Source organism: Oncorhynchus keta, chromosome 34 (assembly GCF_023373465.1).
Source record: "Oncorhynchus keta strain PuntledgeMale-10-30-2019 chromosome 34, Oket_V2, whole genome shotgun sequence".
Classification (NCBI taxonomy): Eukaryota; Metazoa; Chordata; class Actinopteri; order Salmoniformes; family Salmonidae; genus Oncorhynchus; species Oncorhynchus keta.
In genome coordinates, this window is record NC_068454.1 from 34,078,424 (window position 1) to 34,200,319 (window position 121,896).

Here is a 121,896-nt window from a genome sequence, read left to right on the forward strand (position 1 = left end):
CTTGCCATCTACCTGGTCGTCTTACCCCACCACCATCCATCCCTCTCTCACTCTGTCTATCCATCTGTCTCCTTCCCTCTCTCCTCTCTTTTCATGGGGGGGGCTGCTGAATCAAAGCAGGCCAGTGAACAAGGCCCCCTCTTTTCAGCAGAGTGATAAAAAGTTAATTGGTAGTGTGTGACCAGTCTCAGATTCCTGTGTAATTGCCTCGAGTTGGGTCGGCCTTGATGAAGTCAGTTATACGACACAGAGGGAGAAAAACACCAAAAAGCAACTTAAGACCTTGGCCAGTATCCAAATGATTTAATGAAGAACCTTCTGCAACAAACTGGCAACTAACAAAAGGAACACATGTGCTTGGAGCCACATTTAGTTACTGTTGATAACAGGCACATTTTGTTGATTCTATTGTACATTACATCCATCCAACTTAAAAAATAATAATATATATATATATATATATATATATATATTTCGGTATCTTTCTTTGAAACCAGGAATTGAACTTATTTACTGTTTTTCTGAAAAGACAAAAAAAAAGATCAACGTCTACTTTCAAGATTAAGATCAGGACTCAGAATGTGGCAAAGGATGTTGTCATATGGTAAAAACCGTTATTACCCATGCTTAATATCAGGTGGGTCCTTATCAGATATGTTCTGACTGAGTCGTAATCCAATAATAAAAAACACAACTTGTGCTATCTATCCAGAGCATTAGCAGTAGTATGTCTTCACAAGTGCTTCTCCTTGACTATAAACACACTGACCCAAAAGTCTGTGAGCTAGATCTTACTGCCAAGGACCGGAGCCCAATAAATTAAATGATAGTCAAACTTTAAACATTGCGCAGCAGCACTGTTTGAGCAATACCAGAGCTCAGGGTTGCAACACTTATCTCTGTGTTGCAGCAGTAGGCTATAGCTACATGATATCAGCGATGATTTATTTTTTCACCAACTATTGCGATTTGATTTGCGATACAGATCAAAACACTTGGGTGAACTGTTGGAAACATAGAAATAGAATGATTTATATTAAGAAACAATGTGAGAAAAAAAAACAGCATTGTTCTTGTTTGGTACAATCTGTAGACTGCATTTGACCTAACAGAACAGCCTGAAAATTGACAAGACGGAGTTAACTACAGACGTTACACACGGCTGAGTTGCATTTCAAAATATTGCATGTGATATGGATCTCTTGCTGTATGGATAATGCATAGGTCAATATTGCGATTTTGATGTGAATTAGATTAATTGTACAGCCCTACTACCCAGGTAACCCAAGCTCATCCTTTTATTTAGAAACTCTATTCTATCTTACTGGAGAGGGCCCTTGATGAAACCAGTCAAACAGACACATATGGATGGATTCTTCTCTGCCTTTTCCACTCTAAGGCCATCATCAGCCGAGGCCCTCCTCAAGAACAGGGCACCACTTCAAACAGCTCATCACCCAATTCCCCTGTGATCTCCCACTGTCCTGACAGCAGACTGACAGACAAACACACAGACAGACATGATAAGAAGGGGGAGGAGGGCTCAGTTTCACTCTTGACTACCCTGGAAAATGACTGATGGCAGGAGACAGAGGGAAGAGGGACACAACTGATAGAGGGGCTGACAAGTTTGAGATGGGTAGAGAAAGAGAAAAAAATAAATAAAGAAAATGGAAGACGGCCAGAGTGGAAGAAATGGGTCTGCTGGGTGCATTGATAAAGGAAGAGAGGAAGATAACAGGATGACAAGGACAGAGAGAAAGAGAGAAGCCTAACATAATCCTGCATAGGTTGTAGTATCAAGTTGGCGCATTGCTAGAATGAGAGATGTAGCTTAAATTAGGCCTAGTCTGGAAGAATTGGGATTTAAAGGCCGGGGGAGGGGGGGCATAATACAAATGCCAGCACCATGCCCCCCTACTTTTCCCACACATCGAGCACCAGACTTGTACAAGTATGGAGCCTTGACTTGAAGAGAGGGGGTAGGCAGTCTGTTTTTAACTTGTTTTGGTGGACTAGTGGCAGCAGTTGGTGTGTACGGGACCATGCTGAGAACCACCTGTCCGGACAAAGTCAACCGAAAGTAAGTACCCTCTGGTGAGTGATGCTTTATGGGTAGCTTAGATTTCATTCAAAATGATGACCTTGTTATCATATTTCAAATATTTTGTGTGTTTAATGACAATGACGTAACATACATTTTCACCTTTATTTAACCAGGTAGGCAAGTTGAGAACAAGTTCTCATTTTCAATTGCGACCTGGCCAAGATAAAGCAAAGCAGTTTGACACATACAACAACACAGAGTTACACATGGAGTAAAACAAACATACAGTCAATAATACAGTAGAAAAATAAGTCTATATACAATGTGAGCAAATGAGGTGAGATAAGGGGGGTAAAGGCAAAAAACAAAGGCCATGGTGGCGAAGTAAATACAATATAGCAAGTAAAACACTGGAATGGTAGATTTGCAGTGGAAGAATGTGCAAAGTAGAAATAAAAATAATGGGATGCAAAGGAGCAAAATAAATAAATAAATACAGTAGGGGAAGAGGTAGTTGTTTGGACTAAATTATAGATGTAAATAATTACATATAAATATATGTCAGAGCTATATGTCAGCTATATGTTTACATGATGAGTGAGAGCAATACTCAAGAAATGCCAAAGAAATATGCATGAATAGAAACTGGGATCTGGGAAACTGCCAATGGCAATACATTTCTGTTGGTTGTGCATTTCTTTTTCCTGGAAGCTGTGTGGCCCTGGCTAGTCCCTGAGTGACAGATTGAGACAGGGGTCAGCAGTGGATCCCTGGGCCGGCAGGACACACACAAACAGGCTAGCCTTATGTGGCACTGCAACTGTCATAGCTGAACATTAATGGAGAGAGAGGGAGGGCTATAAGTGGCTGGGTGTGTGGTTTCCTGACCACTACAAAAAAACAAACAAAAAAAGATTCAATTGTAGGCTCAGCTACTGTACTCAAAACATTATGGGGCTAAATGCATCATATCGTTTTACATAATTCTGGATCATACTTAGTGATGAAATCTCCAAGTTGAATGATCAAATGATCTGTGTTGTGGTTTGGACCACAGTTATGGGCAGTGAGTGACAGATAAACATTTCTGTTTCTCAGTTACCAGTACCCCATAGTTAAGAGTACACAGTACAGACACTTAAGATGTCCATTGTTTCTCCTATGGCTCAACCATTGGAAACTATTGGGCATGAGTGTTCCGCACACATTTTCAATGGACCAATACAATGGCCTTTGTTCGATGGTTAAACATGTCACCAACAGCTGTCTGCTGAATGGACAACAGTTCACGACAATGGACTACTTACTACGTTGCCATCGATAACAAGATTTGTGCCGATAGAAGCAGAAAAAAATAAACCCCACCATTTGCCACTACTATGAATATTTCCATATTCGATGAATGATTATTAGTACGTTTTCGGTAATACTTACAATAATGGCTAGATGGAACCTATGAATTCGGCTATGCAAAAATCTGTAGCCTACACTATCAATCACTTATTGCGCCTTCCTCCGTTGCAAAACCGTGTAACCGTGCAATTGACTTACCTTTGGCAATATTTGGTCAGTTTCTTTCTGGATTTAGTTGAAAATGGTGAGGTAGTTATCTTTTTCGTCGCCTAAAACTTCGGTGTATGACCCATGTTGCCTCGTCTCGGTGTGGTTGACAGGGCAGCAGACGCAGCGGGACCCGGGAAGAGGCGGGGAAGCCAACCGGAGGGCGGGGTTGAAGGGCAGGTGAAGTTTCCCTCTCGAGGAGAAGTGGATATGGGAATCTTGCGTGGGCACCCCCGCACACCCCCACACAAATTGTTCATCATAGCTGTTTAAAAAATTACACAGTTTCCCAGAAGAAAAACAACAACATATTGATATAGATTATATTAATATTTTTATTGTGTTTGAAACAAAGTGTTCAGTCTATGGATCCAAGATTATCATGTAGGCCTATTTAAATAAGTAAAGGGAAAGAAATAGGCTATTATGTTGGCTAACACCAGACTTGTTCAGTTTTATCTGTCTTTATTTTAATGAATCTTGACATCTGAAATTGCTATCTTACACCATGCAGTCATCATCAACAGCACTATTTTGTCTGAACAGAACAGTGTGGTAGCCTATTAGGTACAGGACAGAGATACATCTTGTGGTGAACATATGGCGTATGATGAGACAAATGGCTAAATATGATTTATGTCAAGAGTTTCTCTTTAACTTATGAAACCCGTTGTCTGAACAACATTGTCCCTTGTACAATAAACCTCATTGATAGTTGACTCACAAGCGCTTTCTTTGCAAATGTTTCAGACTAAGAGTTACTAACAGTGACCAAAGACACTTTAGAAGCAAGAGCGACAGAGCGAGAGAGAAAGAGAGAGAGAGAGCGAGAGAGAAAGAGAGAGAGAGCGAGAGAGAAGCAATAAGATAAATTACATTTAAAACAGGAAATGACATTCAGCTCAGGAATTTGACAGACGCCAACAGTCATCCTTCAGTCATCATGATAATACCTTAAGGAAGGGTCATTCATGTGTGTAAGTAAATTAATGCATGACTTTCAACAGGAAACCAGTATGAGAGGTGAACGAATGCAAGACCCTGTTCCAAGACACCTTAATAGAACACATTTCACAACAGCAGAACTCATTATTCACTGTGTATTTAGACATTATATAAAAAAAACATTGAATCTTTATCTTTTAACTCTGCTTTGTTGGAAAATGACCCGTAAGTAAGCATTTCACTGTTAGTCTACACTTGTTGTTTACGAACCATGTGAAATGTGACTTCATTTTTTTCCTTAACACATACGAAGTTCAGAAAAAACACTTATTTAGACTTTGTGAACTAGAATGAAAGAGGCAGTCGAAAAGCACTTGATTTGATATATGACAGAGAACAGATATATACAAAAACATTAGTCTGAATATCCTTTAGCACCATGAATACAGGTGGACCACAAGTAGACATGGAGGAAATACTCAAGATCCCAGACCAATGACAATTTGTAAACCATTTGTAAACCATTCTGATTGTGTTACTTCTTTCGAGTGGAGAGAGTAAATCCAGAAAGACCAAACATGAAATCCCTGATAAACCCTAGAACTCAAACACTTCAGTTCCGACGAGCCCATACACTGCCAGATCTACTGATGGGCTGATCAGCATCATTGCAGTGGGGAAACAACCAATCACACGTCTCATCATCTCTTCAACTTCAGATTACCACAGGTATTCAATCCTCTTTTTGTCCACCTTCATTTATAAAGATAATTGACGATACACCTTCTTTTAAAATAACAACCTGGCATGTGAGACATTCAGTCTAAAGCAGCAAAACACGAAACCCAGCAAAGGAAGGAAATACGGTATAATAACCACGTTAGGCATTACAAAATACCTATATATCTTTTAGGTCTAATTCCTCACATTTCTTGGAAATGTTCATAAACTGTACGATCCGTCAGTTTTGGCATCATAGCACCTCATCAATGTATTTCGATTTGGTCTGCATGTAACACAAATGAAAAGACACAATGCCCCGGAAACCAAGAATATATCAAATATTTGCAGGAAATTCAAAGTTCTGTCTCAACAATTTGCTCCAATGCTGTCTTAAAATGTTGTTACTGTGGCTTGACAATTATTAAAACCATATGGGATACATACCCTGATTTATAAATGTTTACAATAAGACAGTTGATCTGTATCTTAACAATATGCATCTCAAGCAGAGTAGATTAGTAAAGTATGACCATAGCATCTTCATGTGACTTCAGTAGTGTGTGATATTGTCAAAGCACATGTTCAAATAACTAACATCAATGTTGCATAAATAAAACATGTAAAATAAATAGCAGATATCTTCATCAAAGTTGCGCAAATAATAATAATAAAATAAAAAAAATTCAGTACAAAACAGAGTACTACTTTCAAAACCACTACTTTTAAAGGTGATCTTAAACATTCATCAAAAAACACTGTGGGTTCTAAAACACACTACAATACTAACTGTGTCTCCATACGTTCATCCTTAACAACGTGTCCCTTCTATTGTTTCTGAGGGTATTGGTGTTAGACGGAAACCCCTAAACAACCATATTCAATGTTACCCTCTAAACCACCCTTTTCTCATAATTTATCTTAAAGGAAAACCTGCCTGTTTCACAAGATACAACACTGAACAAGCACCAGAGAGACATCACCCTCAACAACATATAGGAGCTCATTACACATGTGAGAGAGAGAGAGAGAGAGAGAGAGAGAGAGAGAGAGAGAGAGAGAGAGAGAGAGAGAGAGAGAGAGAGAGAGAGAGAGAGACAGAGAGAGAGAGAGAGACAGAGAGAGAGAGAGAGAGAGAGAGAGAGAGAGAGAGAGAGAGACAGAGAGAGAGAGACAGAGAGAGAGAGAGAGAGAGAGAGAGAGAGAGAGAGAGAGAGAGAGAGAGAGAGAGAGAGAGAGAGAGAGAGAGAGAGAGAGAGAGAGAGAGAGAGAGAGACAGAGAGAGAGAGAGACAGAGAGAGAGAGAGAGAGAGACAGAGACAGAGAGAGAGAGAGAGAGAGAGAGAGAGAGAGAGAGAGAGAGAGAGAGAGAGAGAGAGAGAGAGAGAGAGAGAGAGACAGAGAGAGAGAGAGAGAGAGAGAGAGAGAGAGACAGAGAGAGAGAGAGAGAGAGAGAGAGAGAGAGAGAGAGAGAGAGAGAGAGAGAGAGAGAGAGAGAGAGAGAGAGAGAGAGAGAGAGAGGGAGAGAGAGAGGAATATCGATAGAGCACCAGAAACAGAGGCAGAGTGAGAGAGATTCAAGAAGGCGAAAGATGAAAAGCACTTGTTCAGCATTACAGAGCCTCTCTTTCCTCTTGACCATGAGGATAGGAGACCTATTAATAAAGATATCTGGCTTACAGAGTGTGTTTTTTTTCAGGAATGAGGAGTCTGGAGTCCCAGTAAAGGCAGAGTGGTGAGAGAAGGAGAGGAGGATTGGTCCCAGTGGTTAGAGAGAGAGAGATAGCAAGGTCCATGGGGAAAGAGAATATCCCAGACAGTCCTGGAGTGGGGTCCGGTCCCAAATGGAGAGGAGATATGGTCTGTACATCCAGCTGGAAAATCCAGCTTCCATCTGCAGCTGTGAAAAAAAAGAGAGAAAGACTCAGGGAGAGACTCAGAAAGAGATTGTTTATGGTTTGATTGCCTGGTACGCATTGTAAGTGTGAGGTAATAGTGTTAGATGGGTGTATTCAGCTTACATGAGGTCATGAAAGGGACAAAAAACACAAAGCTCTGATTTTATATACATATGTGCTGCCCCCTTGAGGACCAATATTGACATTTGAAATGTAGAGACTAAAGGGCCTCGGAAACACTTTCCTAGGGACCCTAATGCTCTTTAAGATTCAGGTCTTGTGTACTAGTTTCTAGAATAGAGTGAATGCTTTGGTCCTGACCTAGATATTGGCCCCAACACAGATGTCATTGAGGCCTTTGGCTTTCTCTGTAAACCTCAAGTGATTCCCAGAGATCTCTCAGGGCTGATTAAAGCCTGAATGAAAGCTTTTGAGACTTCATTAATTAATGGCTGGTTTCCTGGCTGTCATTAATCTTCTCAAAGGACAACAGCACCAGAGTGGGCCAATACCAGACCCCATCACCAATTAGCCCAATGTGATTAAGTCATGCTAAAGGCGTGACAAAAAGAGAAACGGCCACACAGCTGGGCTCAGGGTTACCATGGGCATTTCCTCTAAGATGTGATTTGGCTGAATCAAGCATTCAACAGCTGTATTGTTTCAATTCAGATGTGAATAAATTGTAAAGGAATGGCTGTAAGGTTAAAAATAGAGCAGTGTGGGAAGTAGGAAAGGTAATTGGAGAGACGGGAACTACTCAGCGTTCTGGAGCAGTCGCAAGGCATATCCACTTGTCGGACCTCAAACTTAAGCACTGAAATCGTACATATATTCCCACAAAACACTTGATTTTCCCATACAGAATGATGAAAATAAGACGACTCATGAATTGATCAATGACTAATGACAATGTGTCCTGTACTAACCTGTGCTTTATTTGCTGCGCTGCTGCTGCTGACGGTGGGGTGATGGAGAGGCCGGGTGGCGGTGGTGGTGAGGGCTGGACACCCCTCCACCCCCGCGGATAGAGCCTCCACGGATGGAATGACCCGCTGAGGGAGAGGATGTGGACTGCTGCTGATGTCCAGCACGGATGGGCTTAGCTACAGAGAGAGAAGGGGCGAGACAGGGAATATACACTGATGTGAAACTTTTCATACAATTTCCTGTACAACACACACACACAGATATATGAATACAGAGATATGTCAGCTAAATTGGAGTTACCTGGAAATCATTTATCACTGGATGCAGTATGAAACACGATGCTCCCTGAGACACATGTAGGGGGCAACTTCTCCCAACATTCTCTACTGTGTACCACTGTCTCTCACCTATTTGTGCAGAGTGCCCCCTCCTGGAGGCATTCTTGGAGAGCATGGCCTCTTTGATGCGGTCCACCTCCTGCAGGTAGCGTTTGCGGTCCCTCATGGCACTCTCTTTGGCCTCCCTCAGGGCTGCTTCCAAGGCCTTGACTCTCTCAGCCGTAGCCCGCAAACGTTTCTCCAGCTTGGGCAGCTCACAGCGCAGGTCGGCGTTATCACGCACCAACTGGAGAGGAGAGACAGGGAATTTATTTCACCTTTATTTAACCAGGTAGGGAAGAGGAGGATATGTAGTTGTGCGTGTGTGTGTGTGTGTGTGTGTGTGTGTGTGTGTGTGTGTGTGTGTGTGTGTGTGTGTGTGTGTGTGTGTGTGTGTGTGTGTGTGTGTGTGTGTGTGTGTGTGTGTGTGTGTGTGTGTGTGTGTGTGTGTGTGTGTGTGTGTGTGTGTGTGTGTGTGTGTGATTCCTACCTGTTTGTGGACCTTGGTGAGCTGCTCCAGGTTGTTCTCCAGGAAGGTGATCCTCTGTCTCTGAGCCAGACTGCCCCCAGCCTCATCATTATCCATCTCTGCACTCTGATTGGACAGAAACAGGGAAGTGACATCACACATAGGGCTGTGGCGGTCACAAAATTGTGTCAGACGGTAAGTGGCAAATGACTGCCAGTCTCAAGGTAATTAACTGTTAATTAACATAAACATGTTTATCATCTCCGGGCTTCTTTGCATAGAAGCTGCTGATGCACGGCTTTAAAACATCTACATGTTACTAAGTTTAATATATCTATTTAACATAGCCTACGCCATCACAATAAAATCCACTATTTATTTAATTGCAATAGACCAATATATCTGGGGATGTCTTAGAAATCAAAACATATGCGCTGCATGATGCGACTCTATATTGATGATTTGGAAAAAGTTGCAAAAAAGGAATGCGCTCTGATCCTTGCGCTCCCCGCGCAGACAGAGACAATTGCATTGCTGCTCTGCTTGTGTGGCAAGCAAGTTAGGGGATATGTAATCAATGGAAGATGGAATTAAAATGACAGTATTAAAAGTGAAATGAGAAAGAAAGGCTACGACAGCCAAGTTGTTGTTATGTGTAGGCTAACTGTAGGACAGTGAGAAGAGCAGTAATGCTATGGCTAGCCTCAATTAGCATAGTTAGCTAGCGTCTCTCAGTTTGACGCAGTCAAGACAGGTACTATACGATATACTATATAATCTAATGGGATAATAAATAACTAGCAAGAAGTTAGTTTAGCACGAGGTAACAGTAGTTGCGGTCTCTCCCTCCATGTCTCTGCTCAGGTGCTCCGAGCCTCCAGTGTCTTACTCACACTCACACATTAACACACAGCATGTCCTCCACTCCCTAACCTACATCTGCCAGCTCTGTGTCTCTCTCTCTCTCCCTTTCTCCATCACTCCGGTTTAATAAAGCAACAAAACAATTGCCTTTTCTGCTGCTTCCCTCACTCGGATCAGACCAGTTGTTCTTTAGGTCATTTCGGGAACGTGTTTTAAAAATGTATTCACACATTTTGGGTCCGGAGCTTTCCTATGTCCATTTCGGACCTGGAGCTCTACCCCATCACCATTTGTCCTCATTATTCCGATTACTCAAATTAAATCAGGAAGTGTTCAGCGAATGATTAGAGGGACAATATAGTGCCGAGTACCAGGCCATTAGCTGGGGCCATTAGCAAGTTCGGTAGGCTACCCATCAGCTCCATTCATTTGCACAGTTTTGGATGGGATTACCGTGACCAAGAGGGAATTTGACTGGGTCATGACTCGTGACTGGTGGTGTGGTGGTACACACCACAACTGCTGACATTTACAGTATATGGTACATAGTGTGGGAAACTGGTTCCTAAAGTCGACTTGTTTTGTTGTTGCCTTCGCCTTCTGGGCTTAGTAACCAATAACACCTCACCAAACAATGGCAACAGCCTTGTTAGTTGTTAGCAGAAAAGGTGTATGTAAAGGCATACAATAAGCCCATAAATGAGTGCATATGTGAAGGTTTACAGAGTGGAAACATTCCAGCTGAGCCTGCAACGAAAACATGCGGTCTCTCCTTCACTGCAGCCGAGGTGAGTAAGACATTTAAACGTGTTAACCCTCGCAAGGCTGCAGGCCCAGACGGCATCCCCAGCCGCGCCCTCAGAGCATGCGCAGACCAGCTGGCCGGTGTGTTTACGGACATATTCAATCAATCCCTATACCAGTCTCCTGTTCCCACATGCTTCAAGAGGGCCACCATTGTTCCTGTTCCCAAGAAAGCTAAGGTAACTGAGCTAAACGACTACCGCCCCGTAGCACTCACTTCCGTCATCATGAAGTGCTTTGAGAGACTAGTCAAGGACCATATCACCTCCACCCTACCTGACACCCTAGACCCACTCCAATTTGCTTACCGCCCAAATAGGTCCACAGACGATGCAATCTCAACCACACTGCACACTGCCCTAACCCACCTGGACAAGAGGAATACCTATGTGAGAATGCTGTTCATCGACTACAGCTCGGCATTCAACACCATAGTACCCTCCAAGCTCGTCATCAAGCTCGAGACCCTGGCTCTCGACCCCGCCCTGTGCAACTGGGTACTGGACTTCCTGACGGGCCGCCCCCAGGTGGTGAGGGTAGGCAACAACATCTCCTCCCCGCTGATCCTCAACACGGGGGCCCCACAAGGGTGTGTTCTGAGCCCTCTCCTGTACTCCCTGTTCACCCACGACTGCGTGGCCACGCACGCCTCCAACTCAATCATCAAGTTTGCGGACGACACAACAGTGGTAGGCTTGATTACCAACAACGACGAGACGGCCTACAGGAAGGAGGTGAGGGCCCTCGGAGTGTGGTGTCAGGAAAATAACCTCACACTCAACGTCAACAAAACTAAGGAGGTGATTGTGGACTTCAGGAAACAGCAGAGGGAACACCCCCTATCCACATCGATGGAACAGTAGTGGAGAGGGTAGCAAGTTTTAAGTTCCTCGGCATACACATCACAGACAAACTGAATTGGTCCACTCACACTGACAGCGTCGTGAAGAAGGCGCAGCAGCGCCTCTTCAACCTCAGGAGGCTGAAGAAATTCGGCTTGTCACCAAAAGCACTCACAAACTTCTACAGATGCACAATCGAGAGCATCCTGGCGGGCTGTATCACCGCCTGGTACGGCAACTGCTCCGCCCTCAACCGTAAGGCTCTCCAGAGGGTAGTGAGGTCTGCACAACGCATCACCGGGGCAAACTACCTGCCCTCCAGGACACCTACACCACCCGATGTTACAGGAAGGCCATAAAGATCATCAAGGACATCAACCACCCGAACCACTGCCTGTTCACCCCGCTATCATCCAGAAGGCGAGGTCAGTACAGGTGCATCAAAGCTGGGACCGAGAGACTGAAAAACAGCTTCTATCTCAAGGCCATCAGACTGTTAAACAGCCACCACTAACATTGTGTGGCTGCTGCCAACACACTGTCATTGACACTGACCCAACATATAATGTTACTTACCCTACATTATTCATCTCATATGCATACGTATATACTGTACTCTACATCATCGACTGCATCCTTATGTAATACATGTATCACTAGTCACTTTAACTATGCCACTTTGTTTACTTTGTCTACATACTCATCTCATATGTATATACTGTACTCGATACCATCTACTGTATGCTGCTCTGTACCATCACTCATTCATATATCCTTATGTACATATTCCTTATCCCCTTACACTGTGTATAAGACAGTAGTTTTGGAATTGTTAGTTAGATTACTTGTTGGTTATCACTGCATTGTCGGAACTAGAAGCACAAGCATTTCGCTACACTCGCATTAACATCTGCTAACCATGTGTATGTGACAAATAAAATGTGATTTGATTTGATTTAAGGAGATATCTCCCCCAATAACCTATCCTTCCTGTACTTACCATGCTGACGCGGGAGGTGAGCTCTTGGATGAAAAGCCTGCGCAGGTTGTGCAGGGTCTGAAGCTCCTTGGCCTGGTGGAAATGATACATCTCATGGTCAATGAGTTCAACATCAATCAACACCTGAGACGGACGCTATAATAACTCCATCCACTCACCACAGTTTCTTCCAGCCCCTTCAGGTCCTCCTTGGCCTGCTCTCTCTTCTCATTCAAGAAGCTACAGCAGAGAGAAAGAGAGGACACGTGGTGTTCAGGGCTTGGCGATTCATTTCATGTTACAAACATGTTATGACCATGTTATAACCATGCTACACACACGTCTGAGGAGAACAGAACACAGCTGTGGTAGATTGTGTAATAGACAGACTTACACAAGCTTCTGCAGTTGCTCGTCCTTCTCCAGCTCCTCGGCCTTCAGTTTGTCATTGTCTGACTGCAGCTTGCTCTGTTCCAGCTGCAGCCCCTGGTTCAGACTAGGGGGAGAGCACAGTGGTCACTATTCAGTATAGTATAAATCAATGCTACACTGTACATACTGTCATTATCGCATGGGACTATGTTTACTACCTGAAATGGGACTTTAAAAAAAGACCTGTAACTGAAATAAATAAAAAGGATGTTACTCCTTGAGCTCGTCCAGGACCCTCTGCTTGTGGTCGATCTCATCCCGCAGGCGAGACAGCTGCTTCTGATGCACCTCTCTGTGGTTCTCCATCTGCTCCTCTAGGGTCTTCTACAGAGTGCAGAAAGGAACACAGGGTCAAGGGTCAAAGTTTGTTGATTTCATTTACCTTTCACAGGAACCTGAATGAGAGCGGGGGGTGCAACAAAAATGGGAGAGATGAGAGAGGGAGGGATGAGAGAAATAGAGAGATCTTAACCTTCATCTCCACTGCATCCTGTAGTTTGGTCAGGTGCTCCTTCTGCTTATCCATCACATGTACCTCTTTCATTTTCTCTGTGTAGATGAAAAATAAACAAACAAGAGACATAGTTTTTTTCCCCTTTGTGTGATGGACTGATTGGTGACAGACATGTTTGTGTTGGTGTCTGAGTGTCTCACCCTGTGCATGTAGTGCGTGTAGCTCTTCCATCAGGGAGTCCTGGCTCTCCTCCAGCTGTCTCTTCTTCTGCTCCATGTTCTGCATGTAGTCTGTCAGAGACTTGATCTTAGCCTGGTGCTGCATGGAGTACACACACCATCAGGCAGGGACGGGGTTAATAACAGTGCAAAATAATATTTTCTTTAACCAGGTTTCCATCCAATTTTCTAATGCAGGTGAAGTGTATGTCGGATAAAAAAAAATGTCATGACAGGTCTGATGAAAACAAGAACATTTTCCGTAAACTTTCCAAATTTGTACAAAACATTTACACGCTAGACAGGGTGTCTGACATATATTTGTGTCTGTAAAATTCATTATTGTCGGTGAAAATGTCGGTGAAAACGTTTTTATGCGCAAATATTGATATACTGTAATAATCATCGTATGGAAGTAAACATCGCGATGACATGTTGTGTGGGCCTCCCACTAAGACTCAACAGGAAACCATGCAGTTTATAAGGCTACAGATTAAATAAATTATGATTAACTTCATAGGGTGGTGAATGTGCAAGATGATGAGCTTGATGCTCCTTTCCAATAAATATCGAGGGTCATGTTCTTGTGACATGAGGATCAATGCTTGGCTGCTGTTTGACAAATAAAAATAATCTCGCTCTTTTGTCCTCATCAAGTATGCTCTATATGGCGCTCAGATAGCACACGTGCCAATACCAGAGTGGACACATTCGCTATATAACGCAACATTTTTTGTGAGAAAACCATCAGTAGAGTTGAAAATGCGAAGGACACCCATTTAACTTGTATTTTTTATTTGATACATGGGAATTTAACCCCAAAAAGGAATTTTATGTGCACTACGTCATCACGCACAGCCTTTTATGTGCACTACGTCATCACGCACAGCCTTTTATCTGCAACAAGTCATTTTGATGGAAACACATCTCTGGTGAGGAAATGCACATATTGTTTTTATGCAAATGTTTTTAAATATTTGCATGAAAATCTGTCGCCAATTGGATTGAAACCTAGCTACTACCTCACTTTCCAAACAAGCTGCATGAACAGAATAGTTAACTGAAGAAAGGAAAATATTCAACAAGTCTTGAAGGGTAATGAGTGGACAGTTTTTTATATATATACAGTATATAGAAAATTATGTTAAATCCACTTCCTGGTTACCTGGGAGATGAGTAACTGACAGGAGGCCAGCTCCTTCTCATTGGCCTGCATCTTGCGGGAGGTGTCGACAAGGGAGCTCTCCAGCTGTTTGCTGCGGTTCACCAGAGACTTGACCTCCGACTTCATCTTGCTGATGTAAAGACGGGCCATGGTGAACTCCTCCTCGATGACCTCATTCACCTCCATCATCTGAGGAGCAGAGAGAGATCAGGAGTGAGTGAGATAGTGTATGAAATATGTGCTTGTATGGAAAACTGTTTGTCACAGGTAGTGTGTCTCAATGACAGAGTGTGTACAGGTATATGTGTGTATGAGTGTAAGTGTGTAATATGTTTGTATAATGTGTGTCCTTACAGCCTTGAGGTCACTGGTGCCGATGATGCCTCCTATCTCACTGAGGTCTCGGAGCAGTAGACTGAGGATCTCTGCTGCTCTCTTCTTATGGTGACTGCTGAGCTCCTGTAGACTGGACAGCTCCCTCTGCACCCCCTCCAGAGTGGTCTGAAACGCACACACATTTTACCATCACAGTCCAGTCATAATCTATATTCTAGAATATGTTTTGAACGGGGCAGAAGAATGCTAGAGAAATTGTCTGAGTTTCATTCCAGGAATGTTCCCTTCCCTCTGCCCTTGTTCACTCTCCTTCACGGATCTGAGACAACTGGGTAGGTGAAAGCAATAGTTCCTGAGATGTACATATACTGTCCTTTGAGATCTGTAGCAACGCGGATGCCCCGCCCACCTAAGGATCTGTCTTTTCCTATTTCCCGTGTTTGAGGGTGAAAAATCACTTCCATCTCGCTGGATTGATTGCTTTCATTTCACTCTTGCCACTCTTTCATACTTTTTCTTGTGCCTGTCGTTTCTCCCCACATTCTAAGAAAATGCTGACAATAAATGTCATACCTGATCTTCATTCATTTTCTGTCCATGCCAGTAAAATGTTGTATGTGCAATTCAGTCAATATCTGATGGATTTGTTTTTTAAATGCCATGCCACGGATACAAAGTTTCCCCCCAAACCCCACGCCCGCCCCTCGGTAAACCTCTTTCTCAAAGCTAAGGATCCGGATCACATTCGGCCCATGTGTTATTTTAATCACACATTCGTTTTTCTAACATAGCTGCTGTTCACACTCCCCCTCGCTTCATGCTTAGCTCATTACACACCCTCTTCTGTACCATGGGGATGTAACCTATGTCTCTGCCTCATACTTCTGAACAGCTGAAATAAAAATCCTGCTGGGATTTGAACGAACATTCCAAAACATATATATTATGGAGGCTACAATCTTCTCTGTCTGTCGTAACGGAGATTGCAGTTTCTTCTCTGTCTGTCGTAACGGAGATTGCAGTTGCACAAGCAGGACGCAGTCCCTACTAGTTGGAGCAAAAACAATCCGTGTGTTGTGTGATGATGTAGGGTGGTCTTTACAGTTGCTGCCGTAGCGTAGTTCCTGAAAAAGATAACACTACCTGACTGCCAGTCTGCTTCTTGCGCAGCTTAGCCAATGTTTGCAATGATGATGAAAAAATAACATTCAATCGTTAATTAGACTGCATGTCTGTGTTTTGAGATGACCCGACCCCCCCCTACCACCAAAATAATATGAAATCACACTTATGCTTACTGAACCATGGAAGTTACAACTGCTTTGTGTACAACATGAAGTTTGTAGCAAATCACACTTATGCTTAACAGCTTACTGAGGGAATGCAATAGTTGGAACAGATTTGTGCACAACATTAAGTTTGTAGGCTACACCAGTCAGACATAGGCAAGGAAGGGGTAGTGGCAACAGAGCACTCAGCACCACAGCAACTTAGGCAGTGGAGTTGGGCACTCCGCTACGTAAAAAGAAATCCTGTAAATGTGCAGAAATATATGTATTTTTAGCCTGGGGAAATTGGGATACAGAAACTCTGTATCCGTAGCAACTCTGTTTGTTTAAAATATTCTAAACGTTTGGAGTATCTTCATCCATTATACAACTGTTGTGTTCATTACAACTGTTCTAAAAATCTTTTAACAATTTTGATGATGATTGCTACTGTAAAGGGTTACTGTGTTCAGAGGGGAGGGATCTTCCTGGAATTAAACAGCCCTGGAGACCAAGCTTCCTCCCAATATGACTCACGCTCTTCTGGTTGAGTTCCTCACTGAGCTGGTTGTTGGAGCGGTTCTTGTTCTCCACTTCCTGGCTCTTGTGGTCGTAGTTAACAGCCAGCTCCTCCAGGGCCTGCAGCACCTCCTTCACCTCCTCTTTGGCCGCCTCGTTCTCCCTCTGCAGCCTGGACAGGTCCTCCTGCAGCTTCTCATAGTCCTTACGGGCCGAAACCAGCAGCTGGATGGACGGGCAGGTGAGATGAGTAAAAAAACACACACACACACACACACACACACACACACACACACACACACACACACACACACACACACACACACACACACACACACACACACACACACACACACACACACACACACACACACACACACACACACACACACACACACACACACACACACACACACACGCTAAATTCAATCAAATAATACATTTCCAGCACAGTGCTTAGACCCCCCAAATATAACACCATGATAGGAGCATCTTACAGTCTCTGGCACAAGACGATGTATTATAAATCCACATCCCAAAATGAAAGCAAAAATGCACTTCACAGGAGGTGGATAAGATGACAGAATGGCATTAAAGCAATTGTTTCTCTCAGCAGTAAGATTGTGCCCTGCTCCAGCCTTCAAACCCTTGACTATTTGCCTAGAGCGTAATGGACGTGTTACCATGGCAATGTCTTTCTTATTCAAATCCCTTTCTATAATTGCTTCTTTAAAAACCATTAAGGAAAGAATACTTGTATCTGATATGACTCACAGAGTAGGCAGCTGACACTGAGTCCTTACTACTACAGAATTTGCATAGCATGCGATGTGCGTGATGAAACAAAGGTCTACAAAATGTACATTGAGTATCCAAAACAAGAACCCTTTCCATGACTGACCATGTGAATCCAGCTCAAAGCTATGATCCCTTATTGATGTCACTTGTTAAATCCACTTCAATCCGTGTAGATGAAGGGGAGGAGACGGGTTAAATAAGGATTTTTAAGCCATGAGACAATTGAGACATGGATTGTGTTTGTGTGCCATTTAGAGGGTGAATGGGCAAGACAAAACAAGTCTTTGTGCCTTTGAACGGGGTCTGATAGTAGGTGCCAGACGCACCGGTTTGTGTCAAGAACTGCAGCGCTGCTGGGTTTTTCACGTTCAACAGTTTCATGTGTGTATCAAGAATGGTCCACCACCCAAAAGACATCCAGCCAACTTGACACAAATGTGGGAAGCATTGGAATCAACATGGACCAGCATAACTGTGGAACGCTTTCGACACCTTGTAGAGTTCATAACTCGACAATTTGAGGCTGTTCTGAGGTTAAAATGGGGAGGGGAGGGGGGGGGGGCAAGTCAATATTAGGAAGGGGTTCCTAATGGTTGGAATACTCAGTGTATATCAAATGCAGATCCATATGTCACCACCAGATGGCAATAAACACACATTCAAGTTATGAGCTCTGTTTATGAGTGTAAAAACATACTCCTTTGCTCATTGCACTAATTCAAGTTGATGAATAACTTCACTTTTATCAAGTTATTGCATGTCAATCTACGAGACTAAGGAATATAGATGAAGGAGATGTGTTGTATAGGGTTGGATAAGATCACCTCAACCTGATGAAGGAGATGTGTTGTATAGGGTTGGATAAGCTCACCTCATCCAGATGAAGGAGATGTGTTGTATAGGGTTGGATAAGCTCACCTCATCCAGATGAAAGAGATGTGTTGTATAGGGTTGGATAAGCTCACCTCATCCAGATTAAGGAGATGTGTTGTATAGGGTTGGATAAGCCCACCTCATCCAGATGAAAGAGATGTGTTGTATAGGGTTGGATAAGCTCACCTCATCCAGATTAAGGAGATGTGTTGTATAGGGTTGGATAAGCTCACCTCAACCTGATGAAGGAGATGTGTTGTATAGGGTTGGATAAGCTCACCTCATCCAGATGAAGGAGGTGTGTTGTATAGGGTTGGGTAAGTCCACCTCATCTAGATGAAGGAGATGTTTTGTATAGGGTTGGATAAGCTCACCTCAACCTGATGAAGGAGATGTGTTGTATAGGGTTGGATAAGCTCACCTCATCCAGATGAAGGAGGTGTGTTGTATAGGGTTGGGTAAGTCCACCTCATCTAGATGAAGGAGATGTTTTGTATAGGGTTGGATAAGCTCACCTCAACCTGATGAAGGAGATGTGTTGTATAGGGTTGGATAAGCTCACCTCATCTAGATGAAGGAGATGTGTTGTATAGGGTTGGATAAGCTCACCTCAACCTGATGAAGGAGATGTGTTGTATAGGGTTGGATAAGCTCACCTCATCTAGATGAAAGAGATGTGTTGTATAGGGTTGGATAAGCTAACCTCATCTAGATGAAGGAGATGTGTTGTATAGGGTTGGATAAGCTCACCTCATCTAGATGAAGGAGATGCGTTGTATAGGGTTGGATAAGCTCACCTCAACCTGATGAAGGAGATGTGTTGTATAGGGTTGGATAAGCTCACCTCATCTAGATGAAGGAGATGTGTTGTATAGGGTTGGATAAGCTCACCTCATCTAGATGAAGGAGATGTGTTGTATAGGGTTGGATAAGCTCACCTCATCTAGATGAAGGAGATGTGTTGTATAGGGTTGGATAAGATCACCTCATCTAGATGAAGGAGATGTGTTGTATAGGGTTGGATAACCTTACCTCATCTAGATGAAGGAGATGTGTTGTATAGGGTTGGATAAGCTCACCTCATCTAGATGAAGGAGACGTGTTGTATAGGGTTGGATAACCTTACCTCATCTAGATGAAGGAGATGTGTTGTATAGGGTTGGATAAGCTCACCTCATCTAGATGAAGGAGATGTATAGGGTTGATAAGCTCACCTCATCTAGATGAAGGAGATGTGTTGTATAGGGTTGATAACCACCTCATCTAGATGAAGGAGATTGTTGTATAAGATCACCTCATCTAGATGAAGGAGATGTGTTGTATAGGGTTGGATAAGCTCACCTCATCTAGATGAAGGAGATGTGTTGTATAGGGTTGGATAACCTTACCTCATCTAGATGAAGGAGATGTGTTGTATAGGGTTGGATAACCTTACCTCATCTAGATGAAGGAGATGTGTTGTATAGGGTTGGATAAGATCACCTCATCTAGATGAAGGAGATGTGTTGTATAGGGTTGGATAAGATCACCTCATCTAGATGAAGGAGATGTGTTGTATAGGGTTGGATAAGCTCACCTCATCTAGATGAAGGAGATGTGTTGTATAGGGTTGGATAACCTTACCTCATCTAGATGAAGGAGATGTGTTGTATAGGGTTGGATAAGATCACCTCATCTAGATGAAGGAGATGTGTTGAAGGAGATGTGTTGTATAGGGTTGGATAAGATCACCTCATCTAGATGAAGGAGATGTGTTGTATAGGGTTGGATAAGCTCACCTCATCTAGATGAAGGAGATGTGTTGTATAGGGTTGGATAAGCTCACCTCATCTAGATGAAGGAGATGTGTTGTATAGGGTTGGATAAGCTCACCTCATCTAGATGAAGGAGATGTGTTGTATAGGGTTGGATAAGCTCACCTCATCTAGATGAAGGAGATGTGTTGTATAGGGTTGGATAAGATCACCTCATCTAGATGAAGGAGATGTGTTGTATAGGGTTGGATAAGCTCACCTCATCTAGATGAAGGAGATGTGTTGTATAGGGTTGGATAACCTTACCTCATCTAGATGAAGGAGATGTGTTGTATAGGGTTGGATAACCTTACCTCATCTAGATGAAGGAGATGTGTTGTATAGGGTTGGATAAGCTCACCTCATCTAGATGAAGGAGATGTGTTGTATAGGGTTGGATAAGCTCACCTCATCTAGATGAAGGAGATGTGTTGTATAGGGTTGGATAAGCTCACCTCATCTAGATGAAGGAGATGTGTTGTATAGGGTTGGATAAGCTCACCTCATCTAGATGAAGGAGATGTGTTGTATAGGGTTGGATAAGCTCACCTCATCTAGATGAAGGAGATGTGTTGTATAGGGTTGGATAAGATCACCTCATCTAGATGAAGGAGATGTGTTGTATAGGGTTGGATAAGATCACCTCATCTAGATGAAGGAGATGTGTTGTATAGGGTTGGATAAGCTCACCTCATCTAGATGAAGGAGATGTGTTGTATAGGGTTGGATAAGCTCACCTCATCTAGATGAAGGAGATGTGTTGTATAGGGTTGGATAAGATCACCTCATCTAGATGAAGGAGATGTGTTGTATAGGGTTGGATAAGCTCACCTCATCTAGATGAAGGAGATGTGTTGTATAGGGTTGGATAAGCTCACCTCATCTAGATGAAGGAGATGTGTTGTATAGGGTTGGATAAGATCACCTCATCTAGATGAAGGAGATGTGTTGTATAGGGTTGGATAAGCTCACCTCATCTAGATGAAGGAGATGTGTTGTATAGGGTTGGATAAGCTCACCTCATCTAGATGAAGGAGATGTGTTGTATAGGGTTGGATAAGCTCACCTCATCTTGATCGATCATCTGCTCTTTGAACTTCTCCGCCAGCTGACTGTGTTGGTTGATCTCATCATCCTGAGATGGGAGGAAAGAAGAAAAATACAATACAAAAATGTTGCATTCAGGTTTGGATTGACCAAGACTCTGTAATCCACTTTTTTTTTTTGGGGGAGGGCTATGGCTGCTAGTGTGAGACGGATTTGTGTGCACACCAATGTTTATTTTCTCAACAGTTAATTGACTTGAGATTTATGACCTGAGGATAATCAATCTAATCACCCCTTATTAGGTAAATGTCTGGGTCATTAAACCAGATTTACAATAATTCCACAGAATTATGCATGTATGTGATTATATAGCATTTGCATTTGATTAAAATCATCTTGTGGTTCATAAAAACTACAAACTGTCCCACCTCAATTAACCACAGACACAGCCCATTTTCAGTCATCCATGACCATGACCCCTCATCACTCCATGAGTCATCATGCTGCATTCAATGGCTCTCGGCATTATCGGAAACTGTAAACATTAAGACTGGGAAGCCCCATCCATTCCTCTCTGGCCCCGCCCACCTTGTCATCCAGCTGCTGGTACAAGTCGGTGATGAGCCCCTCGTATCGGGTCTTCTCCTCGTCCAATAGCGGGATAGGGGGTGGGGCGATGGTGTCAATCATGGGCGTGGCCATGGCGTCACCACTGTTGCTCTTCTTCTCCTTACTGCTCAGCTGTTCCTCCACTGGAACAGCCTCACCTGGTTGAGGGAGGGAGGGGGGAGGAGCAGTGGTTAGAGTGATGGACCTCAACCAAACAGTTGTGGGTTATGGAGAGGGAAAGCATGGACAGCTTTGACAGATTTTAGCTCACTAAATGTGCCTAAACGTCCTTATCACATTCATAACATGAGACTGAGGGAGAAACAAACAAACTGTACAGAAATCGTCTTAGCTCAGAGGAGAATAATATCTATTATCTTTGTGTAACTATTTTTGTTTCATCCCATAAACAGAACACCGCCCAGCACAAACTCCTTTCCACAGGAGACAGGGATATTGGCTGTATTCAGGCTGTATTGGGAGTCCCATAGGGCGCCGCACAATTGGCCCAGCGTCGTCCGGGTTTTTGTTCCTCACTGACTTGCCTAGTTAAATAAAGGTTAAATAAAAAATAAATAAATAAAACATGGAACATGAATAATGTGACAGGTGATGAGGCTGATACCCGCTGGCAGAACCCAGGTGAGCGGCTTAGCCCCCGACCGTGCCGACCAGCCAAACATCACCACACCCAGAGATAATCCTCTCACAGCAGAAAGGGGGGGAAGATGGATGAATCTGTGTTGGGCAGCTCTCGTGGAGACTTTAAGATAAGGCGGAAAAGGGATGGGGGGAGAGGGGGGCAGAGTTATAAGGGGACAGAGCTCGGGGGAGGGGGACTTCTACTTCAGAGATCCAGAGGCAGACCGCACTCTGCCATCTTCAAGGACTGTCTGGGCATTTGTAGCTGTGGCTAATCTACAATGCAGCGCATGAATGTGTTATCTTATCTCGGAGAGAGAGAGGAATACACTTTCAGTAAAGAAATGATGGGTAGCCGTGGCAACCGTCAGTCCGAACCGTCCGTATACCTACCGTATACTGTGGTAGGTGACACACAGCTAGAATATTGTGACATTAAATCTCTCTAACCACCACAATGGAGAACCCTGACCATACTGGTCTTCACACGCTGCAGGGGTATACAATGTAACCCATCTGGGAGTATCAACAATCTGTTGATGCCTTACAGCTTGCATTATTTTGCAATGCAAATAGGAGATAATGTGTGCTTACTAATATTATTCACAATCTGCACAATCTCATGAATACAAAAGTACAAAAGGAGGCATATAGGCACAGCAGGTTGCTGCATGAGTACTGAGTGGAGGACGCAAACATCGCATTCAGAATGCATTTCACGATGAACATACGTTTGATGAAAACTGTATCTAAATAAGGCCAGTCCTTTGAGAGACAACATCCTCTGTCCAGGTCACTCACTCAGAACATAGCCCAAACTAAGATGCCAAATTGCCTGCTGGGCAAAATCCTAACATCAACAAGATATTTATTCTGACACAGGTTTTATTTTGAAAAAACAAAGCCGGGCAAAGGGAGAACTAAGCAGTGAATGACAGAACTGGAAACAGAATGAGTGAACGGATGAGTGGTTTTGGAAAACATCTTCAGTCCCCAACGTACCCCATTAGAGAAGCCTATTCTACACATACAGTGCATTCTGATAGTATACAGACCCCTTGACATTTTCCACATTTTGTTACATTACAGCCTTATTCTATAATTGATTAAATTGTTTTTCCCCCTCATCAATCCACACATAATAATATCCCATAACGACAAAGCAAAGCAATAAATAAATCAAATAAAAACAACTGAAATATTACATTTACGTAAGTTTTCAGACCCTTTACTCAGTACTTTGCTGAAGCATCTTTGGCAACGATTACAGCCTTGAGTCTTCTTGGGTAGGGTCATTGTCCTGTTGGAACGTGAACCTACGCTCAGTCTAAGGTCCTGAGCGCTCTGGAGCAGGTTTTCATCAAGGATATCTCTGTACTTTGCTCCATTCATCTTTCCCCCGATCCTGACTAGTCTCCCAGTCCCTGCCGCTGAAAAACATCCCCACAACATGATGCTGCCACCACCATGCTTCACCGTAGGGAAGGTGCCAGGATTCCTCCAGACTTGACGCTTGGCAGTCAGGCCAAAGAGTTCAATCTTGGTTTCATCAGACCAGAGAATCTTGTTTCTTATGGTCTGAATCCTTTAGGTACCTTTTGGAAAACTCCAAGTGGGCTGCCATGTGCCTTTTACTGAGGAGTGGCTTCCATCTGGCCACTCTACCATAAAGACCTGATTGGTGGAGTGCTGCAGAGATAGTTGTCCTTCTGGAAGGTTCTCCCATCTCCACAGAGGAACTCTGGAGCTCAGTCAGAGTAACCATCGGGTTCTTGGTCACCTCCCTGACCAAGGCCCTTCTCCCCCGATTGCTTAGTTTGGCCGGGCACCAGCTCTAGGAAGAGTCTTGGTGGTTGCAAACTTCCATTTAAGAATGATGGAGGCCACTGTGTTCTTGGGGACCTTCAAAGCTACAAAAATGGTTTGCTACCCTTCCCCCAGATCTGTGCCTCAACACAATCCTGTCTCAGAGCTCTACACACAATCCTGTCTCGGAGCTCTACGCACAATTCCTTCGACCTTATGGGTTGGTTTTTACTCTGACATGCACTGTCAACTATGGGACCTTCTATAGACAGGGGTGTGCCTTACCAAATCATGTCCAATCAATTGAATTTACCACAGGTGGACTCCATTCAAGTTGAAGAATGATCAGGATGATCAATTGAAACAGGATGCACCTGAGCTCAATTTCGAGTCTCATAGCAAAGGAATACTTACTTACTTATTAATACTTATGTAAATAAGATATTTCTGTTTTTGTTTTTAATACATTTGCAACAATTTCTAAAAACCTATTTTCACTTTGTCATTATGAGTATTGTGTGTTGATTAATCAGGAAAAAATATATTTTAATACATTTTAGAATAATGCTGGAACATAAGAAAATGTGGAAAAGGGGAAGGGGTCTGAATACTGTCCGAATACACTGTATGTGTTCAGTGAATACGATGAACAAACCTCCTTTGAGTCATCCAGAGTTCTTCTTCATGATTTTCATCAAAGCAATTTCATCAAATAAAAACAGAGTTTCAGTAGTAACAATGACGGTTCAACAATCCCCCACAACCCCATGAGCTCTGAATACAAGTGAAGTCCTTAGCTTCCATATTCCAGGAATAGCTGGGAGATGTCTGCAAACATCTATAGTCTCTCTGATGCTCCTGTAGTAGAGTAACTAGGAGCACAGTCAAATAAATGACAGTGGGTTTGTGTAAATGATCATACTGATTTCCATGTACTGGGAGGCCCTTGCATTCGAGATGCGCTTATCAGGATTCTAGTCTGGTTTAACCATAATTGCTACACAGCTTCTCAATTTTCTTTTTGTTCTCTCTTGCTCTCTCTCCTTTCCTATCCTCTCTCTCTCCATTTTTCTCAAGCTACTGTCTGTCTTTGTCTCTCTCTTTTTTCCCTCTCTCCTCTCTTGTTTTCTTTCTCTCTCCTCTCTCTCCTCTCCTCTCCTCTCCTCTCCTCTCCTCTCTCTCTCCTCTCCTCTCCTCTCCTCTCTCTCCTCTTCACTCACTCACTCACTCACTCACTCACTCACTCACTCACCTCCACTCACTCACTCACTCCTCCTCACTCACTCACTCACTCACTCACTCACTCACTCACTCACTCACTTCCTTTCCTTTCCTCTCCTCTCCTCTCCTCTCCTCTCCTCTCCTCTCCTCTCCTTTCTGTCTCCCCCTCTCTTTCACTCATCTACTCTCCTTCGTTGTTACCTTTCCTCCAGCGTTTGAGCTCGGTCTCAAGCTTCTGGATCACGTATTTCAAGCCTTTAGTCTTCTCTTTCTCCTTCTCATACTTCTTCTTCCACTCCTCAGCTGTCAGCTCTTGGTTCACTGACACTGTGTTCTTAATGGTCTTAGCTCTGCAACATTGAGAGAGAGAGAGAGGGGGGTTCCATCAGGGGTTGGAATTGATGGATGGAAGAGGGCATATGGTAGTATTATGCACAAATAGTGTGTGTGTACTGAAGGTCAAAGGTCTGACACTGAACTACAACACTCCAATAATCTCCATTGATTTCTTATCACCTTTGCTGTTGGGTGTGGGCTAAACAGCAGCATTGCAACAAGGTCACAGCTGATCTTCCTAGACTCATTAGAGATCTAATCTCTATTTTCACTACATCCCCATGAGGGCACACAAATAAATCCCCCCTTGCCGACTGACTAGAAGAGATACACGGAACACCCCCCCTACAGTGTGTGTAGTATGAGTGCTAACCTCTGTCCAAACATGAGGGTGGACTTGGTCTCAGCCTCATTGTAGACAGAGGGGGAGGCACAGATGATGATGGTGGTCCTACAGTTTCCCCCCAGAGAGTCCTGCAGGATACGGGTCATCTTACTGTCTCTGTAGGGCACGTGGGTTTTCTACAGGACGGGAAGAGGGAAAATCAAGAGGAGCTTCACAAATAAGGCAACATCTGTAACCAAGTGCTATTTTATAGAATATTTCCTGTTCACGTCACAGACAAAAGGACATGTTAGTAAAATAGGACAAGGAAATAATCGATCTGAGAGAGAGAGAGTGAGAGACAGACAGAGGGAAAGATAGAGAGAGAGAGAGAGAGATAGAGAGAGAGAGAGAGAGAGAGAGAGAGAGAGAGAGAGAGAGAGAGAGAGAGAGAGAGAGAGAGAGAGAGAGAGAGAGAGAGAGAGAGAGAGAGAGACAGAGAGAGAGAGAGAGAGAGAACATCAACACAGTGAAACAGACTTATAACTTACAGTTCCCTCGGCCAGAGCTGATATGACGTTCCCCAGGGCGGAGAGGGACTTATTGATATTCTTGGCCTCGTCCAACACAGATCCCTCTGCCCCAGTTTTACTGACCTGAAGGAGAGGATAATAAATACCCACAGCAGGATGTCACCACCAACAAGTTCTGTGGACAGATAGGTCTAATGGGTCTTCAATCAAAAAGCTGTGTGAAGAGGTTATTTTAATGATGATTTATTGAAGAGAGTGAGAGAAGGAGAGGGAGGGTAGATAAGCGTAGAAAGAGGGGAAAGCACTGTGACCTTCTCACTGCCAGCCAGATCCACCAAGTAGAGTTTTCCTGACAGCTTCAGTTCTGTCTCTACATTCTCCTGCTTGATGTTGATCAGGAAGATGCTGTGACTGCGAGAACTGTGCTCATTCATGTCTGTGTGGACGAACAAAAAGCAGAGCAACATTTGAGTCCGTGCTAGCACAGGAAGCGGGCGGCTTTTTGCTGAATCACTGGAAATCAATGGGTAGTTAGCAACATTTCTTTATTAAACATGCACTTTAGTGATTCCGGAGGAAAAGAGAAGCCCATACTTGTAACAGCCACGTGACGATTGGATTTTCCTTCATCGACGACATCCATAACCTCTTCTGGACTGGACACAAAGCGCTCCGTACAGCCCTTTGTGGAAAAGTGGGAATATGTGTGAAGGTGAGGACCACAAGATTGCTGGGCAATGATCTGAAATATTACTGTGTTAAGATAAGGAACAATCATAGTATCAACAATTGAACACCTTCCTGTTTATAGAACTTGAGCTACAGCGATTGGATACCCACCTTAACATAGGGCACCTTGTTTTTGTCCTCATGCACTGCTAGGTTGGTCTTTGACACTTAAAATGAAAAATATATACATCAAAATTGTCCACCTCAGTATTTAGAAATCTGAACTTAGTAAAACTAGAAATAAAGTCCTTACTTACCATCCAATAAGTCTCTGATCTTGTCTAAGTAGATTTCAAAATAGGAGACCTATAAACACAAAACGTATCACACACAGCATAAACACACAGACAGAATTGATCCTGTGCCAGTCTTGCCCTCCGTGAAAGATTCACTGTTCTAACAGATGAACACTTGGGTTCCTCGACTTTTGTGTTGTAACATTTCCATTTGAGTTGCTAATCAAATCAAATCAAATTTTATTTGTCACATACACATGGTTAGCAGATGTGAATGCGAGTGTAGCGAAATGCTTGTGCTTCTAGTTCCGACAATGCAGTGATAACCAACAAGTAATCTAACTAACAATTCCAAAACTACTGTCTTATACACAGTGTAAGGGGATAAAGAATATGTACATACGGATATATGAATGAGTGATGGTACAGAGCAGCATACAGTAGATGGTATCGAGTACAGTATATACATATGAGATGAGTATGTAGACAAAGTAAACAAAGTGGCATAGTTAAAGTGGCTAGTGATACATGTATTACATAAGGATGCAGTCGATGATGTAGAGTACAGTATATACGTATGCATATGAGATGAATAATGTAGGGTAAGTAACATTATATAAGGTAGCATTGTTTAAAGTGGCTAGTGATATATTTACATCATTTCCCATCAATTCCCATTATTAAAGTGGCTGGAGTTGGGTCAGTGTCAATGACAGTGTGTTAGCAGCAGCCACTCAATGTTAGTGGTGGCTGTTTAACAGTCTGATGGCCTTGAGATAGAAGCTGTTTTTCAGTCTCTCGGTCCCAGCTTTGATGCACCTGTACTGACCTCGCCTTCTGGATGATAGCGGGGTGAACAGGCAGTGGTTCGGGTGGTTGATGTCCTTGATGATCTTTATGCCCTTCCTGTAACATCGGGTGGTGTAGGTGTCCTGGAGGGCAGGTAGTTTGCCCCCGGTGATGCGTTGTGCAGACCTCACTACCCTCTGGAGAGCCTTACGGTTGAGGGCGGAGCAGTTGCCGTACCAGGCGGTGATACAGCCCGCCAGGATGCTCTCGATTGTGCATCTGTAGAAGTTTGTGAGTGCTTTTGGTGACAAGCTGAATTTCTTCAGCCTCCTGAGGTTGAAGAGGCGCTGCTGCGCCTTCTTCACGACGCTGTCAGTGTGAGTGGACCAATTCAGTTTGTCTGTGATGTGTATGCCGAGGAACTTAAAACTTGCTACCCTCTCCACTACTGTTCCATCGATGTGGATAGGGGGGTGTTCCCTCTGCTGTTTCCTGAAGTCCACAATCATCTCCTTAGTTTTGTTGACGTTGAGTGTGAGGTTATTTTCCTGACACCACACTCCGAGGGCCCTCACCTCCTCCCTGTAGGCCGTCTCGTCGTTGTTGGTAATCAAGCCTACCACTGTTGTGTCGTCCGCAAACTTGATGATTGAGTTGGAGGCGTGCGTGGCCACGCAGTCGTGGGTGAACAGGGAGTACAGGAGAGGGCTCAGAACACACCCTTGTGGGGCCCCGTGTTGAGGATCAGCGGGGAGGAGATGTTGTTGCCTACCCTCACCACCTGGGGGCGGCCCGTCAGGAAGTCCAGTACCCAGTTGCACAGGGCGGGGTCGAGAGCCAGGGTCTCGAGCTTGATGACGAGCTTGGAGGGTACTATGGTGTTGAATGCCGAGCTGTAGTCGATGAACAGCATTCTCACATAGGTATTCCTCTTGTCCAGGTGGGTTAGGGCAGTGTGCAGTGTGGTTGAGATTGCATCGTCTGTGGACCTATTTGGGCGGTAAGCAAATTGGAGTGGGTCTAGGGTGTCAGGTAGGGTGGAGGTGATATGGTCCTTGACTAGTCTCTCAAAGCACTTCATGAGGCCGCGAGGACACACAGCCACAGAGTCAAGGGCTGAAGGTATCACTGCAGTGACCATATGGTACGTGTAGGCCACCCCAGTAGAACTGGCACCTCTGTGGGTCCTGTCACTAACACTGCAACGAGCACTGGACTAATCCTCAGTCACCGCAACACCGGTTCCATTCACTTGTTATGGACCTGGTGGTTTGGTAACAGTATAATACAAATGCCATTCAAACATGTCTTTTTTTATATTCAAATATTATATTCACAAAAGCTATTGAATACATTTTACACTCAGCTTACACTTTCGACAAATCCTGCTATATGAACACAGGCTATTTCCTTTGAAGGCAAGCTAAGCTACAACGCATGGACATAGACTCACTGAGCAACTAGCCCAGGGTTCAGAGGGGCCATTCCATGATGTGTCTGTTACCTTGATGTGGAACTCCAGGTTCTCGTCCATGGAGTAGATGTGGTCAAAGATGTCCCTGGCGATACGGGGGATGATACCCATCAGCTGGGAGTCATGGAGCTTGCCCTGAGATGGAGAACACAACATCTTTCACAAACAACATCCAACATTTTCAAAACATGACAATATAAAAAAAACTGCTTGTGCAAAAAAAATACGCTGCTCACAAAATGTATGTGAAGAAAATGATACATCTGACCCAAGAAGGAAAAGTGAAAGTATTTTTAAAACAACCCAACAAATATGCAGTCTCTCTGTCAGGTTACTACAAGTAGCGCAGTAGAGGCTGCTGAGGGGAGGACGGCTCAGAATAATGGCTGGAACAGAGCGAATGGAATGGCATCAAACACATGGAAACCATGTGTTTGATGGATTTGATACCGTTCCACTCATTCCGCTCCAGCCATTACCACAAGCCCGTCCTCCCCAATTATGGTGCCACCAACCTCCTGTGAAGTAGCGACAAAGGTTTATCACAGGCTGCTATCAAGCTCTTACAGAGGACAAATCATTCAGCTTTAAGCCTCATAGGGTGTTTTCAGATACAGTGCATTCTGAAAGTATTCAAACCCCTTTACTTTTCCACATTTTGTTACGTTACAGCCTTATTCTAAAATGTATTGTTTTCGTCATCAATTTACACACAATACCAGACAATGCCAAAATGAAAACAGATTTTTAGAAATGTATTTACATAAGTATTCAGACCCTTTGCTATGAGACTTGAAATTGAGCTCAGGTGCATCCTGTTTCCATTTATCATCCTTGAGATGTTTCTACAACTTGATTGGAGCCCACCTGTGGTAAATTCAATTGATTGGACATGATTTCAAAAAGCACACACCTGTCTATATAAGGTCTCATAGTTGACAGTGCATGTCAGAGCAAAAACCAAGCCAGGATTACGTTGAGGCACAGATCCAGGGTAGGGTACCAAAACAATTCTGAAGTATTGAAGGTCCCCAAGAACACAGTGGGCTCAATCATTATTAAATGGAAGAAGTTTGGAACCAGACATAGAGCTATAACTGGCCACCCGGCCAAACTGAGCAATTGGGGGAGAAGGGCCTTTGGTCAGGGAGGTGACCAAGAACCCGATGGTCACTCTGACAGAGCTCCAGAGTTCCTCTGTGGAGATGGGAGAACCTTCCAGAAGGACAACCATCTCTGCAGCACTCTACCAATAAAGCCTTAATGGTCGAATGACCAGACGGAAGCCACTCCTCAGTAAAAGGCACATGGCAGCCCGCTTGGAGTTTTCCAAAAGGCACCTAAAGACTCTCAGACTACGAGAAACAAGATTCTCTGGCCTGATGAAACCAAGATTGAACTTTTTGGCCTGAATGCCAAGCGTCACGATTGGAGGAAACCTGGCACAATCCCTACGGCGAAGCATGATACTGGCAGCATGATGCTGTGGGGATGTTTTTCAGTGGCAGGGACTAGGAGACTAGTCAGGATCTAGGGAAAGATGAACGGAGCAAAGTACAGAGAGATCCTTGATGAAAACCTGCTACAGAGAGCTCAGGACCTCAGACTGGGGCGAAGGTTCACCTTCCAACAGGACAACGACCCTAAGCACACAGCCAAGACAATGCAGGAGCAGCTTCGGAACAAGTCTCTGAATGTCATTGAGTGGCCCAGCCAGAGCCCGAACTTGAACCCAATCGAACATCTCTGGAGAGACCTGAAAATAGCTGTGCAGCAACTCTCCCCATCAAACCTGACAGAGCTTGAGAGGATCTGCAGAGAAGAATTGGAGAAACTCCCCAAATACAAGTGTGCCAGCCTGTAGCGTCATACCAAAGAAGACTCGAGACTGTAATCACTGCCAAAGGTGCTTCAACAAAGTACTGCGTAAAGGGTCTAAATACTTATGTAAATGTGATATTTCTGTTTAAAATTATTATAAATTAGCAAGAACAACAAAAAAATACTGTTTTTGCTTTGTCATTATGGGGTATTGTCTGATGGTGTATGAGGGCAAAAACAATTGAATACATTAGAGAATAAGGCTGTAATGTAACAATATGTGGAAAAAGTCAAGGGGTCTGAATACTTTCTGAATGCACTGTATCGTCCTCTTTAAAAGAACCGATCTCGGTCCTCTTTAAAGTGAACTCTAGGGTAAAAAAAAAGCTGAAGAACTCGGTTTGTATTCACACTGCCCTTGCCTTTGAATGAGGACTCAACTCTTTTGCCAGTTCACTTCACCTATTCTGGTGAAATTCAATCAATGCATTCTGTGTTTTTACAAAGTGCAGGACAACCCATTCCATCAGAACATCTTATCACCTATTTATAAACTACCTTACAGTTTGGGAGCTAATAGATTGCATATAGTTAAACGATTAAACATAATAATTGCCACCAGAAGATACTATCAACATGTAAATATTATTGGTAACAGAATAAGTAGCAGAAGAATAACTACAGACTAAATAATTCTATAATACATCCAATCTAGGCTACTGTTCCTTTAAGAACTAGAATTGATTTTGTACCCTATGCTGTGATTCTCACCAAATATATTGTTTCCTTCTCCCACTATTCAAATCCCACAAGAGAATAAACGGCTCTTTATATACCACATATTGCAAAACAATTATCTGACCTAAAAACTCAACACATATTTTGGCATCCTTGAAAATCGATAATTAAATATCCAGAAGCAGCACACATTTTCTGCGAACCTGCACATCATCTTCTCTCTTTTGTGGCACCAATGTGAGGGTTCACGGCAGAGGAAACGGTGTTGCAGGGTTCTAGTGTGTGGTGTGGGATTTATGACAAGTGAGCCTGGGGAGCTTTGTGTTCACATTAACCTAAAAAAAAGGGAACTGGACAGAGGAATTCAAGCAAGACGAACTCAGGCCACCTCAAAAGATGAGTTAAAAACAATTGTCTAAAAGGGATCGAGTGTGAAAACACCCTTAGTCTACATAAGGCCTATGTCCACATATTAAAATGAAATATACATGGGACCTCAAGGGGGTTTCATTACAGACTCCTCGGCCAGCCTGTATCCCTTCAAAAATGTAATCCTCTCATCTCCATCCCAATCCCCATTTAATTCAGTCTGACCCTTCCTTAAACAGCCAAATTGCAATTTAAAAATGTTATTGCAATAATTTACTCTGCAATGGACTATTACCGTTTGCCCTTCGCCTCAGGGCTGCTACGTCCTTCATACTGTCATTTGATTCCAGGTATGGGGAGATGTATAATAGCGTTTTAGATGAAACACATAACAGGGATAGTTTTACATTCTGGTCAGGCTGGCAGAGCTTTCATGGAAGCTAATCACATTGCCTCCATCGCTTTCCCCACCCTTCCATCACCTGCTAAGGAAACCTGTGGATGGCATAAATGTTTCTCCATTTCATCCTCAAGCTTGCTGAAGAATCTCTGGGCTGTTACCAGGGGAACGGCTGCAGCTGAATAGGAGGCTATACTGTATGTGTAAATCGCATGGCGGCACATCGTGTGAACTGTGGCAGAGAAGCACCTCGCTGCTATTTTGGCATGCCGTCTGGCATAGACAGTCGGGCTAAATAAAGGTATGCCAGGAAGGAAGACGCAGCAGCAGGGAGGGACTGTTGGTGAATGTTCCCATCTGAGGAGAATTAGGAATTACATTTCTCACAAGCTTGAAGAAGATTTTTTACTGAAAATATTCATATTTGTGTGTGTGTGTGTGTGTGTTTGAATGCTGCCTGACTGGCACCTCCCTTTAATGAAACAAACGTGTTTGACAGATACAGCTTCAAATGTGTTTGTCAGTGAAATCTCAAGTGTCATGCCGCCTCAGTACAAACCACTGCACAATTCCGATCCGCCTGTAAAAATCATGTTTGTGCGACTCTCTCCCATGTTAGGATTATGACTGAGGGAAATGGCTTAAACTCCAGTCAATCCCTGCTCAGTCAATGGGTCCCTAGACCCTCTACAGATGATGCAGGCAGTGAGGCCAAAGGTTCACCCTGCTTCTAGACTGCACCTCTGTCTCCTCTTTATACAGTTTCATGTTCCATGGGCCTCTCCGTCGTGCTGTCTTGTAAAGCTCCTTAAAACTAGCTGCTTAATGGCCATACTTGCACGGTGGCTTCACATGTCCTGTGATTACGTATATCATTATTCAATACCGCTATCCTTAATCTAATCTCTGACCGAATCTCTTTGGCTCTCATTCAAATCCCAATGAGGACTCAAAATGTCCTCCAGACTTACCTCCATGGTGTGAGTCTTGCCTGATGAGGTCTGGCCATAGGCAAAGATGGTTCCATTGTACCCACCCAACACATCTGCAAAACAAAACACAGTGGGGTTAACTCTTTCAAAATAGGTCTGAAACTGAGTTCACATGACGACGGTGAGGATGTGAGATGAATTGGGCTGTATAGGGCACAGCGTTTACCTTTGACGATCTGCTTGGCGCAGGCATCATAGACCTGCTCCTGGGCTGTGTTGGGTGGCAGGACTCGGTCAAACACATAAGGCTTGCCCTGCATGGAAAAAGGAGGAAGGAAATTGTCAAGAGAGTCCCCATCTCATTCCACCTTTCATTTGCCCCTGAGAAATCAGTGTCAAGCTAAAGCCTTGAGTTATTTTCATATCAACAAAACTGAATGGAAGTTAAACACTTTTCATCACAGGCAATTTCTCACTGTTTCTTCAAGTCTTTTGACTGCTAGCTGGGTCTGACAATCTGACAAGGTGATCAAATTGGGTCTGTATTACATCAAGCAAGGTGCTTTGACTCTGGTGACCTTGTTCTCTCCAGATCTGTTTCAGAGTCAGTCAGTCTAGCAGGTGTCACACTAAACCAGTCACCTCCTGCTCTGAGGTAGAGCCGTGGCAACGCTAGCCTGACATTGGATCAGTTCTCCTGTCACAAGAATACAGGGCAGGTCACCTGTCTCAACCTTACAATATGGGCCTGGACATTATTATGTTACTTTGGAGACAGAGACAACTGAACATTTTTCTGTTAATCAAATACTTTTATAATAATAATAGAAAACCCTTTTATCCGAAGCGACTTACAGTCATGCGCGCAAACATTTGACATGTTGTGGATCAGTGTTGTAGTTACAGATGGTTTGCGACCATAAATAAACAAGATCATACAACGACGCACTTGAAACTCTAGTACAGCTATTGCCCAACATCAGAGAGTAATGTGAAGTTGAGGGGAGGCACGAAATATTTAGGTTCTGTGCAATGTTTCCCCTATACTAATTTGCCACCACTCAAAAATATGCAAAAAATAAGAAATTGGGATTTAGAGTGTAAATTTAAATGACTGTAACAAGATATAGAGTATGTAGAAAAGATAATGGAGCTACATATATATTTTTAAATGAGGTCATCTTGTTTTCCTACCACACTATTTTCCTATCACACTGACTGACTGAATTAATGGTGAAAAGACAATAAGAAATAAATCAATATGAAACAGACATGGGGCAATGTGACAATGATAGCCTGGTCCAGTGAAAACAAAGACCCCACACATGACATCATCTGCCACTACCACCTGTGTATCTGTGTGTGGTCCAGTTTGATTCAAGCCCAACCCAAGGAGGCTATTAAGCGGCTTGTTTTATGTTTGGCTCTCTTTGTTCTGGACCGGCTTTCTGACAGAGGAGCGATTTATTTTTTTCCAGGCCTTTATAGCGCAGGCATGGGGTCAACCCGAACAGCGGTAAGCTCCAACAATGACCCGGTTGCCATGGGAACTGCATCCCACAGGGAGAGGCCTGCACTGATTGGATGTCGGCCGGCTCCAGGTGTCCCTCAGCGGATGGAGGAGGAGGATGGAAACATGATTGCTGTTGAGTGCTGTAGACTTCTCTCTCTCTCTCTCTCTCTCTCTCTCTCTCTCTCTCTCTCTCTCTCTCTCTCTCTCTCTCTCTCTCTCTCTCTCGCTGACAGGAAGGCGGCCGGCTATGTCGTAATCTCTTGCTCAGCAAGATACTTTGAGCAATCGTAGGGCACTGCTTGTGTGTTTTATGAAGGTTATCAACCACCAAACATTTAAAAGAGATAAGGTAGCCACTCTCAACAATTTCAATGTCTTTTTACGAGAACGTTTCAAATCAAATCAAATGGTATTTGTCACATGTGGCAAATACAACAAATACAAATACAACCTTACCATGAAACGCTTACTTAGAAGCCCTTAACCAACAATGCAGTTCAAGAAATAGAGTTAAGAAAGTATTTACTAAATAAATAAATAAAAAGAAAAAGTAACACAATAAAATAACAATAACATACAGGGGGTACCGAGTCAATGTGCGGGGGTACAGGTTAGTCGATATGAAATTTCAATATGGAATGAAATTGTATCATAACGTCTCCCATAAATTCACCTCACAGCTCAATACACTCCGTGCGTTCTAAATGACTTATGAGCAATACCTTTAGCCAAGCTTGAAAGTCAAATTGAAAACCCATAGCAGTATTGCAGCAGTCTGCAAGATTTACAAATGCACGTGACCACACATACACTATTCCACAAGCTCAATAAATCATGTGTGGACACACACACACACACGCACGCACGTGCAGGCAGGCAGGTACACACACACACACACATGTTCTAAATGCCATGTTAGACCTCTCAATAATTGATGTGCTGTCCCAAAGGAAGGCCAAGGCCTTTGCTCTTTTGGACTGCATGAGGTCTCAGGCATTATTAAGTGAACATGCTCTCACTGTGTGCACATCATTATGCAGGAGGACCGCCTGACGAGGGTCTTTAGCAGAGTATACTGGTACCTAACTTCTTTTGAGAGAGAGAGAGAGAGAGAGAGAGAGAGAGAGAGAGAGAGAGAGAGAGAGAGAGAGAGAGAGAGAGAGAGAGAGAGAGAGAGAGAGAGAGAGAGAGAGAGAGAGAGAGAGAGAGAGAGAGAGAGAGAGAGAGAGAGAGAGAGAGAGAGAGAGAGAGAGAGAGAGAGAGAGAGAGAGAGAGAGAGAGAGAGAGAGAGAGAGAGAGAGAGAGAGCGCAGGTGTAGGAAAGAGATACACTTGTATGCATGTGTGACCACGCATACACTCTCTTTGTAAAGGGTGTGTTGGTCTGTGTGTTTGTAATTGGCGACAATGATTCTAGCCTGTGACCTCCTGCTCCCCTTTCAATCATCTCTAATGACATCCGGCATACATCGTCATGGAGACAAAATTACCCAAGAGACCCAGCTGCATCGCTCCAGCCACGGCCCTGTATCTCGACCAAACAAAGACACAGCTATATTTCACCTCTATAAATACACACAGAACCAGCAACAGAACTGAAACAAGGCTGGGCTTGTTTGCTTAATAACGTAAACACGCTATTCCCTTAATAAATACACTACACATTGTAATCTAACACAGATACACACACACTTTTACACTCATAAACTGCTGGTACTCTGTTCTGAATGTACTCTTGTTATTATTCATCTTCCTGATGCCTAGTCACTTTACCCTGCCTTCATGTACAAACTGTATCTACCTCAATTACCTTGTATCTTTGCACATTGATCTGGCACTGGTACTGCCTGTATATAGCTCCATTCTTGTGTATTTTACTCAAATCAAATCAAATCAAATGTTATTTGTCACATACACATGGTTAGCAGATGTTAAATGCGAGTGTAGCGAAATGCTTGTGCTTCTAGTTCCGACAATGCAGTGATAACCAACAAGTAATCTAACTAACAATTCCAAAACTACTGTCTTATACACAGTGTAAGGGGATAAGGAACATGTACATAAGGATATATGAATGAGTGATGGTACAGAGCAGCATACAGTAGATGGTATCGAGTACAGTATATACATATGAGATGAGTGTGTAGACAAAGTAAACAAAGTGGCATAGTTAAAGTGGCTAGTGATACATGTGTTACATAAGGATGCAGTCGATGATGTAGAGTACAGTATATACATATGCGATGAATAATGTAGGGTAAGTAACATTATATAAGGTAGCATTGTTTAAAGTGGCTAGTGATATATTTACATAATTTCCCATCAATTCCCATTATTAAAATGGCTGGAGTTGGGTCAGTGTCAATGACAGTGTGTTGGCAGCAGCCACTCAATGTTAGTGGTGGCTGTTTAACAGTCTGATGGCCTTGAGATAGAAGCTGTTTTTCAGTCTCTCGGTCCCAGCTTTGATGCACCTGTACTGACCTCGCCTTCTGGATGATAGCGGGGTGAACAGGCAGTGGTTCGGGTGGTTGATGTCCTTGATGATCTTTATGGCCTTCCTGTAACAACGGGTGGTGTAGGTGTCCTGGAGGGCAGGTAGTTTGCCCCGGTGATGCGTTGTGCAGTCCTCACTACCCTCTGGAGAGCCTTACGGTTGAGGGCGGAGCAGTTGCCGTACCAGGCGGTGATACAGCCCGCCAGGATGCTCTCGATTGTGCATCTGTAGAAGTTTGTGAGTGCTTTTGGTGACAAGCCGAATTTCTTCAGCCTCCTGAGGTTGAATAGGCGCTGCTGCGCTTCTTCACGACGCTGTCAGTGTGAGTGGACCAATTCAGTTTGTCTGTGATGTGTATGCCGAGGAACTTAAAACTAGCTACCCTCTCCACTACTGTTCCATCGATGTGGATAGGGGGTGTTCCCTCTGCTGTTTCCTGAAGTCCACAATCATCTCCTTAGTTTTGTTGACGTTGAGTGTGAGGTTATTTTCCTGACACCACACTCCGAGGGCCCTCACCTCCTCCCTGTAGGCCGTCTCGTCGTTGTTGGTAATCAAGCCTACCACTGTTGTGTCGTCCGCAAACTTGATGATTGAGTTGGAGGCGTGCGTGGCCACGCAGTCGTGGGTGAACAGGGAGTACTGGAGAGGGCTCAGAACGCACCCTTGTGGGGCCCCGTGTTGAGGATCAGCGGGGAGGAGATGTTGTTGCCTACCCTCACCACCTGGGGGCGGCCCGTCAGGAAGTCCAGTACCCAGTTGCACAGGGGCGGGTCGAGACCCAGGGTCTCGAGCTTGATGACGAGCTTGAGGGTACTATGGTGTTGAATGCCGAGCTGTAGTCGATGAACAGCATTCTCACATAGGTATTCCTCTTGTCCAGGTGGGTTAGGGCAGTGTGCAGTGTGGTTGAGATTGCATCGTCTGTGGACCTATTTGGGCGGTAAGCAAATTGGAGTGGGTCTAGGGTGTCAGGTAGGGTGGAGGTGATATGGTCCTAGACTAGTCTCTCAAAGCACTTCATGATGACGGAAGTGAGTGCTACGGGGCGGTAGTCGTTTAGCTCAGTTACCTTAGCTTTCTTGGGAACAGGAACAATGGTGGCCCTCTTGAAGCATGTGGGAACAGTAGACTGGTATAGGGATTGATTGAATATGTCCGTAAACACACCGGCCAGCTGGTCTGCGCATGCTCTGAGGGCGCGGCTGGGGATGCCGTCTGGGCCTGCAGCCTTGCGAGGGTTAACACGTTTAAATGTCTTACTCACCTCGGCTGCAGTGAAGGAGAGACCGCATGTTTCCGTTGCAGGCCGTGTCAGTGGCACTGTATTGTCCTCAAAGCGGGCAAAAAAGTTATTTAGTCTGCCTGGGAGCAAGACATCCTGGTCCGTGACTGGGCTGGATTTCATCTTGTAGTCCGTGATTGACTGTAGACCCTGCCACATGCCTCTTGTGTCTGAGCCATTGAATTGAGATTCCACTCCTTGTGTTACACATTTTATTTTTATTATATTTTTTTAAAAATCTACATCATTGGGAAGGGCTCGTAGTATTGATTTGTATAAATAAGCATGGTGTCAAACACCATTACTACTCGTACAAAATCAAATTTGGGTAAGGTGAAAATGCATAATGGCGACGGTGCATAAAGATGGCGGCCCCCATGTACTTACAACAAATGTCTCGTTTGCTCAGTACGCCATATTGTACATAACTTTCTGTTAATGTTTTGTTTGTATCGTAATTAGCACAGTATACATGATCCAAATTCAAGCTCCAACAGCGGGAATTTTTTTAAAAAGACTAAAAAGTAGATTGTGCTGATTTGCTGGCACATTGAACCATGTCACGCACCGTAGTTTAAGAACTCTGTTGGTAGTGCTAAAAACAATGATGTCATATTGGAATTCCTCCATCTTTATGCACCTTCACCATTGAATTCTGTAGTGGGGCTTTGTCTAAATCGGTGACATGAATGTCTCAACCAAAGCCAGTCCTGCCCCACCCCCATATGTTCATGTGGTCACCCACACCCCGCACAATAGAAACAGAGATTGAGAGGTTAACCTTATTGCAGCACATCACAGATCTTATCTGGGCAACATGTTGATAAAGATCACTGTATGTGGACATCGACAACCAACCATGCACAGGATCAAACTAAATCAAAGGGACACAGTCATAAATTGTGTTTTGCTGTGATTTTTCCAATTACAGATTTCACAGGCAATTTAATCCTCGCTCTAATGGAGAGTCACAAAAAAAGATATTACACACAGCAGAGCCCTCCCCAGCCTCAGAGAGTATGAGGATTTGGAGATTTCTCCCAAAATGTACACTGAGTGTACAAAACATGACATAGACTGACTAGGGTGAATCCATGTGTAAGTTATGATCCCTAATTGATGTCACATGTTAAATCCACTTCAATAAGTGTAGATGAAGGGGAGAAGACAGGTTAAAGAAGGATTTATAAGCCTTGAGACAATTGAGACGGATTGTGTATGTGTGCCATTCAGAGGGTGAATGGGAAAGACAAACGATTGAAGTGCCTTTAAAAAGGGTCTGGTAGAAGGTGCCAGGCGCCCCGGTTCATTTCGCAACCAGTACATGGCTGTTTGAAGCTTTGTAATTATGTGCATGAAATCATCAGCTTCTCTCTGTTAAGCAATTAGACTACTGTAGGTTACAAAATGGAGAGGATGCTGCAAAATCAATACATCTAAATGTCAGGGCAAGAATAAGAGGAATACATGGTGCATTGCTTTATTTTGCATGATATGTAGATCTACTCTAGGCTTCTAGTAAATATGTAATGTATTTCTATCTGATTTAGTGTAACAGATGGAAAGAACAAGAGTAGGCCTGAATGTGTGTGTTTGTTACCGAACACGTTCCCCTTCCCCCCTTTACAAACGATCCATGCATTAATGTTGCTCTGTCTGGTTTGGCTTTATGCAACCATACCCCCACACCTTCCCCTGGGCTAAGGCAAGCACTAATGTCGGACGTGTCGGCACAAAGGGAACCTGCCTTGCTTTGCATGGGTTCCAAACAGATTCATTATTTAACAGTCCATAATGAAGGGAGTTCAGTTAAATGCAGTCACAGTGGGCCTATAATATATGTGCATGTGTTAAGCTACTGTGTCCACAGTTTGTAACAACTGTTCATACTGGATCCGATCCTCCAGCGTAACGCTTGTGATGAGTAACCCAATAACTTGGGACAATAGCAGGGAGGGGACATTTAGCTAGATATTCTAACCTATGAAAAAAAAAAAAAAATCCCAGATCGATATTAGCCTTAAGATAAGGGTGTGTAATAGGGCTGGGAATTATCAGGGACCTCACGATACGATGTCATCACGATACTTAGGTGCCGATACAATATGTATTGCGATTCTCACGATTCTATATGTGTTGCGGTTCGATACTGTGATTTGATTGCGATTTGATGTTCTAAACATATTGATCAGTCATGGAAATAAGAGTACTGAAAACAAATGGGCTCCTGATTTAAAAACAAGACGGAGAACAAGCTATGAAGGAAAAGTATTGCCGTTATGGTGCAGCTACAGCAAACTAGCGCAAAAAGAATATTGCGACATTGTCAAAACAATTCAATATATCGTCAAAAATAATATCTCGATATAAATATCCATTTTTTTTCCCAAATCCCAAGTGTCCAATGCAAAACATTTCAATATTTCATTGAGATCTGAGGTTAAGATGCTGCACTGTTGGGGATCGTAACCCTCTGTGCGTGTGAAACACTCACTGAGAGTGACCATCCCTATCACCTATACTATACTTCCGACTGAGCACCTGTTCTCGCAGAAGCATGCAGGGTGAGCAATGATCCCTGGGCCTCCAAAAACCTGATGTACTGTAGGTCTAGTCATCCATTTCTCCAGTCAAATAATACACATCATGGGTCTTTTACTGATGTCATCTTTCAGTCTAAGATGAGCTAGAGATCAGTGAAGCTGCCCTGGCACTGAACCATGTATATTCCCCCAAGGCTAAGGACGAGGAGGAGGAGGGGCACAGCTAGGATGATGCTAGCATATGGGAGAGGAGCGGGCTAGTGGCAGAACTGAGGAAATAGGTATGCTGGCTTTGTGTATTTCACAGCACAGCTTAGCCTAGGAGAACTCAGACGACGGCAAACGAGACACACTGACTACCTGCACAAATCCTCCTGAGCACAATACTATCAGTTCAACACAGGCTCTATTCCAGCACTAACTGGGAAATGAAACGTGCGCACAAACACACAGCAGACACACACACGTCTGATGTCCTAGGTAATGCTTCAATCAGCTTCTTCTCAACCCCCTCCCTTTTTCCATTACCGGTCAAAAAAAAACGGTCCTTATTTACGCTACTTAAACTCACTCAGCCAGCAGTTCTCTCTTCTGATGGTCATTTCCTCTTTTGCCTTCCCCTCCCTGGGATGACATAGGTTTTCCATTCCAATTACTGTCCGGTCAATGATGATGTCTCTATGGGTTTAGACAGGCCAAACTAAGACAAACTAGGCTGTTCCCCATGTAATGGGCTCCACTCATGCAGACTCTGACTGGCTTCATGCTGGGAGCCTCTAGCTGTAGTAGCAATAGAATCAAACCTTGATTTAGGGTGGCCACTACAAAGGAGGGAGGGAGATACTTCTCTTTCTGATTTCAAACATGATGAGCCTGTGTTTTCATTTTATTCCACGTACTGACAATAGAATACTTTTATTTGTTCTTTCAGAGAGGTTGTTTTATGATCTACCTTAAAATGAATAACCTTTGAGATCAACCCAAATCACATTATATTTGTCACATGCCCCAAATACAATTGGTGTAGACCTTACCGTGAAATGCTTACTTGCAAGCCCTTAATTAAAATAAAAACATATATATTTTAAATTAAAACAATAAAATAACAATAATGAGGCAGGGGGTACAGGTTAGTTGAGATCATTTGTACATGTAGGTAGGGGTGAAGTGAAAAGTATGCAAAAAGATGAAGGGACATTAAGGAATTATTCTTGTTGTGCTGTAAGCTATGAGACCATAGCTTTCTCATCAGGATGGAAATGTAATGACATTGAAATGACTAAGCATAAGATACAACGAACTTTCAATGAAAGTTAATTTTCACCTACAGCGAAGATGGTTATATTCATTTCAATTTAACGTTGATGACGTAATAGGTTGGTAATGCCATTAATGACAGCACACACTGACAGTCTACAGACTCGCAGACCCTTGGGGGAAAGGTGTGAATTCTACCGTCCATTCGGTGACCATTGACCACCACTAGGCAAACTGAATTAATGATGATGTCGAGATAAACATTCACAGCGTACTATCTTACTATCTATTCGTTTGGCAGTTTGACACCACGCGTACATCATGGGTAATTATGCCCCTGTAGCTCGATCATGATCCATCCAGACCCAGATTGGAGAGACGCTTCCATTGATAGCAGAGTACAGGAATCATTGATCAAAATGTTGGTCACTCTATTTGGCATTTCCACCATTATTCTTCAAAACAAATGCCCATTAACCGCCTATTTATTAATTCGTATAAAACAATGTTTATGATCACCTTGCACATCAACATTTATTTTGTCAGACTGAATTTGGGTGAATTTAGGCACCTGTATCATGGCTTTGTTTGTAGACTACACCATGGATATTAGGCGTATATATATATATATATATATATATATATATATATATATATATATATATATATATATATATATATATATATATATATGAAATTATTCAGATTTACTCACCGTTATTACCACCGTGTCTTCTCCTTTGAATTTCGGGATGTATTTGTCTCCTCTGTTGGTTTCCGATTCATTCAAAGGCCTGAATCGGCACATCACTTTTACACCGCACTCAGCAGCATCCGCCATGTCCACAGCACTAGGTTATTTCCAACCAGATAACCCAAATAACTTTCTCTAGGCTAACTATCGCGAAGTTTACTGCAATTTTACTGAGATGGAATTAAGCACTTCTTTCCTTTGTCATTCGCTGAAATTCAATCTTGATCGACATCCCTGTCAATTCAACGATTGGCGCTAGGCTGAATCCTAGTCTAACGTTACCTGCTTAAAAGGAAAACAATAGATTGACGAATGGTCTGGCTGCTATCGTTTGATAGCGTCGATTTGAATGCGAGTTCCCCTTTTCGTGGTCAAACATTGGTTAAAGACTTCCCGTATTCACCGATGCGTCTTGCATCAGGACCAGCATCGACCAATTTGAAGCTCCTTGCTCTAATGCTGTCAATCCCACTTTGGTCCACGGTGAGGATGTTGATGGTGAGGATGTTGATGTTGCGGTAGCCTAACACGCTTGCAGCCCGAACGGGACTTCTATGGTATTCTGGGAGGAGTATTCAAATCATATTGATAAACGATATAAAACAAAAGATTGTAAAGATAATTTTACTTTGCATGTGTTGTAAATAAGTGTTACACGGGTAGGTTACATTTTTAAACATCACCATAAGAACAAATATTTCTGTGTAAAATGGAATTGATGGTCCAATATTCCATGGAAGCTAATCACTCAACTCGATGTTCCCCTCTAGTGGGTTTGCTGTGAATGATGGGCCGGCCGTCTGTGGTGTCCCATAGAGAGGACTCTAGCGCCGTAAAGTTTGTTTTAGCCTATACTACAACCTCACTCCTGACCTCGATTGGAATACATTTTAGGGGAAAGGGGGGATACCTAGTCAGTTGTTCAACTGAAACGTGTCTTCCGCATTTAACCTAACCTCTTTGAATCAGAGAGGTGCGGGAGGCTGCCACAGTCGACATCCACGTCTTCGGCGCCCTGGGAACAGTTGGTTAACTGCCTTGCTCAGGGGCAGAACGACAGATGTACAGATTGCAGTGAAGGATAACTACTAGGTTTATAGGATTCTGAAGACTAAACCCCAGCAACAGGTGTAGCATACAATAACTTTCCAGAGCCACAAAACCTAAATCAAGGCTAAATACATACAGTACCAGTCAAAATTTGGACACAGCTACTCATTCAAGGGTTTTCTTTATTTTTTAAACTATTTTCTACATTGTAGAATAGTGAATACATCAAAACTATGAAATTACACATATGAAATCATGTAGTGACCAAAAAAAGTGTGAAACAAATCCAAATATATTTTATATGTGAGATTCTTCAAAGTAACCACCCTTTGCCTTGATGACAGCTTGGCACTCTTGACATTCTCTCAACCAGATTCATGAGGAATGCTTTTCCAACAGTCATGAAGGATTACCCAAATATGCTGAGCACTTGTTGGCTGCTTTTCCTTCACCCTGCAGTCCCAACTCATCCCAAACCATCTCAATTGGGTTGAGGTCAGGTAATTGTGGAGGCCAAATCATCTGATGCAGCACTCCATCACTCTCCTTGGTCAAATAGCCCTTACACAGCCTGGAGGTGGTTTTGAGTCATTGTCCTGTTGAAAAACCAATGATAGTCCCACTTAGCACAAACCAGATGGGATGGCGTATCACTGCAGAATGCTGTGGTAGCCATGCTGGTTAAGTGTGCCGTGAATTCAAAATAAATCCCAGTGTCACCAGCGAAGCAGCCCCACACCAAATTGTTCATGCTTCATGGTGGGAACCACACATGCAGAGATGATCCGTTCACCTACTCTGCATCTCACAAATTTGGACTCATCAGACCAAAGGAAAGATTTCCACCAGTCTAATGTCCATTGCTTGTGTTTCTTGGCCCAAGCAAGTCTCTTATTATTGGTGTCGTTTAGTAGTGGTTTCTTTGCAGCAATTCGACCATGAATGCCTGATTCACGCAGTCTCCTCTGAGCAGTTGATTTTGATATCTGTCTTGTTACTCGAACTCTATGAAGCATTTATTTGGGCTGCAATTTCTGAGGCTAGTAACTCGAATGAACTTATCCTCTGCAGCAGAGGTAACTCTGGGTCTGCACTTGACCTTCATGTCTTAAAGTAATGATGGACTGTAATTTCTCTTTGCTTATTTGAGCTGTTCTTACCCATAATATGGATTTGGTATTTTACCAATTAGGGCTATCTTCTGTATACCACCCCTACTTGTCACAACAACTGATTGGCTCAAAAGCATCAAGGAAAGAAATCCACAAATCAACTTAACATGGCACACCTGTCAATAGAAACGCATTCCAGGTAACTACCACATGAAGCTGGTTGAGAAAATGCCAAGAGCGTGCAAAGCTGTCATCAACGCATAGGGTGGCTACTTTGAAGAATCTCAAATATAAAATATCTTTTCATTTGTTTAACACTTTTTTGGTTACTACGTGATTCCATGTGCTATTTCATAGTTTTGATGTCGTTATTATCATACAATGTAGAAAATAGTAAAAAATAATGAAAAACCCTGGACTGTGTAGGTGTGTCTCAACTTTTGACTGGTACTGTAAAAGAAGAGTGGTGAAGAAATGGCGTAAACCAAAGGAAAGAGAGTTGTTATACTGATATGTATAGATATATTTATTTCCCAGCATTTCTTTCTGAAACACTCCAAGAACAAGTAACAGGGAAAAATGTATGTCTGAAGAAATAGTGCATGAACACTAGGCATTACTAATCATCTAAACATGTTTCTAATATCTCTACAGGACATCACTACATCAACTATATAATCTACAGGGGAGGTCAATCACTGACCATCAGACATCGTTTCAACATGTTACTTGCCCCTTGACCAAAGAAGAAAAAAAATACCCCAAAATATTGATGTGCACCCCCTAATCCAAAGGGGTAGTCGTTCAAAGAGTTACCAAGTAATGTGCAAGATTATACAGCGCAATACATAACAGATAGAATGGTAATATTCCTGTGTACTGTTCATTGGCTTAAACTCCCTACCCGTTTAAAAAAGGCAAATATATTATAAAAAATTCTTGCTTTACATCTGCAGATTGATTTTAGGATGCATTTATTTGTCATTTGGATTTAAATGTAAATAAATAGGTTTGTATGGAGAATGGCTCATTTTTAAGATTTCTTCATTGTTTTGGAAAATTCGGCATTGAATGAAAAAGGAAAAGAAAACAGAATAAAACATTAAAAAGACAATCAATTCCTGTTACAACTGACAAAGTAACAGAAAATACTTGTCTGAAGGGGAAAAAAATGCCACTGCTAATCTACTTACAAAAGACCATAACTATTCAATTTGTGAAACCAAATCAAAATCAGGCTCATTTCCCATCTTTAGAAAAAAAGCACAAGAACCAAATATACTAGCAAGACCGATGTCCATATTTTGCTGATTTGTTTTGTCTGTAGAGATACAAAAATGTAAACATTGCAAAATAAATAGTGGTAAAATGAGTGATACAGGATCTGTGGTTCATGCTCATGATCCCAACAAACGTTTTTTGCATTTTTACATGTACTATATATTGTTTGCATTTTTCAAGTGCAAAAGCATGATGTCAAATTTACTAGAATTCACGTAACAGAAAAAAAGAAAACATACTAATGATACAAATATACTATCTTACAAGGTAGTGATATTCCCAATTTACAAAATGTACATTTATAATATTGACACGTTATCATTTTTTTGATATGCTCGATTCTGTATAGGTCCTTGTATACGCGTGCCCTCTGGTGGCTGGGGCTGGAGCTTGCGTTCTGTTTGTCACATTCACCGGTCTGAGCAGAATGGCGATGAGGGAGGAGGAAGGGAGGGGGTTATGTCACCTCCATTGGTACTGTGGTCTCTGATATGCCGTTCAAAGTATGTCTCTCAGGTTCGTGAGTATCCCTACAAAAATGAATAACTATAGTAATTCATTATTCAGATACATATGCCTGGAAAATAAAAACAAATGTATATCAGCCATTCTAAATACAATAAAAACAAGAAATTAAGAATCTAGTAATTGCTGGACAGGTCAGAAGTAATGAACATACGGATATATATTCTGGTGTGTTGATGAGGCAGAAGTTATGGACATACTAAAATGCATACAACTGAAATGTATTCTGGTCTTACCTGGCCATGCTGCCGATGGCAGAGGCGGGGGTCACCATGGCCACACGGTCCAGGCTGCTGGCAGCCACGGTGGCCAGCTTTAAGGCAGACGGCGAGGGGGCAGAGGGTCTGGCGCTGTGGTGGTGATGGGCAGGGGAGACAGCACTGCCGTGGCCTCGGTGGTTGGGCAGAGACTGGGGCGAGGAGGAGGTGGAGTGGGCAGGTAGCAGAGGGCCTCCGCTGGAGGAGGTAAGACCTGACCTGTCCAACCCTGTGCCACTCTGGGATGTGCTGGTGGAGTGAAGAGGTCTGGAGGTCCCTGCAGGAGAGGTGATATGACACCGTCAAACCTGAGTAGGCCTATTACCTGAATAAGCACATACCTTACATGTAAATTAATGAGGTGGGATGGTCATTTAGCATCCCCCGATCAGAAACAATAAGTATTTTTTAATTCCTCCAATATTTGCCTCCACTATGGTACCCAACTACAATAGAATATCAGAGAAAAGTTCATAGATTTAAAATGTATGACATTCTAATCTAGACAACATGTTCATCCAAAGCTCACCCAAAGTCTGGACGACCCCATTGACGCTGGTATTGTGTGATTTGTTCTCATTGTTGACCTGGCCTGATGCACTGATGACAGCTGATGCCGCAAAATGGGCGCTAGCCGAGTCCAGAGTCTTCGATATGATGCAATCAGTGGAGCCAGAAGTCTACAACACAATATTAGTCGTCTTTAGAATCTAACACTGCCATAACATACATCAAAACATACATACACTGAGCTGTTTGAAACCTACCAACATATAAATGGATATGACAATGTTTTCTGCCCAACTACTGGACCGAAGTCATTAGGAATTCTGTGTATATACAGTTATCTTTGAAGAGGTGAAAGACTGTGTGTACTTGTGTGTTTTGTCGCTCTGACAGTGAGGAATGCTGCTGGGGAGGAGCAGCTTTCAGCAGCTGTTTCTGCATCTGGGCCAGAGCCTGCTGATGGACCTGGTACTGCTCCTCTGTGATGCCTCCTGTCAGTACAGGAGAATAGGGACAAGACCATCAGACAGACACAGACACAGAGAGAGATAGAGAGTGACAGAGAAAGAAAGAGAGAAAGAGAGGGGGAAAGTACACAGAAAAGAGGGAGGGAAGATGAGCAGATGGAGAACTGTAGTAACCTTTGAAGGGAGGAAAATATGGCGAGGAGATAAAGACTGCCTGGGTTACCACTCCCTAACACTAGGGGTCCTAGTGGCAGAAAATGCAGCAAGGAGTGAGTGAAGGCCACAACTGATTGACTGGAAGTTCCTTGAAGTGCAACCCCCCCCTAACAGTCTACGGTTCAGTGGCAGCCTTTCCACTTCCCTGCACAAATCATGTCTGACTGGGAGTTATGAATCAACACTTTCTGACAGTCCTAAGAACAGTTACTGTTGAGAAACGAGATGACAGGCTGCAACCAGGGGGCTGACGAGAAAAAAAAAACAAACACCAAATACAAACAAACCCCATCTGACCTGCCTATTTTCAATGGAGAACCAAATGTGTTCCACAAGCAGCACAATAAAAAAATACAGCCAACATGGAAACTAGGCCTATACAGTTAAATTATGTTTGGGACTGGCTTGGTTCCAACAGATAAATGCAGAGGCCGTTGTGAGATAGAAACAGAGGGGTGGACTTTAGAATCACCATGGGGTGGGGTTGAGGAGGAGCTTACCTTTGCCACTTCTCTTGGAGCGAACCAACAGCCCTCCAGACAACGTGGTATCCATGGAAGATCTGCCCGTCCTCGTGTCACCACTGCCATCACCCTGGGTGGGCCTAGGTCTGAAGCAGCGCCACCTCAGAGCCTGGATGTTGCTCACGATGTCTGCCAGTGACGAGGCAGAGCCAGGCATAGTTCTGTGGTTCTGTGAGGAAGGCCAGGGATCAGTAAGGTCTGGAGCACAAGGCCTGGTGAAGGGGGAGGATGTGGCGACGGCTGAGTCCAGCTGCTTTAATGCGATGTCCAGGTCTGATGAAGCCCGATCCAAAAGGATCCTGAGGAGAGGGGGAATTTGTGGAATCTTAGTGACAATTCAATCAGATTTCATTCAGAGAAATCACAATGCGAGTTAACATGTATCAATGGCCCTTAATAAAACAACAGAATACCTAACCAAAAAGGAGATAGATAGGTGGATGATAAGAGGAGTTGGTTACCTGCCACCTCGCCCCACCCTCCTGCGTGCCAGTCCCACACAGCGTTTGGGTACAGAGAGGGCAGTAAGGGAGTGACGGTGCCGCAGGGCATCCAGCCCTGCTAGCTCAGGGTGGTCCCACAGAAGGCCAGAGCTCTGGTCCACAATGGGCTGTAAAGACAAGCAGAGGAAACAGTTACTCATTTGGGCTACCTATAGCACAGTATCATACAGACAGGTCCAAATACCATCTTACCAACAGACTAGACCCAATACCACAATATTACCACAGACCAATAACAGGGTTCGCGTTAACACAGGATTTTGCATTTTCATGTAGAAAAGAAATGCTAAAATGCTTCTTATTGTAAATTCTGCTCAGATTCAGTCAAGGTTTGCTCCAAATCACGAATCCAAAAGGAATCACTTTGTGCTTCAGTTGCACTTCTCAAGTAAGCCTTTTGATTTGAACATTTGAAAACTTTGTATGTATTAGGCTATTTGATTTAATGTATAAATGTTACAGAACTTTGGTTTCACTAATAAATATGTTGAAATAGAAACCGATCATTTGGTTCCGTCGTCAGTCCTTTTTTATATAGACTTTTTCCATCGTGTTATTGACAGTATGTTTGTTCATTCCATGTGTAACTGAGTTGTTTGTGTCGCACTGCTTTGCTGTATCTTGGCCAGGTCGCAGTTATAAATAAGAACTTGTTCTCAACTAGCCTACCTGGTTATATGGGCCAGGGTATAGGCCAAGTCTGCCTGTAACCAACCTAAATAGGCCTATAATTCCATTCTTATTCTATTCAGAGTTTAAAGAAAATCTAATTGGAAATGAGCTATTATCAGGCTGGTTAATGTGATGCATGTCTGTTGAAGTTGGAAAAACCACCCCGCACACAGGCCCCGCACCACCTACTCAGCCAGCCAGGAGTCGTTTCTGCGTTGCGGCCGTGGCATACAGCATACTTTCGACTCAACGGTACATGCTAAATAGAATGCGGCGATGAGCACATAGTATGCAGTTTAAGTATGTCATAAACTATTAGGGGGATTCGGACACACTTTCAATATAAAACGCAGGTGAAATGGTATAAAACACAAACTAAATGGTTTAAGATGCAGATTTTTTGTCATGGTCTACGTTTTGAAAATGCAGATTTCTGGAAGCAAATGCCCCCCTGTAATGATGTGTGGAATCGGAACTGAATGTGAGAGAATATATTTTAATTGCACTTCTTTCTGATTGCAGTGAGACTCACAGCAAGGTAATGACAGCCTGCTTTCCTTCTGAAGGCAAATGCACCATCTGGATCATTCTCCTCATCTGGTTCTGATGGTGGAGACTGAAAGAGACAAAAAAAAAACAAGACTTCAAAATACATACTTGCTCACAAACCAATTAAGACGATGTATGAACTTCACCATGAAACTGTCATCAGGACCCTGTTCTCAGAGGTACTGACCAGTGGGTAGTCCTCCTCCTCCTCTCCAGAGCTGTGGAAGTCATACTGTTTAATATCAGCCTTGTTAACGATGTGCTGGCGCTTGGTGGGCCTGCCAGGGCGGCACAGGGGGTCCCGCCTGGCGTACTTCTTCTTTGGTCTGACAAAGTCAAAGGGATCCTCGTCCTTCACCGAGACGTGGTGGTGCCCATGGTGCTGGAGACTACCGGACTTGTGCGTCTGAAAGAGAAAGATCATGGAATTAGAAGTTGTGAAGTGTCAAGAGCCAGAGACCAGATTTATTCATGGTAAAATGTTCAGAGTGAAGAGGTCATTGCTGTATTCAAGTTCTTTAAACGTAATCAGTGTGCTGCCGGTGCATCCTGCATCATCCCCTCTTCTGAACTGCTTCAATGTCAAACGTAAAAACATCAGGTAAAAGTAGAGGTAAAGTTATGGTTGATATAAGCCCCTATATTACCTTGATCTCAGCTTTATGGCTATGGCGGTTCCCGTTCGTTAGAGTGATTGGAGCAGTGTAGACGGGCTTCTCAGCCAGAGGGGCCGTCACCTCACTGAGGACTTCACCCGTAAAGTCACCCATCTGATATCTACATGGAAATAGACAAATAATAGGAACACATTCATTCAGTGCCTTGCAAGTATTCATCACACTTGCCGTTTTTCCTATTTTGTTGCATTACAACGTGGAATTTAAATAGATTGATATTTGAATTTCATGTAATACACAAAAGTTTAAATTGGTGAAGTGAAATAAAATAAACTTGTTTAAAAAAAAATAAAAAATGGAAAAGTGGTGCGTGAGTATGTATTCACCCCCTTTGCTATGAAGCCCCATGCAACCAATTACCTTCAGAAGTCACACAATTAGTTAAGTAAAGTCCACCTGCGTGCAATCTAAGTGTCACAGGATCTGTCACATGATCTCAATATATATACACCTGTTCTGAAAGGCCCCAGAGTCTGCAACACCACCAAGCAAGGGGCACCACCAAGCAAGGGGCACCACCAAGCAAGGGGCACCACCAAGCAAGGGGCACCACCAAGCAAGGGGCACCATGTAGACCAAGGAGCTCCCCAAACAGGTCAGGGACAAAGTTGTGGAGAAGTAAAGATCAGGGTTGGGTTGTAAAAAAAACATCCCACAGGAAACATTAAATCCAATATTAAAAAATTGAAAGAATATTGCACTACAAACCTGCCAAGAGAGGGCCGCTCCACCAAAAATCACAGACCAGGCAATGAGGGAATTAAGAGGCAACAAAGCGACCAAAGATAAACCTGAAGGAGCTGCAAAGCTCCAGAGCAGGGATTGGAGTATCTGTCCGAAGGAGCTGCAAAGCTCCAGAGCAGGGATTGGAGTATCTGTCCATAGGACCACCTTAAGCTATACCCTCCACAGAGCTGAGCTTCACGGAAGAGTGTCCAGAAAAAAAATAAGCAAACATGTTTGTTGTTCGCCAAAAGGCATGTGGGAGACTCCCCAAACATATGGAAGAAGGTACTCCGGTCAGATGAGACAAAAATTGAGCTTTTTGGCCATCAAGGTAAACACTATTTCTGGTATGAACCCAACACCTCATCACCCCAAGAATATCATCCCCACATTTAAGTATGGTGGTGGCAGCATCATGCTGTGGGGATGTTTTTCATTGTCAGGGATTGGGAAACTGGTCAGAATTGAAGGAATGATGGATGGGGAAATTCTTGAGGGGAAAACTGTTTCAGTCTTACAGAGATTTGAGACTGGGATGGAGGTTCAGCTTCCAGCAGGACAATAACCCTAAGCATACTGCTAAAGCAACACTTGAATGGTTTAAGGGGAAACATTTAAATGTGTTGGAATGGCCTAGATGTGCCAAGCTTATAGAGATGCACCCCAAGAGACTTGCAGCTGTAATTGATGCAAAAGGTGTCTCTACAAAGTATTGACTTCGGGGGGGGGGGGGTGAATAGTTACGCACGCTCAAGTTCAGTTTGTCTTATTTCTTGTTTGATTAACAAAACATATTTTTCATCTTCAAAGTGGTAGTAGGCATGTTGTGTAAATCAAATGATACAACCCCCCCCCAAATGTTTATTTTCTATTCCAGGTTGTAAGGCAACAAAATAGGAAAAATGCCAAGGGGGTGAATACTTTCACAAGCCACTGTACAGGGTAAAAAAGACAGAAGGGAGGGAAAAAAGGCAGCAATTTGCAGTAATTTGTCCATCATTCATATTGACTGTCAGTGCTCATCAACAACATGTAAGGACAAGCTGTTCTCTTTTATCACCAGGACTAGAAGAAGTCTGTGACAGTGTTAGAAACTAAATGAATACTGCAATATAGGGCTCCTGAGTGGCACTGCATCTCAGTGCTATAGTCGTCATTACAAAACCTAACCCTGGTTAAATTCCAGGCTGTATCACAAACGGCCGTGATTGGGAGTTCCCACAGGGAGTTCCCACAATTGGCCCAGCGTCGTCCGGGTTAGGATTTGGCCGGGGTAGGCCGGCATTGTAAATAAGAATTTGTTCTTAACCGACTTGCCTTGTTAAAATAAATAAATTATATCACTCAGCATGACCTCTAGTCTGCTCTGACACAGGAAGCCCTGCTGGGTTACACCATATAACACTAATAAGGCACTGGCTACAATCACACACACATAAGAAACAAGGCAAACAATCTAACACACATACTGACTACCATCCCTCTAACCCTCCCCCCAATGCTTTTAAGGCTCACCTTTTCTCCACCACCTCCAGTGTGAGGTGCAGCAGCTCTCTCTTGCTCTTCTCCCTCCTCTTTATCATCTCCAGGATGGTGACCGTGCGGCTGAACTCCCTCCGGAGCTTCAGCATCTTTTCATAGGACGCCTCGTCATTCTTACGGTTCTGAACAAGAGAGAGACATGGTCAAACAACTATTCAAACCCTCAGGATCATCAAGCCGACACAGAGGCAGACTTGACAACCGTAAAGAATTTAAGAGTACCACCGGCACACGCAAATCTGTTGTTCTGCCCCTGAACAGGCAGTTAAACCCACTGTTTCTAGGCCGTCATTGAAAATAAGAATTTGTTCTTAACTGACTTGCCTAGTTAAATAAAGGTAAAATTAAAAAAATAAACACTACACACTTTCTAGGTGAAATTTGGGGGTAATGAGTCTGCTGGAAAAGTAAACTGGCCTGAATAAAAAATTCTGAATAATTAAATTACAGGATGTAATGCAGTTGTCTAGCTTACTTTAGGCTATCTGGAATATGAAACTGAACGGAAGGCCTATATGAGCTGGTTTCAGATCTCCATCCCTGACCTCATCCATCAGGTCTGACTACTATTCATTCAACATGTTTTCTTGTCATTGGTGAACTGACTATTATCACATCATTAGCAGGAAGTTTTTTTGTACCGGTGTACTTTGACCTCAAATTGCATGCATGGTACACAAAATGCCTGCAGGTTAGTAGGTCTGCAGAGGTCCTGAGTGAGTTAGGGTTTAGAGATATTCAATAAAATTCCTGGAGAGCACATCAATGGGGCGTATAGCAGTTAAGATCATTGGGCCAGTAACCAAAAGGTCACTGAATCGAATCCCAGAGGCGACTAGGTGAAAATCTGTCGTTATGCCCCTGAGCAAGACAGTTAACCCTAATTGCGCCTGCAAGACACTCTGGATAAGAGCATCTGCTAAATAAGTCAAATGTAAAACAGGACTAACATGAAAAAATTACTTGCAACACAATGATAAATTAAATTGTGCAAGGCTTCAAACCTTGAAAGAATAGATAATTATTGCCCAATACTGAAACGAAGTGTGAGGGGACAGACACACTTTCAGTCCAAGCCATGTGATTCTCCTTTCTCACCTTCCTGGTCTGCATCTTCTCTGTGCGCCGTCTGAAGGCCACATAGGCGTCGTTGTTGGTGGAGCCGTCTCTCTTCTCCTGCTTGATGAGGGGGATGAGCGACGGGCCTGGGCAGTTCTTCCTCTTCCTCACCCAGTAGTCGTACACTGACTTCAGGAGGTAGTCATCCTCGTTCAGTAGCAGTTTGGCCTCTGTGATAGTGACCAGCTGTGAGCAAGAGATGGAAGTTTAGTTTATTACAGTGTTCCTGTGATTATTTTCCAGAGCAAAGCCTCTTAAAGCAACATTACATCCAGGCCCTCTGGCATTAAAACGGTAAATATTCTATTAGCAGAGAAGCTCTCTTGATAACTGCTGCTGGTCTAGATGGAGGGTGTTTTGTTACCTGGTTTGTGCTAGCTTTCTCCAACCTGTCTACCATGGTCTCAAACTGTATGGGTTTGATTTCCATCTTGCGGTTGAGCCTGTTGAGGAGAGTCTCATCCTCTGAGTCCATGTCATAGTCTGGCTGCTCATTATCCAGACCCAGGGCTATGAGAGGAAGAGAGGATGAGATTAGGTCAGAAAAAAGGTCTTCTTGGTGCAAATTCATTAGTGTAGGGCCTCTAATTGATTACAGCTGGTTGGCTGAGGACAGATTTCATCTTGTGAAAGTGATTTGTTAACAACTTACATCAATTGCTCTATAACAGGGGGCTCAAACTTTTGGGCTTGGTGGGCCCCCAAAAAATCACACTTCAAACAACCCAATTTTAGCCATTTAAAGTATTCAGGCCCCTTAATTTTGTTACATTACAGCTTTATTCTAAATTAGATGCATTTATGCACAACACCCCATAATTACAAAGCAAAAACAGTTAATTTTTTAAATAAACTTAAATATCACATTTACTTAAGTATTCAAAGAACTCTCTGTACTTTGCTCAGTTAATTAATCTTTCCCTCAAACCTGACTAGTCTCCCAGGCATGATACTGCCAACACCACGCTTCACCATAGGGATGGTATTGCCTAGGTGCGATACCAGGTTTCCTCCAGGCGTGACACTTGGGACTCAGGCAAAATAGTTAAATCTTGGTTTCATCAGACTAGAGAATCTGGTTTCTCATGGTTTAAGAGTACTTTTGGTAAACTCCAAGCGGGCTGTCGGGTGCCTTTTACTGAGGAGTGGCTTCCGTCTGGCCACTCTACCATAAAGGCCTGATTGGTGAAGTGCTGCAGAGATGGCCGTCCTTCTGGAACAGTCTCCCATCTCCACAGCTCTATCAGAGTGACCATCGAATTTTTAGTCACCGCCCTGACCAAGGCCCTTCTTCCCCGATTCAGGGCGGCCAGCACTAGTTAGTCTTGGTGGTTCCAAACTGCCTCCAAACTGTTTTCTTGGCGAACTTCAATGCTGCAGACATTTTTTGGTACCTTTCCCCAGATTTGTGGCTCGACAACCCTTTCTCGGAGCTCTACGGACAATTCCTTCAACCTCATGGCTGAATACTTGTATTTGTATTACAAATACCTTATGTATATATGGACTTATATTAACCAAATGTTGCAATTGTGATTTGACTTACTATTCTAATTCTATAGTTAGAATATAATAGTAGGCACTTTGAATACAGTGTTGTTTGAGATGACAATGAATTAAAAAGCCAGGGAGGAGTTGTGACAGGATAGGAACTAAAGGGTTGATTAGTGTTTCCTAGGAGAACCTATAAGCTTTGGCTACATTGCATGTTCTCTCTTAGCTACTTCATGTAGCTAACATATTCTAGCGTTTGCATAATTCCTCTTTGATTTAGAAGATACTGTTGCACAAACAACATGTTGACTTAGGTCTACACCATCACTGGTATTATCAGGCTGTATTAGCTAGCTACGTTTGCTCCTACTCAGTACATTTATTAGCTAGCTAGCTATTAGCATTAGCGGCTAACAATGTGTCTCAAGATTTAGGGCAACTTGCTAAGAGAAGACAAACCAATAGTGTCATTATAGAACGCTAGTGGATTTATATTAAGAAGCAAAGTGAAAACAGCATTGCTGTCATCAACATTGTTGCATGTGCTGCATTGACCATGCAGACTGAAAGCAAGTGTCTCATGGTTGAGGAACATCAAATACGCTCCTTGCGTGACAGGGGGCGTGGCTAGGTCTGTGAGGAAAGTGGCATGGAGCGAAAGAGCAGAGAGCGATGACTCAAGTAGCTAAGTAAACTATAAAAATTGACATTACACATGGAGTACCATATTTAACAAACATTCAAATACTGGTATAGAAGTAAAAACCCAAACCGGTCCCTGCATTAATACCGGTATATCATAAAATACGGTATACCATCCAGCCCTAGTGTGTGTGAGAGTTGGATGGGAGGGGGAGTAGCCTACAGAAGCTGCTGCCAAGAAAATGCTACTCACGCTGGATGTGGAAGAGCTGTTTGGGGATCCTGAGCTCTCCTTTATAGAGACGGTCGTAGTAAGTGATGTTGCTCTCTGCCTCCGGCACCGGGATGACCATGTTCTCCTTCTTTTCTCTGAAAACCGACTGAGCAGAGATGGCCCTCTGGAGATGGTGCTCCTGAGGGAGAGAAAGATTGACATGTTTAGAAAACCTGTACTGGCACAATTCAGACAAAAAGAGAGAGACAGACAGTGTATTAGATGGCGAGAGGAAGAGCGAAGGAGACATTGAGAGAGGGAGTAAGGGAGAGAAGAGGTAGAAGGAAGAGTGAGTAGAAAGCTTGATCCTGTGTTTACTTAATAGTAAAAACCTAGGACTATTACATGGTAACAGAATGATGCTGAGAATGAGATTTAACTTTAAAACGTATGTCCAACAAAAACCAATGCAGATCCAAAGTTTGTTAACAGAATGATTATGCTGTCATTCTGTTACCAATCTTTGAATCTCCACTGTTCTTTAAGTAAAATATTTTTTTTTGTTAAATGTTGTGGACATTTTTAAAAGTAGTGTTTTTGCTGAGTTGCAGTTTGTTTAATTTAGCAATTATTGGTTTTTGTTTGGCATACATTTTAAAGTGAAAGATCTGAGTCTCAGCAGCATTCTGTTACCCTGGAATTGGCCACTACTAACATCTAATCTTCAATCAAAAACTACCATGTTTGCAAGGATGCCTTTTATATATTGTACAGTCAGCAAATAACACCCGTCAGCAAATAACACCCTGTATGGAATGGGTTCATAGGCTGCACAGGCAAACCAACAGCGGCTTGCAGCGGTATGGTGATGAAACCTCCTGCAACAACTTGAAAGGTGTAGGGCTCATTTTAGTGCTGTTGGACTAATTGCAGGCAATACTAAATCTGCACCGATGTAACAATAATACAGATCAAAGAGAAGTAGCTAGCTACATTAGTCTACAAATGTGCCATGGTTCATTTATGGCGCCTTGGCTTCCTATCTGTCACCCACACATCTCTTGCTTAGTAGTAGTACGTTAGCTAACATTACCTTCTTTGTGAAAAGAGTCTCATTGACCCCTAAATTAACTAGCTAGGGACTATATTTGGTAAGCTAGTTAGCTAACTAGTTAATTCAGAAATATCAACCCTTTTTCAGGACACTGTCTTTCAAAGATAATTCGTAAAAATCCAAAATAACTTTACAGATCTTCATTGTAAAGGGTTTGAACACTGTTTCCCATGCTTGTTCAATGAACCATAAACAATTAATGAACATACACCTATGGAACGGTTGTTAAGACACTAACAGCTTACAGACAGTAGGCACTGGGGCTCCCGAGTGGCCTGGTGATCTGAGACACTGCATCTCAGTGCAACCAGTACCTGGTTCAAATCCAGGCTGCATCACATCCGACCGTGATTGGGAGTCCCTTAGGGCAGCGCACAATTAGGGCAGCGCACAATTGGGCCAGCGCCGTCCGGGTTTGGCCAGCGTAGGTCATCATTGTAAATAAGAATTTGGTTTTAACTGAAAACTTAGGACACCGAAGAGGCCTTTCTACAGACTCTGAAAAACACCAAAAGAAAGATGCCCAGGGTCCCTGCTCGTCTGCATGGACTTAGGCATGCTGCAAGGCGGCATGAGGACTGCAGATGTGACCAGGGCAATAAATTGCAATGTCCATACTGTGAGACGCCTAAGACAGCACTATAGGGAGACAGGACGGACAGTTGATCATCCTCGCAGTGGCAGACCACGTGTAACAAGACCTGCACAGGATCGGTACATCCGAACATCCCACCTGGGGGACAGGTACAGGATGGTAAGAACAACTGCCCGAGTTATACCAGGAACGCTCAATTCCTCCATCAGTACAAAGACTGTTCGCAATAGGCTGAGAGGCTGGACTAAGGGCTCGTAGGCCTGTTGTAAAGGCAGGTCCTCACCAAAGTGCGGTTTTGTCTCACCAGTGGTGATGGTTGGACTTGCGACTATCGTCAAAGGAATGAGCGTTACACTGAGGCCTGTACTCTGGAGCGGGATCGATTTGGAGGGTCCGTCATGGTCTGGGGAGGTGTGTCACAGCATCATCGGACTGAGCGTTACAGGGAAGACATCCTCCTCCCTCATGTGGTACCCTTCCCGTAGGCTCATCCTGACATGACCCTCCAGCATGACAAAGCCATACTGATCGTTCTGTGCGTCATTTCCTGCAAGACAAAGAGCCTGGATCTCAATCCCATTGAGCACGTCTGGGACCTGTTGGATTAGAGGGTGCGGGCAATTCCCCCCAGAAATGTCTGGGAACTTACAGGTGCCTTGGTGGAGGAGTGGGGTAACATCTCACAGCAAGAACTTGCAAATCTGGTGCAGTCCACGAGGTGGAGATGCACTGCAGTACTTAATGCAGCTGGTGGCCACACCAGATACTGACTGTTACTTTTGATTTTGACCCCCTCCCCTTTGTTCAGGGACACATTATTCCATTTATGTTAGTCACATATCTGTGGAATTTGTTCAGTGTATGTCTCAGTTGTTGAATCTTGTGTTCATACAAATATTTACACATGTTAAGTTTGCTGAAAATAAACGCAGTTGGCAGTGAGAGGACGTTTCCTTTTTTTTGCGGAGTTTATAAAAAGGTTGGATGAGAAAGCATTGACCGCAAGTTTGCTTAGTTTGTTACTACACCGCACGCACGTTTGTTATCAATCGCAACATTGCGCAAGTCACCAATAAAATTTACGTAGTCGAAAAAAGCACTACCAATCATAAGCAAACCTAGACATTTACGCTATGAGAGTATGCATGGCGTAAAGACTACGATTTGCTACGCAACGAGCGTGAAATGACGGGACCTCAGCATAAATAAACAAACATACGTACAAAATGTTGCGTAAATACATCAAGAATACAATCGCACTACTGTGCACATTAAATCATTTAAAGATTTTTATATTTAAAACGTTTTCTTACCGATTCTTCTTCTTTTTCCATCCCCGTAGGCATCTGCGGCACAGCCCGGTTGATCGAAACGCAGTCATTTAGGTCTGGAAGGTCTTTGTTGCGGTATATGGGGAGAGGTTTGGCGGCGTCTAGCGCTCGCGCTCGGAACGATAGTTTACTCATTGTTTGCCCCTATCGCACTCACATAGAACGCGAAGGAAACATGTATCCCGCCAGAATTCGCTAAGAAAATCGGTATAAATCCACAAGGGACTCGGTTGATTTCACAATAGTAGGATTCATTGGTAACCATTCGGTCGAAATCAAATGCGAAAAGCCATTTCTGGTCGAGTTTAACTGGATTTAGAAGCTATTTTTCTCGGGTGATCCACTCCCAGTGCCATGAAAAACATGGCGGACATGTCCACAGCGCCTGAGCAATCCCGACAGCCAGCGCGAGACATCTGAAAAACATGGGCCCTGGTGTTGCGCGCGCATCTCATACAACATGCATGAAAAAGTCATTAAACTCCACACTTTTATATTTGCCTAGTAGAGTAAATTATTACTTTTAAGTTGTATTGAAAAACACGTACAACATAAAATTGTGTGGATTATTCACTTACACCAAACACTAGTACACTTCAAGTAGGCCAATTTCAGGTTCCCATGTCTTTTGCAAGAGTTGAGCCCAGTATGAGCTGGTTTAAGCTCAATAAAAATGTTGCCAATCATTTCAAAAGTTAGAGGGTAGTTCTCGAAGAATTGACAGATCACCTAAGTGTGTAGAACATATCCTTTTGATACAAAATCTAATATTATTGTGTCTTTCACACTTAAACTGGCAATATAAAATACAGATGTGTTTGGAAATGTTGATTTAGGGTAGGTGGGTTGAAGTTAGTAGCTTGAAGGGGACAATTTGATGGAATAACTGGAAGAGACTATAACATACATGTACAATATAACAACGTAAGCCACAGTTGATAGAATACTTTTTTTATTGCAAAATGAATGCAATACTTTGTCAAATTTGTAAATCCCTTTCGAACAAACACCATTAAAAGATTTTGAACAAAGCATAATAGCCACCTTTTACTGCGTGTAATTTCAGGCACACTTTTCTAATTGTAAAACATTTCTGCTAGAGAAGCAGGAAAGGAAAATGCTACAGCTGTTATCTATTCAGAAAGATGTACTGAAAACTATAAGTACAAAATATACTTTGATGTTGGTGCTAAGTGACTGTTACATTACCAATTGACTAACAATGCATATCACATTTAAAATGAAAATACTTTACAAAAATGTAAAAGCTTTTTCCACTGTAAAACCATCAAAAACAATGTGGGCCACTCAGCTTTTACCATATGTTTTGAAATAAAGAGCATAAAAATGACATTTAAAACCACATTCAATAAATAACTCATTCCAAAACAATATTAGAATATATTTTGTTTCAATAAGGAGGGCAAAACATTTATTCCATTAAACACAATCACTCAAGATCACTACAATGGACAACAAGTTTGAAATGGAAGACATAAATAAACATTTACTTTGTCCATGGACTAGTGGTGGGCTCTTCATATTCCCCCAATTTTAGGATTAAGAGTGCAATATAATTATAAACAGAATGCATATAATGTTGATGACATAGCTTACCAAGTGTTAAAACGAGTATTAGATTTTAGGATGCCGGGTTGTTCTGTTAGGATTGAACACAGATGACTTGATATTGTATGTTAAATAATAAAAATTAGACAAACATGTACATTTGTCAGTTTTACAATTTCAGATTTTCACAAGACTGATCAAATCAGAAGACTGATCAAATCAGAAGGTGCCCCTCCTGAGTCAGGGTATTAAGTACAGAAAATGAAGTTCACTCTTTTAAAATGAACATTTTACAATTTCTTCAGGCCGTAGGTATATACTCAGTGTTGACACAAGTAAGAAAAAAAGAACACTATATGCACATACTGTGTGTTCAAAATTGTACACTTCATAAATAAACACAAATATATAAATGTATATTTATAAACCACTGATGGAATATTTATCCATATATAGGCTGTTCATTTGTTTTAAGAGAAAAATATATAATACTCTAAGGCTTTTCAGAGTGTACAACTCTCATTAGTATTATTGCTAAGTAACCAATGTATATCTACAAATAAATATGTGATTCATAAATAAATTATAAAGTACAAAAGCAAAAAACAATGAAAATGAACAAAATGAAGGCCACTAATTCAATAGAATATTAAAAAGATAAATAATAGAAACTTAAAGTCCTAACTTGTGATACGGCATAGCTTTGGCAGCTGGGGATTGTAGCATTGGATATAAGGCTCGGATCAAAGTTCACTCATACTTTCTTGGGTCGTTTAAAATGGTTTTGCAGAGCAAAGGAAACCAATGAGTATACTACAGATCTCTTCTGGCCTGTAAATGTGCAGTCCTTACTATTAAGGCATTTTGACCCTTGAAATGACACATTCAAGGGTAAAACACAGAGAAATACTCAATTACATGATTTGATAGAGAAAATAAACAGCTTAATACTTTTTGCACCATTTAAATATGAACATAATTGTAGATTAAACACTAGTGGCAGAACCGTATATTACAACTGTTGCTATTGAATACTTCATTTCAGAATGCATGTACTGTATACCACAGAAATTAGTCTATACTTAATTTTTTTTTTTTTAAATGAACAAACATATACTGTCAAAGTCATGTTGCAGATATAACACAGGAAATCTGTTTATCAAAAATATTCAGAGAAAATAAATTTTACTTTGAGAGTACAAATAATGTAACTTAGAGGCATATTTCAGACTCCTTCCCTTGATGGCTTTTTCTTTTCTTGGATAACATGGATAAAAACAAGAACAAGGAAAAAGGAAACGTAAGACAAAGAGAAAGTATTTGCATGTCCTATGTTCAGATAAAGGATATACTGTGGGTCTATCTTCAAGTCTTCCAATTTCCCTTTCTTGGGACACACACTGTATGTATGCCTACCCAGCTGGACAAGATCATCCTTACTGGCTGCATGCAAATGAGAATAGTGTCTGTTGAAGTTCAACATTATAATCCTTCAGCTGTTCAATGCTTAACAGCATGTTTCAATAGATCTGTAATAGAAATTCCTTTATGCTGCTTTTCTTTTGAAAAATGAAATCTCTGGCCTCACCGTTTTGTGAAAAATAAAAACATTGGAGAACCAGATGTAGTTTTGTATTGATATGTACATAAGACATTAGCATTAAGTCAACTCATCAATGATAAAACTGAACAATATATACAATTAACCACTGAAAATAATGTACTGTTTTCCTTTGTCTATGTGCATAATCTAAAATGCATCAGAAATATTTGGACCAACTATTTCCTTATATGTAGAATCTCATTTTCCATAAGGACAAGCTAGCTGTGGATATCTCACAGCTATTATTTTGCAGCTAGGTTCCTCCATCCTTTCTGGTACTTTCTTCACTGTCAGTGTCTTGGTGGTGGTCAAGGTGGGAGGGTTGACTCTGATTGTAGCACTAATCCAATTGGACTAAGTACCAAGCTGATGCAAAAGAGAAGATAACGGTCACTACTATTGCACACACTGGCTAGCGATTCTACATCGGCTACACACGACCCATTGGCTAGATGGACCGCTACCCAGCAGGACACCAAAGGGTCCACACATTTACTGTCATCTGGAGATCTTCCTCCTCTTGGGTTTAGTGGTCTTGACTTGTCTGTCTCTCTGTGATATCTGGTGCACCAAAGAAATGGGGGAGGGGTTGGAACACCATCTTTAGATAGACTGTAGACATAATGAGAGGCTCACACACGTTTGGGAACCCAAAGGTAATCTCGAAAGAGGTGTGTACAGTACACACAATAACCAAATCGGAATACTCACATTGCCTGTCATCTTATCCAGCTCACACATAGCCTCCTGTATAGCAGCCTCTAGGTGGTTATTCCATTTTCGACCACTGTAAGAAAGAGAACATATTTGTATTACTTCATCCTCATCTGATAAAAACAATGTGCAGGGACAGAATAAAGAATAATAGCATATTACTATAGGGTAATTTACTTTCTGGTTATCTTGTTTGCTTTATGTAGTGTGTCCAGATCCTCTGTTAGTGTCCTCTGGAACTTCTCTGACTCTACCTGAAGGCAAGTAGAAACAACATTACCAAACACCGGGGGAATGAAACCAAAACATTACCAAAGGATCACCTGTTGGTAGTGCATGGCGCTTGTAATGCCAGGGCATTGAGTTGGATTCCCGGGACCACCCATACGTAAAATGTATGCACGAATGACTAATCTAAGTGGCATATTACACAGCCAAGTGAAACCAAAAGCACATTACCCTGTCCACACAACAGAAGTTCTAAATGTACATTACCCTGTCCATAGAACAGAAGTTCTAAATGTACATTACCCTGTCCATAGAACATAAGTTCTAAATGTACATTACCCTGTCCACAGAACAGAAGTTCTAAATGTACATTACCCTGTCCATAGAACATACGTTCTAAATGTACATTACCCTGTCCACAGAACATAAGTTCTAAATGTACATTACCCTGTCCACAGAACAGAAGTTCGAAATGTACATTACCCTGTCCACAGAACATAAGTTCTAAATGTGCATTAACCTGTCCACAGAACAGAAGTTCTAAATGTACATTACCCTGTCCATAGAACATAAGTTCTAAATGTACATTACCCTGTCCACAGAACATAAGTTCTAAATGTACATTACCCTGTCCACAGAACATACGTTCTAAATGTACATTACCCTGTCCACAGAACATACGTTCTAAATGTACATTACCCTGTCCACAGAACATAAGTTCTAAATGTACATTACCCTGTCCATAGAACATAACTTCTAAATGTACATTACCCTGTCCACAGAACAGAAGTTTGCAGAATGATTCCGGTCAAAGCAATCAATTACTTAATTTCACATTTCATAATTATAATGACTCAAATTCAATAAAGCTTTATTATCGAATGACTAACTTGCAAGTTACTGTAACGCCAGGTAAGACAAAGAGCATTCAATCATTTTCTAATAAAAAAATGAATCAGCATCTTGTCCTATTCTTCCAAACTGCTTTTAATTGTATTTACTGAACACAATGGGTCAGATTCATTAAAATAGCTGTCCACACAGGCTTGTAAAAGGGATGGATATGGCAAATTCATCCACTATTGCATATTATCTGCACAGTCAAACAAGGCATGAAACCAAACTGAAATATCAAATAGCCAAATGTTAGCCTAAATAATATGGGTAAATCCAGGAAAAATTTAATAAAGTACAGTCCCCCAAGGATTCCTACACTGAAGTTCCTGAACAGTAGCTCTCGAGAAAAAAAAGAACAAAACACAGTAGGCAGTGAATAAATTCAAGCAATGGATATCGACAGACAGGTGAAAATGGTGGTAGAATGACCTCTGGGAAGGTGTCAAACCCATTATGCTGTTTTACCCTGATGTTAATTCCTTGGCGTCTCAAATGCTTTTGAGAGTGTCGCAGGGCAGAATTGGGGTGTTTTTTAATGCAGAACACCGTGGGAAATCTTCCCTCTCCCTCTCATGCTCTTCGTGAGGAATATATCATCTTTCAGGGACTTGCCATGCCTGGTGCCCTACACATTTTTAAACTCCCCTCTTATACAAAGCATTATTTTGCCATAAAAAAACTGCAACGGTAATGTATACAGTAGTACTAGCAGCAAAGGTTTAATGTAAAATTGTGTTGAAACTGAGGCTGGAATTGTGGCAGAGACCTCCACTTCTTTATCTGATGTAGTCATGTGACCAATCATAATTGATGACACTAAAACACTGTGTACACAACAAGCTCACCTTTCCCTGCATGTCATTCACCATCCCAGGGGAGTACATGTGCCCCTCGCTCCCAATCTTGCCTGGCCATGGAGGGAAGCCTTTGCCCTGGCCCCAGAGTAGATCCCCTGGGTAGTGGGCCGGAGTTCTGGGCCTGTGGTGGAGCGGGAGACCCTCACTGGAGGAGGGAGAGTCCCCAGGCCTCAGGTCTTCCTCGCCGCTCAGGCTCCCGTTCAGGTGGCCATTGTAATGCCCATTGTAGTGGTTCCCATTGAGTTGGCCGTTCAGATGTTCGTTGTAGTGGCTGTAATCCTTGGTAAAAAGGCCCTCTGGTGGGACAGAGGAAGAACCAGGGGACAGGCTGGGGTGTCTGGAATGTAGTCTTCCCGAGGTGAGGACCCTACCGTTGCCGTTCATATGGGCATACAAGTCACTGGGGAAGTGCAGTGTTGTTTGGTCCTGAGGGCCAAATTGGACCTGGGCCTGACTTTTGGGCCTCTCTGGGTAGGTGCCGTTTCTGCTCTGGGCTAAGGAAAACGGTTGGAGGAGCTCGTCATTACGCCACAGACCAGCCTGCTCCTGGCCCTCTGCCTGCCCATCCCATTGTCTTCTCTGGGCTCCGTGTCGCGGCGAGCGGAATCTGGCAGGAGCTTCCATAGCAACAGGAGAGAAGCTGTTGTTCCTTTCAGGGGTCTTCTTGCGTGGCCGACCCACCTTGGGTTGGTGTCGGGGCTCTGTTACTGGCTCCTGATATGAGCGAAGGGGGCCATGAATGACAGAGTTAACCGCATGGGAGAGGTCGACAGGCTCGCCGACAACAGAAGCATCGAAGGTACCGCTAGCACCTGTTGATGTGATGACATTAAACGCGCTCTTGCTGGCCGTGCCCATCGCTGCCCTGTGGATGGTATCAATAACTTCTCCCCCACCACCTGGAAGGTCCTCGGCAGCCTGGTATTCTTGATGACCCTTCTGGCGACAAGGGGCACCGGGTTGGGACATGGACATCATCCCCGGTCGACTCATCATAGTTCTGTTTGGCAGTGGAATCGTCTCAGGCAAATCCACCTGTAACAAAAAGAGAGGGAGAGGTTCAAACATGTTGAAAGTAGCTAGGTTTCCATCCAATTTGCAACAGATTTTCATGCAAAAGATGTTCCCATCAAACAGACTTTTTGTGGATAAAAGCTGTGCGTGATGACATACGCACATTAAAAAAACTTTAGCTGTTAAATTCCCACGTACCAGAAGAAAAATACAAGTTAGATGGGTTTCCATCGCATTTTCATCTTTACTGATGGTTTTGTCAACAAAACTGTTAGGTTATATAGCAAAATGTGCGAGGTGTTGTCACATGCGCTTGTAGCCAACACCTCACAGATACTGTGGGTAGGCTAACTACATTATGAGATTATTATGGATAAGAGCAATATTATTTGTATTTGTCAAACAGCAGCCAAGCATTGATCATCATGTCACCAGAACATGACCCTCGATATTTATTGGAAAGGAGCATCAAGCTTATCATCTTGCACATTCACCACCCTGTGAAGTTAATCATAATTAATTTAATCTGTAGCCTAATAAACTGCATGGTTTCCCAAGTCGTAGTGGGAGGACCACACAACATATCATTATGTGACTCCAAGTTTACTTCAATATAATGGTTATTATATCAACATTTCCACTGCCATTTCACACATAATATATTTTTCCAACACAAAAATGTCCCACCATGTCAAACAAACAAATTGTCTGTCGGCATTTTTAAAATTGTACCGGCATTTCATGTTTCCGTCAGCCCAGTGGTAACTTTTTTCATACATCATTCAAGAAATGTTGAATGGAAATAAACAATAAACATCCCTAAACTGCGAAACAAACATCCAAATACACAGAAAGTCACCACAATTATTTTGGGGCTTGAACTGGAAAAAAACTGACCTGGAAGCTCTGAAGGAGGCTGTTCATGGTGTTGGAGGAGGCATCATCAGGGAGAGGGGCATCAGGGTGGGAGCCTTGGCACTGGAATCTGTGCTGCTGCTGGCCCTGCATGTAGTGCTGACCAGGACCCTGGGCCAGACCCTGGTGTTGGCCCTGAACAAGTGGTTGCAGTCTCTGTTGTTGCAGTGTATGGGCCTGGCTGTTCCTGATGAGAGACTGAAGACTCTCCTCTCGGGCCTGCCTCAGCTCACAGCTCAGAGAACTACTGACCTCACCTGCACAAAGGGAGAGAGAGAAATGAGAGAGAGAGAGAAAGGAGAGGCGTGAGAAAGGTGCGAGAATGAAAAGTGAAGTGAGGGAGTGGGAGTAGAGGAAGATCTGATCATGAGGACAACACCACTCCAAGCTAATTGAGTTTTTTCAAAGATAAGCAAACCAAAGGGACAGTAAGAGAGAATAGTGTGGAAGTAAAAAAAAAAGTAGTTTTGCCCAAAGTTTACTCCCATTTACTTCCCTTGATTTGTGAGGACTTGATTGAACAAATAAGACAGTAAAATGAAACATACAAGATAAGTGAGAAAATAAAGAAGACTATGTTGTTGAAATGTAAACCAAAGTGGTCAACTGTGGTTAACTGTGGTTCAGTTGGGCTTCCCTGACTACAGACTGAAACTTCAGGCCAATTATAGGTATTTCAGACAAAATATTGCTCCTGACTCTTAAATCAAGAAAAATCTATGAATATATAAATCTTGGATGTACACTTCTAGAAGCCCAGCCATAGATGGATATCCATACATTACCTCAACATCGTCAGCAAGGGATATGGTGTAGAACAGGAGAAGTAGCCAATAGTAGCAGTGAGTAACAAAATTAGGATTCTAATGCTTTTGAAATAAAGGTTCATTTCACAAAAACGGTTGACAAACCTCAACAAAGTAGCCAGTAGCCACCATGATCCGCTAACTGACGGTTTCGGAGGACATTTCCTGAATCCACAGAGCTTGGACACGAAGTGAATGTGATCATTTGTGTGGAGCTCCTGTATCGAAACAGAAATGCATCCCATGTTTATGGATGAGTGGCTCTCACTGTAAGGGTAAACGCTCCCTACTTTCTGGTAGCTCGCTCGTGAAGTTTTTGACATTACTGTGAAAGTGCATAAAATACAAGATCCCCCTAATGTAATTAGTCTACACTAAAGGCTCAGCTGTCTAGATACATTTGACTCCTGATAAGTGCACATATCAAAAGGAAATGAATGCTCCATTCAAGTGGAGTGCAGCTCACGAGTCCCAATTCAAATATATTATTTCCCTTTTCTTGTGCTACTGCCGGCTATTTGCAATCACAACAATCCCAAGCCATTGCGTACATCAAACTAGAGCTAAGAGAATGTATCTAGACTAAATGCCACTACCTGCAGTGATTCCCCTTATATTCATTTAGCTACCCGTGACACCGATGCTGAAAGAAATCCTAGGGCAAATACTGACTAGTCGTTGCATATTACTTATCACCCAAAAAGTAAATGACAGAAACAATAAGTATACAGTTCATATAGGGAAATCAGTCAATTGAAATAAATTCACTAGGCCCTAATCTATGGATTTCACAGCTGGGAATACAGATATGTATCTGTTGGTCACAGACAACTTAAAAAATAAAATGGGCCTCAGGATCTCGTCACAGTATTTCTGTGCATTCAAATTGCCATCGATAAAATCCAAATTGTGTTCGTTGTCCGTAGCTTATTCCTGTCCATACCATAACCCCACCGCCACCATGGGGCACTCTGTCAGCGTTGTGAACATCAGCAAACCGCTCACCCACACAACGCCATATACGTGGTCTGCGGTTGTGAGGCTGGTTGAATGTACTGCCAAATTCCCTAAAATGACGCTGGAGTCATCTTATGGTAGATAAATTAACATTAAATTATCTGGCAACAGCTCTGGTGGACATTCCTGCAGTCAGCATGCCAATTACACACTCCCTCAAAACTTGCCACATCTGTGTAATGATCATGCTGTTTAATCAGCTTGTTGACTTGCCACATGTGTCAGGTGGATGGATTATCTTGGCAAAGGAGAAATGCTCACTAACAGGGATGCAAACACATTTGTGCACAACATTTGAGAGAAATAAGCTTTTTGTTCATATGGACATTTTCTGGGATCTTTTATTTCAGTTCCTGAAACAAGGGATAAAACTTTATATGTTGCGTTTATATTTTTGTTTGTTCGGTGTATTTTAATCTGGAGGCAGAGTTTATATCCCACTCATCCTCCCAACCACCTAAACCCATTAAGAGCAAACCATCTCAGCAATTAGATCAATATTACACAAGAAGGCACTTTTCCCAGTGTAATCCACCCCGTTTTCAACAATATTGTTTTTACTAAAACATTAAAGCTGCATAATACACCTTTTTTTCTAGAGCAAGTCTACATCTTTTACATCTAGCTAATACGTTTTGTGCTTGAACTTTTTGTTGTTGTTGTTAAGTTTGACAAATGTGAACTTGCTCATTAGTTAGCTAGCTAGCAAACGTTAGCTTGCTAAATGAGCCAGGCAGTCACACACACTTCATATGAAACAAATGGGGTGGTAAGTGCAGCACATTGCACACAACACTAAATGCTTTACCAAGCTATCTATCTAGCAAGATGAATAAATACTTTAATTCACTCACCATTACCCCATACTACCAATGTCAGTTCGCTTGCTAGCTAAACTAAAGTTAGCTAAATGATTAGCATCACCATTTGACAATTAGCACAAGATAGCTAGCTAGCTACTGCACTGGCACTCGGCAGCTAACAGGCAGTTGTTTAATTCAGAAATAAATCCCTTGCTATTTAATAATGTTGCTAACTACACTGGTTATCTAGTTGTGCCCATCTGGCTAGAATCAAAAAGGGTTTAATACAAATTCTAGGTAGCAACATTAGCACAACTTGCTTATTAGCTAACATTCGCTATCTACAGCACACAAGCCAAACATCGCTTATTAACCTTTTTTGGGATAGGGGGCAGCATTCACTTTTGGATGAATAGTGTTCCCAGAGTGAATTGCCTCCTACTCTGTCCCAGATGCTAATATATGCATATTATTATTAGTATTGGATAGAAAACACTATGACGTTTCTAAAACTGTTTGAATGATGTCTGTGAGTATAACAGGACTCATATGGCAGGTGAAAACCTGAGAAAAATCCAACCAGGAAGTGGGATATCTGACGTTTGTAGTTTTTCAAAGCTTGGCCTACTGAATACACAGTGTCTATGGAGTCAAGTTGCACTTCCTACAGCTTCCACTAGATGCCAACCGTCTTTAGAAACTGGTTTGAGGATTCTACTATAAAGGAGGGGCTCATGAGACCTGTTTGAGTCAGTGGTCTGGCAGTGTCTCAGGCTCGTGCTCCCGACAGAGTTAGCTCTTGTTCCAGTGCTTTTCTTCAGATATAGTAATTCTCCAGTTGGAAGCTTATTGATGTTTTATGTTAAGAAAGTTACTGCCACATTGTGGTCTGGACTATTTTTAACGAGGCTTATCCAGGGGGTTGATCTGTGCTGTGACAACACACCAGTATCCTTTAAGTTAAATCATTGTTTGAGAATATGACTTAGTTTAGCTGAAAATGGGTTAAATAAATAAGAACAAGAACAAAAAAGCAGGAAAAATAAGGTATGATGTGCGAAACAAGTAGAAAAACATATCTGAACATTTTTGTCTGCCTGCCTGTAAAACATTTTTGCCTTTAAAGAGGTCTTGCACGCTGGCTTTAAATAGCTCACTTTCATTTGGCTGTGCAGCAGAAAATGTTTTGCAGTCAGCACTTTGATGAAAGATGCTTAAAGAGCGCAAGTGACAAAGACGGCAACAACATGAGACTGAATTTAATGACAAGGACAAATAGTTACATGCAAAAAGATGGTCATATTCATATTTGTAAGGTAGTAGCCTAATTCACAATGTTTTTTTTGGCCCCAAACATCTAGATGGATCATTGTAATAAAGTAGGCTATATCCAATTATTTTCAATAGACAAAAACTACCAATGTTCGCCACAAGGGGGCACAACACACATTGCAGCCCTTGCTTTATCACATGTATATAAATAGAGACTATTGACTTAAAACATAATATAAATCTATGATAAACAGCTGCTTACCTGACTCAGAGAGGGCTTGGACCCCGCCATTGGACATCATGGGAGGCAATCCTGCCCTGCCTCTGAAGTGGGGGTTGCCTTGCGCCTGGGATGGTTTCTGATAAAGTCCAAACTGCTGCTGCTGCTGGTGAGGGTTTGGGTTTCCCTGCATCGACCCCATGGCTGCATGTTGTCCACCATTGTAACCCAACACCCCAAAGTTTCCAGTTAAGGTGGGGTCCTGCATTTGATTTATTGGCCTGTTGAACTGCTCCATGTTTAGATCCTGGCCTGAAATCTGACCATCACTGTTCATGTTCTGGAAGCCACAGATCTTCGCTCTGGCCTGGATTTGATGCCCCTGCAAGCTCTGCTGCAAAGTCGACATCTGAGGCAAAGCTTCCTCCAAGAAGGGAGATTTGCCAGATTTGGCCGGGCTTTGGCCCACGTGGCTTGGCCCATTGTGGGCACTTTGGTGGCTCATGGACTGGAGTAGCTGGGCCATGGAGGTGTTTGGGGGCAAACAACCCTGCTGCAACATTCTCCTCAAAGTCTCTGGAAAGCTAGATGAACTAGATCCAGAGCCACCCATCGGATGCTTGAGCACGTCGAAAGCCCTGTCATTGTTGATGCCACCACTGCTGCCATCACTGGACAGTTTGCGCTTGCGGTTTGCCTCTCTTTGCTGAACCATACCCATGAGTTTGTCTCTTAGTGCTGCTCTTCCGCTTTGAAATTCGCTCGCCAACGGCCCAGGATTAGGTAGATATCTCTGGTTTAAAGTGCTATGTCCATCTAGGATCCCACCTCTTCCTCCACCAACTAGCCCTGGGTGTCCCAAACTGCTGCCACTGCGAGCCTCTGCGCCTGCACCCAATGTGCTGTCGGTATGTTTTTTTTGATTAACTAGCTGTGCTTTCGCTGCTGCTGAAAGAAGACTACTTGCTGGGAAGGAAGCAGGATTCTGCTGATCTACCATCTGGTTAAGGGGCATTCCTACAGAGTGATTCTTTTGAAGGATACTATCAGATCCGGGAGCTGGACGGTACATGGAGTTGGGATGCCTGCTTAGACCAATGTTCATTCCCCCTGGCAGTTGGTTGGGGGTATCGTTCAAGTGATGGAGTTTGTCCATCTTATATACAGAACCTTGTGGCATTGCAGGTCGAGGGGACCCCAAGGAGGCCTGAGAGGACCGGGGAAGTGGCTTTGAACCCCCACGAGGGGGCTCCAGGTTCCTTGTGGGGTGAGCGAAGCTACCATGTTCAGAAGAACTGGATAAGCAACGTGAGCGGTGGGGTGACTCCACCTTGGCGAGGACAGGCCCAGCCATATGTGCTGGGGACATGATAGGTGAGGATGAGGCGGATGACAGGGTAGGGTGGTGCTGGACCCTATGGCCATGCCCAACAGGTCCAGACTTCCCCGTTGGCAAGGGCAGGTTGCTGGGCAAAGGGACACTGGCAGGGGCGATGTTTACATTCATTGGTGGTACCTGAGATTGGGCATTGTGTTGGAGGCCAGATATGTTTGGCACTAAGGGACCCTGGCTAGGAGCCTTGCTTGGAATTGGGTCCAGGATACCAAGAGGGTCCTTCTCAGAGGTCACCTGCTTTTTCTGCAGGATGCAGGGAGGGAGCTGAGACAGGGAAAAGTGCGACTGTGGGTGGCATGCAGGCTGGGGCTTGTGTTGAAAGTCGTGGGGGAAGCTGCAGGAGGGCTGCATATTGAGGCTTTTGGCATTGACGGCAGGGGAATTTGGTACATTAGTCCTTCCTGACATGACACACGAGGGCTGGGAGGCCGAAGGCGAGCCGTGGTGCAGGATACTGGGTGGTGAGAGATGGGTAAAACGATCACCGTTCATATGGACAGAGCCTGGGCTGCAAGCTCCATGAAAACCAAGCATATTGGGGTCAGGACTCCCCATAGGTTCAGTCCTTGGGGAGGGAGCCCTATCACCATAATGCTGTGAGCAACATGAATTGGAGGAGGAGGGGCTGAGCAGGACACTGTGGCGGCTGTGATAGGGTGACCGTTGTTGGCTACTGTGTTCGCTGCCCCCCAGCCTTGTCCTGCTGTACCCCAAGTACAGATCCCTCTGAGGGGGAGAATCCAGTTCATGGTTATAGTACTGTTGACCAGAAACTGACATTCCTGTCTTGTTGGGATTCCTGCCATCAAGAGCCACAGAGTTGGGTGGACCATTGTGCATATTGTTCCTTATTGCTTGATGACTCAAAGGACCCATAGCTGCAGCGCCTGCAAAGCAAAGTAAACTTGTATCAATCTTTGAAATTACTTTTATCATCTCAGATGAGATAATTATATGTAATTAATTCAGCATCTTCAATTCAGACCTTACAGAAAATCCCAAAACAAATCAACCATTAACAGTTCTGAATTGACAACAGAAACCCGATCTTTAGAGAAAACATAAAAGAGCAGCTAAGCAGACAGTTGAATCTAAATAATGTGTATGCATGTTCTTCAGACAGCGTCACATTTTCGCTTCTTTTTTATAACATGCTGACAGAGCAGCAATTCACTGCAGTCCTTTGCTGTGAAAATACTGCACAGAGCAGATGATTTCTGTCTGAGCTGGTCTCAATAGGTCATAAGGTTATTCTCTTTAATTTAAAATTTCTATATGGTAATATGTTAAAACAGAACAAAAGTAGCTGAGAATGCACAGAATGTCATGTCATTATATCAAGTTACACCGATTGGAGAGTAAAAGCCATTAAGTGACATTGGCTTTCATCATCAAATGACACCCTTATGCAAAATATCATAAATAACTGGTGTTTAGGCCTATTTCAGAATTTGATCAGATATGAGACATTGAACTTCATAATCAATAAGTCACACAAATGGATGGATCTTTCCTAGGGAGCTAGTTGCATCTCAAATTGACAATATTTCTTTCACATACCAGTGCCAACACTGGCCAGAGTGGGGTGTGGTGACTCCATGCTCCTGTGCAGGGTTGCCACGGTGATGACCTTCCTCTTGTGGATACACAGCTTGGTGACATTAGCATCGGCTCTGGCATCCTCAACAGTCCTCTGCTTGACAGCCGCCCCGGTGTCAAAGTTGAATATCTGAGGGGAGTGAAAGATGTTAGCGTCTGGGTGTGCCTACTCTTATTAATACACTATGCATGTATTACTTCCTCTCTCCTCCAGTCCTGGCTACAGTAAGAAGTGTGTTAGTGTTCAGTAGTGTGTGTAGTGCATTTTCCTTTGAACTTAAATTCCCCATCTACCAGGAGTGGCCCCACATTCAGGCCTGCTCACCTTATGAATGATGAGAGGACACTCCAAGCCACACTTACAGGTGCCATCAGTCAGCAGGTAGCTCTTCACCTGCTCCAGACAGGCTAGGACTAAGCCACTGGGACTGGAATGTGGAAATTGGAGAGATTGTGAGTGACTAATGTAGCAGCATAGCACAACCACAGCCAAACAAAAGACAGTTTTCATCTGAAATGCCCCCCTATTCCCACAGTAGGCCTATAGTGGTTCTGGTCAAAAGTAGTGCGCTATACAGGGAATAAGGTACCATTTCGGACTAAACCATACACATTCAATTATATCAAATGACCTGGATAAAGTAGTCAGTCACAGCAAAAAAGGAAATCTCCCAAAACATAGGAGGAACACAATACCATGAAAACAGCTCACCTTTATAATGACAAGTGCCATCAGCTTAAAAGGCTTGGTTCGAAAGAAAAAAACCCACATTCATTTCAAACTCAATGAAACTAAAAGGGAGAGAAAAACAGCTGGTGGGTGGAATTATGGTGCCATAAAACATGGCTCCTGACAGCATTTCATAGTTTTTCAGAGGACAATTTTCTCTGTTTGAGACAGTCACTGATCTCAAACGTTCTTCTCCTCAAGGCCATGTAGCCCAGATCTGCCCACCAGAGAGGGAATATACATCATATGAAGAGGGAGGGAGGTAATATTAGACTCTCTGGAAGGTGTTATGCTTGACTAGCTCTGGTGTTAAAACATTTCCCTTCAACCCCATGGACAGAAAATGGATAGAAGTGACTTTTTCGGCCTTTCAATAAAGGTAATGGACTACGGCGTTATTGTGGTTGGCCCTATTAGGGTAAAAGACAGATATGACAAGTCGTTCCACCTCACAAAGCACAAGAAAGAGGATTGCTACCCACTATCCAAGATTCATCTGAAATTGTTTCTGTAGTTAGAAACAGATAAGCATTTCTGCAACATTACTTTGTTGAAAGATAATTCCATCCCTGAAAAATTAATTTAATTGATTGCAGACAAATTGGCCATTTCAATTTGTTGGATTCATAAACTACTCAATAAACATAGTACCAGTCATCCGATTTGGACCGAACATCTTCTTAACAAAGATTAAGACGTGAGGATTCCAAATTAATGGACAAAAGCTACCCATGGACCCCCCAAACCCCACACCAAGCCCACCCCAAAGGCCAGTGTACAGTATCAGTTCTCTATGTTCGACAAGTAGTATAAAGCTCCGGCTTGGAGTACTGGTTATTCATACTATGTAATGTATTCATAGTGAGCTTGGTGATGTTTTCCCCTCCCACTGTTCAGAGAAATTTGTCATAGAAGTCACTTGCTTCCCCCCCATAAATTAGTGTGAAAGTACCAGGTTTTGCCCTCTAGATGCCACTGTTCCTGCTATTGCCACACCTCATATATATATATTAATCAATAAACAAACCATATCAAATGGTAAGTTACATGAAAAGATTGAGCAGTAGAAAATTGGGTGTATATTAGAAATTGGTACTGTAGAAGGAAAGAGTTCATTACCCTAAGTTCCGATTGGGGAGACTAGAGACCACAGGCTAGTTTAAATAGAGGTAGAGAAGGTCTTACCTTATGTAGACAACCCCGCTGTGGGTGATTCTGCGCTGCCAACCTATAGGGACTTCAGCCGGGGGCGGCTTCCCATCAGCACACAGCCCCACCTTCTTGATTCGGTTCATTGTCCACTCCTTAGGTCCGCACAACTACACCCTTGCGATGTGAGATATCACAAGTCTGTCAGAGCGCTCAGACTAGTGTGCGTCATCCTGGGGTCTCTCAGGAGTAAACTGACCAACCAAGAGAGGATGAGCTACAACAGCTTCGCTGCCGGAACTGACAACTGCCAATCCCACCGTCGCCTGCCTCTTCCGTGGACAGGTTCACTGTGGAACCAGACTTTTGAGGCCCTTCGTCCCCATCCTGTTTATTGCCGACATGTTTAAAACCCCATTTTCATCAGTCTTTGTGAGGAGGCCATGGTAGTCGTGGGGGGACCTGGGGACATTGGGCTGAGGGAACTTGAAGTAGAGTTGCCCAAGCTACCTCTCTCACAGACCAATGGAGACGTTTCACTTTCAGTTCACAGAATCTTCTATTGGACAAATCTGGATGGATCTGGTCATGATATGATGACGTGAGTTCTGGCTGACACTAACTGCAGCTGCTGCGACCTTAGAACTCATAGTTGCAGGATCCGTCAGCATGACATCATCCCAGAGTTGATAACGGATAAGAGCAGACACTGTCCCATATATTCCAACCTGTAAAACAAGTCAAAAGTAACATGATCAAATTGACTACAAAAACTTTTGGGAATAAATGTATATCCTACATGAATGTGAAAATGGATTCAAAATAGATCCCCTCTGCTGGTGATTTGCAGGATGCGCAAAGGAGGGCTGTGGTTGGTTACATTACCTACTATGACAATTTATCTGTATAAAAAGGCCATAACTTTTAAACTATCAGAGATCCCACTCAAACTTTGATATGTCCATAGAGTATATTATGTTCAACAATATATTTAAAACATTTGTATTATTTTTTATATAGATGTTTATATTTTTCAATATTCATAAATTAATATTATTTAAAAAAAATCAAAATACTACTAATATTACAGAGCAAGCTGTAAAGCTTCATATAGACACCAATTTTTACTTTGTAGCATTTACAGATGAAACATGGAGTCTTAATGGAGAAACACACCCAGATGTCCAAAATATCCAATCTCTTGAGTAATTATTTCTCAATTATGCTTTAACATAAAAATTTAAAATATATATCCTTCTTCCAAATGACTATTCTATTGAATACATTGTGAAAATTCCCCAAAATATGGTGAGTTTTTGTCTGGATTTCGTGAGGACTCACAGGCGTTCCACAACATTTGCATAGTACCCAATAATGTCAAATCAAAGTTCACTGGTCGGTGTACACAGACTTGCAGGCATTATAGCAGGTGCAGGGAAATGCTTATGTTACTAGCTCCAATGTCTCGTAAATTCAAAATAAATATATATATATAATCAACCGAAAATAAGAAACAACAATCCTAAGTAGATATATAAGAGTGAGCATGTATGAAAATCCACAATATGGGGTGTGTATAGACAGTATATAATTTGGAAAAGAAAATGCTATGTACAGAAGTAGGGATATTAGGATGTGCCATGTCGAGAATATATTATATAAACAGAATAGGAGGTAACCAGCATTCAATGAGTCTATATACATGAGGCATTAGTTTCGAGGTGCAGGGCTGAGAACCAGGTAGGTAGCCCGGCTAGTGAAAGTCATGTCAAAAAACGCTTTTACCGGGGTGTGATGTAATATTGAGGACCCGGCAAGCCAGCCTATTCCCTATAATGTAAACTCCAACAGAAATAACTTCAAATCTATAACTTTAAATTAAACCAAATGTTTTGCACTCATGACTACTCGTTTCAATTTATTTTCAGCCATCTTACAAGCCAATACTTTATAAATGTATTATTACAAACCAGCTAGCCAACTAAGCTTCTAACGCTAGCCCTGCCAGCCTTCTAACATTACATTAGCATGGAATGAGTCAGCCAGTTGCTATCAACACCTAGTTTACAGCTACATTAAAGTAAACCAAAGTTTTGGAAATACATAACGCCATCTAACCAGTTATCAAAGAATATTAGCTACACTGACTGTACAAAACATTAAGGACACCTTCATAACATTGATTTTCACTCCCCCATTTTGCCCTCAGAACAGCCTCAATTTATCGGAGAATGAACTCTTTAAGGTGTCGAAAGCGTTCCACAAGAGATGCTGGCCCATGTTTACTCCAATGATTTCGACAGTTGGCTAGATATCCTTTGGTGGTGGACCATTCTTGATACACATGGGAAACCGCTGAATGGCACACATACAGAATCCAGGTCTCAATTGTCTCAAAGCTTAAAAATCCTTGTTTAACCCGTCTCCTCCCCTTCATCTACACTGATTGAAGTGGATTTAACAAGCAACATCAATAAGGGATCAATAGCTTTCACCTGGTCAGTTTGTCATGGAAAGAGCAGTAGTCCTGAATGTTTTGTACACAGTTATTTTTTTTAACCTTTATTTAACTAGCCAAGTCAGTTAAGAACTAATTCTTATTTTCAGGGGCAGAACGACAGCTTGGGGATTCAAACTTACAACCTTTCGGTTACTAGCCCAACGCTCTAACCACTAGGCTACCCTGCCGCCCCCATCTTAGCCAGCAAGCTAGCCATCCAGCTAATGTTAGTTATTAGCGTAGCCAACCACCTCAGTTATGGTCGGCAAGCTAGAGCCCAACTACTAGAGACCAGATAGAACACAACTAAAACATAACTGCAGATTAAAAGAAAACCGATCAGAAACGTGCATATTGATGGTTGGTGCTTTTAAAACTGAAAAAAATAAGAGTGCAGGCTGAGTTAGCTACCAAAGCTAAGGGGAGGCGGGCGCTTCACCTGGCCAAAATACAAAATGGATAGAATCCAGATGTCAGTCAGCTAGTGCGCTAGCACGAAGGAAAGTTGAGTAAAGTTAGAAATCTCCCATAGCCTACTTCGCATAAAAGTTGACAAATCAAAACGAGAATAGATGAGGTACTACATAGAGAGCAAGCAGGTATGATTTTCTCTTTCGTTTTGAGCCCAATGGTAAGAAAGCACCAGAGCATGCCATGCGAATGGGTTCCCGCTAGAAAGCACAGCCATAAAGTCAGTGTATAGCATGGGATGTAGCTAATGTAAGCCAGCTTGAGTGAGCTCGGTAGCACATAATATGAACTCGGTAGCAGAGTAGATCCTCCATATGACGTCAAGAAATAGTGCATTGTGAGTTGTTTAGACGTTTTCCGGAAGTCAATAAATATGTAATAACCAAAAAACATAGCTATGTTTGTACTTCTGGGTAATCAGATGGTACTACAACTCAAGTCTTTGACCACATGGGTGAGAAAAACTCATGCTTCCTGCTCTTTAAGAGCATTGAGCCAGTAACCAAATGGGTCGCTGGGTCGAATCCCCGAGCCGACTAGGAGAAAAATATGTCGATGTGCCCTTGAGCAAGGCACTTAACCCTAATTGCTCCTGTAAGTCACTCTGGACAAAAGTGTCTGCTATATGATCAAAATGTAAGTGTAGTTCTGGCTCTTATGCACCCGTACCATTTCTGTCTGCTAGATGGTAACAGAGTGAACAGACCGCTGTTGCTTCTTCTTGACCATGGTGTCGGTGTGGTGGGACCATTTCAGGGCCTCAGTGATGTGTACGCCAAGGACCTTGAAGCTTTTGGCCCATTGATGTGCATAAGGGCGTGCTCCCTCTTCGGTCACCGCCAGGGCTCTAACCTCCTCCCTGTAGGCTGTCACATTGTTGTTGTTAATTAGGCCTACCACTGTCGGGTCGTCACCAAACGTGACGATTGAGTTGGAGTTGTGCGTAGCCACGCAGTCATAGGTTGACAGGGAGTGCAGGAGGACCTGAGCACACAACCCTGTGGGGCCCCCTTGTTGGGGATAAGCATGGAGGAAGGGTTGCTGCCTACCCTCACCCCCTCAGGAAGTCCAGGATCCAATTGCACAGGGAGTTCAGACCCAGGGCCCTGAGCTAGGTGGGATGGGGCAGTGTACACAAGGATCTGTATGCAAATTTACACGCAATTTGAAGTACTGTAGTGTTTTAGTAGTACTGTAGTGGTAGCTGTATTAGGGTATATGCTGAGTGAATGGGTTAGAAAATCATAATGGATGCCATCGTTTCAGGCACTGATGTCACTCTGAATACCGCTATAGGGCTTACTCATACTTAGACAGGCACTTCGCCGTGGTGACGATCTACCTCCTCCCATCCCCCTTTTTAATCAAGCCCTCCACGGGCCAATACCTTATGATGAGATCACCAGTGGCAACAAGATGGTAATATACAGGGGGACTGTGCAGTCTTTATTAGTTTTCTGTCTACCACAGCCATTTGTAGGTGGGTGGATTTGGAGGGCATAGTATTTGATTTTTTATATTTTTTCATTGTCTTATTTCAACAGGATACTTGTGATACTGTCATATGAATGGTCAAATCGGTCTCATATCTCTCATAACCATCAGAAACCTTGGGCCAAAAAGACATTGTGAATTCCCTTGCTGAAAGAGTAAGGGTGACAATGGGCTGCCCATGGGCTGAAACACTCGATAGCCCTTTGTGTCTGCTGGACTGTGGAGTGCTCGGTTTTCGCCGCCTGGCCTGTCATACCGACAACTTATCCGTAACTCTGGGGCAAAATAAACATCAGCACTCTGGTATTGCATTACAGAGAGTGTGAATCACACTCGCTGTGCACTTCCTGTGACGGATGACTCATCCACACAGCCAAGCGTGCACAGAAAACGCTTGGAATTAAGGCTAGGGCTCCTTCCTTCGCCTAGATACCAATACCAAATGCCTTGGTATTAAATCAGAGTACAGCACTCACATAACACATCCATATAGAATTGCTCCATGTATGAGAGCAGTGTTCGTCAGAACTGTGGCACAGTCAGTCACCCTTGGGATGTCTGAAAGAGGACAAACAAAGAAAAGCAAAGGCTAATATTCAGATCTGATTGCTAGCCTAGATACACTGTTATTTTCACAGTTGACTGAAACCTGCACAATGTCAATATAATCACAAGTATGGAAATAATATTGTACAACAAACATTGAATGTTTGTGTAATTTGAGGCTATACCATGTTTTACCCTACATAGTATGTGGGCCTGAAAACAAAAAGGCACATTTGTGGAGCCCGATGGGCCTACTACTCCCTCCACACATGATAAATCACCCACAAAAGAGTGCATAGCTCTCTAGTGTTCCACCACTGCTCCATAGCTTGGAGGGAAACAGAGCGAGTTGAAAAATAGGCCAGTCTGTCTTGGATGCAAGGTAGCAGTCCCAAAGGGGGGAGTGGGAGGGCTCAGTGGTAGATTCAACAGCTCCAAATATTTTGGCAGTGTATAGTTTCAGAGACACAGTATCTCTACCTGTGATATTGTGAACAAACAATCCAATTCCATGCCAGATGAGAAAACGGGTTGACCAAGTATAGTAGAACAAAATGTAATGAAGCATTAATAACCATTGAGAGCTTAGCCAAAAATAATGGAAAGCAGGCACACTCTGCCTAATCAGAAATCTGCTTCAATGTTTAATGACAGACTCAAATGACACATGATTATAAAAACAGAAGGTGGAATTCCATTGCTGTCTCATGCCAGCTACATTTACCTGACAGCCTGACGCGTTACTGGACATTAGTAGTCTGTCTGTGATAAGTATGAGGTTGGAAGGATTTCAAGGCCACAGTCAGAGTGGAAAGAAGTTAGTCTAGTACACACTCTTTACCTCAAGGGAACCAGTAGAATTCATTAAAACATTTCCCAAGGTTTAGCAGAGGCCTAATGTAGGCTACATAAAACTCTAGCATTAGGGAAAGGGGGATACCTAGTCAGTTGTACAACTGAATGCATTCAACTGAAATGTGTCTTCTGCATTTAACCCAACCCCTCTGAATCAGAGAGGTACATGCAGGGGGCTGCCATAATCGACATCCACGTCTTCAGCGCCAGGGGAACAGTGGGTTAACTGCCTTGCCCAGGGGCAGAAAGACAGATTTTTACCTTGTCAGCTCGGGGATTCGATCCAGCAACCTTTCAGTTACTGGCCTAACACTCTAACTATTAACCTTATGTTATTTCATACATTTTTTATTTATTTCACCTTTGTTCAACCAGATAAGTAAATTGATAACCAATTCTCATTTGGAATAATGACCAGGCCAAATGGCATAACATTGCAACAGTGAACAGGACAACACACAATACCACCCCAAACTAAATTTGGGAAGGTATTCAGACCCCTCGACTTTTTCCACATTTTGCTACGTTACAGCCTTATTCTAAAATATATTAAAATACATTTCCTTCATCAGACAATACCCCACAATGACAATGTAAAAACAGATTTTTTTTTTTTTTTTGCAAATGTCTAAAAACTGAAATTCCTTATTTAGATAAGTATTCAGACCCTTTGCTGATACTCAAAGTTGAGCTCAGGTGCATTGGTATTCCTTTGATCAACCTTGAGATATTTCTACAACTTGGGAGTCCATCTGTGGTCAAATCAATTCAAAACCAAGCCATGAGGTCAAAGGAATTGTCTGTAGAGCTCCGAGACAGGATTGTGTTGAAGGAACAGATCTGGGGAAGGGTACAATAACAAAAAATGTCTGCAGCATTGAAGGTCCCCAAGAACACAATGGCCTCCATCATTCTTAAATGGAAGAAGTTTGGAACCACTGAGAGACTTTCCTAGAGCTGGCCGCTTGGCCAAACTGAGCAATCGGGGGATAAGGGCCTTGGTCAGGCAGGTGACCAAGAACCCGATGGTCACTCTGACAGAGCTCCAGAGTTCCTCTGTGGAGATGGGAGAACCTTCCAGAAGGACAACCATCTATGCAGCACTCCACCAATCAGGCCTTTACGCTAGAGTGGCCAGAAGCCACTCTTCAGTAAAAGGCACATGACAACCCACTTGTAGATTGCCACAAGGCACCTAAAGACTCTCAGACCACGAGTAACAAGATTCTCTGGTCTGATGAAACCAAGACTGAACTCCTTAACCTGAATGCCAAGTGTCACGTCTGGAGGAAAACTGGCACTATCCCTATGGTGAAGCATGGTGGTGGCACCATCAAGCTATGGGGATATTTTTCAGTGGCAGGGACTGGGAGACTAGTCAGGGTCGAGGCAAAGATGAACAGAGCAAAGCACAGAGAGATCCTTCATGAAGTCCTGAGCGCTCTGGAGCAGGTTCTCAGACTGGGGTGAGGGTTAACCATTCTAAAAAAAAAAACTATTTTGATTTGTCATGATGAGATGTGCAGATTGATGAGGGGAAAAAAACAATTTTGGAATAATGCTGTAATATAACAAAATGTGAAAAAAGTCAAGAAGTCGGAATACTTTACGAATGCACTGTATATACAAAAGGTACAAATTCATCAACTGTAACGGCTTTCTTGTAGTGAAGGAGAGTCGGACCAAAATGCAGCGTGATGATGATTCATGATATTTTAATGAAGGAAAAAACTATACATGAAGATAATACAAAATAATGAAATGTGAAACCTGAAACAGCCCTATCTGGTGCAAACACAAAGACAGGAACATTCACCCACAAAACACTCAAAGAATATGGCTGCCTAAATATGGTTCCCAATCAGAGACAACGATACACACCTGCCTCTGATTGAGCACCACTCCAGACAGCCATAGACTTTGCTAGATAACCCCACTAAGCCACACACCCAACAAAACAAAACAAACCACAATAAACCCATGTCACACCCTGGCCTGACCAAATAAATGAAGACAAACACAATATATTACGACCAGGGCGTGACAGAACCCCCCCCCTAAGGTGCGGACTCTCGGACGCACAGCAAAACAATAGGGGAGAGTCCGGGTGGGCGTCTGTCCATGGTGGCGGCTCCGGCGCAGGACGTGGACTCCACTCAATCAATGTCTTAGTCCCTCCTCCTCGCGTCCTAGGATAGTCCACCCTCGCCGCCGTCCATGGCCTAGTAGTCCTCACCCAGAACCCCACTGGACTGAGGGCAGCGGGACTGAGGGGCACTGACTGAGGGGAAGCTCGGGACTGAGGGAAGCTCGGGACTGAGGGGCAGCTCGGGACTGAGGGGAAGCTCGGGACTGAGGGGAAGCTCGGGACTGAGGGGAAGCTCGGCACTGAGAGGAAGCCCGGCACTGAGAGGAAGCCCAGCACTGAGAGGAAGCTCAGGCAGGTAGTTAGCTCCGGGAGATCCTGGCTGGCTGGCGGATCTGGAAGAGTCTGGTTGACTGGCGGATCTTGAAGTGTTTAGTTGACTAGCGGATCCTGGCTGATCTGGAAGATCATGGCTGACGGGCGGATCTGGAAGATCATGGCTGACTGGCGGATCCAGGCTGACTGACGGATCCTTGCTGACTGGCGGATCTAGCTGCTCTGGCTGCTCCATGCAGACTGGCAGCTCTGGCTGCTCCATGCAGACTGGCAGCTCTGGCTGCTCCATGCAGACTGGCAGCTCTGGCTGCTCCATGCAGACTGGCAGCTCTGGCTGCTCCATGCAGACTGGCAGCTCTGGCTGCGCTGAACAGGCAGGAGACTCCAGCAGCGCTGTAGAGGAGGAAGGCTCTGGCAGCGCTGAACAGGCCGGAGACTCCGGCAGCACAGGAGAGGAGGAAGGCTCTGGCTGCGCTAAACAGGCGGGAGACTCCAGCAGCGCTGTAGAGGAGGAAGGCTCTGGCTGCGCTGAACAGGCGGGAGGCTCCGGCAGCGCTGTAGAGGAAGGCTCTGTCTGCGCTAAACAGGCGGAAGGCTCCGGCAGCGCTGGAGAGGAGGAAGGCTCTGGAGCAGGTTCTCAGACTGGGGTGAGGGTTAACCATTCTAAAAAAACTATTTTGATTTGTCATGATGAGATGTGCAGATTGATGAGGGGGAAAAAACAATTTTAGAATAATGCTGTAATATAACAAAATGTGAAAAAAGTCAAGAAGTCGGAATACTTTACGAATGCACTGTATATACAAAAAGGTACAAATTTATCAACTGTAACGGCTTTCTTGTAGTGAAGGAGATTCGGACCAAAATGCAGCGTGATGATGCGCTAAACAGGCGGGAGACTCCGACAGCGCAGGAGAGGAGAAAGGCTCCGACAGCGCTGAACAGGCGGGAGGCTCCGGCAGCGCAGGAGAGGAGAAAGGCTCTGGCAGCGCTAAACAGGCGGGACGCACTGAAGGCCTGGTGCGTGGTGCTGGCACTGGTGGTACTGGACCGAGGACACGCACAGGAAGCCTGGTGCGGGGAGCTGCCACCGGAGGACTGGTGTGTGAAGGTGGCACAGGATGGACCGGACCGTGAAGGCGTACTGGAGAGCCTGAGAGCAGGACTGGCACAGGATGTGCAAGGCTAGGGAGGTGCACAGGAGGCCTGATGCGTGAGACTGGCACAATCTTCACCAGCCGACTAACACGCACCTCAGGACGAGTATGGAGTGCTGACCCAGGTGCCATCAAATCCCCGACACGCTCCTTCGGACGAATATCGTACCTAAAGCACCAAACGAGCAACTCCCTCATTACTCTCTCCTCCAATTTCCCCATTAACTCCTTCACAGTCTCTGCTTCGCTCACCTCTAACACCGGCTCTGGTTCTGGTCTCCTCCTTGGCTCCTCACGATAAACAGGGAGAGTTGGCTCAGGTCTGACTCCTGACTCTGCCACACTCTCCCTGAGCCGAGCCCCCAATACATTTTTGGGGCTGACTCTCGGTCTTCCGTCCGCGCCGCCATGCCTGCTTCGCCAACTCCATTCTCCGATAACCTGCTTCGCACTGCTCCAGCGAATCCCAGGCGGGCTCTGGCACTCACTCTGGGTCGACCGCCCACCTGTCTATTTCCTCCCAAGTAGTGTAGTCCCGATATTGTTGCTCCTGCTGCCGCTGTTGCTTCTCCTCATACCAGCGCCTCTCAGCTCTCGCCGCCTCCAGTTTGGGGCGGCGATATTCTCCAGGCTGATCCCAGGGTCCTTCTCCGAACAATTCATCCTCCCATGTCCGTTCCTCCTTTCGCTGCTTGTTGACACGCCACTTGGTCCAGTTGTGGTGGGTGATTCTGTAACGGCTTTCTTGTGGTGAAGGAGAGTCGGACCAAAATGCAGTGTGATGATGATTCATGATATTTTAATGAAGGAAAAAACTATAATGAAGATACTACAAAATAATGAAATGTGAAAACCGAAACAGCCCTATCTGGTGCAAACACAAAGACAGGAACAAATCACCCACAAAACACTCAAAGAATATGGCTGCCTAAATATGGTTCCCAATCAGAGACAACGATACACACCTTTCTGATTGAGAACCACTCCAGACAGCCATAGACTTTGCTAGATAACCCCACAAAACAAAACACACCACAATAAACCCATGTCGCACCCTGGCCTGACCAAATAAATGAAGACAAACAATATATTACGACCAGGGTGTGACATCAACTATACAATGAGACACATTCACAGTAGGTTGGAGCAAAGACCACGATAACTGGCCAAAAAAATGGCAACAGAGCAGACTTAAATCATGAGCAGGTATATTAATAAGCTAACATGTGAATGTCATAGGAGCGCATCAAATTTGGAGTCAAATTAATTAAATTAACCATTTTCCCATCCTAAAAAAATAGGAATAAGCAAAGGCTGTGATTTCTTGTCAAACTGGAAAAGGTCTTAGAAAACATTTAGCAGAAAGTCTTCAGGCAACTAATGTCTTTATATTTAGTTTTGTTTAAATATTTAGTTAATTTATGACCCGTCTCAAAAAGCTAGGCGTAGGTCGCATGCCACTATTTTACAAGAGGCATAACATGCGTTTCCTTTTTTGCTTTTCAAAATGTGTTTTTTCTTCCGGAACATGTGAACTTTCATGTGCCTTATTAACAAAATTGTATCCAAAATATAAAAAGACCATTTCAAATTTTGCTACGTAAGACCGAATCGAGGCGGTGGGTCACATTTGCAGGCAGGCAGGACACTTGAAGTCAGAAGTTTAAGTACACTTAGGTTTTTCAAACACTCAACAATTTCTTGTCAATAAACTACAGTTTTGGCAAGTCGGTTAAGACATCTACTTTGTGCATGACACAAGTAATTGTTTATAGACTAGATTATTTCACTTATAATTCACTATATCACAATTCCAGTGGGTCAGAAGTTGACTGTGCCTCTAAACAGCTTGGAAAATTCCAGAAAATTATGTAATGGCTTTAGAAGCTTCTGATAGGCGAATTGCCATAATTTGAGTCAATTGGAGAGGTACCTATGGATGTTTTTCAAGGCCTACCTTCAAACTCAGTGCCTCTTTGCTTGACATCATGGGAAAATCAAAAGAGAATCAGCCAAGACCTCAGAATTTCCAATAGTACGCAATATAAAGACCATGGTACCACGCAGCCGGCATACCTCTCCGGAAGGAGACGCGTTCGGTCTCCTAGAGATGAACGTACTTTGGTGCAAAAAGTGCAGATCAATTTATTTTTTATTTTTTTTATTTCACCTTTATTTAACCAGGTAGGCTAGTTGAGAACAAGTTCTCATTTGCAACTGCGACCTGGCCAAGATAAAGCATAGCAGTGTGAACAGACAACACAGAGTTACACATGGAGTAAACAATTAGCAAGTCAATAACACAGTAGAAAAAAATGGGCAGTCTATATACAATGTGTGCAAAAGGCATGAGGAGGTAGGCGAATAATACAATTTTGCAGATTAACACTGAATCCCAGAACAACAACAGCAAAGGACCTTGTGAAGTGCTTTGAAAGGTTGGTAATGGCTCACATCAACACCATTCTCCCAGAAACCCTAGATCCACTCCAAATTGCATACCGCCCAAACAGATCCACAGATGATGCAATCTTTATTGCACTCCACATTGCCCTTTCAAACCTGGACAAAAGGAACACTTATGTGAGAATGTTGTTCATTGAACGCTGAGCTGTAGTCAACACCATAGTACCCTCAAAGCTCATCACTAAGCTAAGGATCCTGGAACTAAACACATCCCTCTGCAACTGGATCCAAGACTTCCTGATGGGCCGCCCCCAGGTGGTGAGGGTAGGTAGCAACACATCTGCCACGCTGATCCTCAACACTGGAGCTCCTCAGGGGTGCGTGCTCAGTCCCCTCCTGTACTCCCTGTTCACCCACGACTGCATGGTAGCGCACGACTCCAACACCATCATTAAGTTTGCAGACGATACAACGACGAGACAGCATGTAAGGAGGAGGTCAGAGACCTGGCTGGGTGGTGCCAGAATAACAACTTATCCCTCAACGTAACCAAGACTAAGAAGATGACTGTGGACTACAGGAAAAGGAGGACCAAGCACGCCCCCATTCTCGTCGACGGGGCTGAAGTGGAGCAGGTTGAGAGCATCAGTTCCTTGGTGTCCACATTAACAACAAACTAGAATGGTCCAAACACACCAAAATAGTCGTGAAGAGGGCACGACAAAGCCTATTCCCCCCCAGGAAACGAAAAAGATTTGGCATGGGTCCTGAGGTCCTCAAAAGGTTCTACAGTTGCAACATCGAGAGCATCCTGCCTGACTGGTTGCATCACTGCCTGGCACGGCAATTGCTCGGCTTCTGACTAAGGCACAACAGAGGGTAGTGCGGACGGCCCAGTACATCACTGGGGCAAAGCTGCCTGCCATCCAGGACCTCTACATCAGGCAGTGTCAGAGGAAGGCCCTAAAAATTGTCAAAGACCCCAGCTACCCCAGCCCTAGTAGAGACTTCTCTCTTCTACCACATGGCAAGCGGTACCGGACTGCCAAGTCTAGGACAAAAAGGCTTCAGTATTTACCCCCAAGCCATAAGACTCCTGTATTTACCCCCAAGCCATAAGACTCCTGAACAGGTAATCAAATGGCTACCCGGACTATTTGCATTGTGTGCCCTGCCCAACCCCCCTTTAACGCTGCTGATAGTCTCTGTTTATCATATATGCATAGTCACTAACTATACATTAATGTACATACTACCTCAATTGGGCCGACCAACCAGTGCTCCCGCACATTGGCTAACCGGGCTATCTGCATTGTGTCCCCGCCACCCACCAACCCCTCTTTTACGCTACTGCTACTCTCTGTTCATCATATATGCAGTCACTTTAACCATATCTACATGTACATACTACCTCAATCAGCATGACTAACCGATGTCTGTATGTAGTATGTCTTTTAACTGTTGTTTTATTTCTTTACTTACCCATTGTTCATCAAATACCCTTTTTCCACTATTGGTTAGAGCCTGTAAGTAAGCATTTAACTAAGATCTACACCTGTTGTATTTGGAGCATATGACAAATAAACTTTGATTTGATGATGCTGGAGGACAGGTACAAAAGTATCTATATCCACAGTAAAAACAAGTGCTATATTGACATAACCTGAAAGGCCGCTCAGCAAGGAAGAAGCCACCACTCCAAAACCGCAATAAAAAAGCCAGACTACGGTTTGCAACTGCACATGGGGACAAAGATGGCAATTTTTGGAGAAATGTTCTCTGGTCTGATGAAACAAAAATAGATATGTTTGTCCATAATGAGCATCATTATGTTTGGAGGAAAAAGGGGGAGGCCTGCAAGCCAAAGAACACCATCCCAACCGTGAAGCACGAGAGTGGCAGCATCTTGTTGTGGGGGTGCTTTTCTGCAGGTGGGACTGCTGCACTTCACAAAATAGATGGCATCATGAGGAAAGAAAATTGTGGATATATTGAAGCAACATCTCAAGATATCAGTCAGGAAGTTAAAGCTTGGTCGCAAATCAAAGTTGTGGCAAAATGGCTTAAGGACAACAAAGTCAAGGTATTGGAGTGGCCATCACAAAGCCCTGACCTCAATCCTATAGAAAATGTGTAGGCAGAACTGAAAAAGTGTGTGCTAGCACAGAGGCCTACAAACCTGACTCAGTTACACCAGCTCTGTCAGGAGGAATGGGCCAAAATTCAGCCAAATTATTGTAGGAAGCTTGTGGAAGGCTACCCGAAACATTTGACCCAAGATAAACAAGTTAAAGGCAATGCTACCAAATATTAATTGAGTGTATGTAAACTTTTGACCCACTGGGAATGTGATGAAAGAAATAAAAGCTGAAATAAATCACTCTACTCTTATTCTGACATTTCACATTCTTAAAATAAAGTGGTGATCCTAAGTGACCTAAGGGAATCTTTACAAGGATTAAATGTCAGGAATTGGGAAAAACTGGGTTTAAATGTATTTGGCTAAGGTGTATGTAAACTTCCAACTTCAACTGTATAACCATGGAGAATGACATTCACAAATGATCCATTTCTGTATAGTACAGATCGGGGACCCATTCTGTTACCAGGTGTTATTCCACTTTACTTAATCTAGATCAATAACCAAAATAGATATTTTCTAAGGTTTCATTCCATAGCGGACACCCCATTCTTTCTGTGGACATCTTTGAGCATTAATTCGGCGTAGATATTTAAGAGTTCTTGGTAAACATGGTCAAACTGAGATCTTACCATCATTCTGTTACCAAACTTTACATATGCACTCTGAGTAAGTGTGTTTTTGTAAAATGTTCAGTGCAAGTTGTTAAAAGTAGTCCTTGTGCATAGAGTTATGATTTGTTGAACGTTGCAATCAATGGTTTTTGTTCACATAATGTTAAAGTGAAAAATCTGAGTCTCTTAAAGTGGAATTGCCCAGTTCAGGTAATATGTTTTTGAAGGAGTGTGGTGGGATGAATGTGTCAAGTTTGAGGGTCTTTTGCAGCTCATTCCAGTCATTTGCGGCAGAAAACTGGAATCAATGACGGCCAAAGGAAGGGAGAGCTTTGGGAATGACCAGTGTGATATCTCTACCAGAGCACAGGTTGCTATTGGTAGTGGAGATGGAGTGAGCTGAGGTCGAGAAGGGACTTGCCTATGAGGTACTTGTAAATAAATTGGCATTTTTACTGGTCAACGGATGCTGTTACCACAGCAAAATGAAAGCCGTAGAGACAACTAGGAATGCAATACTCAGTGCCATCTCCATTCTAATACGATGGTTGAAGCATCTTCTCATTGTATCACGGCAAAATGATAGCAGTCTGCCCATCTGCCCAGAAAATAAAGCCAAGTGAGGTAATGAGTCAAACCTTTTAACTAGATTACATTGAGACACCCCTCCATCAACAGACAGCAGAGCCTCAGTTTCATTAGTTTCCATGGTACGTATGAAAGAGCACCTCTGCCTTGTGTATCATGAAGGATTCCCACATCTCCCATAAACAGAATGTCATTGAATTGGTTTTGCTGTGTTGTGCCATAATTGGAAAGGATTCTGCATCCTTTTTTAAGATTTAATTAACAGGGAAAGTAATAAGCGGTCCGGCGGGATGTAGCCTTTTGTTGTGCTATGAGAGGTTAAACTTCCTCCCAATAGGCTTGGTGGGTATACCGGAGTATTGTAAAATGTGATCGTTACGAAACAGGACAGTTAACATGCGCAGCCTGCTGATTATCTATAGACTGTTTCAACTTGTGAATTTCAAATTATTCTCTAACAAGTTTTATTTTCTAACAACAGTTTGAATTGAGGTGTGTTCCACCTGCTCATTAATTCACATAGAAGTAGCCCATTTCAGCATTGCGGGCAATTTATGTCTGAGGCTTTACTGAGACAGACAAACTTCTCTCTTCGAAGAGAGCCCACGCACTTCACTAATGTTTCCGCTGATCAAGTATGCAGACATTTGCACAGTCTTGCACGAATTGACACATTTTCTGGCTGGCGCTTGCGTTGCCTTACTTATTATTTGTAAGGAAAAAATTACTTTGGACATGTATGCTTTCCTATCAAAGTAAGTGCATTATTTTCTGTATATATCATATTGTCGTTTCTACGGCAGCATGAAGTATGTATGCATTTATAGTTCTATTCACGTTTTCAAGTACTGGTGACAAATAATGCATTCTGATTATTGCACAGATTGCAATGGACACCTATGATGCGTGTAAAATACTTCTTTGAAGGTTTTACTGATAATGAGCTAATGCTAAGCTATTTGCCAGCTACGTGTGGCGCCATGTTTGTTGACATTGCATAATGATTTCTGGGTGTCACGTAAACGTCTGTCAGACCAAAGATTTTATAATGAGGTGAAGGAATGGTTCACTTATCTTTCGGTGTAAACTTCAGGAAGTGAAAGATCGTAGTTGACATACATGCATATTGCAAACAGACCAAACTAATTTTGTCTCCTCCATCTTTAGTTGACACAAAAAAACAATGGCACGCACAAACTACCCATCGTCAGATTACTTTCCATTTCTACAAAGTGTTTTACTCAATTTGGATCAATGAGCTCACCCGTGATATGATGAATTCTAAATAGTAATTGCTATTAGATAATTCATATTGTGGTTTCTGTCAGCTAAGATTTGTCTACACCTGCATTGCTTGCTGTTTGGGGTTTTAGGCTGGGTTTCTGTACAGCACTTTGAGATATCAGCTGATGTACGAAGGGCTATATAAATAAAATTTGATTGATTGATTGATAAATATGACCTTGTGTTACATCAATATTTCCTCAGTTAGGGCTAGCTAATGTAACCTACATTTTCCAGTTTGGATGAATGCATTATGCTGTCTTTACTTCGGTGAATGTCTGAATATTGCATTCAGGACATAACCTTGTAAGGACTGTGTTTGTGCAAAATGTTTTGGTGAAAAAAACAGTGTGGCTAGCTCAAATGCTGACTGTTCGGTCAATTGAAGCTGGATGTTCTAATCAAACTGGTTTGAGCGTACGCTGCAGGGACCATTGTAGAATGATCACACCCGTTTGTTGGTACGTTTGAAAAGGTTAAAGTATGGAAGTCACAACTTTTTTGCCTGCTAGATATCTTATAACTATTAAGTTAACTTTCTAAAATGTGCTAAATGCCCTGCAGTTGACGCTGGTTTTTACATAATGTATATTTACTTGTTTATTATTCCGACCACATATCCATTTGTTGGCAAAGTCAATTATTTTCTCAAAATACTTACTTCATGTTTGCTACCAAATACTAAACAGCAAACCAATCAAAACTTGTGTACTATCCAGGTACCCTCTCTGCTGATCACATCTGCCACTCACGTTCTCCGTATCGAAGGTACAAAACACAGCTGATGACATGGGTAAAGTATGTTATATTTGTAACCTATTTAGTTATAGAAAATTGAAACCAACAATGCAGACTGTAAAATAACTCCCAACTTTACTTACAGTGCATTCAGAAAGTACTCAGACCCCTGGACTTTTTCCACATTTTGTTACATTACAGCCTTATTCTAAAATATATTAAAATGGTTCCCCCCCACCTTCAAATCTACACACAATATCCCATAATGACAAAACAAAAACAGGTTTAGAATATTTACAAATGTATATATTTAAAAAAAAATGACATACATAAGAATTCAGACCCTTTACTCAGTACTTTGTTGAAGCACCTTTGCAGCGATTACAGCCTTGAGTAATCTTGGGTATGAAGCTACAAGCTTGGCAGACCTGTATTTGGGGAGTTTCTCCCATGCTTCTCTGCAGATCTTCTCAAACTCTGTCAGGTTGGACGGAGAGTGTCACTGCACATCTATTTTCAGGTCTCCCCAGAGATGTTCAACTGGGTTCAAGTCCAGACTCTGGCTGGGCCACTCAAGGACATTCAGAGACTTGTCCCAAAGCCACTCCTGCATTGTCTTGGCTGTGTATCTGAGGTTCTGAGCGCTTTGGAACAGGTTTTCTTCAAGTATCTCTCTGTACTTTGCTCCGCTCATCTTTGCTATGCTCTTCTCCCAGTCCCTGCCACTGAAAAACATCCCCACAACATGATGTTGCTGCCACCAAGCTTCACCGTAGGGATTATGCCAGGTTTCCTTCCGACGTGACGCTTGGCATTCATGCCAAAGAATTCAATATTGGATTCCTCAGACCAGAGAATCTTGTTTCTCATGGTCTGAGAGTCTTTAGGTGACAGCAGGCTGGCATGCGCGTTTCACTGAGGAGCGCCTTCTGTCTGTCCACTCTACCATAAAGGCCTGATTGGTGGAGTGCTGCATAGATGGTTGTCCTTCTGGAAGGTTCCATCTTAACAGAGGAACTCCGAAGCGCTGTCAGAGTGACCATCGGGGTTCTTGGTCACCTCCCTGACCAAGGCCCTTCTCCCCCGATTGCCCAGTTTGGCCGGGCAGCCAGCACTAGGAAGAGTCTTGGTGGTTCCAAACTTCAATTTAAGAATGATGGAGGCCACTGTGTTCTTGGGGACCTTCAATGATGCAGACATTTTTTGGTACCGTTCCCCAGATCTGTGCCTCAACACAATCATGTCGTCTCGGAGATCTACAGAAAATTCTGGATTTTGCTCTGACATGCACTGTCAACTGAAAGACCTTATATAGATTTGGGAAGGCACACAGCTGTCATGTCCAATCAATTGAATTTACCACAGGTGGACTCCAATCAAGTTGTAGAAACATTTCAAGGATGATCAATGGAAACAGGATGCACCGGAGCTCAATTTTGAGTCTCAGTGCAAGAATACTCTGAGATAAAAATAAATATCCTGTCATTGTTGAAAATATGTCATTTGTCTGACATACAAAAAGCTTCGGGAAAAATACATACAAAAAAGTAGAACTCTTTAAAAAAGACACAATGGTCTTTAACTGTATTAGCCAAAGTAAGAAAACGAGATGAGAAATTCTTTCTTGATAAACATGATAGGACATTGCAGAGAGATAGAGTTTGATGGCTCTAGGTGAACAGATAAAAACCTTAAAGGCGAAATTCAACAATTACAGGAGGCAAGGGTGATAAAGGCAGACTTGGCCCCCACCTGTCGATCCTTTGTTCCCTCAATCTACCCTCAGGCTGAGTTGCGCAAAGCAGATCAGGTTTCAAGCATCTGGTCAGCACGGCCTGGCTTTGAGTCAACAGATTCTGACAGGGGTGACAAATGATGTCTTAGGCCAACCAGAACACAGGCTTTTAAACGGAGTAAAGACAAACCCCCGGTGACCAAAATCACACACAAATCAGCATCTCCAAAACAGTTGGATTTGAATCATCCACGAGATGTGGGTATGAAGACATGGGACCATTTAAAGTGATATCAGAAACTCTACATTATAGTTGTTTGCCTTTGTTTTGAACAACAATGAACCTGGCATACTTGAAGAAAAGGTTTATAGAGCTGTGGGTGGTGAAGAGCAAGATGTGGCCGATGGATGGAGAGCCATACATGTTTTCCTTAAGGGTCTGACTAATACAACCACCAATTGGGGATAGATAACCAAATGTGCCCAAAAAGCAAAAGAGCAGTTTGTTGAATTTAAAAAAAGGTTCAGAGCAGAGGTGGTTAGACACAGTGGGTTACCCGGCATGGAATATGAAGATGCACTCAACTCCTCCAAAAATGGGGCAATCACACATCAGTTGATGCAAACCATACACAATGATTTGCACAAAACATTTGTTCCATAACTACTGACTGGGAGAGACAAAACTACAGCGACATCATTGACAGGCTGTCACTACTGGACAGAGACATCAATCAACATAATAAAACAGCTGTTATCAGAGTTGTGCAGATTCCAAGTAAAACCAACAACCTTACCCGTTCAGCGGAAGAGAAACCTGGTGTATGTCATTATTGCAGGATTTCTGGTCACTGTCAAGGAGAATGTCAGAAAAGAAAACGTGTTCTTATTAGGAATAGCCAGGAGAAGCAGGGTCCGTCTAGGGGAAAATGGAAACAGGACAATAGCCCCAACAACACAATGCTGAGTCAGAAATGTAAGAAGCTTTCAAGAAGCTAAGCAGCAGAGCTTGCTTGATCAAAGCTGGGACCGAGACTGTAAAACAGCTTCTAGGCCATCAGACTGTTAAACAGCCATCACTAACATTGAGTGGCTGCTGCCAACATACTGACTCAAATCTCTAGCCACTTAATAATTAAAAATTGGATGTAATAAATGTATCACTAGTCACTTTAAACAATGACACTTTATATAATGTTTACATTCCCTACATTACTCATCTCATTTGTATATACTGTACTCTATACCATCTACTGCATCTTGCCTATGCCGTTCGGCCATCGCTCATCCATATATTTATATGTATACATTCTTATTCATTCCTTTACACTTGTGTGTATAAGGTAGTAGTTGTGAAATTGTTAAGATGTTACTGCATGGTTGGAACTAGAAGCCCAAGCATTTCGCAACACCCGCATTAACATCTGCTAACCATGTGTATGTGACCAATAATCAATGTCTATTGGTTATTATGCAACTTGACTCTACACTGAACGTTTCTGAAGGGAAGGTGATGTGGCAAATTAGACAACTGCAGGGATCAACAGTTCAGAACCATCCTATTTGGACTACGAAGAAAAACGAGTGTGAAACTTTGGATATGGAACCAGTGTGCTTGATAGGTGTTGCCCCACCTTGCACAAAACAATATCCCATTATCAAGGAAGCTATGGCCACTACTTCTTTTTGGGGGGGGGGGGGTTAGAGATCTATGTGAAATGTTGAAAAGACACATTCTGCCTCAAATAGCCCAATGAAAAAAATCAAGTAGTTACTGGCGAGTGACACTGGACTACAGGAATGCAAATGAAGCCATCTCCAAGCTCACTCCACTGGTGGCTGACCCCCCCCCCAAGTGGACTAGGACTCCTACGGTCCTTCATTATAGTTATTCGATTTACCATCAGGCATTGCGGAGACATCTAAGATCTTCCTCCGATGTAATCTTTTGTCATTCAATATGTTGATGATATATTGTTAGCGTCAGAATATGAGGAAACGCATGCCAAGGATCTAAAATCACTTGCATGCCAAAGGCCATAAAGCTAGCCCTGATAAGGCCCAACTCATGCAATCACAGGTTATCTATCTCGGTCAACTGGTCTTACAGGGAAAAAGAGAGATGCCAATGTCGTACTGTTGTCAAGGAGCCCACTACAGTTAAAGAACTTCGCTCCTTCTTGGGTTTGTGCAACTACAACAGATGCTGGGTGGACTCCTTCGCTGAAATTGCACAATCCCTTAACCACCTCCTCAAGAACAGAAAGAGGTTTTTGGCAAGCTTAAACTAGCTATGTCATCAGTGCCGGCTTTCGGCATTCCGGACTCAGGCCAACCAACCTTTCACCCTCTTTGTGGCTGAAAAAAATGGCTACATGACCTCAGTGCTGACAAGACCATGGCGATTGCCAGAAACCTGTAGGCTACTATTAGAAGAAACTGGATGGGGATGGGATGGGGTCCCTCTCTGAGCTATGCAGGCTACTTACGTTGCTGTGTCGATGGTGGCATCGCTTGTTCTCGACCAACATCTTACCATCAAGTGTCCACATGCTGTACATACTTTTTTGACAATGAATCGAGCTGCACAGGTAACAGCTGCTCGTTAGAACAAGTGGTTGACTGTGTTGGAGGCTCCTAACATCATCATACAATGTGGCACACCATGTAATCCAGCTAATCTGATATTTCCTCCAGATACCTACTAAAAGTAATCTGTTGGAAAACCCTGAGTTTATCTTATACACAGATTGTTCAAGCATTGTGGAGGGGGGTGTGAGGAAGGCAGGCTGGACAGTCACTACATTGGGCAATGTGATAGTGACAGGCATGTTACCTGCAGGAACATCAGCACAGGTGGCGGAATTGGTGGCTTTGACAGAAGCACGCAAACAGGGGGAAGGAAAAACAGCTAATATCTACACAGATTCAAGGTATGCTTTTGGCATTACCCATGATTTTGGAAGAATGTGGAAAAACAGAGGATTCATAACATCACTGGGAGCTCCACATCGATGGAACAGTAGTGGAGAGGGTAGCAAGTTTTAAGTTCCTCGGCATACACATCACAGACAAACTGAATTGGTCCACTCACACTGACAGCGTCGTGAAGAAGGCGCAGCAGCGCCTCTTCAACCTCAGGAGGCTGAAGAAATTTGGCGTGTCACCAAAAGCACTCACAAACTTCTACAGATGCACAATCGAGAGCATCCTGGCGGGCTGTATCACCGCCTGGTACGGCAACTGCTCCGCCCTCAACCGTAAGGCTCTCCAGAGGGTAGTGAGGTCTGCACAACGCATCACCGGGGGCAAACTACCTGCCCTCCAGGACACCTACACCACCCGATGTTACAGGAAGGCCATAAAGATCATCAAGGACATCAACCACCCAAACCACTGCCTGTTCACCCCGCTATCATCCAGAAGGCGAGGTCAGTACAGGTGCATCAAAGCTGGGACCGAGAGACTGAAAAACAGCTTCTATCTCAAGGCCATCAGACTGTTAAACAGCAACCACTAACATTAAATGTGGCTGCTGCCAACACACTGTCATTGACACTGACCCAACTCCAGCCACTTTAATAATGGGAATTGATGGGAAATTATGTAAATATATCACTAGCCACTTTAAACAATGCTACCTTATATAATGTTACTTACCCTACATTATTCATATATGCATACGTATATACTGTACTCTACATCATCGACTGCATCCTTATGTAATACATGTATCACTAGCCACTTTAACTATGCCACTTTGTTTACTTTGTCTACATAATCATCTCATATGTATATACTGTACTCGATACCATCTACTGTATGCTGCTCTGTATCATCACTCATTCATATATCCTTATGTACATATTCCTTATCCCCTTACACTGTGTATAAGACAGTAGTTTTGGAATTGTTAGTTAGATTACTTGTTGGTTATCACTGCATTGTCGGAACTAGAAGCACAAGCATTTTGCTACACTCGCATTAACATCTGCTAACCATGTGTATGTGACAAATAAAATTTGATTTGATCCTGTGAAGAATGGACCAAATGTGATGGTTCTACTGAATGCTCTCCAGTTACTTGGACAAGTTGCAATTTTAAAAAATGAATGAAAGCACATGGAAAAATCTTTACAGACGAGAGTAAAGGTAATGACTTGGCTGACAGAGCTGCCAAGAGAACACCTCTGTCCCCTAAACTGATTAGGAAATACACATTGGATACATTGCAACACATTAAGGACACGCAAAGCAGTGCACCAAAATATGAAGTGTGAAAATGGATGGCTGCAGGGTGCAAACTCAATCAAGAAGGTGTGTGGAAATACAACTTGAGATGTGTAGCGCCAAAGGCACTCTTACCCTACTTGGTGACACAGAGCCACTCTTTGGGATACCTTGGTGTGGACAAGATAGTTTATCATTTTGTGGGCAAATGGTGGAATCCTGGTGTGCAGAAAGAGGCTGAGGCTGTCGTGGCAAATTGCACATTTGATGAACCCTATAGGACGATTGAGGATTCCAAAAGAGAAGACAACAACGACATATGGGCAAAATAATAACACACACACACACACACACACACACACACACACACACACACACACACACACACACACACACACACACACACACACACACACACACAAATTATTCTCAAATGAGCGGTCGTTCATGTGTAAAGTATTAGCATTTCAATGAATATAATTATAGACTGTGTGTAGTGAATCAATTTGTCTTTCCCGTTCTCTCAGTCCAACCCCTTTCCTTTTGTCTACCAAGCTGTCATATTGGCTTAGCCCACTAGGGATTTTTCTATCATTGTTAGTAACCAATATCTACTGTTTGTTTGATATGTATTTCTGTGATTATTTAGTTAGTAAATAAATAATTAAGCCAATTTGTATATTTCTGGTTCATTATGGAAAATATGGTTTTTGCAGATAACCAAGAATTTTACGACGTTCAGATGAGACTGACGGAAGGTAACAATTAATAATCATTAATGGAAGACTAATTGATAAGATCTGAAAATATCTGAAGTCAATTCAGGAAACAGAGACTCTATAAAATAAAACAAAAATCAGTGTTGCCCCGATTTCCTAGTTGACTCAAGTTCACGTGATTAGTTTAAATCACGTAATAATAATTACACATATAATTGACTTGATAAAATAAGTCTTCACATGTAATGATACTGAAGACACGACAATGGGCAACACATAACAAAACCACAGGGTTGAGTCCGTTTGAGGTCATCACAGGTCAACCAGGCACCTTAGATTTGAAAAAGGCAGACGTACACTTTCAATGTCACAATGCTTAACAATTGCATACAACTTTCTAATTCAGTAGAGGCATGGGGAATAACTCCCGAGGGGGGATATGACGTAGTGCCAGGACAGTGGGTGACGGTTAAAATATATATATATATATATAACAGACACATTAAGGCCAAAATGGGAAGGTCCTTATAAAATTTTGCTTATAACGAGGTCAGCAGTGAAAGTCCAGGGAAAATCACAATGGATACATGTCACTCATTGCAAGATTGTCCATTTTGATGACAAAGCGGAGCCTAGAGAATAATGAACTGATTGCTAATCAATCAGGGCCCAATCTCAGATGAAGAAGCATAGTAAGATGATCAGAACCTGATCGGTTTCTATGTTGTACACCGCAGTCATCATATTAGGGATATCTAGGTGAAATGTCCAACTTTTTCCTGAAAATTAGAATGTGCTTACTTAGGGAAATATATGTGAAATATCAATTTCTCTTGAAACCAGGACCATGTTACTTTCACTTTTCTTGTTCTTCTTCATTACAGGTTATGAGAATCTACCGTCTGAATTTGCAGCAATACCCCTTCACCCAAGGCCTGTACATGAAACGATACAAGATCACCGGTGAAGTGTTCATTAGAGACATCCTTATCAACCAGTGGAACGGAAGAATAATTCCTCACTACCGACAGACTGTCATAACATATTCTCTAATAGTTATCTATGTGGGGCTGATACCGGGGGGGACGACACACGAACAGCTGAACATACTTAAAAGGACTATGAATGATTACCTTGCCAATAGGACGATTGAATATTATTGTCTTGCAGACAAATATTTTTGGGTGAGTTTCCTCCCAATACAGGCTGTGGTAGGAATCGTAAGGGTCATCATCATTAAACCTGTTAATACCTATTTTCTATAACTTTGTGTGAAATATATTTCTTACTGCAACAGCAAGTAAAATATGCCCTGTGTGTTTTATAGTAATGCAAGGTGTTTTATGGGAATGATTTTATGCTCCCTGCTAATGTTATTTATACTGTCTATTTTTTCATGTTTTCTGAAAACACATTTTAAGTATATTTATTTTTAAAATGGTCTAAGGGAAGTGTAAGAATATTCTAAGATAAATACACAACACAGAGGACTAAAGGTCAAGAGGGAATTAATGATCAATGGAAATAGTTGTTTTTCTGTAATGGGGAAGTGAAGATTAATGGGTCAGGGACACGGGAGGAATCAGTCCAGGACTCATAGCTACATGTGGCAAGTTCTCAATGGTCCGAATCCCCTATACATTGAGCCTGAAATGGGATACTTGTTATTTGAGCATTGGCCCAATTTTAATGCAAGGAATTCTAATTGAACAACCACAGGCTAGGGTTGGGTTATAAACTACATCCTGTCTCTTTGTTCAGAGGAGAAACCATTGAGGACAGGGAAGAATGAACATCTGCCATCTACTTCCCAGCATAAACTATGATTTGTTTTCTTTGAATAAATATATTTTCTCCCCCTGATTTGCTTTGGGGTCTGTTATTGAAGAATAAAATAAACTGCTAACAATAGCAAAGGGTCTGAATACTTATGTAAACAAGGTATCTTTTTGTATGTATAAAGTTGCAAACATTTCTAAAAACCTTTTTTCGCTTTGTCATTAAAGTGTACTGGGTGTAGATTTGTGTGGGGAAAAACTACTCAATCCATTTTTAGAACAGCGCTGTAACGTAACAAAATGTGGAAAGAGTCAAGGAGTCTGAATACTTCCCGAATGTACCTTAATGCAGCAATCTTAGTAATGTAGCTAGCTACAACAAGTAGACCTGTTGCTATGTAGCAGGAGCAGTTAGCTTTATCAATAGCATGTCATTCCGGGACAGGGAACATTAGCAATCATTATTCCAAGAAACAATTTAAGACCACAAAATCTATAGGACAAGAACTATCAAGCTAATAAGAGTCATCAGGGCAGGACTCAAAAACATTCATACATTTTGGTCATATTGTGTATTTGTCAGTATGTGGACATGTGCTCATCAAACAATCTCATTCCAAATTCATGGGCAATAAAATGGAGTTGGTCCCCCCTTTGCTGCTATAACAGACTCCCCCGCAGTAATTTCGGAACATTGATGCGGGGACTTGCTTCCATTCAGCCACAAGTGCATTAGTGCGCCGATGTTGGGCGATTAGGCCTGGCTCGCAGTCGGCGTTCCAATTCATCCCAAAGGTGTTTGATGGGGTTGAGGTCAGGGCTCTGTGCAGACCAGTAAAGTTCTTTGACATTGATCTCGACAAACCATTTCTGTATATATTATGGACCTTTTCGTGCACGGGGGTAACATGCTGAAACAGGAAAGGGGCTTCCACAAACTGTTGCCACAAAGTTAAGCACAAAATCGTCTAGAATGTAATTGTATGCTGTAGCGTTAAGATTTCCATTCACAGGCCTAGCCTGAACCATCAAAAACTGCCCCTGACCATTATTCCTCATCCACCAAACTTTACAGTTGGCACTATGCATTCGAGAAGATAGTGTTCTCCTGGCATACGCCAAACCCAGATTCATCCGTCGGACTGCAAGATGGTGAAGCGTGATTAATCCCTCCAGAGAACGGGTTTCCACTGCACCAGAGACCAATGGCGACGAGCATTACACCACTCCAGCCGACACTTGGCATTGCAAATGGTGATCTTAGGCTTGTGTGCGGCTGCTTGGCCATGGAAACTCATTTCAAGAAGCTAATGACGAACAGTTCATGCAGACGTTGCTTCCAGAGGACAGATGATTTTTACGCGCTACGTGCTTACTCACTCAGCAGTCCCATTCTGTGAGCTTGTGTTGCCTGCCACTTTGTGGCTGAGCCGTTGTTGCTCTTAGACGTTTCCACTTCCCAATAACAACACTTAGTTGACCGGGAAGGTCTAGTAGGGCAAAAAATTTGACGAACTGACTTGTTGGAAAGGTGGCATCCTACGATGGTGCCACGTTGAAAGTCACTGAGCTCTTCAGTAAGGCCATTCTACTGCCAATGTTCGTATACGGAGATTGCATGGCTGTGCACTCGATTTAATACACCAGTCCGTATAGGTGTAGCTGTAACAGCCAAATCCAGTAATTTAACCTGTCTAGGACTGGGGTTATGCTAGCCAAATACAAATCAACAGAAATCTCATAAATCAAATCTCTCAAACATACAAGTATTAGACACCATTTTAAAAGATAAAATTCTCCAGCCAGTGTCTGATTTAAAAAATGCTTTACAGCGAAAGATCCACAAACGATTATGTTAGGTCACCACCAACTCACAGACAAACACAGCCATTTTTCCAGCCAAAGAGAGGAGTCATCAAAAAGCACAAATAGAGCTAAAAATTAATCACTAACCTTTGATGATCTTCATCAGATGACACTCATAGGACATGTATGTTTTGTTCGGTAAAGTTCATATTTATATCCAAAAATCTTATTTTACATTGGCGTGTTATGTTCAGTAGTTCCAAAACATGCAGTAATATTGCAGAGAGCCACAAGAATTTACGGAAATACTCACTATAAATGTTGATGAAAATACATGTATTATACATTGAAATATAGATAAACTTCTCCTTAATGCAACCACTGTGTCAGATTTCAAAAACACTTTACAGAAAAAGCATAATCTGAGTACGGCGCTCAGAGCCCAAAACAGCCAAAAGAAATATCCGCCATGTTGCACAGTCATAAAGCCTTAGGGGTTAGATAGGGGCTGAGTTCAAAAACTACAAACCTCAGATTTTCCACGTCCTGTTTGGATTTCTCAGGTTTTTCACACCCCTTTGCTATGACACTCCAAATTGACCTCAGGTGTCACTGTTTCCATTGATCATGTTACGATAACTTGATTTGAGTCCACCTGTAGCCAATTCAATTGTTTGGACATGTTTTAGAAAAAAACACCTGTCTATATAAAGTCCTACATTTTACAGTGCATGTCAAAGCAGAAACCAGACCATCGAAGGAACTGTCAAGGCAAAGCTGTCAAGCTTTGTGCAAAGCTGTCAAGGCAAAGGGTGTCTACATTGAAGAATCTCAAATATAAAATATATTTTGATTTGTTTAAGACTTTTTTGGTTACTACACGATTCCATATGTATGATTTCATAGTTTTGATGTCTTCACTATTATTCTACAATGTAGAAAATAGTCCAAATAAAGAAAAACCCTGGAATGAATAGGTGTGTCCAAACTTTTGACTGGTATTGTATATCATAAAGTTTTACATAAACACACACTTCAATAATTTGTGCCAAAATCACGTCTTTAAGTCACAAAATACACATTCATTAAGTAATTCACCCATGGGATAATTCACTTTGGTTATTTCTGTCAACCAATAAAATGTGCCTTGATCACTCGTAGACTAATTTGCACCATGCACACCAGGTCTTCAACAAGGAAACAAACATCAGGTAAGTTAAATTAAATAACTATTCTCTACCAAAACTTCAATCGTTATTCAAATAATATATTTCACATTGCTAGAGCTTGTATGTTTAAATGGGCTGCTTTATACACGGTTGAATCATGGTTAACAAGTTACATTGTTTTAATAACTGGCGTACAAAACAAACACTCAACTTTGGCACCTTATGTCAAAGTATCATTGGCAAACGGATTGTGCAACTCTATCCAACATAAGACCGAATCAAGGCGGTCAGAAGTAGCAAAATTTGAAATTGTGTTTTTTTTTACATGGGATAAAAGCAAAGAGAAACAGCTACAAAAATTGCATTTGAGGAACAATGGGAAAGTAATTCTGCTTTGAAAGATGATAAACGTGTAACCTAATATTTCAGAAAATTTGAACGTTTTGGTACCTACTGGAGAGCTCATCTTTGTCTACACCCATTCAGCATCGTTCACAACCTCTTAAAGAGATAGGCGGGCCTAAAGCTTAAGTGTTGATCTGAGCATTCTGTCCTAACAACAGCAGTCAAGCACCCAAGCGAATGTTGGCTAGCTTGCTAGCTACTTCCAGACAAAAATGAAAGAACAGCTCACCCTAGCAGAGCTGGTTAGGCTGTTTTTATGAGATCCAGAGTGTTGGTGACTGCAATTGTGCTGCTGGCAACACTATGTTTTTATGCCAATGTTTACTGACACCGGTCATATCAACGGGTGTTAAGCGTTCGTAAATTCGTCAGATATTCTGTTCTCTGGCACACTCAGACGAGAGTGATCTGAAATCGAAGTAGACAGCCAGAGAGAATTTACCAGCTACGTCTATTGAAATGGTTACTTGTGTATTGGAGTCTTTTGTTAAGACATGTAACTGGCTAGCTAGGTAAACAATGAACCATAATCACAACTCATGACGTTACTACCCTGCCTGAATCTGCAGGTACCTAACCAACCAGGCTCAAATGTTAGCTAGCTAACATTAGGCTACAACTAGCAAAGTAAATGGCTCTGAGATACGAATAAGATCATACACACAACATTAGCTAGCTAGCTAACAGTACACTTTGAAATGAAAACTGTAATATCTGAAAATGTAACTACCTAGACTATCATGGATGGACGCTGCTATGGTTGAAGATGTAATCCAGAGACAGGTGTTCTCTTAGCTATCATACTCTAATTCCACTGATTTCAAAACTTGTCCTCCAGAAAGTGGAGAACAACACTGCAGTTCTACTATGAGATATATGCCTATGTCACATTATCTTTTCTTTCAGTATTCTTGGTTATACCTTGAAGAGATACAATACTCTTTCTCCAATCAATAATTTGATTCAGTGTCATTGTCTAGAACTCAGGGACATGCGCTTCATGACACCCACCCAGACTTGAATCCCATTGGAAATCTGTGGAAAGACTTGAAGGTTGCTGTTCACCGCTGCTCCCCATCTATTTCTCATAAAGCCAGTCTGGTCAGAGTGTATTACTTGGTGCAGCGAGCCTTCCATACGGATGACTAAGGTTTTGTCATCCCAGTTTATAAAAGGAAATTGGGCGATAAGATCCACATTCCAGGGGAACCTTTGGCTTTAAATAGTAATACAATTGAAGTCTGATAAAGATTTGTGGGGGGGGGGGAAGACAGGAATGGGCAAAGTAGACCAGAAAACGTCCTGTAAAATTTGTTTGGAAAACCGTCTGGACCCGGTGATTTACCACTTTTTATTGTGAACACTGCAGTTGCAATCTCCTCAGGTGTAAAATCTTCTTCTAAACCATCATGGGAGTCTATCAATTGAAGGCATATTCAGACCATCGAAGAACAAAAATCAATCAACAAAGAGTCTTGAGGAGATTGAGGTGTATAGCGCAGAGTAAAACTGTTTGAATTGATCTCTTTATGTATAACTGTGGTAGCACCAGACAGGGTCCTTATTTGTGGGATTAAACATGAGGCCTCAGATTTACGGATCTAATGTGCAAGGAGTTTATTGGCCTTGTCGCCTTGCTCAAAACACTGTATCGAGCTCGTAAGAGTAATTGTTCAGCTTGTCTGGTAGAGAGCTCATCAAATTCAGATTTGAGTAGCTGGCGTTCTTTATATAGATCAGAGGAAGGATCTGTAACATACTTCTCATCCAATGTAGCTATGGCTTCGCTCAGTTCTCAAAGAGCGAGATTTGTTTTTGTTGGCTGTATAATTTGGACAAGTAGGTATGCTTTGAGGGACTCCCATATAGAAGAGCAGGACATACCTGGGGTTGAATTAATAAGGAATAAGATTATTTCAGAAGAAATGAAATGGACAAACTCCTTATCTGAGAGTGAAATTGAGTTAAGACACCATTGAGAACACATACGAGCTTGCCCTTTAAATGTCTCAGCACCCTCCAACATTTCACAGGGTTGTTAGCCCCTTTGATGTTCAACGAAATATATTATTATTGTTTGGCCACCATGAGCACTCCCGTTATACCACCCTGTCATTAGAGCACAGAGTGGAAAAGCAATGAATACCCAAAAACCCCGGGATAAATTGTCTCAGTAATAATGTACGGTGTAAGACACTTGGGAAAAAGACAGAATGACAACATCAGAACTGAACAATTCAACCTCCTTCCTCCCCCCGATCCCAGACAATATCTCCCCAATGAGGCACAAGACTAAATAGAACATATTTTCTTTACACAGTATGTCTGTGAGAGTGTGGTGATAAACCCACAGTAGAGCCTTTTAAAGTAGCGTTCTTTGTTAGAGAAACAAGCAGCAAATAAATGTTTTTTTTAAGTCAATCCCGTGTGCAAACGAAATTAGAAAAGCACCACTTGTAGTTGTATAAAATTATATTCCCAGTATTATAACATGTATTGAGAGAAAATAAATAAAACATATCAAGGCTCAACCCAAAACCTCTCATTTGAAGTAAGAAGAACATAGTAATAATGACCCAAAACATTATAGTCTAGTTGGACGATGTGACAACGTACAGCCAAGACCACAAAACTATGTCTGTACAATGTTTAAAGTTTGCTGCGTATAAATGACGTTCAAAACCTTGAACATTGAAGTGAAGAAAGCCCAAAAACGTGTAGCCTCGGAACATTTACTGGTTTACTCGGTTGAGACAAACGGATGTGGTAAACAAATAACCAAAAACGTTTTGGGGTCAATGAGAGAATACGTAAACAAAGGAATTACGTAAACCCTTAATACAATAAAATAAAAATGCCAGTGTTAAGTCAAGCACACTAGATGATCAAAACATTAGATCACATCAAATAAGCCTGAGTGGGTTTGCCAACTCTCAAACAGGAATAATACAGTTATAACTAAAAATAGTGGTACCACAGGTGGGCTACTTACTTACTATCCACAGTTAGCAAGCAACAGTTGCTGATCAATGAGCAAGTCTCAGCCTCCAGTATTTATGCTGCAGTAGTTTGCGTCGGGGAGCTAGGGTCAGTTTGTTATATCTGGAGTACTTCGCCTGTCTTATCCGGCGTCCTGTGTGAATTTAAGTATGATCTCTCTAATTCTCTCTTTCTCTCGGGTGACCTGAGCCCTAGGACCATGCCTCAGGACTACCTGGCATGATGACTCCTTGCTGTCCCCAGTCCACCTGGCCGTGCTGCTGCTCCAGTTTCAACTGTTCTGCCTGTGATTATTATTATTTGACCATGCTGGTCATTTATGAACATTTGAACATCTTGGCCATGTTCTGTTATAATCTCCCCTCGGCACAGCCAGAAGTGGACTGGCCACCCCTCATAGCCTGGTTCCTCTCTAGGTTTCTTCCTAGGTTTTGGCCTTTCTAGGGAGTTTTTTCCTAGCCACCATGCTTCTAAATCAAAATCAAATGTATTTGTCACATACACATGGTTAGCAGATGTTAATGCGAGTGTAGCGAAATGCTTGTGCTTCTAGTTCCAACAATGCAGTAATAACCAACGAGTAATCAACTAACAATTCCAAAACTACTACCTTATATACACAAGTGTAAAGGGATAAAGAATATGTACATAAAGATATATGAATGAGTGATGGTACAGAGCGGCATAGGCAAGATGCAGTAGATGGTATCGAGTACAGTATATACATATGAGATGAGTAATGTAGGGTATGTAAACAAAGTGGCATAGTTTGTAAACAAAGTGGCTAGTGATACATGTATTACATAAAGATGCAGTAGATATAGAGTACAGTATATACGTATACATATGAGATGAATAATGTAGGGTAACATTATATTAAGTAGCATTGTTTAAAGTGGCTAGCGAGATATTTTACATCAATTCCCATTATTAAAGTGGCTGGAGTTGAGTCAGTGTGTTGGCAGCAGCCACTCAATGTTAGTGGTGGCTGTTTAACAGTCTGATGGCCTTGAGATAGAAGCTGTTTTTCAGTCTCTCGGTCCCAGCTTTGATGCACCTGTACTGACCTCGCCTTCTGGATGATAGCGGGGTGAACAGGCAGTGGCTCGGGTGGTTGTTGTCCTTGATGATCTTTATGGCCTTCCTGTGACATCGGGTGGTGTAGATGTCCTGGAGGGCAGGTAGTTTGCCCCCGGTGATGCGTTGTGCAGACCTCACTACCCTCTGGAGAGCCTTACGGTTGTGGGCGGAGCGGTTGCCGTACCAGGCAGTGATACAGCCTGACAGGATGCTCTCGATTATGCACCTGTAGAAGTTTGGGAGTGCTTTTGGTGACAAGCTGAATTTCTTCAGCCTCCTGAGGTTGAAGAGGCGCTGCTGCACCTTCTTCACGATGCTGTCTGTGTGGGTGGACCAATTCAGTTTGTCTGTGATGTGTACGCCGAGGAACTTAAAACTTACTACCCTCTCCACTACTGTTCCATCGATGTGGATAGGGGGGTGTTCCCTCTGCTGTTTCCTGAAGTCCACAATCATCTCCTTAGTTTTGTTAACGTTGAGTGTGAGGTTATTTTCCTGACACCACACTCCGAGGGCCCTCACCTCCTCCCTGTAGGCCGTCTCGTCGTTGTTGGTAATCAAGCCTACCACTGTAGTGTCATCCGCAAACTTGATGATTGAGTTGGAGGCGTGCGTGGCCACGCAGTTGTGGGTGAACAGGGAGTACAGGAGAGGGCTCAGAACGCACCCTTGTGGGGCCCCAGTGTTGAGGATCAGCGGGGAGGAGATGTTACCTACCCTCACCACCTGGGGGCGGCCCGTCAGGAAGTCCAGTACCCAGATGCACAGGGCGGGGTCGAGACCCAGGGTCTCGAGCTTGATGACGAGTTTGGAGGGTACTATGGTGTTAAATGCTGAGCTGTAGTCAATGAACAGCATTCTCACATAGGTACTCCTCTTGTCCAGATGGGTTAGGGCAGTGTGCAGTGTGATTGCATCGTCTGTGGACCCATTTGGGCGGTAAGCAAATTGGAGTGGGTCTAGGGTGTCAGGTAGAGTGGAGATGATATGGTCCTTGACTAGACTCTCAAAGCACTTCATGATGACGGAAGTGAGTGCTACGGGGCGGTAGTGGTTTAGCTCAGTTACCTTAGCTTTCTTGGGAACAGGAACAATGGTGGCCCTCTTGAAGCATGTGGGAACAGCAGACTGGGATCAGGATTGATTGAATATGTCCGTAAACACACGAGCCAGCTGGTCTGCGCATGCTCTGAGGGTGCGGCTGGGGATGTCGTATGGGCCTGCAGCCTTGCGAGGGTTAACACGTTTAAATGTTTTACTCACCTCGGCTGCAGTGAAGGAAAGTCTGCATGTTTTGGTTGCGGGCCGTGTCAGTGGCACTGTATTGTCCTCAAAGCGGGCAAAAAAGTTACTTAGTCTGCCTGAGAGCAAGACATCCTGGTCCGTGACGGGGCTGGTTTTCTTTTTGTAATCCGTGATTGACTGTAGACCCTGCCATATACCTCTTCTACACCTGCATTGCTTGCTGTTTGGGGTTTTAGGCTGGGTTTCTGTACAGCACTTTGAGATATCAGCTGATGTACGAAGGGCTACATAAATACATTTGATTTGACTTCTTGATGTGGAGTTGAATGGGACCCATAGCCTCTTCCGGAGAATCAAAGGTGTAGTCTTTCCATCAGGAGAAAGCCATAGACGGGCCGGGAATAGCGGTCCCGACTTCACTCCTCAATCGTAGCAACTACCTCCGTTTCCATCTCAACTATCTCCGAGCGTAGTAGCTTGACGGCCTCGAGAATGTTAATTACAGCGCCACCTGGCAAAGCCGCACGCCCGAGTAAAGTGCGAGTATCTGGGCCCTTAGACGGCAGTGGTAAAAATGGGTCTTGTAGGCCAGGTTCTCTCAAAGTCGTGTTTTTGCCTTATGTGTTTCGTCGACATGCTGACATTTGAAAGCAAAATAGTCTTGGGTATTACGTAAAAGGATCACCAAACTAATATTTGAAAATAAATATGATTTTGCTGCAAAATTCCCATAAACTTTAAGAATACTACGGGAGCAAACGGAAAACACGTCAGTTGCACATGGCGCCCCTAGCGGCCCATTTCAATGATTTTTGTGTCCCATGGAGTTTTCAAACTTACACCACGAGTGGAACTTGGTGCCATACCACTGTAAGCAAACTTCCCAGAGTAATATTTGCTCGAGAGGCACATAATTGTATTATCAGAGCATGAGCAATCCAGTGTTAAGTATTGTTTAGTGAGAAAGTGTTGGGATGAGGTACAAATATATGATTACCCACCCCCAAAATGTATATTTATGAGCAACCCCCCCCCCACCGTCTCACTTGAATACATTTTTTCAGAAAATTTGAAGGAGTTGGGCAAAGGCTGAAATTGGGGTTGAAAGTTACCCTTTAATACAGGTTGAGAAAATCTGTAATGAAGAATGGGAGAAAATTGCCAAATCCAGATGTGCAAAGTTGATACAGACATACCCACTCAAAGCTGTAATTGCCACCAGGGGTGTGAATACTTATGTAAATGAGTTATAACTGCATTTCATTTTCAATATATTTGCTAAAGTTTCTAAAAACATGTTTTCATTTTGTCATTATGGGGTATGAATGGTTGTGAAAAAAACCCATTTAATTTAACCATATTAAATTCAGGCTGTAACTACAAAATGGGGAATAAGTTTATGGGTATGAATACATTCTGAAGGCAGTCGATAAGATAATTGTTTTCCAGAATCGAGAACGAAGAGAGTATCGCCAATAACAGGTTAGTTGACGAATCTATGGCTGCTTTTATATAGGTGAACTTGTAGAATCAGTAATGATACCAAAATATTTGGTTATATCACATTATCTGTAGCTAAATTAAAGTAGGTTGCAGAGCACCCTGCCTCTATCCTTATCCTAGCTGTTGTAATTTCTTAGTCTGTCAGGATGTTCATTTCAAGCTCATCAACTACAACCCTTTTCAGTGATGATTTCTTTGATTTATTCTTCTCTCACTTTTGTCTCCCATGATCTATTCAGCTCTCCTCTCCTGTGTCCTGCTCCCAGATATCAACCAATTGCTATTCACCAAGCATTGGCTTAGCTGATTCACTCACCTGTGAGGAGAACCATCCTACTGCAGTTTGAACTAGCCCTAATGTCACTAGACATTGAGACCACATGCATTTGCCTGTTGTCTTTTCTTTCTGGGTTGTCTTTTTTAGTTTAATTGTATTTATTTAACTAGGCAAGTCAGTTAAGAACAAATTCTTATTTACAATGACGGCCTACACCGGCCAAACCCAGACGATGCTGGGCCAATTTGTGCGCCTTCCTATGGCATTCACAATCACGGCCGGTTGTGACACAGCCTGTCTTACATAGTCTAGTGAATTTTTAAGAGTTGAAGACCCATCAACTACTGATATACATGCTTGGTATTATATTAGAATAGCTGTTTGCGAAAGCAACAGCTACTCTTCCTGGGGTCCTATTGCACGCATAGCCTCCATGTAAATACACACACACAAAATATCTAGGTAAATTAGGGGAGAGGCGTTGTGCTGAAGTGTTGCTTTAGCATTTTCATTTCATGTTCATATGAGATAGAAGGGAGTTCCATGCAATAATGGCTCTATATAATTTTTATTTTTATTTTTTACCTTTATTTTATTAGGCAAGTCAGTTAAGAACAAATTCTTATTTTCAATGATGGCCTAGGAACAGTGGGTTAACTGCCTGTTCAGGGGCAGAACGACAGATTTGTACCTTGTCAGCTCGGGGATTCGAACTTGCAACCTTTCGATTACTAGTCCAACGCTCTAACCACTAGGCTAGGCTTTCTTGAATTTGTTCTTGATTTGGGGATTGTGAAAAGACCACTAGTGGCATGTCTGGAGGGGTAAATGTTTGTGTCATAACTTTGTGTAAGTTGACCATGCAAACAATGCTTGTTAGAGAATATCAAAGACTAAATTCCATAGAGAATTAGGTTGAGGTGACAAATTATATTTACCGTAATTGCTGGACTATTAAGCGCACCTGAATATAAACCGCACCCACTGAATTATAAAAAAATATATATTTTGTACATAAATAAGCCGCACATGTCTATAAGCCGCAGGTGCCTACCGGTACATTGAAACAAATTAACTTTACACAGCCTTTAAAAGAAACACGGCTTGTAACAAAAATTAAACAGTGGCCTACCAAGAATGTCATTGGTCACTATCTTCCTCCTCCTGTGCACTGAAACCATCTCCTTCGGTGTCGGAGTTGAATAGCCTCAGAATTGCTTCATCCAATGTTGGATCGTTTTCATTGTCGCTCTCGTCACTTTCATCCGGAGGCAAATACCCCGCTGAGCTCATGCTGCCCCTTCAACACGCAGCAGTCCAGCCTTTCGAAACCCGTTGATGATAGTGGATGTTTTGACAATGCTCCACGCTGTCAGGACCCACTGGCAGACTTGACCATAAGTTGCTCTTCGCATGCAGCCCGTTTTAGTGAAGGATTTCTCCCCACTTGTCATCCAAGCCTCCCACTGAACAAGGAGCGCCACCTTAAATGCACGATTTACACTGATGTGGAGTGGCTGCAAATACTTTGGGCCATCTGCTTTTCTTCATCTCTGAAAGCTGTTGTTGTCTTTTTCCACTGAGTCAGTTCCTCACGCTGATTTCCAACGTCTTATCATCGACTCATTAAGGCCAAGCTCCCGTGCAGCAGCTCTATTTCCTTTTCCAACAGCCAGATCGATCGCCTTCAACTTGAAAGCTGCATCATATGCATTTCTCCGTGTCTTCGCCATGATGAGGGTGACAAAATTACTACCGTAATCAGAATGATGGGAAGTTTGAGCGCGCTCGATTTACGTCACATTATGTGACGGTGCTCAGTTTGTTGGCGGCATGAATCTTGTGAAAGCGGGGAAAATCCATAAATTAGCCGCGTCATTGTATAAACCGCGAGGTTCAAAGCGTGGGAATAAAGTAGCGGCTTATAGTCCGGAAATTACGGTACTATTGTAACATGCAGTGATGAATTCTATTGTTCCTGTCAGGAGTACAGGCTTTTGCCGTAGATAGCAGAGTTCTCATCTCTGGACCACATGATCTTAAAATTGCCTTATGTTAAGGCACTTCTCTCACTCTATATCCATGGGCTACACTGGTGACCAGGGTGGGATCATTTTGATACATCTATGTGGCCTGGTAACAGAAATGCTCCACAAGAGAGGGGGGGTACTGAAGCATGCGTTGATGACAGTTCTACAGTCTTCATTAGAGGCTCAGGCTAAACCCAAAGATCGAGTTTAGGAATCTGCTCTATATACACTGATAGGGTTGCAAATGGTGGGAAACTGTCCGGGAAATTTCCAGATTTTTTTCTGACATTTTCTATGGGAAATGTTCCCAGGGAAGCCTGGGAATTTTGCTTAAATTAACAGTTAACCTATTTTGTGGGATACACAAGGCAATTCTAGGTCTTGTGGCATATTTTGGTAAAACTATCCCAAAATCAATGGAATTGCAACCCTTACTTGCAGAGTGTATTCTTCCATCACATGTGCAGTGCACTCTTCCATCACATGTACAACTGATTCTCAAAATCTTGCAAACTAATGAGATGCTATTGAGCCCACACGTCAACACAGTCTGAGCCAAGGACTACATGCTTTCTGGTAAGTTTTGGATTACAATACTGGGTGGGGCGAATATATTTTATATGACATACATGATTTTTTGTTAACTGGTTAAATGGTAGCCTACAGCAAAGTGTTGAAATAATTTCTAACTTGTTAACAATTTCTGCTAGTTCGTTTTTGCTACCATATAGGTTTTCGCTTGTTGAGCCTGCTAACTAAGGAATGTTAATTTGTTTGTTTCCATACATGTTTAATGCCTGAAACCCATACACGCCGCAGCGTACATGTTGGACCCCAGGTATTCTGGCAAGAGCATCCTGTCTGGGGCAGAGATCAACAAGCCCTATGGTGTTATCACTACTGTGTCTCGCCACCTTGGTCTGGATGAGGGCAAGGTTCTTGGCAGTCTGGCGAAGTACACTTTCGAGCAAGGGCTTTGGGATGGAGATGCAATGTGGCAGTCGTGCCAACATATCACAGCCACCTGGTGGAAGGGACTTTGTGGATCTGAGTCTCTTTCCCCTCAATCATCCTCCAAATCCCACCAACATCAGCCGCCTCAGAGCGCAACTGGTCCTTGTTTGGGAACACACACACCAAAGCACGCAACAGACTGACCAATACATGGGTTGAAAAATTGATGGCCATCCGGGCATATTTGAGGCTTTTTGATCCTGACAATGAGCCACCCTCAACAAGGTTGGAAAATGACAGTAAAGATGATGCCCCAGAGTCTGTTGTTTAAGAGGTGGACATTGAGGAGGTCCAGGGAGAGGACATGGAAGCCTGAGAGGAAGACAACCAAAGCTTTCATTTCTAGAGTATCATTTAGATACTAGAGTATCAGTATTTAGAGTATGTTGAAAATGTTTTGGGGAGATGCGATAAATCATTGGGGATCATTCCGTAATGTGAAGAGTCAACTCTTCGGCAAGAGTCAACTCATTTAATTAAAGTTCAATTTGTAACTAAATTGTTTTTTAAATTATTTCTATTGGAAGGATTTAATCAATTGCAATTACACTAGCATTCAAAAGTTTGTGGTCAATTAGAAATTCCCTTGTTTTTGAAAGAAAAGCACATTTGTTGTCCATTAAAATACAATCAAATTGATCAGAAATACAGTGTAGCCATTGTTAATGACTACTGTAGCTGGAAACGGCTGATTTTTTTGTGGAACATCTACATAGGCATACAGAGGCGGGAGGCCTCGGTGCACAACTGAGCAAGAGGACAAGTACATTAGAGTGTCTAGTTTGAGAAACAGATGCCTCACAAGTCCTCAACTGGCAGCTTCTTTAAATACTACCCGCAAAACAAGTGTCAACATCAACAGTGAAGAGGCGACTCCGGGATGCTGGCCTTCTAGGCAGAGTTCCTCTGTCCAGTGTCTATTCTTTTGCCCATCTTAATCTTTTCTTTTTATTGGCCAGTCTGAGACATGGCTTTTTCTGTGCAACTCTGCCTAGAAGGCCAACATCCCGGAGTCGCCTCTTCCTTGTTGACGTTGAGACTGGTGTTTTGCGGGTACTATTTAATGAAGCTGCCAGTTGAGGACTTGTGAGGCGTCGGTTTCTCAAACTCGACACTAATGTACTTGGCCTTTTTCTCAGTAGTGCACCGGGGCCTCCCACTCCTCTTTCTATTCTGGTTAGAGCCAGTCTGCGCTGTTCTGTGAGGGGAGTAGTACACAGCATTGTACGAGGTCTTCAGCTTCTTGGTAATTTCCCGCATGGAATAGCCTTAATTTCTCAGAATAAGAATAGACTGACGAGATTCAGAAGAAAGTGCTTTGTTTCTGGCCATGTTGAGCCTGTAATCGAACCCACAAATGCTGATGCTCTAGATACTTAACGAGTCTAAAGACGGCCAGTTGTATTGCTACTTTAAACAGCACAACACGTTTTCAGCTGTGCTAACATAATAGCAAAAGGGTTTTCTAATGATCAATTAGAAATGTCCTTGTTTCTGAAAGAAAAGCATTTTATTTTGTCCATTTCAAATTGATCAGAAATACAGTGTGGACATTGTTAATGTTGTAAATTACTAATGTAGCTGGAAACAGCTGATTTTTAATGATATATCTAAATAGGCATACCGAGGCCCATTATCAGCAACCATTACCCCTGTGTTCCAATGGAACGTTGTGTTGGCTAATCCAAGTTTATAATTGTAAAAGGCTAAGTGACCCCAAACTTTTGAACGGTAGTGTATATCTACTATATGGTAAATATATCCAATGCAAAAAAACATCTACATTTAAATGGAATTAATATTAATTTCTGTCAATTCCCACCTCTGAATATTTCCCAAAATGTGGAACCCTATACACTGAACAAAGATTTAAAAATGCAACATGTAAAGTCTTGGTCCCATGTTTCATGAGCTGAACTCAAAAATCCCTGAAATGTTCCATACGCACCAAAAGCTTAGTTCTCTCAAATATTTTGAGTCACTGTTAGTGATCATTTCTCCTCTGCCAAAATAATCCATTCACCTGACAGGTGTGGCATTACAAGAAGCTGATTAAACAGCATGAACATTACACAGGTGCACCTTGTGCTGGGGACAATAAAAAGCCACTTTAAAATGTGCAGTTTTGTCACACAACACATCACCACAGATGTCTCAAATTTTGAGGGAGAGTGCATGCTGACTGCTGTAATGTCTACCAGAGCAGTTGCCTGAGAATTTAATATTAATTTGGCTGTACATTAACTAGCCAAACAACCCAGCCCAGGACCTCCATATCCGGCTTCTTCACCTGCAGGGGGCCTACAAGGCCTAACCATGGCTGCACCCCTGCCCAGTCATGTGACATCCATAGATTAGGGCCTTATGAATTTATTTCAATTGACAGACTTTTGAAATTGTTGCATGTTGCATTTATATTTTTGTTCAGTGTACACAGATTGGTAAGTTACACTATACTTAGATACTTAAAATACTGCCTGATACATGTTTGCTATGTCTCCGTTCTCAATAAATGGTGAAACACTAAATGTGATGTGTTCTTTGTTCGAAGGTATATGCATAAAATGGGCACATTATGGAAAACATGTCTCACACTCATAGTTAGTAGCAGAATAGAACTTGCCACCGTCAACTTTTACAAGGTTAGTTACAAAGTTAGGCTAATCATTTAAACCACCTACATATATTCACATTCACTGAACATTTAGTATTTGAAACGCAAACATTAATTCCCCCAATTGATTTTACTATAATCCTGCTGACAATGTATCCTTCTCCATGCTTTATATTCCAACGCATCCAACATCATGCATGCCCACCATAATATTGGGCAACTGCTTACGTTTGAAAACTCATCTGGTTTAGAAATCAAACAGCACAAAACCCAAACGGTTACAGATCGTCATCACTATCCAGGATTAGGATTTAGGGAAAAAAACAATTATATTAAAATCAAGTAAATTATTACTGTGCCACACTCCTCTGAAACCACAGTACAATACAGCATAAGTGTGTGTGAGTTGTGTTAAATCCAGACGCTCCATCTGAACATTAACACGCATGGCTTGCGATACGGTTTTGATAGTATCAGCGATAAAATAAATGTTAAAATTGACACATCTTTTATAGGGTTAGTGTTCCCACATGGCCCCATCTCCAAGTTACAGAACTTTACAGAATACATACCCGTTGACCAAGGGACCACCTGTGTCAATTACCTTGCTATCTAGCATGCTCCAGAAACTTCGTCACTGAAAAATAATATCGGCTGCAACTGTGATAAAGCCAGATGAAACAATGTCCAAGCACAGGAAGTTGGTGGTGGTTTTATTGGGGAGGACTGGCTCGTGGTATTGACTGGATAGGAATATTGGAATCAAATACATCAAACACACGGTTTCCATGTGTTGATGCGCCGTTCCAGCAGCCTCCACTGGTGACAGTGTTTTTTTTTCATTTGTAAAATTATTTTTGATATGATAAGAAAGTAAAGGGCTTTATGCTTCTAAAATCATATCGCAATTGAGAATAGATACACGTTTAGATGGACTACTTGGCTGTTTACCTCTGAAAATAACAAGGTCCTTGGACCTTTCTAATAAGGAGTAACGGTAGGCTCTTTAAGAGTACATCTTGGGCTACTAGCTAATGTTATAGTTACCTAGCTGCCTTTACTTAAGGAGCTTGCTACTTGCTGGCTACGCTTACTACCCTGTTATTGACGATGACATAACATAAACACAGCACGAACAATTTCACAGCCAAGAACACGCTTAGTGAAGATAGCTACAACTTCAACAGTAGTCCCTGCATGACAGAATACATGTTTTTTCCCACATCTTTGTTGTGCTACTAGTAGCTAACTTAGCTAGCCATTTAGCTAGCTAACCAGCTACAGTAGAGTTTGCAAAAATATATATCTTAAATTTGTAAACTAATATTACACTCTTACCTTAAGTTACCTTTTTCAGATGACAAAAACGACACCCAGCAACCCGAGAATTTAGTAAAAATAACACCATGAACCGAAGCCCTTTGCAGAAATGTCAGTCGAGTCGAGCCAGGGCCAAAATTGAGACAGCCAGAGACCAGGCAGAGGTCTGTTGCTGAGAGGCAGGAGTCAGAAATAAGGTTTTAGCATATCCCAAATACCATGCCTTGCATTTAAATAGTCCACATTTAGCTTTTAAGGATTATGTGTTGAGAAATGTTGAAATAAGTCTAGGTTCAGGTTAGCTATTCCTTTGAAAATCAAGATTAATGCGCTCCCACGTACAAGTGCCACTGCTCGATTTCTATCGAGCTTGTTGGGAATAGAAATATGGGAGAGATAAATCGCGCATGCGCCACAGCTGGAGCCTGGAAAAAAAGTGTCCCACCATGCAACACAATGTAAATGGTGCGCAAGCAAGGTTTAGAGAAAGGGTCTGTGCTATCTGAGATCCTTGGGACGTCCATATGCCATTGAAGTTTAAATGTAGTTATTTAGCAGGAGACATGATGAAACATTCTTGTATCTTCGAAAGTATTCTGGTGCATGCATTCCATAATGCAGGCATATTCTGATTATTTAATAAATTGTGATTAGTTTGTATTTATAGTACATCACTGCCAGACAGCTGTTCATAATGCATCCAT

At 42.7% G+C, this 121,896-nt stretch overlaps 3 protein-coding genes across 9 annotated transcripts; all 3 read right to left on the minus strand.

Moving 5' to 3' along the window:
• Window positions 1-7,022: 7,022 nt before the first annotated feature.
• Window positions 7,023-44,879, minus strand: kif5c (kinesin family member 5C). Its single transcript, XM_052493732.1, has 26 exons — window positions 44,108-44,879; window positions 34,525-34,612; window positions 34,338-34,411; window positions 30,069-30,173; window positions 27,797-27,845; window positions 27,651-27,706; window positions 27,405-27,492; window positions 27,122-27,246; window positions 26,829-26,933; window positions 26,326-26,474; window positions 25,818-25,966; window positions 21,927-22,105; window positions 21,358-21,426; window positions 16,846-17,052; window positions 15,059-15,205; window positions 14,705-14,893; window positions 13,522-13,639; window positions 13,340-13,416; window positions 13,082-13,191; window positions 12,830-12,931; window positions 12,615-12,675; window positions 12,457-12,528; window positions 8,968-9,072; window positions 8,508-8,724; window positions 8,100-8,276; window positions 7,023-7,172 (listed from the first exon to the last, which is right to left on the minus strand). The coding sequence occupies exons 1-25, from the start codon at window positions 44,231-44,233 to the stop codon at window positions 8,107-8,109; spliced, it is 2,937 nt and encodes a 978-aa protein (XP_052349692.1). The 5' UTR covers window positions 44,234-44,879; the 3' UTR covers window positions 7,023-7,172; window positions 8,100-8,106.
• Window positions 44,880-46,813: 1,934 nt separating this feature from the next.
• Window positions 46,814-61,667, minus strand: LOC118366989 (enhancer of polycomb homolog 2-like). Of its 4 annotated transcripts, none has more exons than XM_035749892.2 (14): window positions 61,246-61,666; window positions 58,263-58,422; window positions 56,238-56,383; window positions 55,853-56,059; window positions 54,728-54,876; window positions 52,457-52,586; window positions 51,997-52,215; window positions 51,793-51,876; window positions 50,547-50,695; window positions 50,062-50,384; window positions 49,248-49,369; window positions 48,901-49,051; window positions 48,351-48,648; window positions 46,814-48,119 (listed from the first exon to the last, which is right to left on the minus strand). In XM_035749892.2, the coding sequence occupies exons 1-14, from the start codon at window positions 61,396-61,398 to the stop codon at window positions 48,047-48,049; spliced, it is 2,364 nt and encodes a 787-aa protein (XP_035605785.1). In that variant the 5' UTR covers window positions 61,399-61,666; the 3' UTR covers window positions 46,814-48,046. The 4 variants fall into 4 exon arrangements, with proteins under 4 accessions (XP_035605785.1, XP_035605788.1, XP_035605787.1 ...); XM_035749895.2 differs by having other exon boundaries at window positions 46,814-48,135; XM_035749894.2 differs by having other exon boundaries at window positions 46,814-48,166.
• A 531-nt stretch (window positions 61,668-62,198) lies between these two features.
• LOC118366990 (methyl-CpG-binding domain protein 5-like) lies at window positions 62,199-121,562 on the minus strand. 4 transcript variants are annotated; one of them, XM_035749898.1, is made up of 11 exons: window positions 121,211-121,562; window positions 97,800-97,853; window positions 78,089-78,780; window positions 76,499-76,601; window positions 76,135-76,303; window positions 73,221-75,461; window positions 69,043-69,317; window positions 67,120-68,166; window positions 65,327-65,403; window positions 65,147-65,222; window positions 62,199-64,996 (listed from the first exon to the last, which is right to left on the minus strand). In XM_035749898.1, the coding sequence occupies exons 3-11, from the start codon at window positions 78,196-78,198 to the stop codon at window positions 64,934-64,936; spliced, it is 4,161 nt and encodes a 1,386-aa protein (XP_035605791.1). In that variant the 5' UTR covers window positions 78,199-78,780; window positions 97,800-97,853; window positions 121,211-121,562; the 3' UTR covers window positions 62,199-64,933. The 4 variants fall into 4 exon arrangements, with proteins under 4 accessions (XP_035605791.1, XP_035605792.1, XP_035605793.1 ...); XM_035749899.1 differs by lacking the exon at window positions 97,800-97,853 and having other exon boundaries at window positions 121,221-121,562; XM_035749900.1 differs by lacking the exon at window positions 97,800-97,853 and having other exon boundaries at window positions 62,199-64,089.
• Between the last annotated feature and the right edge of the window lie 334 nt (window positions 121,563-121,896).

Excerpts from the sequence above, each read along its gene's own strand:
- LOC118366990 (XM_035749899.1), bottom strand. The coding sequence starts at position 78,198 with ATGAACCGAATCAAGAAGGTGGGGCTGTGTGCTGATGGGAAGCCGCCC. Across the intron at positions 75,462-76,134 it reads TCTGGCCAGTGTTGGCACTG|GCGCTGCAGCTATGGGTCCT; the intron begins GTATGTGAAAGA and ends TTTGCTTTGCAG. Across the intron at positions 64,997-65,146 it reads TGGATAAGATGACAGGCAAT|ATATCACAGAGAGACAGACA; the intron begins GTGAGTATTCCG and ends TTGGTGCACCAG.
- LOC118366989 (XM_035749892.2), bottom strand. The coding sequence starts at position 61,398 with ATGAGTAAACTATCGTTCCGAGCGCGAGCGCTAGACGCCGCCAAACCT. Across the intron at positions 52,587-54,727 it reads CTGGAGGTGGTGGAGAAAAG|ATATCAGATGGGTGACTTTA; the intron begins GTGAGCCTTAAA and ends ATTTCCATGTAG. Across the intron at positions 49,370-50,061 it reads CTCCAAGAGAAGTGGCAAAG|GAGGCATCACAGAGGAGCAG; the intron begins GTAAGCTCCTCC and ends CTGTACTGACAG.
- kif5c (XM_052493732.1), bottom strand. The coding sequence starts at position 44,233 with ATGGCGGATGCTGCTGAGTGCGGTGTAAAAGTGATGTGCCGATTCAGG. Across the intron at positions 34,613-44,107 it reads AAGACACGGTGGTAATAACG|GGCAAGCCTTATGTGTTTGA; the intron begins GTGAGTAAATCT and ends TTTTCCATGCAG. Across the intron at positions 26,475-26,828 it reads CAGCTCTGGCCGAGGGAACT|AAAACCCACGTGCCCTACAG; the intron begins GTAAGTTATAAG and ends CCCGTCCTGTAG.